We start from the raw sequence: 129,033 nt of genomic DNA, 5'->3' as shown, positions 1-129,033 counted from the left end.
CACGGACAAACGGCTCTGTTATGAAGATGAGCTTAAAGTGGGCCGTTTGTTAGATGGGATTCCAAAATTGGAATTCACGTGGGATGTTTGCTGCATTGGTTGAATGGGAAACAGTTTCTACGATTTTCCAACTGAGCCCTGCAATTCTGTCTCCCATAACCTAAGGAAGATGGCTAAAGAAACTAATGCCAAAATATCACCATTGTCACATAGTTGCTGTGATGTGCGCTTAGCAACAAAGCCGCTCCCAGTGACAATGATAAACACCATCTGCTTTAGAATAGATCAAATACTTCCGCTTAGCCGGTCGCATAAATCGTGCCCCGGCCAACCGAGGCCACATTCCGCAGTTCCTCCGCTACTAGCTATGCTAATTTGCCAGACATTCTCATTCTGCCTGCATTCCCGACTGACTGGCGGATCTTTTGACTGCTACTAAATGTGCTCGGTCCGACTGTTTGGTAACGGGCAGGATGACGAGGATATCGCTTTATTAGCTGGTATGTGTCACTGAAAACTGCTGCCGTCACCAACGGATCTGAGAGAGGCGTGAAATGTCTGAGACACATGCTGCTGCTGTTCCTGTATTTAGCCAGTCAATTTTGTAGTTTGGCTAATCTTCAAGCTTCTCAAGGGTGGTGTGTTTCGTGCAGTATGCCCAGGAAGGAACCCCGTTCGAAATTGGTGACGTACAGAATCTTAGTTTTTGAAAACGAAATATTGGCAGCTTCAAATCGGGATTCATATTCAAAGCAGACCGCTTGAATGACAGGTGCAACGTCTAACACATGGATCAATAAGTCCCGAGACTAAAGCAGAGATGGCGCTCTTAGTAAACCAGTAACCACGTATTTATAGACCTTTGCTTGAAACGGGTCAAAATTTTAAGTCGATCCGACCAGAAACAGCTGAGTTATCGAGGTTGGAGTAAAGTCGTTTTGTAGTTTGTTTAAAAAATGGAAAAAACCGAGTTTCGTGTTTTGATAAAACATTGTCTTTTAATTGGTAAAAAAAAACCGTGCAAGCGAAACAATGGATTGAAAAATGTTATCCGGACTCTTGTCCATCAAAAGCAACGATTTGTCGGTGGTTCGCCGAGTTTAAACGTGGTCGTACCGACACAAATGACGCGGAACGCTCGGGTAGACCTGTGGAAGCCGTTACACCGGAAAATTTGAGTGAAGTGACAAAAATCATAATGAAAGATCGTAAAGTGAAGCTCCGTGAGATTGCTGAGATGACACAGATATCATATGGAAGTGTATTTACTATCCTTCATGAAAAATTGAGCATGAAAAAGGTTTTTTCCAAGTGGGTGCCGCGATTGCTTTCGATGGAACAAAAATAGCAACGAGTCGATGATTCAGAAAGCAGTTTATCGTTATTTACTCGCTTCCCCACCCCCTTACTCGCCAGATTTAGCCCGCCGTGACTACTGGCTCTTTGCTGATCTTAAAAAAATGCTCCAGGGAAAAAGATTTGGCTCAAATGAGGAGGTCATCGCTGAAACTGAAGCTTATTTTGAAGCGAAAGATAATTTTTTTTATAAACATGGTATTGAAAAATTGGAAAAACGTTCGAACCATTGTATCACCCTAAAAGGTGATTATGTTGATGAATAAAAAAAATTTTTGCAAAAAAAAATGTTGTTTCCATTGTTAGTCTCGGGACTTATTGATCCATGTGTTACATATTCCAGCAGATTTCTAGTCCCGGTTCGTTTCAAACGAATTGTGTGGGTTTGATAAAATGATCGTTTGATGACTTGGACACTTGATTCAAGTAGCTCGACATATGTAACGACCTTTCTAATTGGAAATATTCATACCATGAACTAGCCCACGTGAATGTTCAGTTTTGGTGTCAATTTAGAAAATCTGCCACACTTTCCCTCCTATCACAAAATAGAATCTGCCTTTGCTTAAAAAATCACTCAATCGGAAATTAGAAAAATATTTTATTGGTATCAGATATTTGTTGAAATCCACGTTACACGTTCAGAAAGTTTCATCAGAAACAATGTTGCCAACTGCGAATATTATTTAGACCGAAATGATTAATTTTTAATAAATGGCTTTATTCAAATAGATTTCAAGTTAATATTATACACATTTCCATGCGTGTGGCAATTAATTTTCATGTTCTGAAATCCTCATAGAATTTTTTTTCTGGGTACGCGCCTGTACTTGGGTAGTCTATCATCGTTTTTCGTTGCTCGGATATCCGCAACGCCCTCTCCAACGATCCCGTCTCCGAAACTACCCTAATCCTTTTCCTTAAAGACGCCCGCCTCCTAAACCAAATTTAGTATCTTCCCCTCCCAACTAAACCCCTCTCAACTACCCCATCCCTCCTCACCTTCTTTCTCTCTCAGAATTTCGGCGAAAACTCAGCATCCACGACCTGGACCACTCGGACCACCCGGCCGCTGCCGCACACACAGCCGAGAAACTACACTGCTCCGTGGGCCTTCCGCGAGGATGTTACCCGCAGCCCGAAGCTGTTACATCAAACCCAGACCAACACAGATAAAAATATTCTTGAATTTAGCCTTAAGCTTATCAAATCTATGAAATGTATACCATGTAATGTACTGACTCGATGTAAAAACTCCTCCTTCCCTATAAATCCCTCACCTTATACTTCCCAACCACCCCCAAATCCCGACCCCAAACTGTTACAAACCCGGTGAACGACCAGAATCAGGTTAAAACCGGGGATAAATAAACGATATAATAATAATAATCGTTGCTCGGAACACTTGTAATTGGTGCTAAGCTGGTCATAAAAGGTGAGTAAGACACAATTATCTGCTTGACCGAAATCACAACACATGGCCAAGCGTGGTCATGATGTAACATCACGAAGTCAATCATGATCACATATTTCAGCAGTTTTGTAATCTCGGCCCGTTTCGAACGAATTGAGTGGGTTTGATGACACGGTCGTTTAATGGCTTGAACACTCGAAAGTAACTCGAAGTAAGCAAGGATGGTTTTTATAGTATCAAAGAACGCTCTCTAGCAACTCTTTACGCGATTCAATCAGTGCCATCAAAGAGAGACGGATATCATCTCAGAAACAAAAAACTGGCATGGTTCATTTAACATAGAATCGACACCAGTGCGAGAGCAAATATCACTCGATGACCTGTCTGAGAATCAAAGGCTAGCACGCTGCTGTGAGGATTCGCTCTGAAGCAGCAAACGGTCGCTCATTCTCGTTTTGCGATCCGATTTCAGACGGGCAACGGATAATTGCGATAGAATCATTTTACTATTGCCGCGTATTCTTACTATGTGCATATAACCTTTGTATAAGTTGTGTTTATGAAAACGTCTATGAATGCTCAACACAAAGGTTTTGAAATATTGTAACCTAGTATGAGAATCATCAAGTCGAATTATCGATTCGATTTTCTGCGATAATTAAAACTTGCGGTAAATTCCACACAGCGCCGATCATTGCAAAACTGTATCTATTTTGGTAAGGGCCATAAAATACTCAGAGTATGATGTAGAAGAAATGTAGGAAAACTCTCTCATGGTTCATGCATTGAGAGGCAGCGAGTTCTTGTAGCATCATCTACCAGATTGACGATGTTGTATACAATGTAGAGAAATATCGAACCGTTTTCTGCCGAATTATCGCCAATCACCAACACTAAATAACGATCTTTCTAATTAAAAAAATATTTTTACCATGAATTTGTCCACCTGAATGTTTAGTTTTAATGTCTGCTTAGCAAATCTGTCACACTTTGGCTCCTATTAAAGAATGAAAGCAGCCCTTGTAAAAAAATCACCCGATTTGAGTTCGAAAAATTCAATGATTTGTTTTAGTTTTGTTGAGATGTCGAGTCGTCTTGAGCTAGTTTAAAATTTGAAAATGACATGCGACTGCACATATGTAATGGAAACCGCGAAAATGTTACCGCATAGATGAGACTCGAACCCGTAGGTAGCTCCTAACTGGGGAAATTGTTTTGCCAATTAAGCTACCCTGAAGAGACAGCCTAATTGACTAGAAGAACCAAGCATGTTTCGCATTACTTGACCACAATAGCATTCAATTATAGCATGTTTGGTTCTTCTAGTCAATTGGGCAGTCTCTCCATGTAGTTTCATGTGCAGGGTGGTTTAATTGGCAAAACAATTTTCTCGATTAAGAGCTAGCTACGGGTTTGAGTCTCGTCTCTGCGGTAACTATTTCGCGGTTCTCATTACACAGTTGTATTCACATGTCATTTTTTCAATTTGTTTTTCCCATTCGATAGGATTCAAATAAAAGCAACTATAACCTAGCGTCATAAGAATGAAACTTTTTCCCGGATGCTTTTGTTGCCCACTGTCCCACTTTTCCGAGATGGAATTGTATTTATTTACCGCAAGGTAAATTCCAACCCTGCAGCAACTTTTCAACAGTTCCTTGGTGTCACATTAGTTTATATATTTCGATTTCGCACCACCACCAGCCCTCCTCCGAATCTGGAGCCGGTGGGAGCAGTTTAACTCTTTCTTTCGGTTGTATCCGGATCTTCGTGCATGGCTCTGAAATCATTTCTACTGTGTGGTTCAGATCAGCTACGGGGCCCCCCGCCAGACGGTACCGACCGGGGAAGTAGTTTGCTTTTCCGGCCAGTTCTGCCGCCACCACAGTAAAAAGTGAGCAACCAACCGGAGGCAGTAGATCGTAAAGCGTGAAACGAAGCGAAAAATTTCCCCAAAGTACGGCTGCCCGGAGAAAAGGCGAACCGAAAAGATGTACATAATTCCAAGAGTTGCCCAGTTGCGGGGTGGAAATATTTACCAACTAGAAAACCCCGACTTTTTCGCACTTATTCCGGTGAATCCTCCGAATCCTTGTTCGTTGCCACCAAAGTGAAGTGAGTCAGAGCCATTAACTTCGTCTATAAATAAATTGCCTTTTTTTTGGGTGATTCGCTTGTACCCTTTCAGTTTTCCATGCTTTGCACGGCCGTGGGAAAAGTTTGGTGCAAATTTTGCCTCTGCTATGAAGTAAACCACTTGGTGGAAGGAATTTTTTTTTCGGAAAACTTGGTCAAGGAAAAATTGCTGCATTCGAACGATTAGGGAGACAAAACATATCAAACAATTATTCGATTAATGTATACTTTAAAAGTAGTTCAACTAGCGTGTCCTAGCTTCGATTATAATTCAACCAATTTAGACGGTTTCGAGGCAATATTTCCGAAACAAAATTCCAAAATTTTTCTACATCATACGACACATAAAATCGTCGGTTTGTCCACTTTACTCCAGGTACGTTCTTCAAGAACAGGATTGATTGGAAATTCCAACCCGTATCTGAATTTTGCCTGTATTCGGATACCATGCTGAGCGAGACAGAAAAGATATTTGCTTGCTGCGCAACCGAGTGATGTTGGATTTTCATCTGGCTTGTCTCGTCCTTAACAAGTCGTAATAGAAAGTGGCTTATGTTTTTACCATGGCGATAAAAAAAAAACTGTACTTGTTAGTGGAAGGAGCATCGAAACTGAGGATCGATCAAAGACAAACATGTTCTTTTTGACTTTCGGATACCGAAAGAGGGATTTATGAAAAATTCCTCACTTCATCCGAAGCTGCTTTCGACGGAAAACAGCAAACCACAAAATGCCACTGCTGCATGAGATGGGTGCGATTCCTGTTCGATGTTCGATCCGTCCAGCCGTACGAAGAGGGTAAATATTTAGGACAGCATCCGAGTCGGAGTGCTGCAGCGGTGTATGGATAATTTCATGAGTTTTTTGACCGAGTACGTGGTTCATATGAGAGAAAGCTGTAAAGTTGTGGAACAAGAAGATGACTCAAAAGTATCCCTTCTTTTGATATTGAAGGATGTTCAATGTTAGAATTATGTTCGTACTTTTTATTTTGCTTTCGATAGCAGGCTAAAATTATGCACACGATGGTCTAGAATCTATCAGCAAAAATGACACTTCAAGGTTAGTTTTGCATTCTTCTCGGTACTGGCATATGAAATGTTTTTCATAGGATGGTTAAGAAATTCGCCTTAATAACGAATTCTTCAGATTTAGGTTTAAAACCACCTAATTCAGAAAAAAAGTGTTTTTACTTATTTCAGAATAAAATGAAAATCACATAAACTAACATAATAGAAACGTGCTTTAACTAACACATTCAATGCATTATGAAGCACGATTTCAAACGAACTCTAGAGGAAACCGATTTACTTCTCCCCAGAAAATCTATTCAATCATATGTGAGAAAGTGAAGCGAGCTACATTTTATTACATTTAATTACTATTGTTGGTACTTCCGCAACCAAAAGCAGGATTTCGTCATAGTGACGTTCGGTTCATTCAACCATACACTAATATGACCTACAAATTTATTTACGATTCTCTACGAAGATTTAAATTTTGAAAAAAAAATGTACCGGTAGTCGGACTTGAATAAAATTCTGCAGCAAAGAATTAACCTCCCGAAATTCTTGAAAAACAAGTAACAATAGCAACGGTTCTGATTTTGATTTAAGAAAATTTCGGCAGATTCAGAGAGTAATCATAGACCTGTCGAAAACGTCCGCAGATACTTCAAAGGATTTACATGATTTTGTAATATGTCAGACAGTTCAGAAAATTTCGGAAAAATCCGGTCAAGTCCAGAAAATTTAATAAAACACAAGGAATTGAAGCGAATCTTTCAAAGCTTTCAGGAGTGTGAAATTTTTTGATTGGTTCCGGAGATTTTGATTACCTAAATGTTAAAAATTGCAGAAAGTTTTATTATTTAAGTAAATTTTGATTCTTAAAACTTATAGATTTCAAACTCAAATTTAAATTAATTAAGAGGATTCAACGAAATAAGCACAATTCAGCAAATTTTTGATGGGTAAGGCGATGCCTTCCACGCAGACAATTTAGATTTAACATTAAAATAAATCTTTTATGAGTACACTACGTTGCATTATATTCAGATTTAAAAAAATGTGGATGGATATAATATCAGACTTTAAGAATAATAAATCAATCAAACAACCATGCGTCTCCATCAAATTTTCATCTGATGGAGACGCATGGTATTTATTCCACGTCATTTCAGGAATTTACTAATGAATTCAAAATGTTTAATAAAAATTATGAAAATCTAGTTTTAGAAAATTAGTGATAAATTCTGAAGACTTAAGAGGTTGAGAATGCATCAAGAAAGTTTTTGATATTGTTAAATCATTACAGAAAATTCGAAGTCTTTCATAATATTTTACAAAAAAAAAATTGAAAATTTTCAGATTTCAGAATATATTCTAATATTAACGAAGATTTGAACGTATATGGGAAAGATGCTGCTTATGTTAAATATTACCTAAGACCGAAAATTTCAGAAGATATCAGAAAATTTCAGAAGATTTCAGAAGATTCCAGAAGATTTCAGAACATTTCAGAAGATTTCAGAAGATTTCAGAAGATTTCAGAAGATTTCAGAAGATTTCAGAAGATTTCAGAAGATTTCAGAAGATTTCAGAAGATTTCAGAAGATTTCAGAAGATTTCAGAAGATTTCAGAAGATTTCAGAAGATTTCAGAAGATTTCAGAAGATTTCAGAAGATTTCAGAAGATTTCAGAAGATTTCAGAAGATTTCAGAAGATTTCAGAAGATTTCAGAAGATTTCAGAAGATTTCAGAAGATTTCAGAAGATTTCAGAAGATTTCAGAAGATTTCAGAAGATTTCAGAAGATTTCAGAAGATTTCAGAAGATTTCAGAAGATTTCAGAAGATTTCAGAAGATTTCAGAAGATTTCAGAAGATTTCAGAAGATTTCAGAATTCAGAAGATTTCAGAAGATTTCAGAAGATTTCAGAAGATTTCAGAAAATTTCAGAAGATTTCAGAAGATTTCAGAAGATTTCAGAAGATTTCAGAAGATTTCAGAAGATTTCAGAAGATTTCAGAAGATTTCAGAAGATTTCAGAAGATTTCAGAAGATTTCAGAAGATTTCAGAAGATTTCAGAAGATTTCAGAAGATTTCAGAAGATTTCAGAAGATTTCAGAAGATTTCAGAAGATTTCAGAAGATTTCAGAAGATTTCAGAAGATTTCAGAAGATTTCAGAAGATTTCAGAAGATTTCAGAAGATTTCAGAAGATTTCAGAAGATTTCAGAAGATTTCAGAAGATTTCAGAAGATTTAAGAAGATTTCAGAAGATTTCAGAAGATTTCAGAAGATTTCAGAAGATTTCAGAAGATTTCAGAAGATTTCAGAAGATTTCAGAAGATTTCAGAAGATTTCAGAAGATTTCAGAAGATTTCAGAAGATTTCAGAAGATTTCAGAAGATTTCAGAAGATTTCAGAAGATTTCAGAAGATTTCAGAAGATTTCAGAAGATTTCAGAAGATTTCAGAAGATTTCAGAAGATTTCAGAAGATTTCAGAAGATTTCAGAAGATTTCAGAAGATTTCAGAAGATTTCAGAAGATTTCAGAAGATTTCAGAAGATTTCAGAAGATTTCAGAAGATTTCAGAAGATTTCAGAAGATTTCAGAAGATTTCAGAAGATTTCAGAAGATTTCAGAAGATTTCAGAAGATTTCAGAAGATTTCAGAAGATTTCAGAAGATTTCAGAAGATTTCAGAAGATTTCAGAAGATTTCAGAAGATTTCAGAAGATTTCAGAAGATTTCAGAAGATTTCAGAAGATTTCAGAAGATTTCAGAAGATTTCAGAAGATTTCAGAAGATTTCAGAAGATTTCAGAAGATTTCAGAAGATTTCAGAAGATTTCAGAAGATTTCAGAAGATTTCAGAAGATTTCAGAAGATTGCAGAAGATTTCACAATAATTCTCAAAGTTTCAAAACACATCAGAAAATTTCATATAATTTGAAATGATTTCGTAAATTTATTCATAGCTGAAAAGGTAATAAAAGATATTCACTGAAAATCTCAAGAGTTCAGTAGAATCAAAAGAATCCGTCATATGGTTTTTGAAAATTAGTGTATAAGTAAAAAACTGTATAAGTATATATGAAAAAAAGCTGGAAATCTGTAGAGGATTTGAAATAATTTATATAAATTTCCAAAAATTTCCGAAAATTAAAAAAAAATTAACAAAATTCAGACAATATGTTTAAATATTGTTCGAAGAAATAGAAAGCTTTTGAATATTGCAGAGCACATGAAAAGATTTCATGGAACTTCAGTGTATTTAGTAGTATTTCAAGCTATTTTCATAAGATTAAGGGTGTGGATAAACTGATACAATATTAAAAATTATACCATTTGGGCAGTTATTTTGTCGTTGTCAAAAGTAACCCTTCTCGAAAGCATGAGTATTTTTGACAATTCGATGGTTATTTTCCTATACTGGACAAAATCTTGCAAATAAATTCTATAACCTGATCGTTTGTATAATTAATATTCTTGGTGATGTTTTAAGTACTTTCAGCATTATCAAATGAAGTAAGTTCTTCTAGAAGATTTTTTACGTTGCAATGTAAAATGTTGTATTGCAATTATTACACCACTTGGTGCTATTTCATTTTAAGTCCAAAATAAACCCAAATAATTTTCCATTCGCCTAACTTTGAAATGGGCCGCGGTTCCAGCTAAATTAAACTACTCAACAGAAAATAACTCCTCGGCTGTTAAACTTTAACTAAAAGTTAAAATTAATCGCGAGATGACCCATTATAAAAATTCTAGTCAGCTGTGTCAGAGAAAATTGAGTGCGCACTTTTTCTCAAAATTGCACATATTACCATGTAACTCCGGAACCGGAAGTCGGATTTCAATGAAATTCATTTGCAGGCTATGGAACCATGAGACCATTCATTTGAATCTTGGTTAGTGAAAATCGATTCAGTCATCTCTGAAAAAAGTTAGTGCATATTTTCGTTACATACATACACGGGCAATTGCTCAGCTTTTGAAAAAAAAATCAGAAAAACGATATCAGAAACTCAGTTAATTTTCCAAGCGGTTTTACCGTTAGATACTGATCATATTTAAAACAAGCCCAAGACGGCTATATGACCTAACAAAGACTAAAACATAAATCGTTGGATTTTAGAAAATTTTCGAAGATAACAGCGGTTCTGAATAGTGACAGAAAATTTCACAATGTTGCAGAGTCTTGCGACAAAAATTTCCAAAAATTTTTGAAAATTTCAGGAAGCTTCCAAAGAATTTTTGCAACATCATATAAAAAATCGAAGGAGAACTCCAAAATTCAAATAAAAGTTTCAATTCTTTAAAAAGATCCAAAACAGTAAACAGTACAATTTGAACTGCTTTGCACTGACGAGTCTAAGATGAAACGAAAAGAAATTTAAAAAAATAGAATTTTAAGAATTAATGTTGGAATTTTCAGAAACGATTTATTAACATTATCAAACAGTCTTAATAGGGTCTGTCGCGGACGATAGCCAGACAGTAGAGAAGGCAACAAGGTGTTATAAATATACTCTCCTACCCAGTTCTTGTGCGGAAGAATAGGTATAGAGCGAGAAGACTAGTATTTGTTGTCTGATGAACAGAGATGTTCGAATATATGGTACCGATCGTGAGGCGGCTAGGAGCATCCATGTTCGATGTACGCTTACCAAACCCAGTCTTGTAGTAGAGCCGTGTCTAACACAGGCTTAGGGTGGCGGGAGTGGTGAACGCGTATGCACGGAAAGCATAACAACGCAGGTTCGAGTCCTGTCTCTGAGTGCACCTTTTTTCAAAAAAATCATCTTTTCTGTGGCTTCTACAATCGTCATTCATTTGGCTTCTACAATATATGTTTAAACTCAACCATTAAAAAATTAGGTTTCAGAAAATTTCAAAGAACTTCAAAGGGTTTCAGTATAATTAAATGTTCAAAGATATTTTGAGAAGCTTGAAAAAATACAAAAATAGAATGATTTCGAAAAACGGAAAAAAGTATTGGAAAATGCAAAGAATTCTTGAAATTTTTGCAGGTATTTCAAGAAAATCAATCATTTACATTTACAAGGCTTCTTAAATAGCTGAGTATGTTTGACGTATATTTGAATCATTCTTGTAAAATTCAGTCATTTTACGAATTACGTTCTTATGAAATGGGTCATATGTGGTTTTGCGTCACCTGTAAATTTTATAACTTTTTGCTGTATACGAAAGTAAATCGGTCTGTAATTAGTTCATTGAACTTTAAGCTAAGGACAACTTAAAACGAGAACAACAATGGACGTTTTAATGATTCCGTTTGATCTTCCTGTGTGCTTCACCATTTCCAATCCTTCACCGAAACACACTCCACCAAGAGGGTAAACCTACTCAAACCACTAATTATTCAGTGGTTTCTTTACATAACACCTACGAACCAGTCGCTCAAACATTCCGCTAATATATCACACGGACCACGGGAGACCCCGACGAACCTCCATCCTTGTTAGATAATGGTTATCCAAGCCAATCGATGGCTCCTCGAAATAATTTCCATAAAATTAATGCCCTGCAGCGATTGAAGCGCTGGGTGAATTTTAGGGGTTCCTTTAACCTTCCGGCAAGGACAAATCGTGATCAGCTGGCAAACTATCGCCGTCACGGAAATGAATATTCATCAGCCATTAATAAAACATCAAACCGTGTTATCTTCCTGCGGTTGTCAATTGGTAACCCGCTATCGGATGGGCGTGGCGAGAACCCGAAGGACAGGCAGGACGAGAGTTATGAACTATGAAATTGGATTCACATGTCATGCAGGTCAGCTGCTCGGGCGATATCTGGCTTTGCCGGGTCATCCGGGTTAAAGCGATTTCAAATCGCATAACAAATTTTCTCCATCGCTCAGCACCCGCCTCCAATTCCCTTCCCCCTTTCCACCCCACCCCATTTGGCTGATGGTATAATTTAGTGTCGACTGGTTTAGCGGTACACACAGTTTTATCACAAATCTCATTAATCACAGCACCGGCAGGATTCCCTCGGATGATTCGCAACTGCCCCCAGGCTGTGTGATCTCGTTTGAAATGTGTAATACAGTTTTGGCATATTGGCATTAATTTTGATTACCGTTATAAGAGCGATGCAATTACTGTAATAAATGTTTGAATTGTTCAAGACTAAATTGGAGTTGATTTGAAAATGATATTCATTTGAGCAAAATTAATTACGATCTAAGTTTCAAAGTGTGATGGAGTTCCAAATGTTCTGCCGAAAATAATAACGCGTTTAGATTATCTTTTTGTGTTTACCATCAAATCCTAATCTCGGCTTATCATCAAAAACCTTACATCATTTTAAAGCATTCAGTGTGATTTTCTTCCGCCGCGATAAATTCAGTGACGTCTGCTCACTCACGAAGACACTCCCGGCCAAACATGGCAGTAGAGCAGAGAACATAAATACGTCATCCATCACGAGTCTCAGGATGCCAAATAGGGCACCAATTCCAACCGTAAGTACCATGCTATTAACCTCGGTCCTGGTGCCCTGTGGTGGTGATGGTGGTAAGATATTCCAATGGAAAGGCAGCCCCGGCTACCAGAAAGTGGAAGTACTGGATGATGTAATTCCGCAGAATTACTTCATTCTATCGTGGCGTTATTAGTACGCTTCCTGACGATGACACTAGACGTAAGAAGGATATTAAAATTTATTAATAAGTGAACGTTGTGTGGTGTTACTCGCAGAGAAGCCGAAGCAATTTCTGTGTCCTCATTGCGTGCGTGCGTGTGTGTATTCAGTTTAAGCGAGGCAGGCAGCCCAGTAATATAATCTACGTTTTTGCCAGTAATGTGAAAAACACATCGAGTCCCACAAGCGGAGGGCTAAATTTAGAGCGCTGTTTTTCAGTTCACATTGCCTTTATTCGGCATTCCATTTGGGGGGCCGCAATTAGATGTTTGTTTATTTTATTCAATCTTTGCATAACGAGACCTGTTAACTCAAACATTCCACGAGAAAGCTATTAAAATATCCGAGTAAACCGTGTCATAATCGGGTTCTGACTCTGGGGTAATACATTCGATAATTCTGATTGCTGCTATTTCATGCAATGTTTCAGCAGGGGTCAGCTCGATATGAATTCTTAGTACCAGAACACAACAAGTCCTAAAATGGAATTAAATTTCACGACATTCTATTTTACGACAAATACATTGGTTAGTGGCTCAGCGTGTACCGGTGCTGGTTTTACAAGCCAGATGCCGTGTTTTCGAGCCTGGAAAGATTTTTAGTGAAATTTGGTTCGTAGAACTAGTACTAAGTTCAAATTTAACTGTTAGGCGGAGATGGCGGTTCAGTTTGAACTGCCTTAAGCTCTGATGAGCCGAAGGCGGAACGCGAAGAAATCAAAACGAAATATGTATTCTCCAGTAGTTGGTTGTCACACGTTTTCGTCCGAGACATCAGATAGATTAAAAAAACCTAGTGAAATATCCTTAAAGGGGCACATAAATTGTGTGCACTTTGCTTCTGCTTAGTGGTTTGCATTAAACTGCTACAGTACTGATGAATGGAAGACGAAACGCGAAAGAAAATAAATTTAATTATGAAAATTCCGCCGAGTTATATACGTAAATAAAACTCTTAAATGCTTTTGCAGTAACATTTTAAATTATTTCAATTTTACAATCAACCGAATGTTATGCAGATGTCAGAAGCTTTCCGTTATTTTCTGAAACGCCATGAATTTTTTTTTTTCATTAAGGAGTGTATCGATAAGTAGTTAGCAACATTCAAACAGTTATTACTCTGAAATGGCTTATTTTTTTGCAGCGTGTTTTGCGGTGACATGTTTGTTTACATGTAAATAACAGCTGCGCAATCGATTGGTTTCGGTACGGTTTATCGTTTCAATGATGAGTCGAATTGATCCGGAAACGCGAAACGGATTCAACGGATCAAAGTTCGGAACTTCCTGAAAACGTACAAGAAACAGAAGGTGCCGAAAAAGTCCCTGGTACAGCAAGTTTAGGCTAAAACAAGAACGCAAAAACTGTATAACCGGATTCTACAGAATAAAGACGGATGCATCCTGATCGACGACGAAACCTACGATTTTCTTCATGAAAGGGCACAATTAACGCCAAGGTGTATGAAAAAGAATGTTTGAAGAAGAGAATGCTGCCACTGTACAGAAAGCATAAGGCTCCTTCTTTTTTCTGGCCGGATTTGGCTTCAGCCCACTACGCCAACTTCGTTCTACAGTGGTTGTCGAAAAATAATGTACAATTCGTGAAAAAGAACATCAACCCACCGATCTGCCCGGATCTTTGGCCAATTGAAAGGTATTGGGCAATTGTCTAGCGGCACTTTCGGAAGGAAGGTACAGTGTCCCAAAACATGCAGGAGTTCAACAAAAACTGGACAGCTGCCACCAGGAAAGTCACAAAAGTAACTGTGCAGAATTTCATGAAGAATGTCAAGTCCAAAGTGCGAGCGTTTCACAGTGACTAGGATTTTCTTCAATATAATCAGTGAAATGCATAATGTTGGCTCCTTGGTCCTGGCCAACACCGAAACGATCGTAACCCACCTTGTAGACTTGCGCTGACTTGTAGTGATGTACGCCGTTACTGCCTAGTCAGCCTCGTACATTTTGGTTATTGGACATCAGAACATCATGGATAAAACTCGTTGATTGTAGATAAATCACAACACAGTTTATTTTACACTTAACTAATGAACTGACATGCAAATTTATTTGGCTTATACCACTAGTAATTTTAGTTGGACTTAAGCTAACACATAATTAAAATATTATTGAACTGTCTTCCCTTGCTGATGGACTGGCACTGAAATATACCTCCGATCGCCGATCGATGCAGTAGTCGGCTTTCTTGTGCGATGTTTTCCGCTATTTCTCTCTTCGTTGATGATCGTTGATCACAGCCATATCTCCGTCGATCGTGGCGTACTATCACAGGTCCGATTAGTATTCGGTTTACGCTCATGCCGATAAAAATCAAGTTTGTTGTATTGGTTGTATAGGTAGTGGACTGTACTCGATGACGATGCCAGGGTTGTAGTTCAATGCGATCGCACTCCTGAACACATAAAAATGTAATTTTTCTACAAAATATCGAAAACTGATGTCAAAATATGTTTTTTTTTCGCTTTTTTATTCAATAATCAAAGTTTTTTTTTTTATAAATTTTTTTTATTCAGGCCAATTTGCGTACAAGCTTTACGTGGCCGAATGAGCCATGTTTTTATTAGATAAAATAATTTTTTTCGGATTCCGTTTTTTTTTTCGATTTTCCTTGTAATTTGCAGTCTTGGGTTGGTTGTTAGTTGCTGTAGACGCGCCTTGTTGTGCATTAATTGCAGTTGCTGGTGGGTTTGATGGTATAACAGGAGTACTGTGCTCACTAGTTTCCGTTGTTGGGCGGTTGTCTTAATTTTTGTTTGAAGATGTCCTTTTTGCAGTTTCATGGCAAGGTTTGCCGTAGTGTGCAGGTTATTCACAAAACTGACATGTAACCTGTTGATTTTCATACGTATTCAGCGTTTTACACGGATGTATCCCGTCTTGATCACAAATGATGTGAGATGGAATTGCTTTACGTAGTTGCATACGTACCACTCTCACGCCATTCCGGATACCGGGGAAAAAATTCCGCCATACTTCCCTTTCGAAAGTACTTCACCGTACTGCGATATGTTTTCCCGAACATACCCATCGCTGGTCTGCGGGGGAAGGTCATGCACGCGTACTTCTATGGCATTGTCCACCATGTACACAGGGATTTTATATTTAAAATTGTCATGATCAACACTATGCACCTCGTTGTTAACCGAAGCAAATGCAATTGCATCTTTTTCACGTTTGAACATAATGTACACACAGCTAGACGCCTTGTTGAATTGAATCTCACTTACATCATTACCGGCCAGATGCATTCGTTCCTTAAGCAAGATTTCAATTTCGGTTGCTGCTGGTCTAACTTTGCAGCGCTTGAAATAAATACAAATTGAATTTGGCCTTGTAGGCCAAGTTTCAGGCTTTGTTAAATCGTATTTGCCCATTTCGTACACTCTATTGTTTACTACACTGTATTGTATTTGTTTCTATCGTCTCGACCGTAAGCAATTGTCGACTGTGTCTGATGAGATGCGAGCACGAACTGTGAATAATCAATGTTGCTAACCACTTTTCGATACACTCCTTACAACGATTTGCAGAAATTCCATGCACTTCGTGAATCATCCTTGAGTGTTCTGAAATCATTTGTATTTTTATATTTGGATGATCCCTATCCAAACATTCGGGTTTTTATTTTGCAAGTTTTGTAACTTATTTAATAACTGTGAAATTTTCCTTAAATATTAGGCAATTCACAATAATCTGAAATTTCGGAAATCACTCAAGCTGTCCATAATATTTTCTTAACAACAGCTTTTCAAATCGTCTAAAGTTTTCCGAAATCGTTCGATATTTGTTCAATTATTCATTTCCGCTGAAACCCTTTGAAGTACGTTGGAATTTTTCGAAACTTCTAGCATTATTTCTTAAAATTCTTATATATTATAATTAGTTTGTGAATATTAAGGGGGGAGTAGGGTCTAACTGTTGAAAAAAAAAACTCTTGTTTGCCTTTCTCTATAGAAAGGTATTAGAATTTCTGGAAAACCGACTTTCGAACGGAGGCTCGGAGACCCATAGTGTTATATACCATTCGACTCAGTTCGACGAGATCGGAAAATGTCTGTGTGTATGTGTGTGTGTGTGTGTGTGTGTGTGTGTATGTGTGTGCACTTTTAGAAGATATATGAACGCGCTCAATTTTCTCAGAGATGGTTGATCCGATTTTAACAAACTTGGGCTCGTTTGAAAGCTACTATCGGGCCATTGATCAAGTTCGAAGATCAAATGGTTGTGACTTTTGGTTCCAGATATATGATGGCATAAGTGACGTAACCGACAAAACACGATGATTTTTACCGCTCTTATATATAAGGGTGCCAAAATTTTGCGATCACCTCTATTTTCGTTAAGTTCTAGTGCTCAAAAATTTAAGCACTTCGAAAAAAGCCTTCATGCAAAATTTGACCTAAATCAGACATGCTTAAGGGGTGCTGCCCGGTGGTAAAGGTTTGACAATTTTCGATATTGAAAACGCACTATAGAGGGGAGTACATGAAATTTCCAAAATCGAAAATTTTTTTTGATGCCGAAACTCTTAAAACTGCATAAAACATCGAAATTTAGTGTCATCTCAAAAAATTTTTTTTTGAAAAAATCAACTTTCTGGGACTTAGAAAAATTTTCATATTTTTTCTAAGTCCCAAAAAGTCGACTTTTTCAAAAAATTTTTTTTTGAGATTACACTAAATCTCGACGTTTCATGCAATTCTAAGCCTTCTGGCATCAAAAATTTTTTTTCGATTTCGAAAATTTCATGTATTCCCCCCTATGGTGATTTTTCAAGATATATGAAAATTCCACTAAGTGGACTAAGAAGGCTTTTTGCCTTTCTCTATAGAAAGGTATTAGAATTGCTGGAAAAACCGACTTTCGAACGGAGCCTCGGAGACCCATAGTGTTATATACCATTCGACTCAGCTCGACGAGATCGGAAAATGTCTGTGTGTGTGTGTATGTATGTGTGTATGTGTGTGTGTATGTATGTGCACTTTTCGAAGATATTTGAACGCGCTCAATTTTCTCAGAGATGGCTGAACCGATTTTAACAAACTTGGGCTCGTTTGAAAGCTACTGGCGGGCCATTGATCAAGTTCGAAAATCAAATGGCTGTGACTTTTCGTTCCAGAGATATGATGGTATAAGTGACGTAACCGACAAAACACGTTGATTTTTACCGCTCTTTTATATAAGGGTGCCAATATTTTGGGATCATCTCTAATTTCGTAAAGCGCTAGTGCTCAAAAGTTTAAGCACCTCGAAAAATGTCCTCATGCTAAATTTGAGCTAAATCGGACATGGGTAAGGGGTGCTGCCCGGTGGTAAAGGTTTGACAATTTTCGATCTTGAAAAAGCACCATAGGGGGCAGTACATGAAATTTCCAAAATCGAAAAATTTTTTTGATGTCAAAACTCTTAAAACTGCATAAAACATCGAAATTTAGTGTCATCTCAAAAAAATTTTTTTTTGAAAAAATCAACTTTCTGGGACTTAGAAAAATTTTCATATTTTTTCTAAGTCCCAAAAAGTCGATTTTTTCAAAAAAAAATTTTTTTCGATATGACACTAAATCTCGACGTTTCATGCAATTCTAAGCCTTTTGGCATCAAAAATTTTTTTTCGATTTCGAAAATTTCATGTACTCCCCCCTATGATGATTTTTTAAGATATATGAAAATTCCACTAAGTGGAATGAGAAGGGTTTTTTTTTAGATTAGCATAACTGTTCTCATACAAATAGGCAACGCAAATGTCAAGCACTAGTTTGAAAAAATGATGCTGACTGTGTGACATAAACACTGAAGCATGCTTTTGTGAACTACTCGAATCAATCTGAATCAATTGGTGTCAAAATTAGGATCCGAAATTATTTAATAAAAGTATGAAATATATTTTCATGAGACTGTTATGAAAAAAGAAAGGCATTATCACACCACTAGGTGGATTAAGAAGGGTTTTTTAGAATTCTTTTAATGATATCGTTTAACAAAATATATTCAAATGTTTTGCATAATACAAAACATCATTCGTACAACATTTTGTAATTTCTTCGTGGAAAATTATTGAGAATTATGCTGGTAAAAGAATATTTTTAGGACGCTTCTGAATGATTTTTTTTAAGTGTTTGAAAAATATTGAGAAATAAGTCGGTGAAGAGGCATTTTTGAGGACGCTTCGTAAAAATCATGATTTGCGGTGTCCACTGTATCTCAGCGCAGACTAATCAGAAGTGAACAAATCAAAGCAGCATAGTTAGATCAGAAGTTTTTCTGTTTGATTTTGTTTTATTAATTTTTTAAATTTTTGGTGGTTGTTTAAATTCAAAAGTAAGATTTTTTACTATAAAATCCGTCATTTTGTGGCTGGTAAACCTATCCAAAGTAACAAATAACAAAAAGAAAAACATTGGAGTCTGGTTTTTTATATGTAGAAAGTGTGTGCAAAATTTGAAAAAAAAAATGATGCATTAGTTTTTAAATGACGATGCACACGGACTTTCAAAACCTGCTTTCGAGAAAAACGCGTTTAAAGTTTATTTTCTATAAAATCGAAGGAAACAATTTATTACTCAAGGAAGCACGTAGGCTCTAACAGCCATATTTTTTCATTTGTATTTTGTTATAATGAAACATTTCGAGAATGTTTTGTCAAGTTTTGAAGTCAATCGAAGCAGAAATCTTGGGCCTGTGTGCGCAGCTCTTATTTCTTCGTAGTATGAGATCGACAACGATAAAGGCCCATAACTTGCTGAGTTTTGTTCCGATAGGCTTCAAATTTTCACAGAACATTCTTGAAACGTTTTACTATCAGAAAAAAGAAAGAAAATAATAAATGATTTTTCAAAAGTGTTAGACCTACCCGCCCCTTAAAGTCGAAGAAAGTTTTTTCAAATTTTCAAGTATTCAGAATAGAATATTCTTGAAATATTTTACTATAAGGCAATAAAAAACAAAAAAAAAAGATTTTTCAAACGTGTTAGAACCTACCCGGCACTTTAAGAAAGCATTTAAATTTTTGTTAGAATTTTTCAGCTTTCATTCAATTTTTATACTTAAAACTACAGAAATTCTGCGAAAACTTCTTAAAAAGTTCACATCCTGATAGACATTTCTGGAATTTTTTGTGAAATTCTGTAACGTTGCGAATTTTTTAAATATATTCTGAAATTTTCAGCAACTATAAAGAATCTTCTGTTATGTTTTGCAATTTTCTTATATTGTTGTTTTTTTTTCCGAAAATCTTGAACATTTCCTAAAAGTTTCCAAAAATATTTCCATGCAACTAAAGAACTTCTTTCAAGTTAGTAAATTTTCCAGAAATTGTTAAAAGTTTTGCTATAAATTTTGATAACTCTTGAAACTTTTCAAGATGAAAATTATCAAACCAGATTTAATTTAATTTAATTTTTAATTATATTAGCAAATGCTTTTTAAAAATATTAGAACCTCTTAAAAGAATTGGAAAACTATATACTTATACCATATATACTTATCGTTTCGTCTTTGACCCATCAGTGCATAACAGGATATGGTAAACTGTTTTGCCAACAACTAGAAAAACTTACTTCGTTTGACAATGTAATCGAACATTTTCTTTGACAAAAAGTATACAAAGAAATCACACAGGAAATTTTCAGTGTCGGTCGAACCATAAAAAATAATTGCTCGAATTTTAAAATATTTCAAAGTTTAACTAGAAGTTGAAATAAATTGCGAGTTTAATCACAGCCTTAATTTTCTGAAAATAGTTTTAATATTACAAAATACTAAAATGTGTCACGAAGTCTTCTGAAATCTTCTGAAATCTTTTGAATAATGCTTCAAATATTCTCCTTCCTTCGAACATTCTGCTTCCTTCTTGTTTCGATAATTTTATGCATTTACTAAGCACTATGGAATTTCTCTGAACTTTTCAGAAATCCCTTGCAAGTATCTTAAAACTTGTGGGAACTGTGACGAAATATCAACAAATTATTTAATATGAAGTGACCTTCAGAACTCCCAGGAAGATTATTTTTTTGTTCAATGCCGATTTGTATGCCCGTTGAGTGAGTGTGCGTTGCACACAACAGAAGCAGATTTGGCAACACCTCGGCAACTGGCAAAACCTTTCGATCCACTTCAACTGGCCATGGAGTGTACAAGTGAAGGGTAAATATTTCCTCAGTACCCAAAAGTAGAATGTAAACATAAAATAAACAAACCGCCCGAGTGCACGTCAGATCTGCACTTCACTTTGGCCAACAAAGAAAGCACCACCGTCAGTTTCAAACCTGCCGGTTTTCTAACACCACTAACACAAATCGGTAGCAGCAAAAAATAAAGGAGTCTCGAGACAAAGGCTTCCATGAAGCAAACAGATTAACCTTCCGGTGAAAAGGGTTTGTTATTTGAATTGTTTGGTGAAGAGATCCCCCGCGCCGGTGGCTTGCCGTGAAGGCGTTGGGTCTTTCTTCGGGTGTGGGATCAAACCATCTTGAAAAATGCAAAGCTTCCAAAATAGAGACTGAACCATGCGAATAAGATTAAGGAAACATGAATATTCTCCTCTTTTTTTTGCTCTCGATACCATTTCGGCATAGTTGGTAAGGTTAAGGTTCGATTCACAACCCTCTAACGAATCCAATAAAAAAAAATGAAACGAAGTCGAAATTTTCCGTCCTCCGATTATTAAGGTTTGTTAATAAGATATCGTGTTTCGTTTTTGAATATCGTTGATTGTTTTTTTTTCGATCATTGATGTCCAAGTTGAAATATGAGGACAACACTCTAAGGCAAATGAGTTGGAAGTTTGAATCACCCGAAACAAACAATAATCTACGTTGATACTCGAGCTTCATTCAGAGGTTTTACTAGTGAAATGAATTTCTTTTTTTGTTGAGTATCGAAACTTCGGATAGTGAGAATGAGAAATCATTGTGTTTTTCTTTCAATTTTCGAAAACTGTGAATCTTTAAAATGCTGTACTTGAAAATTACATTTTCAAATTCGTAAATGATCATTAAATTCAAGGATAAAAGCGCGAACTAACTCAATAATGTCGAAGAAATTTAGAAAAATGCTCTCAAGTTAGGTATTTCCGTTTTGAGCAACTTCTCTCTTTTCGCCTTTCTATTATAAAAAGGCTTATAATCACTCGGCTTTCAAATTTTTGAACTGAGACCCGGAGGAACGATTGTCATATGCCATTCGAATCAGTTCCTGAATTTTATCCAGTTTCAACCTCCGGTACCGAGGTTACAGGGTGATTAGTGAAAAACGAGCTTCAGTTCCGGAGATACAGGAAACAAATTTCAATTTCGAAAATTTCAACAAATTCCGGTTAGTTTCTCTTCAAACTATCACAATCTGTATGGCTAGCTAGCCGAAACGAGCTTAATCCAAGACGTCAGTTTGGACATTACACATCTGTGTAATAGCAAAAAATGTTTTACAAATAGCGTTAACGGTTTATATTGAACCGCCAGGTTGCGATAGCAGTTCAGCCTAAACTGCTACGCACTAATGAGTCAAAGGCGAAACGTAAAACAACTATGACCTTGAAAGTTTATTTCAAATAAATTCAATGATCACAGGATTTGTGTTTTTTTCATTCGGTTCTAGGTTATTTATGGTAAAACGGTATTTCAAGATTTGTGCGGTCAATGAAACTATCTGTTATCTATTTTTTAAGGATTTCTACGTGCTGTTAATCGATTCTAATTCATCGCAATCAACTACTTTTCGGAATGCGAAAGAAAGTTTCTGTATTTTGCGCATGTGTTCCTACATTTTCTGTACCTGCTCTCGTACTTTCTGCACCTCTTTTTGAACTGTTTCTTGTACTTTTTGCACTTATTCCAGTAATCTATGCACCTTTTACTGGGCTTTATGATAATTTTATCAGCCTCTTTTCGGAACACAGAAGAAAGTTTAATTGAAGATACAAAAAATGAAAAGAACGAGGGTAAAACGGGTTATAAAGTTTACTGGTGGCATCCCTACTGTATGTATCGCTGGAATTTTTCACGAAATATGGACCATTATTTTACCGTATCTGACCCGTTTCGGTATTACATATCAACTACGCGAGCCATGTCACTTCTTCGATTTCATTTTCCGAGCCGGAAGTGTCAGCCATATGATCTTGAAACCTGATCCACAACTCCATATTAGTCGTGTAACGATTAAAATTGAGCAAAAAGAAAAAGAGGAACTTCTGTCGAATACGCCACCTTTAGTGTTATGTCTCTGAAATTAAAAAAAATCGCCATTTTAGCTTCGAATTTGATCAATTAAATAATAATAGTCCTGTACTTTCTACACGTTCCTGTACTTTTGGCGCTTGTTCTGGTATTCTATGCACTTATTCCTCCACTTTCTGTACTTGTTCCAGTATTTTATACACCTATTCCTGTACTTGTGCTTGTACTTTATGAACTTATTCTTGTACTTTCTGAACTTGTTCCTATAATTTATGCATTTGTTCTTGTACTTTTTGCTTTTTATTCTGTATTTTATGCACTTGTTTCTGTACTTGTTCTTTTACCTTTTTAACTTATTCCTGTACTATTTGAACTGATTACTGTACTTTATGCCCTTTTTCTGGTGCAGCGTCCTTAGCAAATTTGCTGGTTTGCATTGGCGCAGCAGTTTTTGTTTACGCGCTCTTGGAATGTGCTCGGGGTTGCTGAGGTGTTTTTTGTTTACGCGACACTGAGGTGCTCTGCGTAAACAACGAAATTTCACGGACAACCGCGGTAACGTTCACGATGGTCTCGGGTTTAGGCCGAACAGCTAGTGAAATGTTAGGAACATAAAAACCACTAGTCGAAAAAAATCAGAGTTCAGTTCAGTAGAGTTCAGCTCGGTTCAGCACAGACCAGACTCAATTTCTGAAGAATTAAGTGAAAAGTTAGAGTTCAGCTCGGTTCAGCACAGACCAGACTCAATTTCTGAAGAATTAAGTGAAAAGTTAAGTCTAGTTCGGAGTGTAATACAGTAAGCCGTAGGAGTATGCATAGTGGGCATTGTGAGGGTCAAGTATCAAGTGACCTCAAAATCAAGCAAGAAATAATGTTTTCGGAAGGCATCTAAAGAAGTGAAAATTGCTGTAATGAATAGAGATTTAACAGATTCATGTGTAGTGTTTAAGATCACCATGAAGTGTTGTGAATAGATTTTCTAACTAGTGGAGTATGCACTAGATTGTACTGCAGTAGGACATACGTTCATATGTGCGTAAACTTAATGATATGCCGAACTTAGTGAGACTGCGTGAAGTGTTAGCCTTATTAACAATCGTTAGTGACTTTTGTTAGATTGTGGGAAAGAACTCCCAAAACAGCCTAATCCTGCACTATTGAGAATAAGTAGCTGTTAAGTGAAAAGCATAAAAAGATAAACTATAAACTCAGAAAAAAGGTGAATTTCGTGGTATTACTCCGTATAGAACTAAAAGAAACGTCATCTTCGTTATTCTGCCACCCGCCACCGCTCGGCCGGGAGCCTACAAGTGGTGACAGCGGTGGTCCTTTGCGAGGCAAAGGAAGACATCATCGGAACGCAAACCCAAGTGACTACCAGAATTCGGAGATGATCGGCAGAAGGGGGATGTTCATCATGTTGATCGAGTAAGTAATCCATGCACATTCAGTGCGCTTTGTTCGACATCTACATTCAACAGTGAATTGGGGCAACCACGCCTGATCGGGCCGTTGTCAAATATAGTACTATAAATTCGCAAAAAGAAAAAAAAAAAAAAAAAAAAAAATGAAACCTAAGTTAATGATAGCATAATTGTAAAATGTCAGGACCGTGCATTGATACTAAAAGACGAGTTATTTACATACACGGCTTGGAAATTATCTACATCACACAGTTTGTTTTTTTTTACGTTGAGGAGTAAAATTTCTGATAGCCCGTTAGAATAGATTTTCGATGGTTCTATAAAGAACCGATTCGATGGTTTTATGTAGTGATTTTTGGTTTATATTTACAACTAATCTTCACATATGGGAAATACCGGAGCGAGTAATTTTGAAATTATCTTAAATGGATCAGCTCGGTAGAATTAATGAAATTGGCGAATATATTGTGAAAGAGTACGAAAATCTCTATAAAAATAAAACTAGACCCCGATCATTAGCTGGGATAATTGCAAAAAGAGAGACCCTTCTCGACGCATTCAGGGAATTAGAGAGACTAATTGGTGGTTACGAAGCGCGCGTCAGTGTAGATTGTTGGAATACATTAACAGACCAGTTTGAAAACGTAAAAACAAAATACGACGCGGCAATTAGAATATTAGACGAATCCACTATTATCGAGGCCGAGCAACTAAAATCGCCCATATTACAATTAAGTGTGGATTTAGACACAAACAAGCGCGCCGGTAACAGCTCAAACACCGCAAACATGAGCCAAAATAGGAACGAAAACGCCGAAAGATATCGGTTTCCGATGCAAACGGCGATACAATGTATTCCAGAGTTTCATGGTTCAGTGGATGAACTCGAACCATTTTTAATACAAATAAGCTATTTCGCAGACGAAATACCATTGGGGGAGGATCAAAAACCACTATTGAATGTGGTGTTGATGAAATTGAAAGGGAAGGCAGCGTCATTCATAAACAGAATACGAGCTAACACATGGGAAGAAATGTTTCAAAATCTGAAAAGACAATTCAGCATAAGAATAACCGTTGAAGGCATTTTACAGAAAATAGAGACATTAGAGCAAGGACCGTCGGAGACATTTACAAATTATGCTGATAGAGCACTGCAAATTTATGAATGCATCGAAGAGATGCAACGAGATCAACACACCGAAAGTTCCTTCGCAGAAAGGAGCTTGAAAATACATTTCATTGGGGGATTACGAAACGCAAGCTTGAAACAGGCAGCGAAAAGTCAAAAGGGTATTGCATTTAGAGATTTGATACAATTTTTGCAGGATGAACATGCGGAATGTGATCATCTGGAAAACATAGTACAACGATTACAAGCCTGTCGGATGTCAGAGAACAAACATAGAACTGCAGATCAGTTGGGCCATGTTAGAAATAGATTCTCAGGTCAGCATCAACAGGCTCACGGCAGAGCTCCACGACAACCAAATTGGGGGAATTCTTGGAACCAGGAAAGACCTGGCGGAAGTCGATCAAACGATAATAGGAGGTATTATCGAGAACCTGAAAACCGCGGTAATCAGTATAGAGAATCCGGACGCATGATGCCAAATTATCAGAATAGCTACGGAAACCGAGATGATAACAGACGTCAATATAATCGTCAAGACGAAAGATATCAAGTACGAAACCAGGGCGTGAATAACCAAGCTGAGGGCAGAACATGGCGAGAAGACAGAAATCGAGAAATGATGTATAGAGACCAGTCTCCCGCAAGAAGGTACGATGGCAGAAACTACGATCAACAGATTAGACACCAAGATAGCACGCAGAATAACGGCAGAAGATATAACAATCAACAATCCAACTATCGAAAAAACTAAATTATGGGGCGTATGAGTTGACAGAGAACCGAACACCCCATGAAAAGTATAACACATGGAATGTAATTAAGAAAATACAAAACAAGGTGGAACAAATTGACCACCAATTGGAAAGAATGACGGATCTTTCAAACAGAGAAAGAAGTTCGAGTAAAACTCGAGAAGCGAATACTATAAGCCATTCATTGGCAAGAAATTGGTTCAACGCATTCGAAATTGAAATGAGAACCACAACGAGACCTAACATTAAGAAAAAATTCCTAATTGATACCGGCGCTAGTTCGAACCTAATAAGCAGAAGATGCGCGGAAGAGATAGGTGCATACAGAATAAATATTAAAGAACAAATTCATTACACAGGAGTAATGAATATTCCGCGAATTAGTCTCGGTACTACAGAAGCAGACTTTTTAATAGATAACCTAAAATTTAGAATAAAATTTGACGTCGTCGAGGAATTAGGATTTGCAGGCATCCTTGGAATGAACTTTATAAATAAGCACGTTACTAATATAGATATCCAAAATGGCAAGATAATCTTACAAGAAAAGCAAATTGTAAAGGGTGATTTTTTAAGAGCTTGAGAACTTTTTTAAACAATAAAACGCATAAAATTTGCAAAATCTCATCGGTTCTTTATTTTAAACGTTAGATTGGTACATGACATTTACTTTTTGAAGATAATTTCATTTAAATGTTGACCGCGGCTGCGTCTTAGGTGGTCCATTCGGAAAATCCGCTTTTTTATCGACAAATTTTGTTCAGCGATGAGGCTCATTTCTGGTTGAATGGCTACGTAAATAAGCAAAATTGCCGCATTTGGAGTGAAGAGCAACCAGAAGCCGTTCAAGAACTGCCCATGCATCCTGAAAAATGCACTGTTTGGTGTGGTTTGTACGCTGGTGGAATCATTGGACCGTATTTTTTCAAAGATGCTGTTGGACGCAACGTTACAGTGAATGGCGATCGCTATCGTTCGATGCTAACAAACTTTTTGTTGCCAAAAATGTAAGAACTGAACTTGGTAGACATGTGGTTTCAACAAGATGGCGCTACATGCCACACAGCTCGCGATTCTATGGCCATTTTGAGGGAAAACTTCGGAGAACAATTCATCTCAAGAAATGGACCGGTAAGTTGGCCACCAAGATCATGCGATTTGACGCCTTTAGACTATTTTTTGTGGGGCTACGTCAAGTCTAAAGTCTACAGAAATAAGCCAGTAACTATTCCAGCTTTGGAAGACAACATTTCCGAAGAAATTCGGGCTATTCCGGCCGAAATGCTCGAAAAAGTTGCCCAAAATTGGACTTTCCGAATGGACCACCTAAGACGCAGCCGCGGTCAACATTTAAATGAAATTATCTTCAAAAAGTAAATGTCATGTACCAATCTAACGTTTAAAATAAAGAATCGATGAGATTTTGCAAATTTTATGCGTTTTATTGTTTAAAAAAGTTCTCAAGCTCTTAAAAAATCACCCTTTATTTAGCATGGAAGCAAAGCCGATACCAAAGTGGCTACAATATGCTATGGGAGATACGGAGCGACAAGCAGAAGGCCATAATCAGAAAATTACAGGAGCACAGAATTCGCTTCATGATAATATAGAATACAAGTCAAATACAAACAACCTAATATATAAGGAAAATCAATACCCAATGGTAACCGAGAAAGGGTGTCAAACTGAAGAAAATATACGTAGTATAACGAAAACCAATAACATAAGCTGCCAAACCGAGTTCATTATAGCAAACGTAGACATAATAGGTAAGACGGAAATCAAAACAAATAACTATGACATATATAATAGTGTACATGACAATGTTCATAACAAGAATAATAATGAAAATGACACAGCCGATTTTGATTACAAACAAATGATAAATGAACCAGTTTTTAAAAGGGAAAAGTTTACCACAATATGCAAGGATGTAGACGAATTCAACGAAAACAAATCGGGGCAACAAAAACCTATTCTCACAGAAGACAACTATGACCTTAGCTTAGTGGAAAACAACAAATTTAAGACACTACAAGGATCACGTAGAATAGAAAAAGTTCTCGAAGTGCTAAATGCTGAAGTCTTAGAGGGTAGTTTATCAAAGCGTAATAAATATGAAATAAATAAAAAGCACGTGAATAAAAATGATAACAATAATGCATCGTATCAGAGCAATCATGAGTTATACAAAAACGACGATCGTTCAGATAGTATGCTCCCCGGTTGTGGAACTACTATTACTAATGAAGAGGAAAAGGAGTTTATTGACAGAGAGTATGACGAGGAAGACAAATGGTTCCTTGATTTAGATACAAATCAAGACGTAATTCTTACGGAAAATAAAAGATACGGTCAAATAACTGGTCGAGACCGAACGGAAAAAGTATTAGAATCACTAAATATGAATCATCTAAAAAGAGAAAATTTTAGGGATATAGAGATGATTATGGCATCATATAGCGATGTATTCTATCTGAAGGGGGATAAACTAACTATCACTGATGCGGCAGTGCACGAAATTGAGACCACGTCAAACGTGCCTATCAACAAACGGCAATACAGATTTCCGGAAGCTACAAAGAAGCATATTAACGAAGAAATCGAAGAAATGCGTAGGCAAGGTATCATAAGGCCTAGCAAGAGCCCATGGAATGCTCCAGTATTATGCGTACCAAAGAAGGACGATGAATATGGCAACAAGAAGTATCGAATTGTAGTAGACTTCAGAGCATTGAACTTGGTGACAAAACCCTTTGTATACCCGATCCCCTTGATCGATGAAATCTTAGACATGAGCCCGCTGTTCCAATGGAAATATATGCGCCAAGACATCGAGAATTATGTCAAACAATGCGACTCGTGCCAGAAAAATAAGATTGGCAGGGCAAACAAAATTCCGATGAAGATAACTACAACATCTTCTGAACCATTCGAGAAATTATATATGGACATAGTAGTACTCCCAGAATCAGACTGGGGTAACAGATATGGTCTGGTTATGCAAGACGATCTGACCAGATATTTAATCGTAGCACCCATGACAAATCAAGAGAGCTCCACAGTTGCTCAAACATTCGTAAACCATTATATATGTAAATTTGGGACACCGGCCGAACTGGTAACCGACAATGGAACAAATTTCGTAAGTTCTCTAATGAAAAACGTATGTAAAATTTTAAAAATTAAGAAGATTACTACAAGTACCTACCACCCACAAGCAAACCTCGTGGAGAGATCAAATAGGGAATTGAAAACTTATCTTAGACAGTACGTGGGTAGCGACCCAACAACCTGGGATCAGTTGTTACCATTCTTCACGTTCGAATATAACACGACCATAAACTCATCTACTGGCTACACGCCGTTTGAGTTATTATATGGAAAACGGGCAAATATTCCGAATTCAATTTACAAATATGACAATGATGGTTTATACTACGAAGACTACGTGAACGAAATGCGATCGACATTCAAGCGATTACATACTCAAGCACGAGAAAATCTAGTAAATTCCAAAGAAAAACGGAAGGAGTTGTACGATAGAAGCTCCAATGAATGGCAACCAATGTGGGGAGACTTGGTACTAGTTAAAGCCAACCCCACAGGAGCAGGACAGAAATTACAGTCGCTATGGAGAGGACCCTACGAAGTAGTTGCTCTCCCTAGCGAACAAACGACAACTATCAAAAACGGAAACAGATTAGAAAAGATTCATAACAACAGATTGATGAAGTACACGGATTAAGTTTCTAATGGGAATTTATATTGGAACAGTTTTTGGTTAATCATTGAAGTATCACAAATTCAATCGCTATAAAGTATCACAAATTTAGCGCCAAGGTCAATATCAGGCTAAACGGATATGGACTTGAATTTTTTCTTTTCAACAACAGACGCACCCGAGAAACAAAACTACGCGGCATAGTAAGCTGTAAACATTAAACAGTCCAACTTTCTGCCGCGCACAGCAAAACCAAGCAAGCGTTGCATGCGCCAGAACGATGGGCGCTCGGCAAAAACAAATGAAACCATCGCGAAAAAAAAAATACAGGCTAAACTCGATTTAGAAGCACCTATGAATATGCATGCAGACGAATGCGCGCGACTAAGCATGGGCAGCGAAAACACATTTCATATTTTTAAGGATTATTAGTATCAGTTGTTTTTTTTTGTACTATAATCTTAAGAAAAAAAATTCTTTCATTAACAAATCCAAGAGTTTTCACGTTTGGAATGTGTCTGCTTGTATACATTCCAGTATCATGACGGCTATCGAAATATTAGGAGAAAACAGCGGAAGTTACGATGGGAATCTCGTGTTACAGAAACTGGGGATAGCGCGAACGATAAGCGGATCATATGATGTTAGGGTGAGTGTAAATTTGGAAGAATTACTAACAATTATGGATAGAACTAGACAGGGGGTACAGTCCCTGGTGGAGGACTGCAAAGCTGCACCAAGAACGATAGATCCTAACCGGTGCAGGGATTTAATTAAAATGCTTGAGGAAGATAGCAAAGAAATATACGACCTCGGAGAAATGATAAGGAGATCGCCGAGGGGAAGGAAACGCCGAAGCGTGTGGAACGCGATAGGGCTAATGGACTCCGAAGATAGGAGAAGAATGGATATGGATATAGATAGGCTAAGAGGCAATGAGGAAAAAATAAAAGAGCTAACGTATCAACAAACTGCAGCCGTCGATTCAATTTATAACTTGGTGAATGAGTCAGTGCATCAGATAGATCTGAAGGCTATTGAAACATATCGGAAAGACGAAGAAATGAAAAACGAGGTTCTCAGGGACATGAACCAAACAGAATCAACAAGAGACTTATTGTTGATGGAAATGACAGAAATAAGAAAAGTAGTGGAATGGCGAAACATCGTACGGAGAATACGTCATAGACAAATACTTGCATTAAAAATACTAGCCGGGGAGGCGGGAGCAATTGAAATAATAACGGAGCTAGCAGAACCCATGCAATTGCTAAAGGAAATGGAGACACAGGGGAAAAGATCGACGGGAAATACAGACTTCCCGCGAACAGAAAACGGGTATTTAAGTTTGGAAATATTTAACATGGCCAGAATCACACACATTATGGATGAAAGAGGTATATTGAAAGTAAAACTAGCGATACCACTGGTTACAAAAGCAGAGTTTACGACACTAAGGGGAATAGTTATGCCACGAATGCATGGTAATATAGTAACGCTAACACATCTCAAGAGAAACATAATAATGGTAGCGAAAAACAGGAGATGGGGATATGTCATAGATGATAAGACGTACAAAGGATGCAGTGACTATATTGGGACGAAGATATGTAATATGACTAATATGGAAAGCAATCTAGAGACAAGCAGCGAGTGCCTCGCAAATATGGTTTTTAAAGGAACGGCAAGGACCTGTGATGCCCGCGCACTTAGGTTAAATCATACAATGTGGTTCGAAACAGCGCGGCCAAATATATGGGTGTATGTGGCGCCAAGATCAACAGAAATTAATATAACGCAAACTAATGGCGAAAGAGTTGAAAGAAAAGAAATATTAGGAGTGGGGACTATGGAATTGAAACACGGCACGATGCTGAGAACTAGTGAGGTAATCATCAGACACCAAGATAAAGAAGAAGCCGAGGAACCAATATACCTCAGGAAAATCCTGGAGGAGCCGATAGAACAAAAGGAGATATCTAAGCACACAGATATACCGGTATTGGATAAAAAGAACACGCTCTATACGTTTATAAACAACAAACGCCTCTTTGATATAGGAATAGATGTGAAGAAACTAAAGGAAAGAAAAATAGAATTACAGAACATGACTTACGCACCACTGGAATACCCATGGATAAGCATAAGCACGATTATCATAATAAGCCTGAGCATAATAAGTGGTTGTGCCTATTGTCATAAAGGAAAAATTTCATGCTGTAGCACAACGAAAGTTATAAAAAGCAACGGAAACGTCGAAAGAAAGAAAAGCAAAACTTCAGACATAGAATTGTACGATATAACGATTACAAACGAAAATAGTAAGGGAGGAAAACCCATAACTAAAGACATGATATCAGGGCCTATTTTGATGAATAAGAACGGAAGAGCACGACCGATAGCGGAGACTCAAGAAGAACCAATACCGACAATCTCTGTAGAACCGAGACAAAAAAGCACCAACAGAGAAACAGAAACGGAAAATGAGTATGTGGAACCGTTCACGATAATAGAATTAAGAAATAGAGAGATAGGAATTGGCAGCAAAAAAGGGAATAGCTCGGAAACAATACGAACACCAAAAAGAAGTACCCGCAACATATCCGTTATTTAAAGAATGGCAGCTAAAGCAGCAGCGACGAATCGAAGCATAAATTCACTGTTTTTTGTTCCACTCACAAAACATAACAAAACGCATCGAAAATGTGTGCTTGTAAATTTGCACGTGGTGTGTAGGTAGGTCTCTAAATAAATATTACGATTTTGAAAGTTTCTCTGCCGTGTGTTTCGAACCGCTCTTGCGTACGTGTATCCTATTTCGAAATAGTCCCCGCCCCCCCCCCATAATACAAAGTAAAGAGAACTTCTTCTTCTAGAGTACCGATCAGACTGTTTAGAAATTTTACTTATTAGGGGAGAAAACCAAGCCGTGTATGTATCTCAAAATTATAATTATAGCATACTAAACTTTCAAATAACCTTTGTACGTTTTATTGTTCCCAGCAAAACTAAAAACGCATATTGTATACTAGCCTTATTAAACAAAAGGAATAATAAAATACAGAGCAAAACGAAAACACATGAAATCAAAAACACCTAAGCAATCCGTTTCAGGATACTTCAATTAAGGATGATAACAGCTGACTAGATAAAATCGGAATATTTTTCTGTCCACAAAGTCAATAAGCCGAGCTAAAATTTACAATCCAAGATTATCATTAAGTTATGAAAACTATACAAAATTTTTTAATACCCATATCCTCGCGCCTAAGTCCGATACCATCACAATCGACTTGATGCTAACCCTTAAGGTATCATCAAGCTCAGTAAGTAAGGGGGCATGCAGCGTCCTTAGCAAATTTGCTGGTTTGCATTGGCGCAGCAGTTTTTGTTTACGCGCTCTTGGAATGTGCTCGGGGTTGCTGAGGTGTTTTTTGTTTACGCGACACTGAGGTGCTCTGCGTAAACAAAGAAATTTCACGGACAACCGCGGTAACGTTCACGATGGTCTCGGGTTTAGGCCGAACAGCTAGTGAAATGTTAGGAACATAAAAACCACTAGTCGAAAAAAATCAGAGTTCAGTTCAGTAGAGTTCAGCTCGGTTCAGCACAGACCAGACTCAATTTCTGAAGAATTAAGTGAAAAGTTAGAGTTCAGCTCGGTTCAGCACAGACCAGACTCAATTTCTGAAGAATTAAGTGAAAAGTTAAGTCTAGTTCGGAGTGTAATACAGTAAGCCGTAGGAGTATGCATAGTGGGCATTGTGAGGGTCAAGTATCAAGTGACCTCAAAATCAAGCAAGAAATAATGTTTTCGGAAGGCATCTAAAGAAGTGAAAATTGCTGTAATGAATAGAGATTTAACAGATTCATGTGTAGTGTTTAAGATCACCATGAAGTGTTGTGAATAGATTTTCTAACTAGTGGAGTATGCACTAGATTGTACTGCAGTAGGACATACGTTCATATGTGCGTAAACTTAATGATATGCCGAACTTAGTGAGACTGCGTGAAGTGTTAGCCTTATTAACAATCGTTAGTGACTTTTGTTAGATTGTGGGAAAGAACAGCCTAATCCTGCACTATTGAGAATAAGTAGCTGTTAAGTGAAAAGCATAAAAAGATAAACTATAAACTCAGAAAAAAGGTGAATTTCGTGGTATTACTCCGTATAGAACTAAAAGAAACGTCATCTTCGTTATTCTGCCACCCGCCACCGCTCGGCCGGGAGCCTACACTGGTCATCTATGCACTTATTCCTGTATTTTATTAACTTATTTTGTACTTTTTGAACTGATTACTATACTTTCTGCACTTGTTCCTGTGCTTTCTGTACTTGGTATTTTTACACTTATTCCTATACTTTTTGAACTGATTACTGTACCTTATGCACTTGTTCTCGAACTTGTTTTGTACTCTCTGAACATGTTTCTGTACTTTCTGCACTTTTTTCTGTACTTTCTGTAAATTTTCCTGTACTCTTTGCACTTGTTCCTGTACTTTAGAACTGTTTTCCGTACCTCTTGCATTTATTTTTGTTGTCTCCGTAGTTATTCCCGTATACTTTGTACCTGCACTTTTTGAACATGTTCTTTTATGCAAGTGTTTCTGAACTTTCTGTACTTGTTCTAGTACTTTCTGCATTTATTCCTGTTATTCTTTTTGAACTGTTTATGAAAATTTTGCTCTTGTTAAAGTAATCTTTACTTTTGTTTATGTGTTTAATGTACTTGTTATTTTGCTTCAGCATTTGTTCTTGTACTTTCTAAACTTATTCTTGTACTTTTTGCACTTGTTCCTATACTTTGTGCATTTATACCTATACTGTTTAAACTGCTTCTTATACTTTATTAATTTATTTCTATACCTACCGTACTTTTCCTGTACTTTATTAACTTTGTTCTAGTACTTTCTGCACTTATTCCTGTATTTTTGAATTGTTTCCGGTACTTTTTGCACTTGTTCCTTGCGTTTCCGTATTTGTTAATGTATGCATGTTCCTGTACTTTTTGCACGTATTCCTGCTTTTTCCGCTGTTCTTGTACTTTCTACATTTATTTCTGTCATATTGTACCTGTTTCTTATATTTTCTGAACTTGTTACAATAAGTTATGCACTTGTTCCTGTGCTTTATGTACTTATTTTTGTACTCTCTGAACTTGTTCCTATACTTTCTGCACTTATTCTTCCACTTTGAACTGATTCCTGTATTTTTTGCAAATGTTCCTGTTATTTCCGCACTTGTTCCTGTATTTTTTCCTGTATTTTTTTTATTCGTTCCTTTTTTTTTCACTTGTTCCTGTGGCTCATGCATGTATTCCTGAACTTTTCCTGGTATTTTCTGCACTTGGTCCAGTAATTTATGCACTCGTTCCTGTAGTTATTCTTGTACTTTTGCACTTATACCTGTACTTTTTTTCACTAATTTTTATACGTTATGTACTTGTTCTTGAAATCTATGCACTTATTCTTGTACTCTCTGCGCTTATTTATGTACTTCTTTTTAAAACTTCTTTTTGTTTCTGGTACTTTCTGCATCTGTTCCAGTAATTTATGCACTTAGTTTTGTGCTTTATGTACTCGTTCATGTATTTTCTGCAGTTCTCTATGTACTTATTACTTGCTCTTGAACTTTCTGCACTTCTTCCTGTACTTATGAACTGTTTCCTGTACTTTTTGCACTTGTTCCTATTGCTTCCGTACATGTTGCACTCGTTCTTTTGCACTCGTTCTCGTTGTTTCTGAACTTGTTCCTGTATTCTCTGTTAATTGTTTTAGTTGTAACTTCTTCATTTTTCAAAAGGCACGGATGGGATAGCCATCAATCTGTAGGTTTTAATAACAGCTTTGAAATATAAATTTCAAAAAAAAAATAAAACCATGCTGTTTTTTATTTAATTCTTTCGGATTATTTTATAATTATTGAGAAAAAATCAAAAAAATTGTTCAGTGTATACTTTTTTTTAGAGTGCCCAATCGATTCCCTACAATTCTTCCTGAACGCCATTTTTTGTAAAATTAGCGGTTTCCGAGTTACAACGATTTGAAAAAGGCAATTTTCGTGATATGCAAAAATACATACGCCCATTTTAAAAATCAGTATTGAGTCGGATAGACCTCTCCATCGGTTCAAAACTTATGGTTTGCCATACTGAAGCCATGTACAAAGTTTCACCCAAATCGGAGAAGGTCGAGTCTGATGATCTGCTAAGCATATCTGGAATTGCTTCTGTACTTTATGTACCTGTTCTTGTACACTTTATACTTTCTGCACTTTTTCTTGTACTTTCTGCACTTGTTCCTGTATTTCGGCTTTTGTTCTTGTACTCTCTGTACTTGTTTTTGTACTTTATTTATTCTTGTACTTTATGCACTTGTTCCAGTAATTTATTAATTCCTGTGCTTTATGTACTTGTTCTTGTACTCTCTGTAATTTATCCTACACTATCTGCACATTTTCTTGTACTTTCTGTGCTTGTTTTTGTTCTTTATGTACTCACTCCTATACTTTTTAACTCTTTCCTGTACTTTTTGCACTTGTTTCTGTACATCGTGCACGTGTTTCTGTACTTTCTGTACTTGTCCTTTTACTTTACTTCTAGTTCCCGTTCTTTTTCAACTGTTTGCTGTACTTGTATTAGTAAATCATGCACTTGTTCCTATAGTATATGTACGTGTTCTTGTAAAATCTAGACTTGTTCATATAATTTCTGCAGTGCCTACTTCGATCATGTTTTCCTGAGCTTTCGGCTCTTGTTATTGTACTCTCTGCACTTGTTTTTGTATTTTATGAACTTATTGCTGAAATTTATGCACTAGTTCCAGTAATTTATGCACTTGTTACTGGTTTACGTACTTGTTCTTGTACTCTCTGGAATTGATCCTATACTTTCGGCACTTTTTCTTTTACTTCCTGTGCTTGTTTTTGTACTTTTTGGCACTCATTCCTGAACTTTTTAACTCTTTCCTGTACTTGTTGCACTTGTTTCTGTACATCGTGCACGTGTTCCTGTACTTTCTGTACTTGTTCCTGTACTTTTTTAAACTGTATTTAAACTTGTATTTGTAAATCATGTACTTGTTGCTGTACTTTTCTACATGTTTACTACACTTTCTGCACTTGCTTCTGTATTTTGTGAACATATTCCTGAGCTTTCGGCTCTTGTTATTGTACTCTCTGCACTTGTTTTTGAAATTTTAGAATTTATTCCTGTACTTTATGCTTTTGTTCCTGAAGTTTCTATACTGTTTATTTAGTTTTCTGCACTCATTCCTGTACTTTTCACACTTTTCACTGTATTTTCTGCACTTGTTCCTGTAAATCATTTACTCGTTCCTGTACTTCCCGTACTTTCTGACACTTTCTGTTTTTTTCCAGTACTCACTGCACTTGTTGCTGTATTTTATGAACCTATTCTTGTATTTTCGGCACTTGTTCTTGTACTATTTGTACTTGTTTCTGTACTTTATAAACTTATTCCTGTACTTCAAGTAAAAAACAAGTACCGAAAGTATAGGAACATGTACAGAAAGCACAGGAAAAAGTGCATAAAATACAGAATAATTACCGAAATTGCAGGAACACGTGCAAAGAGTATTAGAACAAGTAATAAAAATTACAGCAACAAGTTCTTTATGCACTGAAACTCACTGTTTTTTTCCTGTGCTTAATGTACATGTTTCTGTATTTCCCGTACTTGTTCTTGTACTTTGACCACTTGCTCCATTTCTTTAGGTATTTGTGCTTGTACTCTCTGCACTTGTTCCTGTATTCCATGAACCTATTCCTGTATTTTCGGCTCTTGTCCTAAACTATTTGTACTTGTTTCTGTTCATTATGATCTTATTCCTGTACTTCATGCACTTGCTCCTATGGTTTCTGTACATGTACATGTAAGTTCTGTATCTGTTTCGGTACTTTATGCACATGTTCCTGTAATTTGTTCTTATCCTCTCTGCACTTGTTCCTGTAATTTCGGTAGTTGTTCTGTATTTTATGCACTTCTTCCTGTGCTTTCTGTAGATGTTCCTGTACTTTCCGTGCTTGTTCTGGTACTTTGTGCACTTGTTCCATTGCTTTAGGTATTTGTACTTGTACTCTCTGGACTTGTTTCTGTGCTTATTTTGTTTCGTTCTTTCGGCACGTTATGAAGGACGTTTTACTTCGGAGTGAACAAGTGATTCGTTAAAAAGTATATATTCTACGTCTGTTTAGCGGATTATGTTGAATCGCGAAATGGCGTTATCAGTTCCACATATCCTGCTAATGCATTGATGAGCCGAAGAGGAAACGTAGCAAAATGAAAAAAAAATAATTGTTTGGGAAATAGTATTGGGAATTTATACTATTCCAACTCAAACTGATCATCTCAACATGATTATAGCCGGCTGCACTCACCTCCATCTTTCACAAGGAAGAATAAAGAATAGGTACAAGAGAAAGTGATGATACTTGACCTACTTTCCGGAAGGACGACGACTCATGAGGTTATTCCAGGGAGAGATTTGGGTGAGCACGAGAACTAAGATTTGCTTTAAGCTAACGATACGACCATGCATTAAGATGGAATCAAGAATGAGAATTTGACTTTTTGAAATCGAGGATCTTACCTCTGGTAATCACCAACTTGACACAAACGAAGAGACGAGCATCACCAAATTATTAAAATTATAAAAGCTTCATGTGTTTCAATAAATCCGAGCAAAAGTTAGACTGAAGCGAAAATTTTTCGCGAAACTCACGCCTACTTCGATCACGTTTTTGTTAACTACACAGAAAGAAATAATGAAATTTACACGACATGTAAACCAACAGTAACATGTAATAGACATGAGTTGAATCGAGATTTTGATTGAAAACCTTCATTGATGCAAAACTAAATTGGATTGCATTGAATTTTCAATTAATATAACTGTATCTTTCAATTAACGCTTAGTTTGCAATTAAATTCTATTGAAACCTACAGAATTGTAAAGTAACTTTATGTTTAATTACCTGCTCTAAATATGTGCATGAAAATAGATGTAAATTAACAAAATATTTTTATCTGTGTAGTTGTAATGAGATAAAATCTCATAACTACAAACACTGTTGGAAATCCAAAGCTCCAATAGAAAACAAAAGCGTTATAATCATTAAAAGTAGCATTCACAATATTTTTCGCAAACAAATTTTAATATTATTCTTACTCTAAATACAGCTTGAAAATGAAGAAGTTTCGGTCCTAAATTAGGGTAATTAATCACCGTTCAACGGTAGACAATAGTTCATCTCAACGCTGTGCTTGGCACGGTGCCAACATCCTTCTCCTTATATCAACTCATCTAGCCGAAGAGAAGTCCATCTTGTTGTTGCCGTTTCCCGGGTAACCAAATCTTGCTACCGGTCTCGGTCCGGCATCTCCGCCCTGTAGGTACTGCGCGGGAGATGAAACGGAGGCGCCAAAGCCCGCCGTCTGTCCCCGGCAGGCAGCGAGGAAACAATATTTTGAATAAATCAACAGCATAATAGAGCATGGAATCACCTCATTAAAAACTTGCTCATTCCCGGTTCGGTTTGCATGGGTTTGGGTCGGTTCCCTTTGCGACATCGTGATGGCACCAACTGGGACAAACATACTTTTCATTTTTGTTGTTGCATACTCAAACAGGACTATCACTACCTTGAACGTTCTACGAAACGTGAGAAAAGAAAGAAAAAATAAGAAAGTTCATTGCATCGGCACCCGTGCGTTCAACAGTAAAGGAAAAAAGCTCCGTTATCCTCCGGTTCCCATGGTACGGTGAATGGAGAAGAAGTATCCCCCGAAGCAGGGCAACAAGGTGCAACGAACGTTGCGATGATTCGAACAACATTTTCCCGAAGGATTGTTTTTCCGATATTCGCACAATTTTTATGTACCATGATTCGGTTTGGTTTTGATGTGAAACGGATAAAGGCAATACTCCCCAAAGTATTGCATTTTACCATTAAAAATCTCCCGGAACGGAACTCTTTGTGTGTGTTTAATGGAAGCTTGACGGTTTGAAGTTTCAAACGAATTGAATTCTCGGTATAATGAATCTTCTCTGGGGAGATCGCATCGCAGAACAAAGAGTTGCATATTTCTCTTGGAGCAGTAGAAATGCGATACGAACTGTTTGCTTGGCATAACTGTAACTTTAGCTTCAAAGAATAATGATCTCATATTCTGCAGTTGATAGTTAAGGTTTGAATGTCTTCATCGTATTTTTCTCTTTTGTTAGGTTATGATAAACCTTGAAAAATAGCAACTGTGATGTATTTTTTACTCGTTTTATGTCTTCCCCGAATCGATCGAAAATCAAAAATTTAATTCTAAAGAGGAGCTAGAACATTCTTTTACAGCCTGCTGTCATACTTACTCTTCTTAGTACATAGAACTTCTAACGAGAAAAAACTTTGCCGAAGAAGCTATTGGTCTAACGCAAAAATTTTCGGATATATGAAGCATTTTCGTTTAAAACCACTTAAAATCAATTTTTTGTGCATAACTTTTTTCGCAATTATTTTCTGTGTCTACTATGTTCGAGTCAATTAATAAAAACGTAAAATTACACATTTTCGTTGAAGACTGTGTACGGTTTGGACTTTTCCCTAAAAAGTTATTTAACATTTAAACTTTTATATACACTAATTTTAACTACTAATAGGAAGCAGGGTCGCAGACCAAAATGCACATACATATACTTTTTGGAAAGCTTAAATCAAGTAATATAAAGTTACAAAGTGTGTAGGGTGGCCTTTTCAAATTGTGTGAATGAGACAACAAAATATAGAGAGCTTTTTTTACCATTTTCTTAGCAAAAACATTTACTAAAACGATTATTTTTGGTTTATTAAAAGGAGCTTTGTAGGAAATGTTCAAAAATTGGAATCGGTCGTTGTAGCTTTGGTACGATGGTGTTATGATTGATTATAATTTCATGGTGCATTCTTGAACGCAATTGATCAAACTAAAGAAGCATGTTAACGTCCTCATTAAATATCGAAAAGTTTTACTTTCTTTTAATAGAATATTCCTTATCCGTTCTTTTAATTCCAATACAATTCATTTCAAGGATGATATTTTACACCTTTACCAGTACGCCTAAAAAATCGTTTAAATTTAAGTCTTCTGAGGTTAATTTTTATCTGTTGAAATGTGTAAGTCTAGCCTGCTTGAAAGGCTACATCCTTTTTGGAAGATATGATTCTACGAAATACGTTCTTATGAATTAAACCATACACTGAAAAAAAATAATGAAATTTACACGATTTTTAAATAAGTAGTACTATGAAATGGACATCAGTTGAATAAAAAATTCGATTCAAAACCATTCTCGATGTAAAACTAAATTGGAATACATTAATTTCAATGAATATGACCGTCTATTTAATTGACGCTTAGTTTTACTTTTACAGTATATTGACAAATGAAGCACAGTGAAGTAACTTTATATTAAGTTTCCTGCTCCAAATATGCACTATTGGTGTTGGTGAGAGCGCTGCATATTATTTTTAGGATCACAAAAGAGTTAGTTAATAATACAAATGCTGGAGCATTTGGTCGATGATAATATTATAATAAAATGCGACCCTGCTTCCCATTAGTAGTTAAAGTTAGTTTATATAAAAGTTTAAATGTTAAATAACTTTTTAGGGAAAAGTACAAACCGTACACAGTCTTCAACGAAAATGTGTAATTTTACGTTTTTATTAATTGTCTCGAACATAGTAGACACAGAAAATAATTGCGAAAAAAGTTATGCACAAAAAATTGATTTTAAGTGGTTTTAAACGAAAATGCTTCATATATCCGAAAATTTTTGCGTTAGACCAATAGCTTCTTCGGCAAAGTTTTTTCTCGTTAGAAGTTCTAAAACTTTGTAGAAGACATCGTTTTTCTATCTCTTAAGAGAACAAAGTTGTTGAAATGAACTTTTATCGTAGTAGGCTTTGCACATTTTTTATTGTGATCAAATCACGAGATATATTTTTGTGAATGAGTTCTCCGAAGAAACTATGTATATCGGATCAACGGTTTAACGGCTAGAGGATTAAGTTCACGGTTTTGTCGATTCAAACCACTGAAATTTCAAATTATTCCACTGCACAATTCACTCTTTTGTAGAACCCGACTTTTTGCAATGAAAATAGGTTAATTTGTTATTGGTAAAATATTTATTGACAAATTTGAAAAAAAATGTTTCCTGTGTTATTTCATCAATTCTGTACAGAAATAGTGTTAGAAAATGTGTATTGAAGCGAGTACGCTTTCAAATTTTTCTGCAATATTTTTTCCGGAGCGGGTCATTTCACCGAATGTCATCTCGCCGAAGGCCAATTTGCCGAAAATCGTTTCGCCGAATGGGTCATTTCGCCTGAAGTCAGTTTGTGGAAAGGTTAATTTCGTCGAACGGGACATTTCACCGAAAGAGCCATTTTGCCGAAAACACAATTTCGAACACATCAAAATCAAACCAAACCCCTCTCGGCCTTTTGCATAGAAACCTGTAATCGCCTCGTTTGCCTGGTCTATTCAAAGCCAGGTTTATTTGCATTAGTTAGGTCCGAACGAGCGGTAGCGAAATCGGACAGCACAAGAGCAAAAACGATGTGGCGAATCCGCATTAGATTATTTTCCATTTGTACTTAGTTGACATAGAATACCGCAAACAGTTGTCTGGTAGATACACCAACCATAGGTCAGGGTTGTTTCGCCAAAGTCCATTTTACTGAAAGGATCATTTCGCCGAATTGTACAATTTTCTTCTGGTCGAAATTAGAAATGAAATTGTACAATTTTCTACTTATCGTAATTTAGAATGAAAAACGTGCTTAAGCCACCTAGCAGAGAGATGATACCTTTTTTTATCAATTCGCATAAGTCTTTTGCATGAATATTCTTTCGGTGTTTAAGTTCTCATGACATTATTTTAACTGTTCGGCTGAAAAGTTCGTATCGTTTAATAGAAACACACATTTTTTTGCCAAAATTCGTTTTTATTATTCAACATAATTGCCATCAGAGGCGATACAGCGATTATTGCGATCTTCCAACTTTTCGATACCATTTTTGTAGTACGATTTGTCCTTTGCCTCAAAATAGGCCTCAGTTTCAGCGATTACCTCTTCATTGCTTCTAAATTTTTTACCAGCGAGCATTCTCTTGAGGTCTGAGAACAGAAAAAAGACACTGGGGGCCAAATCTGGAGAATACGGTGAATGAGGAAGCAATTCGAAGCCCAATTCGTTCAATTTCAGCATGGTTTTCATCGACTTGTGACACGGTGCATTGTCTTGATGAAACAAAACTTTTTTCTTCTTCAAATGAGGCCGTTTTTTTTAAATTTCGTCCTTCAAACGCTCTAATAACGCTATATAATAGTCACTGTTGATGGTTTTTCCCTTTTCAAGGTAGTCGATGAAAATTATACCATGCGAATCCCAAAATACAGACGCCATATCCTTACCGGCCGATTGTTGAGTCTTTCCACGCTTTGGGTTCGGTTCATCGCGTGCAGTCCACTCAGCTGACTGTCGATTGGACTCCGGAGTGAAGTGATGGAGCCATGTTTCGTCCATTGTTATATATCGACGAAAAAAATCGGTTTTATTTCGATATAACAGCTCCAAACACTGCTCAGAATCATCAATTCGTTGTTGTTTTTGATCGATTGTGAGCTCACGCGGCACCCATTTTGCACAAAGCTTTCTCATATCCAAATATTCGTGAATAATATGTCCAACACGTTCCTTTGATATCTTTAGGGTGTCAGCTATCTCGATCAACTTCACTTTACGGTCATTGAAAATCATTTTGTGGATTTTTTCACGTTTTCATCGGTAACAGCCTCTTTTGGACGTCCACTGCGTTCATCGTCTTCGGTGCTCATATGACCAGTACGAAATTTTGCAAACCACTTACGAATTGTTGCTTCGCCCGGTGCAGAGCCTGGATAACACTCATCAAGCTATTTGTTGGTATCGGCGGCACTTTTTTTCATCAAAAAGTAGTGTTTCATCTACACACGAAATTCCTTTTTTTCCATTTTTTTCACAATAACAAAAGTAGCTTCACTCAAAATGCAATATCTCACAAACTAATAATCAGACAGCTGTCAAATTTATACACGTATCTTTTGAAGGTTGGTACTAACTGAAAATGGTATGGATTTAATTCTAGTGGCGCCCTCTCATAGAAACGATACGAACTTTTCAGCCGATCTGTTACATTTCATTCTTACTCAAACATCTAAAAGTGCTTGTATATAAAGACGATATAAAGCGCATTATGGGAAATAAAAAATGTTGAACATGCTGAAGTATTCCAAAAATAAATCAACGTATTCAAAAATTGAACATATGCAAATATACTTGTTGTACATTGGTTGCAGTTGCTGTTTGGTTAGATGGCGAAGGTGTTTTTGAAACAGAAGCACTGCATTCACTAGTTTCCGTTGCTGAGCGATTGTCCTTGTTTTTGTTTGTTTTTGCAGTTCCAGTGCAAGGTTTGCCGTAGTGTGCAGGTTGTTCACAGAAGTAACATGCAACCAGTTGATTTTCATACGTAGTCAGCGTTTTACACGGATGTACTCCATCTTGACCACAAACGATGTAAGATGGAATTGCTTTACGTAGTTGTATACGCACAACTCGCACGCCATTCCGGATACCGGGGAAAAAATTCCGCCATACTTCCCTTTCGATGGAAAGTACTTCACCGTACTGCGACATGTTTTCCCGAACATACCCATCGCTGGTCTGCGGGGGAAGGTCATGCACGCGTACTTCTATTGCATTGTCCACCATGTACACAGGGATTTTATATTTAAAATTGTCATGACCAACACTATGCACCTCGTTGTTAACCGAAGCGAATGTAATTGCTTCTCTTTCACGTTTGAACATAATGTACACACAGTTAGACGCCTTGTTGAATTGAATTTCACTTACATTATTAGCGTCTAGATGTATCCGTTCTTTAAGTAAGATTTCAATTTCATTTGCTGCTGGTCTAACTTTGCAGTGCTTGAAATCAATACAAATTGAATTTGGTTTTGTAGGCCAAGTTTCAGGCTTTGTTAAATCGTATTTGCCCATTTCGTACACTCTATTGTTTACTACACTGTATTGTATTTGTTTCTATCGTCTCGACCGTAAGCAATTGTCGACTGTGTCTGATGAGATGCGAGCACGAACCATGTATATATATATATATATATATATATATATATATATATATATATATATATATATATATATATATATATATATATATATATATATATATATATATATATATATATATATATATATATATATATATATATATATATATATATATATATATATATATATATATATATATATATATATATATATATATATATATATATATATATATATATATATATATATATATATATATATATATATATATATATATCCGTTTCGTCAAAATTTAAATAAAATATTCACTCAATTCTCGTTATTTCGTTATCCGCGATTTGGTTGCTACATGGAACCACCCGCGTAAGACTGATTTTGAAATTTTGCATTCATGATTTCTGATAATGTATTTATCGATTGAAGCAAACTTTATCCATTCATTTCTTTTGCTCTCTTGTAATATGCTAGGTTACAAAAGTTGCAATATAATTGACACACTCCCACATGTCATCGTATTCGTAATGGAAACTACAATACCTTGAACAATATAATGAATTTTGTCTACTTGTATGACTTGTATAAACATTTGTGTTGAACTTTTAAGTGAATATAGCACAATTTCAGCCCAAAAAAATCCTATTCCATTGCGCTATACGAAGCTATGATATAAGGGTTGATATTACTACTAAAAATCAAAAACTCTTATGGGCTCGTTGAGAGCTGTATTCCAAAACATTCGATTTTAGTGAGGAGAGCTGTTTGTCATATCCAACTGTTATCAATTCTGAATCGAAAAGTAAAGATATATGTGAAAATATAATGTGCATATGAAATAGGTTTTCAGTTGAAAATGTTAGTTCCTTTCAGCAACTGTCAAGCTTCTACTGAAATATAACAAATCGAGATACTACAATCACCTGAAAATACGGAATCATAAATTTTCTAGGTGAGCTAGAAACAACATCGTGAAAACTGCACATAATGTCGCTTGAATTTAAAAAATAACAACTTCTTTCACATATTTGCAGCATGAATCAAAAACGCACTTAAACTTTTCGTCGGCTCGTGAAATCATCTCAAGGATGTGATTATTTTGGGTCTGCGTTACATGCTTCCGGGTTGGCGGTTCAATGCATAGGACGCTGGTCTTACAAGCCAGTTGTCGTATGTTCGAGCCCCGAGCTGGAAGGATTCTTAGTGTCAGTAGGATCCATAGTACTAGCCATGCAATGATTCTGTACACCAAGAATCGGCTGCGAAGTCTGTTGAAACAGAAAGGCCAAATTCCACAAAAGGAATGTAATTCCAGGACTTTGCTTTGTTACATGCTTAATTATACTCCAGAGTGTTAAAAGAATGGATCATGCTGAACCACGATTCAAAATACTTGCAAATAATCGGATTGCCGAGCGAGTTAGCTCATCATTGGTTCGGATTAAAACCGAACATGTACTAAGCAGAATTCGAACGGCAGCGCTTCATAACGATTGAAAGAGAGAAGAAATGCAAGAGAATTAACTATTGCGCTTCGCCGATCGGGTGTTACTTGAAGCAATCGGGTGTTCGGCAGAAGCACGAAAAAAAATTGAGTAACTCGCAGTAGGTAGAAAAGTGTCTATGAGTGCCAACAGGCTTCCCAAATGTACCGCCGCGCGACATTATTATTGAGGCTGTCTTGCTACTCTTTCCATGACAGCCTTGTGATAGGTTTCATCACGACAGCCCTTAGACAAATAGTTCTGTACAGCCAACGTTGCCGTCATTCACTTCGTTCGACAGTTCATTCCATCTCAAGACATTTTGTCGTGGTCCACGACAGCCGAAGAAGCATGAAGTTCTCGCTGTTGCGACAGTAAACTTCGGGTATCAGTCACTGCGTTGTTTCTGTCGAGAGCAAAATATTACTCTCCCTTGACGAGGTCTGCGACAGTAGCCGGTGCGGTTCAAATTTGTTGCTCTTGGTTTGCTATGAAGATTCGAGGCAAGCATGTGGGTTTTAGTTTTGCCTTTGGTGATTGCTTTGCGGTTGATCATTGCGCATAGCAATCACCGTTGGTAGGGCATTGATAACAATATAATTGATAATTAATAATATACGAAACGGATTGAAGAACGGACTTTGGTTTTAATGAATAGTTATTTTTTATATTTTGGTCGATCTTCTATGAATCGATCGATCAATGAAATTCTATAGAAAGAAAAGTTTGTTTTCAAGAAATTATATTCATAATTAAAGCTCTGAGACAGTTCGGCGTGCTCGTTTCAGGCAGTTTACGTTCGGTTTGTCGGCTGTAACATTCATAGTGTAGGCGCGTACTGATGTGCGTGGAGCACTATTTCCATCCTCTTTATCTGGCGCGATCGTTTCTTATACAAGAGTGTATAAGTCAATTGAATCAGATTTTAGATGTAAACGGTGAATGAATGTTTGTAGCAAAAGATATATTCAAATTAAAGATTCTGTATTCGATACTAGTTAGCGTGATTCTGAATAGCATTCAACTTTGCAGTCGACTTGTATGTCTACGGGATTATTGCATGGTCAGTGCTGCAATACTACGGACACTAAGAATCTTTCCAAGTCAGAACTGAAACATACAAAATCTGGCTCGTTAAGTTCGTTATATGTACATTGAACCACCAATCGAATAAAAACCTTGAGTGCAAAATTTGGAGTCGGAATTAGCAATGCAAAAATCATTTAGGAACTTATTTGCAGGTACCGTACAACAAAGCTTTGAATGCGAAAACTGAATGAAAAATTCCGGTTCTTCCAAAAAACATGTTTCCAAGCGTGGAATGCAGCATGGTTGCCCGTAACAGATTCGAATGTTTATTTCGTTTTATTTAGAAAAAAAGTTTTAGTTCACCAAGTTATTTAATAATGTCTTTCTTGATTAATATGGTCTCAAGCTTTCCAGACATATCAAGTTATCTTCTATATATGAATAGTATAGTGTTTCTATTAACCTGGAATATATTCCAAAATACATATGTGCTGATAATCTGAAATTCATTTTCTTCCTGTTATGCATTGAATTATCTTATCTCTAGAAACGGCATATTAACTATTATATTATTTTGGTCATAGCTACCAGAAGTTCGCGACTTTTACACACGTTGAAACTGTCACATGTTCGACGTTTGGAAGCATTGGGAAAATCGAAAAGACTCCCATCCTTAAATTTCGGAAGTTGCTTTAACCCTCATGACTGTGCCTGCAACGCAAGTTTCTGTTGAAAGAGCGTTTAGCGCTCTGGCGTTAGTATTGTCACCAGCTCGGACAAAATTGTCCGTACAAAACCTGTCGAACATTTGAATAGTAAAATTAAACCAAGACTTACTCCATCATATTATTCAACACATGTACAATTGGAAAGACTACAAATCGATGGGAAAAAATTAATAAAAAAATAATTTTTGATTAATTTAGAGCTAAAATCTTATCGTTTGCGGTTTCAAAATCACTATAGATTCATCGTATTGATTTTCATTGCCGGTTCTGGTTGGGAAATTTGGGGAGTACGATTACCTATAAAGTACACATATATTTCCAAAAATGGTAAGTAACAAAAACTACCTAAACATGAATTCAAGCTCAATTTGGTTTTGAAGAATCTTATATCTGCCATTGGAATTATAAAAATGTCTATACATAGATTTTGATTTTGTCATAAAAAAAGGTTTTGAAATTACTTGAAAATTCGACTAGTGAAAGTTGACATTCGACTAAGATAAGTTAAGCAATTCCTCCGTGTGTATGTATGTGTATTGTATGTGTCAAACAAATCACTCAATTTCACAGGCATGACTGCACCTATTTTCCCAAATCAGGCTGAAATGAAAAGGCTGCATAGGTTACTATTGAATTTAATTCGGATCCGACTTCCGCAGTTACAAATCTAAGAATGTCGAAAATTTTCTACCGTCTAATTGTCTAAGTAGCTTGTGTCCGCATTTAAAAATATTAAACGTTTGGAACTTTAAATATTGTAACTGAATAGTGAAACATTCTGAGAGCCGAGTTCATTGCATATATTTAACAGTTTTCTTTCTGAAAAGAAATTCTGTTAAAAAAAATGAAAAATGATATATTGAAAAATGTAGGTGTGATTCCCCGGTGAACGACCACAATTAAGTTTGAAAGCGGGAATAAATAAATATAATAATAATAATAATAATAATAATAATAATAATAATAATAATAATAATAATAATAATAATAATAATAATAATAATAATAATAATAATAATAATAATAATAATAATAATAATAATAATAATAATAATAATAATAATAATAATAATAATAATAATAATAATAATAATAATAATAATAATAATAATAATAATAATAATAATAATAATAATACTCAGCACGTTGAATAGTAGCCATGTGATAATTGAGTTTGCAATGTCCAGTCAGAGCTCTGGCCAGAATACTGCAATGATGCTTGGAAAAATACAAATTTGATATTCTCAGATTTAAATCTGATACAAATGCTTTTGTCTGAGCGTAAGTTTGCAAGCTGCGCCAGCAGCTGGCATGTTTGGATGCAGCCCAAGAACGAATCTTGTGCTTTATCCAACTAGTCGAAAGTGGTAAAGCTGGTTAGGGACCAACGAAATCATTCGTTGCACCAGCTCTAGCCAACTCATCAAATAATGAAAATAATAATAATAATATTGTGGCTGTCATTTCCGATCCTAAAAAATTCATTGGTTTAGTTATTAGTTAGGTTAGGGTTTAGTTAGGAGAAACAGAAAAATCAAAACGTCGTTATTCAGAATAAGGGTGCATAAGATATTTTCGGAGTATTATCAATGAATGCTAGTGTATCTGTTTCTTTAGGAATAAGAAGGAAGCACTAAGGATGAATACTTCAATAATTCAGATATATGAGCCGTTACACAAAACTCTGTGTTTATCTTTTAATGTTCGTTAGTTATTAAAATTCATTGCCTTCGCCGACAGTATATATAAATCTAAAACAATTTCTTTATTTCACAATGGTAATGTAATGAAACCCTAAAATTTCCTGCAAAGGTAATCCCAACAACGCAATCGTATGTACTAGTACCATTTCATTGAGGCAACCGAAATAGTGCGAGCGCACTATGAACCACAGCTCGTTTCCAGAAACAGCCGGTTTATTGCTTCAAGAGACATTGATGAGACAGCCGGCTTGTGACAGCCCTTCGTAACAGTAATTCCCTAAAAATCAAAGGATGTCTTCGATTTTCAAAGGCTGTCCCCGTAACATTTTATGCGAATGAGCGAACATAAAGAAACAGGATACAAACAGCCCGTTCGGTTTGACTACTCTCCGGATAGAATACTCTCATCAAACTGGTGAGTAAAAACTGTCTCAGTGACAGCATTCATTTAGGCATGCGAGCGCTGTTGCCATTACAGTTCGGCATATGCTTGCACACATATTGTAGGCTGGGCTTTCGACTTTGCGCTCCGACAGTTCATGCTATCTCGTGGCGGATGTCATTGAAATGCAGTACTGCTGGGAAGCCTGAGTGCCAACCGAGTGAAAATATATACGATTATTCCCTTCCTTGCGTCTACCCAATGAACGGAACTTCTGATAGATCTTCTTGCTTTAACTGTCTTGAAAACCATAAGCCCAATAGTTGGAAATATTTATCAGTACAAAACACTCCTTATACTGACTTCAGCAAAGCTTTCGACTGAACTGACGATTATTACTGTTCAAAGTAAAAGTGCTTGTATATAAAGACGATATAAAGCGCATTATGGAAATAAAAAATGCTGAAGATGCTGAAGATGCTGAAGTATTCCAACAAGAAATCAACGTATTCAAAAATCGAACATATTCGTATATTTATATTTTCCGTTTCGTCAAAATTTAAATAAAATATTCACTCAATTCTCGTTATTTCGTTATCCGCGATTTGGTTGCCAGAAACAATAATTGAATACGTTCGCGCAATAATAATTCCTATACGGCTCAGAACATTTCTTACCTAGGACCACCATACATTACGACTTAACGACGTCCTTAATCTCATCCATTTTCATTTCAGCTCCCATCACGTCCCACTCATTATCCCCACAGCCATCGTTAGGCGCGATCCGAAAACCGAAAACAATTCATTCCGAGCAATTTCGTTCCAAAATCCCTCAAACGTTCGGGACATAATTTAACGACGACATCGGCGCTGTCTTTTGCTTTCAATTCGCCCACTGGTCGAAGTGCTCCGGTCGGTCTCTTTTAGCAATAAAATCCCAAAAACACCGGGGGAGCTCGAAGGCTTTAATGTTGCAACGGTCTTCTCGCTAAGGTTGACTTTTAAAGCCCCTCACTCGACCCGCTAAGCCTCCAACTCACTTCACGGTCATCATCTTAACGGTCGTTAACGATGATCAAAGTGATTTCAATGAAATAGAACCGAAAAGTATTCGGAAAGGACCGGCAACTCACCGCAAAATGTTTTTTGCCTTCCGTGGGCAAACCACAGAACATATTTTTTTCCCGGATCCTTAAACCGACCACTGCCATTTTCGACATCGTTTTGTTCTCACTATACATGGTCCAAACTGGACACACTCCCTGCTCAGAAAATACCAGCCGTTGCCCTACTAAAAGTTATTATTTCTATCCAATCATCGACGGCAATAGTTGGGCCCTTTATCTGCTGCACAGCTGCAAAGTGTTAGCCCGAATGAGATCTCACCCACCCACCATCCCTTGGTGGGTGTCTTTTCTATGTATGCAAAGCCAACGAAAAAAAAAAACGAGCAGCACCTGACACAGTGAGTGGAATTTTTATAGCTGCTTCCGGTCCTGCCGGGTGTTAAAACTGGCCGAGTGTGAAAATACCTTGTCATCGGAATATTATACCGCTCTTAATGCCTGTGGTTGGCCGTCGTGTCCCGACCCGACTCATGACGCCATACGACGGACGGACGGACGGAATAGAATATTTTACCGGAGGAGGAGGGAGAACCTGTTAGCTGTTTTATGATAAGTTTAGTCGTTGCAGTTAGTAGCTATATGGCCGATGGATGTTACATCCATCGGCGAACGAGTTTGGAATTTTATCGTTCATTTATTATTTTAGTGTTTCGTGTGAATGACTGAAAAAGCACACTGTCATTTCGAAACAGTGAAACAATGGTCTGACAATCTTATCTATGGTATTCACAGCTTTTGACTTCTAGATTCGAGCGAGGGAGCCGTTGTTGATGAAAATATTTTCAAATTAATATTGTTATTTTAATAAATAAATTCAATTAGAGAGTGTTTCTTCTAAACGGGGTCACTAATTCAACTACTTTTCAGTAGCTGGTAGTGTCAAAATATTGTTAAATTGTAATTGTTCACTACCAGAAATATTGTGCAGCAATTCGTTTTTTTTATACGTAATGAATTGGAAAATCAATTATTTAACAATGTTAAAATTTCGGCCAACCAGCCCTGGTTGGCTGTTCATCGCATATGGGACTGATCTGAAAAACCAGTTGTCATATGTTTGAGCTCCATTGTCATATGTTTGAGCTCCAACCTGGAAGGATTCCTAGTGCCAGTAGGATCGCAGCAACAGTCTTGCAATGATTCTGTACGCTATGAATAGGTTGCGAAACAGAAAGATCAAATTCTACAAAAGGAATGTAATATTAAGGCTTTGATTAGTTTTTTTAGCCAGTTCGTGGCCGAAGGTTTTGCGAGAAAGATTTTTCTTGCATGCTTTATAATGTTTTGTCGTGAATACGACTTACTTTACTGTGGGGCGCCTTATCAAAATTTACCCTCTGAGAGAGTAATAAGTTTTTGATCGTGAATATCTCTTGTTGTATCTAACGAATCAACATAATTTTTGCTACATGCCATCGGAAATATGATCACAATTTTATGATAAAATTTTCAGTTGTGTGAAATAATCTCAAATAATTCAAAATTAAATTTTACTAGAATGTTTGGAATGAACGAGTATCAAAGAGGATAATTCATAAGGCGCGTTTGCTTTTCTCGTAATTTTAAAGCTCATAGCTCAGTGATCTGTGAAGGAATTTATATAATCTAACTACCAATAGAATCGAAATTTTTCAACCTTAACGTGTTTAGCAACAGGTTGAAGTATTTCAATAGTACACTATTGAAAAACCTGTCTCATTTGACCCATGTCAACACGAGCCAATCAGAACGCGTTCAGAGGAAGAGAACAAAATATCTGCTGCTGTACAACAAATCGTTCGATAGAAAAGTTGCGAACAGTGCTTAATATCGTAGTGAGATCCACAATTTGGTCCTTCTGAAAGGCAGGAATGAATCCCGTACAGCATCCTAATAGTTTCTTTCGATGAAATGCACATCCGAAATCGACATTAAAATTCTATATGCTGCTATTTTTATAGCCGTTAGGACCGCCCATTAGTGAAAAAGCTATAAACGAAATTACGTAAAAAGAAACCTCTTAACGAAAATTGGATCAGTTTGGATTCTATCGTCACTGCGAGCAGATGTATTTCGTGTCGTTTGCAAAGCTAGTTTCGCTTCCGACAAGAGCGATTACGTCACAGCTGCTAGTCGTTTGCATTGGTGAAAAAAAAACAATGAAATGGGGACAACGGCGGAGAGCATCACACAAAATCAGCCGTTCTAATGGCTCTAAAAAAATTCTTAAGAACTATTAGGATTTCTTCTTCGTAAATCGAAGATAAATATCCTCAGTTTAGTGCAAATCTAGAACAGTTTGATTAGATTTGTGCACTTTTCGTTGTACAAAATTCACAGTAATCAAGATCAAGTGCCTTCTTTACTTTATTTGCGAAAAATGTGAAAAAGGGGAATGCTTGCATAATTCATGCAATTGATCAACATGTTGATATTCCGAAGTATTAAGGAACATGTCAGTTGTTTTCGTATTCACGACATCCAGTTATGCCTCTGACATTACCCACCCACCTTTTTTACTTAATGATATATATTAAATATCGATTTTTTTTCTGAGAAAACATTGCCTATTATGAAAAAAAATTCACGGAACGCTTCGTCCACAACAACTCCTGAAAGGAAACAGAAATTAAATTGATAGAAGCTGTTTGAAAGGGTTTGTACTGGAGATGATTTTCCCAACATTTTAACCCTAACCTAACTGGCATATTTGTGGAGTTAGGGTGGTTCTTCTGATTTTCATTTTATTTGCATTTAAAAAAATCTCTTTAGCAAAAAAATTGAAAAAAAAATCAGGAATGTTTTAGGTATTATGAGAAACCTTTCTGATTTTTTCAGCATTTTTCAAAATGTATTTATGGTAGGAAAAATGTTTCAAATTTTTGATTTTTTTATATTCACACTTACAATGTTGGTACCACTCCGGACTGCCCATACTTACATATCAGACCCATATGGAAAATCGGCATTAAATTATGTTTGGATCCGACTTCTGGTTTCGGAACTACAGGATGATATGGAAATCTAAGAATCATCTAAGATTCAAAGGAAAAGTTTTATGATCCTATCACACATCTTGCTTTTCAGTCAGATCTCAGGTTTCCGGTTTAGGGTACTCGAGGTGATTAATATAAAAATGATTTTTCACATAAATTAATCAGGTTTATCGGGTTTGCAGACTTGGATAGTTCAGTTTTTGTGGTATTCAGTTTTCAATACGGATTTAATTCACACTACGATTTTCCAAAGATGTCTACACTGATTTTCAAACATTTTGAAACAAATGTATACTATACAGCTCCTCAGGTGAATTTATCTGACTTCGACTACACCGATTTTCAAATTCTGGTTCCAGTATCGAATCGTTTTCTCAAAAATGTCAAATCGACAAATACAAAATTATTAACTGTAGCTTGATACGCTCAACTTTAGAGTATGGATCATTTTTACCTTCGAGACATTCAACGCCTTGAATCAATCCAACGCAAATTCGTCCGTTTTGAACTTCGTCGTCTTTCGTGGATCTTCCGAGCTACGAAGATAGTTGCAAGCTGATTGACCTAGATTTTCTCTCTGTTCGAGTGACGTCTGTAAGGTCATTTTTGTCACTGATTTCGTATAGACTGTTCAGATCTTCTACAATTGTTACACTTAGATAGTCATCACCGTACTCTTCTTTTCCAACCATTTCTTAGAATACTTTTATCTTGAACTAAATACGGTAATTACGAACCTTTAATAATTGCTCCAATGTATTTGACCTTCATCATTCTCGTAATGCTCTCAAAAAGCTGTTTCTCAGTTATCTGTCTCGATAGGTTCTAGTAACTAGAATACTATATTTAGTATTAGTTTTCTCTCATCATTGTATAATTTCTAAGTTTTAGTTTCAAGTTATTATGTATTATGTATTATTTGGATCATTCTAATCTGTTGATTCCAAAGACGAGGAGGTTTTATGCCTGTTGGAGAGCAAGTTTTAACTAAACTAACTCAACTGGGCTTTTCCCTGCTCCAAAATTACAGAATGATTAATTTTTAAAATTCATACGGATATAGAAGATGGCAATCTCGAAAAGCTTTAAAGTTGGACTCAAAACTATTGCAATTTATTCGTCATATGGCCATACGAATCGGTTTGGGTTATACTGGTTCCTGAATACCGGCTCTGGAAGTACCTTAAATAATCGTAAACTCATTGTACCGTAAACCGATTGTAACACTTGTAGATTCAAATTCGATCCGATTTGCAGTTTCGCCATTACAGAGCAATGAGTGATTAAAATCTCAAATTGCCGCTTAGAACGACGGTCATTAAAATAATGAAATGAGAACTAAAACACCGAAGAATATTCATGCAAAAACAAATGCGGTTTGATAAAAAAGGTATCATCTCACTGCTAGGTGGATTAAGCACGTTTTTTGTAATAAAATAGGTATAGAATTAGATCAAACTAACGGAAAATTATCCAAAGAGTGGAAAAGCATGTCAGTTTGATTAGCATTCACGTCATCCAGTTATGTCTCTTAGATTACCCGCCCGTCTTTTTCAGTACCAATTATCAATAACCAATAAATCCCTAAAATGTACTATTCAATAACGAATTTCAAGGAACGCGAGTTCTGGACCCTTCACAGGTCCAGGAGTGAGAGTCTAATGGGTCGTTGTCCTGTTGACAAGAAAGTGAAATATTAAAATTTTGTATCGTCGCTTTCAACAATCCAATTTCGTCAACGATAGGAAGAGGATGAATGAGAGAATAGCCCCAACGGAACGAAATTTTATCGTACCTTAACGGCACACTGAGTTCGAAATAAATATATCTGTCATTATTGAAAACAATCGATGGGATCTCGAACCATAGCGAGAGCGGCAGAGTAAACTGTTAGGAAACAAACTGCACACCACATCGGTTTGACGGTGAGAAAATTTGACACTGACTGACTTCCACTGCAAGTGAAGCATACATATAGAATCACGCTTCCGTTCCATCCTAGCTTGGGGCAAAACACTGAACTGAAACGCTCCTGAGCTTGGCAGCACCGCTCCCAGACGGTTGTCAGTTTTAATGATCGCACTTTGTGGTGCACGTGAGCCGTCGGAATGAGTTTTCCGGGACCCGGTTTTTTTTTCAAGCTGATAGAAAAATGATTAAAATTCGACGGGTGAGATTTTAATCACCCGAACTCAACCGAGTGGAAGATTGGAAAACTGCTTGATCGTCGCCGATGTGGCAACAGCGGCGGATGTGGCAAACCTCAACCTCAACCGGTAGCGAAATTTTCAGCCGCTCACAACTGCGAGATACATGTGCGGTGGAATTGTATAAAATTAGCAGCATTGAAACCCGAAGCTTTTGTCAAAGGTATGTTTTCATACTGACAATCCTCGAGAACATTTATGTTTATTGCAAGCGAAAGAAAATATAAATATTTATACGCCAGAACATATTGGTTCAGCATATCTGGTTGTAGCGCATCCGAAACGATCTATTTTCTCTGCTTAATCCTTTCCGATTGTATCGTCATAATAAGGGAATTTAAATGGTAGCATTTCACGGGCGTTTGGTACACAAATTGTATCCACACTTCGGTGCCCGTTTTTCAGCCGAATGTTTTTCACGAACAATGTATGTACGTGTTTCATTTCCGCACCCACCGGCGTGCAGCGTCTCGAACCACGATTCGGTACAGGAATCGAAGCAGAAACGCGCAAATTTTTAATATCGCCCCGCGCTGTGCCGTCGTTCGCCTGTTGGTTGATTTCCCGGTACGAACGAATTCATTCCGTCCGAGTCCGTCTCGACACCAGAGCACTGGTCGGGAGGAGGGGTGGGGGGGAGAGGTCGATGAACGGGGGTGCGATCCATTTCAGCAACCATCGACACCGCGCAGCCAAGCAGCAGGTCAAAGGGGTACTCGAAGAGTGTGGAAAAAGTGTTAGTAGACCTTCACCCTCTCCCGGAAAAAAACCGCCACATTAGCATGCAAATTAATTTCAGTTCTATCTGGCGAACAGCAGAAATCGGAGTCGGAGAAACTTCGCTTGTTAGGAGCAGGTTGGTGGTGTGATTTTAGGACCAGCCGAAATTGCCTTTCGCAATATTTACAGCTATTTTAGATCCACCATTTTCGAGATAGTTTCTTTGAGAGTTTTGCGAGGGTGTTTTATCGTTGACGCTGAATATAATTTTGTGGATTAAAATGAAAACCCCTTCTTAATCCACCTAGTGGTGTGATAATGCCTTTCTCTTCTTTCATAACAGTCTCATGAAAATGTATTTCATAATTTTATTAAATAATTTCGGATACTAATTTCGAAACTAATTGATTCAGATTGATTCGAGTAGTTCACAAAAGCATGCTTCAGTGTTTATGTCACACAGTCAGCATCATTTTTCCAAATTAGTGCTTGACATTTGCATTGCCTATTTGTAATCAGTGATGCTAATCTAAAGAAATCCTTCTTAGTCCACTTAGTGAAATTTTCATATATCTTGAAAAATCACCATAGGGGGGAGTACATGAAATTTTCGAAATCGAAAAAAAATTGTTGATGCCAAAAGGCTTAGAATTGCATGAAACGTCGAGATTTAGTGTCATCTCGAAAAAAAAATTTTTTTGAAAAAGTCGACTTTTTGGGACATAGAAAAAATATGAAAATTTTTCAAGTCCCAGAAAGTTGATTTTTTCAAAAAAAATTTTTTTCGAGATAACACTAAATTTCGATGTTTCATGCAGTTTTAAGAGTTTCGGCATCAAAAAAAATTTCGATTTTGGAAATTTCATGTACTCCCCCCTATGGTGCTTTTTCAAGGTCGAAAATTGTCAAACCTTTACCACCGGGCAGCACCCCTTACGCATGTCCGATTTAGGTCAAATTTTGCATGAAGGCTTTTTTCGAGGTGCTTAAACTTTTGAGCACTAGAACTTAACGAAAATAGAGTTGATCCCAAAATTTTGGCACCCTTATATATACAAGAGCGGTAAAAATCAACGTGTTTTGTCGGTTACGTCACTTATACCATCATATATCTGGAACCAAAAGTCACAACCATTTGATCTTCGAACTTGATCAACGGCCCGACAGTAGCTTTCAAACGAGTCCAAGTTTGTTCAAATCGGTTCAGCCATCTCTGAGAAAATTGAGCGCGTTCAAATATCTTCGAAAAGTGCACACACACACACACACATACACACACACACACACATACACACACACACAGACATTTTCCGATCTCGTCGAGCTGAGTCGAATGGTATATAACACTATGGGTCTCCGAGGCTCCGTTCGAAAGTCGGTTTTTCCAGCAATTCTAATACCTTTCTATAGAGAAAGGCAAAAAGTGTTCCGTTGTTACAAACTCTGAACTATCTAGTTTTCGAATCTGTGCATAATAACTAGAAATATTTATTGTCTTTTTCATTCCTTCCGGAAATAAAAGTCTCATTTTAAGTCAGACGAAGAGAAGAATGTTGAGCCTTAGTGGATGATTTAAATGATCAAAATCACCTGTTTTTGTCTGATTTTTTCGCATGATAAAATCCGATAGACCACGATGAATAAAAGGAATTGCTTAACAATATATTAATTTTAGTTGGTTTGACGTAAAGCCGCCATAACTAAATTCAGTTTTTACAATGACTGAGCGAAAACATATATTGGAGAAGCCAAATGAATGAAAAACTAACAGAAAAGATTATTTTTAATGGAAAAAAATACGCTCAGAGACAGGACTCGAACCTGCGTTCTTATGCATTCCGTGCATTCGCGCTACCATTTGACAACTCTGAATCTTGTTACAGACACTCTAAAACGCCAGTCATCTTGTTACAGACACTCTAATACGCCAGTAAGACACAGTAGAAGGTGACAAGCGATTATAAATACACTCTCCTACTCAGTGCTTGAGCGGAAAATAGGTATAAAGCGAGAATACTACTGTTTGATGGGCAGAGAAGATGTTTGGATGTAAGGTATCTGTCGGGTGACGGCCAGGATGTAAACCTATGTATGTTCTACCATGCCTGACTGGCGTTTTAGAGTGACTATAACAAGATTCAGAGTGGCGAAATGGTAGCGCGTACGCACGGAATGCATAAGAACGCAGGTTCGAGTCCTGTCTCTGAGCGTATCTTTTTTCCATTAAAAATAATCTTTTCTGTTAGTTTTTCATTCATTTGGCTTCTCCAATATATGTTTCCACTCAGGAATTGCTTGTTTTCACCCCTCGCATGTAATACATATGACATTAATAAGCCACGCCTTGGAACTTCCCTAAAACTTTGGAATTCACTTCGAATCGAAGTGGAGTAAACAATTCGGAAACAAAAATCGTCTTTACTACGATTAGAAGTTCGATGAAAGTATTGCAAACGGTAAAATTTATAAGAATGCTAAAAAAGGCGGGTGAGTAATGTCACAGACATAACTGGAAGACTTGAATTCGAATAAAAATGATAATCGTTCGTATTAGTCGGTTGTGTGAATTTCGTAACTTTTACTACTTCGCTTTCAGAATTGTAACGGTGCATTTCTACTAAAGATTGACTTATTGGCGCAAATATTTTCTCCCACACAGTTAAATAACGCGAACAAATAAGTGTAAAAGAAATACCTACAAACAAAATTTTGATGTCGATTACTTCATTTCGGATTTACATATTTCAGTGACATAAACTTTCCAAATTTCCATGCAGCATTCATTTCTGACATTCAGAAGGGGCAAATCGTGGAACTTTCCACGATATTAAATACTGTTAAAAACATTTTTCTTGAACACGCTGCAATCAAATACTTGTTTTATTTGCACTCGTTTGGTATGAATTTCGCACTGCGAAAAGTGCACAAAGTTAATCAAACTATTCTAGATTTGCACTGGACTTATGATTTTTACCTTCGATTTTCACAGAATTAGTCCTTTAAATAACATTTAGAGCCATTAGAACGGCTGATTTTGTATAATGTTTCCCATCGTTGTCCAATTTTCGTTGTATTTTCCTCTAATGCAAACGACCATCAGCAGGATGACGCAATCGATCTTCTTCGAAGTGAAACTGGCTCTGCGAACGTTCCGCAATCGATTCAATATTGAATTCTTGATACTGGAACTGAAACTGAGCTCTGGGCCTGAACCAACCGGAATGATGCACTTGATTTTACTCTCGGTTCAATCAACTGCGAAGTCTAAAATGAATGCAATATATTAAGTTATAACCTTTCATAACTACCTAGGTACGAGAAAGGCGTTATGAATATTCTTCTCTGATGCTCGTTGATACCAAACATTTTAGAAAACTTTATTCTTGAATTATTGGTGATTATATTATACAACTGAAAATGTTATCATAAATTGATGATCATATTTCCGATGGTATGTGGCCAAAAATATGTTGATACGTTAAATACAATAAGAGATATTCATGATCAAAACCTCATCACTCGCTCAGAGGGCAAATTTTGAAAAGGCGCCCCTTAGTAAAGTAAGTCGTATTCCCGACAAAAGAGTACACACTTAAAAAATCCACATCTTATAAAATGCACATAAATGGAGCGTCACTGTTCACGCAAATTCACGTGGAAGAACATTTAATTCTGTGTCTAAAACTCCATACTATGAAATTCGTTGAAATAAAAAAAAGAATACTGATAGCAACCGCCGCGACTTGAACCGGGATCATTGGATCGCAAGTACGTTTGTTAATCGACTGAGCCACAGAAGCATGCATCTGCTTGGTTGGTAAAACGTGCATTTAAATTCATACAGTCGCATCTGCTAGCAGAATTCAAGTTATAGTCGTAACCAGTAAAATTCAAGCTATTCTAATATTAAGTCATTAAAATGAAATTTTCCGTCATTTGACAAATTAGGTCTTGATGAATTACATCGTATGAGGAATTAAGTCACCTGTAATATTCAAATTTTTTGGTGTGTATTTTATGAGATTCATATGAATTATTAGTTATGAATAGCCTAATTTTTACTACTCGTTTCGCTGTGGGACTACCACGTATTAAAGAATTTATAAGGAATTACATAGATGTGATAGGTGATCAGTCGACCACAACTAGTATTCAAATCTCAGCATCCGCATCTTTTGCTTAAAAACCGAATGGGAAGTACACAAATTTTAATCTGTAACAAAATCAAATATAAGAGCATTTTGGTTATAAATTTAATCATTAAATTGACCGTCTTAAACAACATGCCCAAAAATGTCTCACACATATTAGTCAATTGAAAATGGTCACGTTTTATAAACATCTTACGGTTAGTGTTTGTTTTACTAGCGAACGCAAGGTGTGGTAAACATACAGCACTCAATCACAGAAAATATTCCGTATTTCTATGTATCGGTTTTGCACGATACGCTTTGTGCGATGATTCGTTCCATTCATGTGTTTGGAATTTTGCGCGCCTTTTCTTGGCACTGAATTTCACCTCAATGCTCGTTCATACCGAACATTTTAGAAAACTTCAACTTTGAGTTATTTATGCAGAAATGCCATGAGAAACTGATATACGATCTCTCAGAATTTCGTAATGTTCAGAATAATCGTTCTCGATCAAAAATATTAGAGCCGTACTATTTTATTTTGTCATTAGGGTGACCATTTCTTCAAAAATACTTTTTTTTAAATCATAACTTTTGAATCAGCTTTCAAAAAATATCCATAAACCGGAAGTCGCCATTTTTGAGTTCAGAACTACTTTAAACGTCTTTTTTCTGACATCTACACATCAAACCAGTTCCGAAAATAGCCATATTGTAAGGGCTTTCAAGGAATATCAAGGAACCACCTCAAACATCGTTTTCCAACATGTACTCATCAAACCCGTTCCGAAAATACCCATATTCTGATGGTTTGTAAGGAATATCGATGAACCGGAAGTCGCCATCTTGGAAATTGATGCGACTTAGAACATCCTAATACTAATACTAATAATTTCTGTTCCATAGCTATCCAATTAATTATACATATCCAGTAATATACATAGGTGCATAGGGAAAACATTTTTTACGTTGGAAATTCCAAATAACGTAAACTTTTTTTACGTTGAAAATTCCAAATAACGTAAACTTTTTTTACGTCATAAAGGGCTGTCCATAACTCCCCCCCCCCCTATGTCACATGTTACGAGTTCAAAATAAATAATATTCATCTCGATGCATACTCAATATGTATAACAAACCATATAAATATGAGGAAAAAATCGATTTATTACATGCTGTCATTAGATTAGAAAATATCCCTAATATTCCAAAATCATGGAACATTGTCAATTTTGTATCTTTGGGAAATGCTCTTTTAACACTCCTTATTAACAGAGTTGGGGAAAAAACCTGTTTTGTTACGGCACGATTTACGTAGTTTCAACGTTATTCTCGTTTGATGCATCCCGTGTTCGATTTTGCAACCGTTGTTTCATTCTCAATAAAATTAATACTAGATTAAGAGAAATAAATGCTAGATAAAATTTCATGAAACTAATAAGTTTGGATCGTAATCACATTGATATTATTAATTTGACAGCATTCTCTACGCAATAGCAATGCTCCATGCAACATTAGTTTAGAAAAATATTTCACACCACATAGTGATTAGAGCGACACTTACATCCAGCTGGTTCATGCTGATGATGATGCACTATTGTGATTAAACTCAATAAAACACTTTTTGACGTGAATTTAATTTATGGAAGTAACAGGAGCACAGGGTTTGAGCACACAGCAGGCGCTTCTTTTGAAAGGCGCGTTTGAATTGTCGTAGCAAAACCTGCACATTTTACCATCATATCTTGTCTTAACAGATCGGCTGAAAAGTTCGTATCGTTTCTATGAGAGGGCGCCACTAGAATTAAATCCATACCATTTTCAGTTAGTACCAACCTTCAAAAGATACGTGTATAAATTTGGCAGCTGTCTGATTATTAGTTTGTGAGATATTGCATTTTGAGTGAGGCTACTTTTGTTATTGTGAAAAAAATGGAAAAAAAGGAATTTCGTGTGTTGATGAAACACTACTTTTTGATGAAAAAAAGTGCAGTCGATACCAAAAAATGGCTTGATGAGTGTTATCCACACTCTGCACCGGGCGAAGCAACAATTCGTAAGTGGTTCGTAAGTGGTTTCGTACTGGTCATATGAGCACCGAAGACGATGAACGCAGTGGACGTCCAAAAGAGGTTGTTACCGATGAAAACGGTAAAAAAATCCACAAAATGATTTTCAATGACCGTAAAGTGAAGTTGATCGCGATAGCTGACACCCTAAAAATATCAAAGGAACGTGTTGGACATATTATTCACGAATATTTGGATATGAGAAAGATTTGTGCAAAATGGGTGCCGCGTGAGCTCACAATCGATCAAAAACAACAACGAATTGATGATTCTGAGCAGTGTTTGGAGCTGTTGTATCGAAATAAAACCGATTTTTTTCGTCGATATATAACAATGGACGAAACATGGCTCCATCACTTCACTCCGGAGTCCAATCGACAGTCAGCTGAGTGGACTGCACGCGATGATCCGAACCCAAAGCGTGGAAAGACTCAACAATCGGCCGGTAAGGTTATGGCGTCTGTATTTTGGGATTCGCATGGTATAATTTTCATCGACTACCTTGAAAAGGGAAAAGCCATCAACAGTGACTATTATATAGCGTTATTAGAGCGTTTGAAAGACGAAATTTAAAAAAACGGCCTCATTTGAAGAAGAAAACAGTATTGTTTCATCAAGACAATGCACCGTGTCACAAGTCGATGAAAACCATGCTGAAATTGAACGAATTGGGCTTCAAATTGCTCCCTTATCCACCGTATTTTCCAGATTTGGTCCCCAGTGACTTTTTCCTGTTCTCAGACCTCAAGAGAATGCTCGCTGGTAAAAAATTTAGAAGCAATGAAGAGGTAATCGCTGAAACTGAGGCCTATTTTGAGGCAAAGGACAAATCGTACTACAAAAATGGTATCGAAAAGTTGGAAGATCGCTATAATCGCTGTATCGCCTCTGATGGCAATTATGTTGAATACTAAAAACGAATTTTGGCAAAAAAATGTGTGTTTCTATTAAACGATACGAACTTTTCAGCCGAACTGTTAATGTTCCTCTGCTGTCATAGCAATACTTCGTATTTTCTTGATAATTCATCGAAGGATATTCTTGATAGATTAGACAATATCAATTTAGCTTCAAGATTTGTTATTATATCTTATTTCGTTATTGATGAGGCATTCCAATTTCATTATGTACCATTGACCCAGTGGTTCCTTTTTCAAATGGAATACAATTGAATAAACTGCATCAGAATCAGATAAGAAAACTTCTTATGATATACTATTCTCAATGCTAGAAAATCAAATTACTGAAATATAAATATTTTGCTGTTGCTTTGAGGCTACAATGGCAGAATTTTATATTTTGTTGCTATTTACTCATGCATACTTTGCAATGGTTTTTGATATTTTAACTCTAATTTCAAACTAAATAATGTTATTTTCTACCATTGAAATGTTTGGTTTTAATAATTGGTTTGCAAATCACTTCTACCCGGGCTGTTACTTCTGTGTATGATATTCAAGCTAAACAGGGTAAATTAATCAGCTGCATGCCATGCTTTATGATTGAACATGTTTTTCTTATCATTATAATTATTGATAATCAGAGCATATATGTTTATGTTATTTGCTGGTTTTATTGATATTACTCCGTCTGAATGAATTTTAAATACATCAAGAAGCATGAAATTTCGATGCGACTAATTTGACCAGAGACAAACTTTTCAAATTGCATCGAAGCACACCGTAATTACTGACTCGTCATTCAACGTTCTTTTGTTCCTGTTCAAATCAGACGAAATAATTACCTTTCTATTCGTCAAAAACTCAGTTCACCGGGAGTAAACTCATGATTTGAGTGGAGCGGGGCTGTTTTTTTTATACAATCCGGAACAAACGTCATCAACACATGTGCTGTCAAATATTAGCCCCAAGCACGATCTTGATGAGCAAAAGAGAAAAAAAATACCGGAAGAACATTAGACGACCGCCGCACCGTTTTCCGATTGTCACGTTTGATGACAAAGCTCAAATAAACACAGAAAATATTCGAATTCAGCGCCTCGTCGCCATCAACGCCGTCCGCGTCCACCCGTCGGTGCGTGCCGATACCGAGAGGAACTTTTCCCGATGCTCTCCGACACCACGTCATGAGGTGATGAGGATACCAATCAGCATTCCGTGCAGTACCAGAACAGTGACAGTGTCATTCCGAAAGCAGTTTGTCTTTTGCTCTCACTCTCTCTGTCCTTTTAATGCGAAATTGAAATAAGACACTGACGGATGGGGTGTGCAATGGCAAAATGTGCATTATCATAGATGAGAAGACTGCTTCTTCCGGGGCTCGATATTGATTATCATGGTGCTCTTTGACAAGGAATAATATTGCTTGCGTGATGAAGTGGGATGGGGGTGTGGGTGTCTTGCAGTTGTGCCCGAAGAAGGAGCCAGGCTAGAATAGAAGCTTGTTGAAAATGCGACTCCCGTGACAGCGTAGTTACTCTTGCAGATAGAGTTTTAATTCGATTGCTCCCCGTGAAGACGCTAGGATTATCTGCAAATGAAAGCGATGAAAAGTAAATCGGCGAATGATCTTAATTACCAACGTTATAAGAAAATGTCAACGGAATAAAGTTCTGGAACGATCTTAAAATGTTTAGTTTCTTGGAAGCAATTTTTAAAGATTCTGTTTAGAATTGCCACCGATATTGTTCGTCATTTAAGAGGTTTGGTACCGCATGGGCACCAGTTTGTGCTGAGTGCACAATAATATATTCTCAATTTTACGGTTCGTCTTCGACTGATCAGTGCATTAGCTGTTCATACTCAACTACTGATGCCCCCTAATGGTTCAAAATAAACCGCTAAGCAGATGTAAAATTCATATTTATTTTATTATATTTTGAAATATTGAAAAAAAAAATAATACTCTTTTTTTCGGTGCATATGTTTTTGAAGTGCGGAACAATTAACAGGAATCTCATATTGCAAACCTCCTAAGCACCGAAGAAGCGGGGATTGATGAATATTTTTCTCATCAGCAAATGGAGCTATGTCCATTTAGAATCCAGAATAATAAAATCGTCTGTATGCCGGGAACGAATTGACGTACAAATAAGATTAATACATGAACACAAAGGTAATTCACTGTACTTTGTAGAAATAAATATCAATATATAAATCATTTCTCTTTGTTTCTAATGAAAATTCGCACTTTATTCTTGATTCCTCCCATCAAATGCTGCACACCTCCGCAGTCAACTGCCTTGGCGCATTATTTTTCCACATTTTGGTCATCCGAATCGCATCCCGAGCAGCTGTAGTGGCAACTCGAAAAATCCTCCCAAAACTTCACGGGACCTTTATGGGCATTAATAAAAGATAGTACGCGGTTTTTAAGGTATTCTTCCTTGTACAGCTTCGAGTCCATCGGCTTATTAGTCAAGAATACTTTGGTTTTTGATCCGTAACTGCATATCCCTTGCCAAATCGTCAGTTTTTTTTGGCAAATTTGTCCAAACAAACTCGTTGAACGGTACTGTGAGCAGCAGCGTATTTTTATGCGATTTTTTAATCTGATAGTCCAGGGTTTACTCTGACGATTCTCAACACCTTCTGCTTCAGCTTGTGGTCGACATTCTTGCTCAAAGAATATCTAACTTTTAAGTCTTATATCATAAATCTACCGTGATAATTTAGTATGGATACGATTAATACATAACACCAATAAAATTAATTGTTATCTTTTTTCTGTAAAACGCAGCCAGTTTCAATGCGTCCGGCATTTCATCCGCTTGATTTTTCTGGTAGCTTTCGGAAAAAGTAGAGAAGAACTTGAAACCTTGCTCTGAAACGAATAACGTAACGAAGCTAATTCTAGTTGACGTACTTGACGTAAGCTATCCATAAATTTTTCTTTCAAATTATGATTAAAACGATATTTTATTCGAACTAAAAATAGATCCTTTATTGTACGAGGTTAAACTTGAGCATAATGAAACCGGATGAAATTTAAGTTATTCCTTCACGAGTTTTCGAACTTTTGATCGAACGCTCTTCATCAAGTTCCGGACAAGTGCTGCATCGCATTTTTTGGATGCTTTAGCCCAAATTTTTTTCAAACTCCTGAATGTTCCCAGCTACCTTAGCAGTCTTCTTGAATACTCTCTTCACGATTGCCCAGTGATGTTCGATGGGTCGAAACTGAGGGCAATTTGGTGGATTGATATTTTCCTCAACGAAATTTATACCCTTTTCCGCAAGCCAATTGAAAGTGGTTTTGGCATAGTGAGCCGACGCTAAATCCGGCCAAAACAGTGGAGGTGTACTATACTTTTTATATAAAGTCAGCAATCTCTTCTGGAGACACTCAGATCGATAGATTTCTGCATTTATAGTTCCGGTAGTGTACAAAATGGTTGACTTCAAACCACAGGAACATATTGCTTGCCATACCAGTACCTTTCGGCCGAATTTCTCCACTTGAATCGACCTGTCCGCATCGCTCACATCCCCCCCAACGACGACAGTAAAGTATTGTGGATCTGGAAGGGTTTTTGAGTCCTCCTTAGCCATGTGTCCAGAACCTTAATTTTCACTGCCTTTTTAACGCGACATTTTGGAAACGCAGAATTCCAACCGCACAAACATGTAAACAAATGAAAGCTGACTGCCAAACGCACAGCATGCTGTGATCTGAGCATAAAAGCATCACAATTTTTTTCGATACACTCATCACTTCAAAGATGCGTATGGGGTAGAGACAGGACAATTAAAAAAAATGTTTTTTGTGACATCGCTAAGCAATAGTAATACATAGGCTGAAAAGTCCCGGGTTTAACACATAGATGCCGCTAGTTTTATTGCACTCACTTTTTTTCAGGTAATACTAACCTTTCAAAGACACCTTGTAAAATTTCATGATATTCTGTTCATTAGTTTGTGAGTTATTGTACTAAGAGTGTCGTTACTTTTGTTATTTTCAGAACAATTGATCAAAAACAATTTCATGTTTTATTTTACACTGCTTCTTGATAGGAAAAGAATACCGTTCAAGCGAAACAATGGCATGAAAAGTATTATGAAAACTCCGCTCCATCATAAACAACAGTAAAACGTAGGTTTACTGACTTCAAACGTGGTCATAGAGACACCGATGATGCAGAACGCAGTGAACGTACAAATGACGTGGTAACACGAGAAAACATTAAAAAATCCACAAAATTGTTTTGAATGATCGAAAAGTTATGTTACGTGAGTTAGCTGACATCGTAAAGGTATCAAAAGAGCGTGTTGGCTTTATATTGTATGAGCATTTGACTAGAACTAGCATGCTCTGCTCAATGTGGGTGCCGCGTTTGCTCACTGTTGACCAAAAACCAAAACGTGTTGTTGATTCTGAGCAATGTTTGACCATGTTTAAACGTAACAAACCGGAATTTTTGAGTCGATATGTGACAATGGATGAAACATGGATTAATCACTTCACATCGGAATCAAAACGATCATCAATTACGCGTTTGGAAGCTGAAATTGCAAAAAAAACAGCCACATATGGCAAAGAAAAATATTTTGTTTCATCATCCACCGTATTCGCCAGATTAGGCTTCCAGCGACTACTGGCTGTTCGAAGATTTGAAAAAAATGCTTGCCGATAAGAAATTTCATTCGAGCTAAAACTGAAGCCCATTTTCAGGCAAAAGATAAATCGTTCTACAGAAGTGAAATGTTAGAGCAGCACTGGAATGATTACGTTGATGGATAAAGTTAATTTTGAACCAAAAATACCGTGTTCTTTTTGTTAGGCCCGGGACTTTTCAACCCGTGTGTTATGAATTGAATTAAATAGTGGCCACTAGAATTCCTCCTGGTTTTCATTACCTTGCTTCAAACTGGTTCATAAATTTACTGACCAGACGGATCCAGAAAACCCCGTTTGTTATCTTTTCTTAGCACTTCGGAGTGTGAAAAAAATTTTTGGGGTAAATTGTCTTATTAAATGTACCTCTTCATTTCCTAATTTGGATACTCCTATCCTCTCGTTTGATCTATAATGTAATATAATAATATTTCGATTGCAGAATACAAAAAAAAAACATTCCAGCGGGCTGTGGTTGTTGTCTGGGGCTACCACTAAGATCTTATTTTAGTAATGGGAAAATAGGGATGTCCGATAAAATGTTTCGAAATTTCTGGAATGCACTTAAATTACGTTTAGCGACAGTGCACAAACAAACCAAGATGCTACGATCCCACGGATACAAAAATTTTCTTCCAGGTTAGAACTCGAAAGTTGATATTTGCAGGTAGCTAAGTAATTCCTTATTATTCAGTATAATTATTCGTACACCTATTCTGAAACACTAAGGCTCTTTTTATGCAGTGCTGTTATTACGCGGATTCCGAAGCTACGCGTTTTTGAACGAATTTGTGAGGTTACAAGTTGTTTTCTCATACTTTTTTTTCAAATTGCCTGGCTTTTACGCGAATTTCCGAGGATTTGTTTTCACACCGTGATATCTCCAGCGTAAAAACCAGTGCATCCGATAAAAATGGGCCATCTAAATTCTTCTATAAGTTCTGAATTTTATTAGTAAAAAACATAGTCATTCATACCGTAATTCCAGTCATATCGTCACACCGAAGGTTTGCTGAAAAGCTGTGTGATAAGAGCTTTCAAGGAGCATCTGAGTGGTCGATGAATAGAAGGAAGATGGGCAGATAAATTACCAGGAAAGTTGTGCAAGAGTTAAAAAAAACCGCTAAACATGTCAACTTGAAATGTCGTTTAAATTCCAAGGTGATTACTAAAAATAACGAAAAAATTCTGATCTGGAAGGCGATCTGTGGATGTGGGAAAATAAGCGCTTTTTTACCACTTTCGGAGCAGTCAACGGTGCGATTTACTCGGAAGAGAGCCTTAAAAAGCGTCTCGAGCCATTCGTACGATAATTTAAAGGATTAACTCTGTTTTGGCCTGTTCTGGCGTCCTGGTACTAGGCTCGAAACGTATTGAAGTGGGTCACAGTACACGGAGTCAACTTTAGGCCAAGAGATATGAACCCATAAATTAGTCGGAACATCGCCCAATTGAAAAGTCCTGGGAAAGTTTCGGGTAAAACGAATGAATGAATTGAATTAAATGAATCATAACTCATTAGATATTCTTCATTTCCTGAGAATTTTAAGAAAATCTGATAATCGGTATAATTTCAAATGAGTAAATAGAGTAACCCATTCTTCTCAGCTCCAGTACTCATCTTATATATTAAAATCATTGACAAGAGTAAGATCTAGTTTTCGTGTGGCTATAACAGCAGTATTGTACAATTTTTGACCTATTTTTCCTGATTGAAAGTCGAGTTGTCTGCAAAACTAATGAAATGACTTTGGTACTATGGCCCCATGTGTGTGTGCCATTTTTATCGACTACACTCTTTAATGATGGTTGCTTGAAAGGATTCTGTTTAAATATCAGCATCACTGTATACTTCCACAAATAAAGGCGGGGTAGGTAACAGTACGGCTGAAAAGTTCGTATCGTTTAATAGAAACACACATGTTTTTGCCAAAATTCGTTTTTATTATTCAACATAATTGCCATCAGAGGCGATACAGCGATTATAACGATCTTCCAACTTTTCGATACCATTTTTGTAGTGCTATTTGTCCTTTGCCTCAAAATAGGCCTCAGTTTCAGCGATTACCTCTTCATTGCTTCTAAATTTTTTACCAGCGAGCATTCTCTTGAGATCTGAGAACAGGAAAAAGTCACTGGGGGCCAAATCTGGAGAATACGGTGGATGAGGGAGCAATTCGAAGCAGAATTCGTTCAATTTCAGCATGGTTTTCATCGACTTGTGACACGGTGCATTGTCTTGATGAAACAAAACTTTTTTCTTCTTCAAATGAGGCCGTTTTTTTTTGAAATTTCGTCCTTCAAACGCTCTAATAACGCTATATAATAGTCACTGTTGATGGTTTTTCCCTTTTCAAGGTAGTCGATGAAAATTATACCATGCGAATCCCAAAATACAGACGCCATATCCTTACCGGCCGATTGTTGAGTCTTTCCACGCTTTGGGTTCGGTTCATCGCGTGCAGTCCACTCAGCTGACTGTCGATTGGACTCCGGAGTGAAGTGATGGAGCCATGTTTCGTCCATTGTTATATATCGACGAAAAAAATCGGTTTTATTTCGATATAACAGCTCCAAACACTGCTCAAAATCATCAATTCGTTGTTGTTTTTGATCGATTGTGAGCTCACGCGGCACCCATTTTGCACAAAGCTTTCTCATATCCAAATATTCGTGAATAATATGTCCAACACGTTCCTTTGATATTTTTAGGGTGTCAGCTATCGCGATCAACTTCACTTTACGGTCATTGAAAATCATTTTGTGGATTTTTTTACCGTTTTCATCGGTAACAACCTCTTTTGGACGTCCACTGCGTTCATCGTCTTCGGTGCTCATATGACCAGTACGAAACCACTTACGAACCACTTACGAATTGTTGCTTCGCCCGGTGCAGAGTGTGGATAACACTCATCAAGCCATTTTTTGGTATCGACTGCACTTTTTTTCATCAAAAAGTAGTGTTTCATCAACACACGAAATTCCTTTTTTTCCATTTTTTTCACAATAACAAAAGTAGCCTCACTCAAAATGCAATATCTCACAAACTAATAATCAGACAGCTGCCAAATTTATACACGTATCTTTTGAAGGTTGGTACTAACTGAAAATGGTATGGATTTAATTCTAGTGGCGCCCTCTCATAGAAACGATACGAACTTTTCAGCGGATCTGTTATGTGAATACTGTAATTAACACAAAATGATTTCTTTATTAAATCATTATTCCACTAATAATTTTCATCTTTCCTCAGAAAAGAAAAACTCCTCTGTAACAGCTTGTTCCGTCTCTTCAACTCGTCCAGTGGAACTGTGGAATTTATACCCCACTTACTATATCAAAACCGTCGTTCGAGTACGAGGAAGACAAACACGCATAATAATTTTAAGCCCAACAGGTAAATTTCATCAAACGAGCTAAAAACCAATCGAAATATTTACCACCAAACAAAACCAAAATTCATTCGAGATATACACCGACAAATCGTTTAACGTTATTTTCAAGATGCCTAAATAACCTAACGGAACATCACTAACTTTTGAGACCGAAGCTAATTCGACTCGAACAAGAAAAGGCCTTCTCTCCGACGCTCGACTAGAAGCAGAATACTTTCCGGCCTCCCTTTCACTGCGAAGAAAGGCTTTTTCGGCCATCCTTTCTTCCTTCTGTACACACGTTTTGTTTTAGGTGAAAAGAAAATTCACATGCATACGTAATAGTTCGCACTAGCTGCCTCTTTCGGTTATCCTAGAAAGTGTGTGAATAATTGAACGGCTTGTGTTTATCATCTCAGGCATCCCAGCTAGGCTAGGCTGGTGGGTCATCCATTTTTAATTTTCATTATTATTCTCATCTCAGCCCCGAAGCTTTCCCAATAGTTGCGCATTGTTCCTTCCTGCACGGGACCGAGTTGGGACAATGTCGAAGGATCAAGATTCGGTCCAATCAGAAGGTCGATCGAAATCGAAATCGGTCCCGCTGTGCTTCGGTGTTGTGTTGAGCTGAGGTGAGTTGTTTTTTTTTTATCAAAACAAATGGGTGCTTATTCAATCCCGGTAATTTCGGTGATTAAGATGGTTAGCAAACGTTTTAGCCAACACAGCCGTCTGTTAGTGGGATTACACTAAGACGGGTTGTGTATAGAGTCAATGTGGGAGGATAAACAGATTGAATGCCGTTTCAGGTCAATTGGGCGCTCATTAGTTGGAACAGGTCATTTCTTTGGTCGTGCTTAAATTGAATAAAATTCTGTGCGTGATTTTGGAAATTATCTTTCCAAATTTCTTTCCTGAATGTATATTGGGTTTGTATTTGGATTTCATCTGCCATTTTGAACATCGATCAACAACATTCCATTACTATAATGGATCATTTGTATTGGTGTATGTTTTTCGCGGTAATCATGGCAAGCCGTGCTTTTATTTGTATATTAGCGTGGAAATGAAATGCAGAGGCACTGCTGATGCGAAAATGATATCTTCTGCAAGAGCTGTGAAATGTGGTATGATATTAGTGAATGCGTATGGTTTTACCTTACTGCATGATGTATTACAGTACAGAGATCGTGTCCCTAGCGGCGTATTGCGTGACACTAGTTTAAACGCCGTCAAAAAATTGTGTAGGCTTTTGAGTTCTACGGAAGTCTTTTGAGCTATCGCTAAATCTGAAGTAACTTACTTCGTAAAAATAAGTATGTGCGTACAATGAGAATGATTTCCGGTTCATTTTTATATTATACATATATGGAAAATACAACAATATGGGTATTTTTGGAAAATGATGTTTGAGGTGATTCTGAATTCCAAGATGATGATTTCCGGTTTAATGATATTCTGTGAAAACCCTTACAGTATGAGAATTTTCGGAGCGGATTAGATAAGTAGATGTAGGAAAACGACGTTTAAGGTGGTTCTGAATTCCAACTTTGCATAGCCATATCTTTATATTAAGAACTAGCGAACCCCTGCACACTTCGTAGCGCAATAATATTAGATTAGATGTAGAAAATCAAAACTACTTATCAATTTTAATGATTATTGAAGAAAAATATCATTATGATGCTTTATGATAGTGGCCCCAACCTTTTTATATCGCGGGCAACAGGACAAAATATATAAAACCGATGGTTTGCCGAAACGCAAACAATTTACGTACAATTTACCATCCGAAAAAAAAACTCTAAATTCACGCTACAGACTCATAACGATTATTGGCTGTAATAGAAAAGTTTAACGGATGAGAAAATGACTTTCAAATTGAAATGACATAGCAGTGGGCACCACTGGAATGCGTGGAATGAAAACTTTTTCTTCTTCTAATTTGCCATTCAAAATTATTGCCTCGACGACATTTGCGAGTAAATTTTGAACTTTTTACTTTTTTCTGTACTTGTTCCTCTATTGTCTGCACTTTATTTTGTACTTTGTGTGATTGTTTCTGTAATTTGTGTGTTTGTTCCTGTACTTTCTGTGCTTGTTTAAGAATTTGTTCCTGTACTACCTATACTTGCTCCAGTATTTTCTGTATCTGGTCCTGTAACTTCTGTACTTATATCTGTACCATCTGCACAATCTGTACCCTTTTTTGCACTCTCTGCACTTGTGCCAGTACTTCGTGTACTTGTTTCTCTCATTTCTGTACTTGGTTTTGTACTTTCTGCACTTGTACTCCTGTACCTTCTTTATTTTTTCCTGAACTTAGCTTTAGTACTTGTTCCTTTTATTTCTATACCTGTAGCTGTCCCTGTGAATTTCTTACAGCTCAAAAATTATCTTTGGATGGAAATTATTTCGAATACTCTTAAATAAGAATAATCGAACGACCCTCATGATTGCTCGAGATTAGTGAAGTAGAATGGTAGAGTGTTCGGTAAAAATGAATCATCTGACAATTGTTTTTGATGCGATCTCACCATTTTTCTCGAATTCAGGTACACACGTACACTTCGCACTTTAAAGCAGTTTTTTCATGCTCTTTAAAGTCCCAAATGATTCAAGCAAAATACAACAAAATCAGTTTGACGGTTTATGAGCAAGAGAGTGAATCATTCGTATAGGTAAAACATGTCGATGAGTTCTTAAATCTCGGTTCAATCGATGTAATTTAAAAACAGAAGGCAACCATCCCGTTCGTTGTACATTGAACGAACCTGTCCATAGCCACTCAAATGCAAATAATTTGAAATTTCGGAATACTCTAGGTTGATATAATTCGAATCGCATTTGGGCCAATTGAAGACGTTTGGACAAATTTCCAATTCTAAACGAAAGGATTTTCCGTATGTACTATAGCCTAAAACCTCCGCATAAACGTCACCTTTCGAACAAAAAAAATCATTTGAAGATCGGCCCACGCATACCAGAGAACATTAGCAACACACACTTTTTTCGCTACTATTTTATATATATATATATATATATATATATATATATATATATATATATATATATATATATATATATATATATATATATATATATATATATATATATATATATATATATATATATATAGATTTAACTTTATTTAGTGCACTGTTTAATGTTTCAAATTTCAAAAATATGACGTGTTTTGACGATTTGCCCTCACCCTTTGTTTAGCTTTAAATATTTTGGTGATTTGAAACTGATTTGATTGGTATTTTAGTGTTTTTTATCAATTTCGGGAACATTTAAGATCTGTCGCAGATAGCGTAAGCGCCTACTCATGCATTACAATAAGTTCGTTAAGTTCGTTAAGTTTTAGTTTGTTTACTATTGTTGAGCGCAAAAAGTATTTCAAAATTATCATTGTTAAACTCTCGTTTCGGAACCGAGAACCCGTGAATCGTTATTGGAAGACTCTTCGGAACAATCCTAGCGTGAAATACCACCTGGTTGTGTTGTATCTAGCCAGAAATCCCAGTGTCGTATACAGTAATGTATGTACATTTACATAAGGGAAACTTTTTTCGCGTTAAAAATTCCAAATAACGTGAACTTATTTTAATTTGAAAATTCAAAACACTTTTTTCTACGTCATGATTCGATTTACAACCCCCGATTATTACGTAAATGAAGGTTTGGGTGGTGTATTCACATTGTTCACTCCTACAACACATTTTCTTCGGACTCTTCGGACTGCTGGTTTTGGAATTACAGGTGCTAAAATTGGAAAAAAATATGTGCTCCATTTTCTTCAAGATGAATAGACACAAATTTTCAAAATTCACACTGGCAGAATTTCGAATCTGTAGGTCAGAAAAATGATTCCTAATTTCGGGAAAAAAAGAATAATTTACTGTTACTATAATACACTATGAAGTATTTGGACTGTTTTGCTGAAATTTAAGCGCAATGCAGCATACATTGACAAATATGAAATGAAAAAGTGCGGTTAACGTAGGCCTCAGTTTCAGCGATAACCTCTTCATTCGTGCGAAATTTCCTACCGGCGAGCATTTTTTTCAGGTCTGCAAACAGTCAGTAGTCGTTGGGAGCCAAATCCGGCGAATATGGTGGATGTGTGAGCAATTAGAAGATCAATTCAAGTATTTTTACCATTGTTTTGATTGACTTGTGACACGGTGCGTTGTCTTGATGAAACATTTTTTTCTTTGCATATGCGGTCGTTTCTTTGCAATGCCTTCAAACTCTGCAATAATTTCTTTTCCTTTCTCAAGATAGTTGATAAATATTACATCATGCACACCACAAAATACCGATCACCAGTTGCTATCCACTCAGATAACGATCGTTTTGATTCTAGAGTGAAGTGATGGATCCATGTTTCATCCATTGTCACATATTCCGGTTTGTTACTTTTAAATATGGTCAAACACGACTCAGAATCATCAACACGTTCTCGTTTTTGGTCAACTGTGACGACCCACTCACTTTGAACATAGCTTTCTCATAGTCAAATGATCATGCAATATAAATCTTTCTATCTTTACGATGTTTACGACGTGATCATTTTTGCCCCATCAAAATGTGAGCATTTCCGCCCCACCGCTTCGTTTCTATTTTGCGAAGTCATTAAACAAACAAAATTTGTTTTATCAGTAAAATCGGTGATTTGTTTCTGGGAAAACATTCTACAACTCAAAAATTCTACAACCAGAAAATTTTACTTATGACGAAAAAAAAAGGCGGGTGATTAATGTCACAGACATAACTGGAGGACGTGAATACAAGTAGAAATGATAATCGTTTGTATTAGTTGATTGTGTGAATTTCGTAACTTTTACTGATTCACTTCCAGAACTGTAATGGTTCGTTTCTACTAAAGATTGACTTTTTTGTAACAAATATTTTCTCCCACACAATTCAATAACGCGGAACGAATGAGAGTAAAAGGAAAACTCACATACAAAATTTTTATGTCGATTTTTTCATTTCGGATTTGCATATTTCAGTGAAACAATCTTTCCAAATGCTGTATGGGATTCATTTCTGACATGCAGAAGGGCCAAATCGTGGAATTTTCTACTATATTAAATATTGCTCGGAAAATTTTTCTTGAACGCGATGCAGTCAAATACTTGTTTTATTTGCACTCATTTGATGTGAATTTCGCACTGAGAAAAGTGCACAGGGCTAATAAAACTATTCTAAATTTGCATTAGACTTCTGATTTTTACCTCCGATTTTCTAAATAGTTCTTTAAATAACATTTAGAGTCATTAGAACGGCTGATTTTGTATAATATTCCCTATCATTGTTTTTTTTCGTTGTATTTTGTTCTTATGAAAACGACCATCAGCGGGATGACGCAATCGGTTATCTTGGAAGGGAAACTCGCTCTGCGAACGTCCCGCAATTGATTCAAACTGAATTCTTGATACTGTATCTTGAACTGAGCCCTGGGTCTGAACCAACCGGAATGAGGCACTCTCGGCTCAATCAACTGGGTAGGCTAAAATGATTGAAATACATTAAGTGTTAACCTTTTGTACTAGCCCAGGTACGATAAAGGAGTCATACTTCTTTGATTCTCGTTGATACCAAACATTTAAGAAAACTTTATTCTTGAATTATTTGTGATTATATCATACAACTGAAAATGTTATTATAAATCGATGATCGTATTTCTGATGACATGTAGGAAAAAATATGTTGATACGTTAGATACAATAAGAGATATTCACGATCAAAAACTAATCATTCTATCAGAGGGCAAATTTTGAAATGGCGCCCCATAGTTGAAGTAAGTCGTATTCAAGCCAAAACAACACATTCCCACTCACCGACTACTGAGTGGACGTCATGTCAAATATACATAAACTAATTGTACCTAAAACTCGGGCCCACATATGGGATGTGACATTTAATGTTCTAAGTATTGCGAGTGGCAATCTTCGCTCCACGTCTCCTGTACTTGATATTTGTATTCTGAGGCATTCTTTAAATCGATATTTCAAAGTGAAATTGAATCTGCTTAAAAATTTGTACGCTTCAGATACCAAAGAAATAATTGATTAAACATCATATTTTTAGTTTTTATATCTTCAATGTAAGATTTACATAATTAAAAATATTTAGTTCAAAAAGTAAACTCGATCTTTTAAATTACACATGTTTGTAAAACTCGTATTCACATACTATTAAAATCACTGAAAACCAGTGCAGATTTCGTAAGCCAGATACACGTTTCTTACTTCAACCGTGATTAGAATACACTAAGAGTGGCAAACCTAATGGTTATTTAATCAAAACATCGAAGAATTTTCGAAAGAGAAGAAACGTTACTTCCTGTTGACATGACATTCGAGCGGAAACTTGACTGTCATTTGTTTTTTTTTTCGACTTACAGAAGAATCTGTCATCATTCTGTTCTGACGACCTGACCTTTTGTGACTCCATTTCGAAAATCGATCTTCGAGTTGCTGGCCTGTAAAGCAATCGTTGTATCCTTCAGACTACGCTCGGTTCCACAGGTATCACATTATAATTCACTAAAATAACTCGAACCCGTTCTTGTTCGTGAAGAAACACGTATTTCAATATTAGCCACATGTCTCGCACCGAAAGCCTATCAGTTATCATATTCAAATATGAGAGATCCTCAACTCTTTAAGTAAGCTACCACGTTGGTTCCACACAAGCCCGGTTTAGGAAAGCTCCTCTTCTCGAATGAATTTTCCGGCTTACAGTTCCAATAACAAATTGATTTTCCTCCGTACGTTGTAATGTTCCCAAACTCTCTCTCTCTCTCTCTCTCACACACACACATAAGCTGTCCCATGATTGAATTTTCATAATACCAGGAATGCGAGACGTGAAACTGCCGGCTACACAACGACCGACACTGCTTTCTTTGACAGACGATTGGAAATTATTGTTCCCGCATGATAGGTTTATTTCACTTTCCCGGTCAGACCCATGAATCATTGATGAAAACGAACGGGGGCATCTTCGAGGGAGTGTGGTTGAAAATCTGACGACAAAAAAAAATGAACGAACCGGTTACCAAAATGTGTCACTTTTTGATTCGAAGGTATAATGAAAAACAAATTTTTTTGCAGATCTATTTCCTTCGGTCTTCAATGCGATGCATTTTTCCATCATCTTCTCAACGTTGCTGGCAAGTTGCGTGGCACAATGCCAAAATCACCGGCAAAGCTTCATGATGGACCGGGACATCCTGGTTAACGTATTTTACTGTGTAACAAAGCTTTGTCACATCGTGGCAGGTTGAAACTGGAATGCATTAGCTTTACTTTGTTTCACTTAAGGCAGAGGCAGAGCAAGCGGAATAGTGAAAACGGATGTTCGAAACGATCAGATCGAGTTTTTTGAAACAAGGTAAGTAAAAATAAATATTTTATCTGTTTCGATCTCAACTTCAATTGAACTTTGCAGTAAAGTTATTTATATGATTTATTTTTACTTGCTTCGAGATGTAAATTTAAATTTTTTGCGACGCTCCTCTCAAGTGTATCTATAGATACGTCAATTTACACAATTTATTCTAAGTGTGTAGGTTTCCCCAGAGTCTGAATTAGAATTCAACATTCTGAAGACGTACACGGAACTTTGAGCGTTCATTCAGGTTGCCAAAAGTTGTAATTAAAGAGGAAAGAAAGTTCACGTGGAGCTAAATTTGAGCTATTTTTATCTTTATACTAGCTGACCCGTCGAACTTCGTCTCGCCTGAAATTATTTTTTTAAATTTGTGTTTTCGAACAGCAGAGTTGCCAAACGTTAATGTTTCTTTCCATTATTTTACTGATTACTTGGCTTACAATAAACGAATTACGACAAATTCATATCCAACACAATAACTTCGTCCCGAAGAAGAAATATCATCAAGAATTATTGTGGATATGTTCAATGCTTTTGTTACGCAAAAACTAAACAAATGCACCGTTTGCCATCTCATCCTTCGAGTCAGTGTATTAAACAGAGATTGTAGATCTCTCTCAAACTAAAGATTTGACATGTGGGATGATGGATTGGATTGAATCATATCTGACTGGTCGTAGTATGACTGTGAGAATTGGCGACTGCGTTACTCCATCATTCATCGTGAGCTCTGGTGTTCCTCAGGGAAGCCATCTAGGACCATTCATATTTCTGCTATATCTAAATGATCTGAATTTCGCATTGCAATGCATGAAGCTATCATTCGCCGACGATTTCAAACTGTTTCATCTCATCAAATATCTGAAAGACTCAAACTTCTTGCAGTCACAGTTGGATGTATTTTCTAACTGGTGCAACGTCAACAGAATGGTTATCAACGCCTTCAAATGCTTCGTTATCTCCTTCTCTCGTAAACGAACCACGATCATGTATGATTACACTATTTCGCAAGCTGTACTAAAACGGGAGACATCAATTAAGGATCTAGGAGTGTTATTGGATTCAAAACTTAGTTTCATAGATCACATAGAATATACCCTCTCTAACGCATTAATGATGCTAGGATTCATCTTTCGCATCTCAAAAAAATTCAATAACATATACTGCCTGAAATCGTTATATTGCGCTCTAGTTCGCGAGTATGCTGTTGTTGCTGGGCACCATATTATCAAACAGATAAGCTACGCATTGAAACTGTTCAGTGCAAGTTCATTCGTTTTGATTTGCGTCGCCTGCCCTGGAGAGATCCATTTAATCTTCCAAGCTACGAAAATCGTTGTAGACATACACACTGTCCGCCGTGATACACAAAAAACTGTTTTCGTCGCGGACCTCATCCAATCTCGAATTGATAGTGCACATCTCCTACAACAGCTAAGTTTTGACATTCTTCGGCGTAATTTGCGGTTTAATCCCTTTCTCAGAATTCCTCGTGCTAGAACTAACTATGGGTTCATTGAACCGTTTTCGAGTATATGTCGCGTATTCAATACTTGCTCTGATGGATTTAATTTCAATTTATCTCGTAACGCCATTAAAACCCGTTCTCTCCAAATATTTTCCCGCTAGTTTTATTAGGATAATTAGTCAATATGAATAGTTGTTAGTTAGCTTTGTAGTTTAAATAAGGGTAATTTAAGATTTCGTTATGAATCATTTGGTCAAATGTTATTTGTTGATACAAAAGATGAGAAGGTTTTATGCCTGCTGGAGAAGGAGAACCAAAATCTCAGCTCCAGCAGGCTTTTCCCTTGCTCCTAAATAAACAAATAAATAAATTAACAGATGGATGCAAAAGAGATGACCAAGATAAATACTTTAAATTGACCCCGCATATTTCCAAAAGCAGTGCTCGGGGATTGTTGTTTATCATTGAATATTAAAACTTATTTGTACTGAAGACGTTTAAAATTTAATAGCAAATCCTTAGGGATTATCGAAAGTAATAAACTAATTTTGAACGGTTGTCCATAACCTACTTCACCGCTAGTGATATTACTTAGTCGTGTTTGATGAATGTTCGTAGCAGGATAATGACAGGATCAATTTTCGATTAATGAATTAGCGATAAAATGAAAAATACTTGGACATTCGAAAGTTCAAATTACCCTTTTATTAAATATTGTGTCCATTAACTTTGACATGAGAAGAATTGTATCAAACGGCCTCTCATTCGTCAAGCCACCACATCGGTTTACTTAGTATTCAGTCCTGAGAATCAATATTCTGTTCTAGCGGAATGAACATGAGGAGTGATTATACCTTTATTCTTCTTATCGTTAAAGCCAATGTATAAAACAGCAGATCTCACAACTAATGGTTCTTACATGCCACGATTTCTCCTTCAGATATGATATTCATGATTCGCATATGGTAATTCGTCAAGTAATCCAAAGTTCGGAAAATGAAATGATTTGGCTTAAGCAGCTTACAAATGTCATGAATAGCATCCTAAGCAGACCGTTTTGAAGTTAACCACCCTTGAAAACTTACCCGAATCGGCTGAACAAACTTCAGCATGCTAAATGCCAGGAAAATATTTTCATCTGAACTCATTATTTCAACAGCAGAATCCTAACATTGATACGTAAAAAAATCGTTACATAATTTCATTTGTTCAACTCACGCCCACGATGGCCAACATAATTCATCTAACTACATCTACTGGTAAATGACATTAGAACTTGTGTTTCTGTTTACGGTATAGCTAAAGTCATTTGGCAAGTAATGATTTTGATACCTTATTAAGCACGTGTTTCCAAATGACGAATCAATCATGCATGTAAAATCTCCACCCAAATCTACTCGTTTCGCGCTAAACGATTTTCCAAAGATCTAGTATTCTTTTCTTCAACGACTGAGCATCTCCTTGCGCGCCAAACATCAATTGTAGATCTAGCAATCATTGGCGACTTTTTCAGTGAAAAATTCCATTGTCCATACAAAATAACTTTATTGGTTTTTCCCACTTTTCCGGTAAGTTTTCCAAATTTTTTTGATGTACGAACCCGGTGGGGGTAAAAACTGATCAAACAAAAAAAAAAGCATCTCAATCCGTCCATCCGTTCTTACGTGATGCGATTACAAAGAATGATCTCTGCATTTTTATATATAGATATATATATATATATATATATATATATATATATATATATATATATATATATATATATATATATATATATATATATATATATATATATATATATATATATATATATATATATATATATATATATATATATATATATATATATATATATATATATATATATATATATATATATATATATATATATATATATATATCTATATAGGCACGATGTCCCTTGATCGTAGTGACTCAATGACGGAATGCATATGACTTGTTCTAGAAGACCGTTGTTGGCAGGAGAAAATGGTCTGATGTCATTTACCAGTTCATTGGTCATCGCGGGCGCGAGTTTAATAAATCAGAAAATTTTTGAATGAATCAATAAAAAGATTGTGCTGTAGAAGCGCTAAGGTCACACTAAAAAATTATCCTTGCGTTTTTCTTTCTAATAATTTAGATTAGACTAAGCGCACAATTCTGTGAAGAATGTTCAAATTGGTATAATATCAAATTAAAATTTTAGCGTAGTCTCTCTAAGCAACCAAAAATTCCGAAGTACCTGAAAAGTATCCACTTTATTAGAGCTCTAAAGTACGCGTAGCACTTTATGGCAACTTGAACATACAGAACAAGTTCTGAGAAAACTTCCTCGCTGCATAAAATCTGTACAAAGAAAAATGGACTATTCAGAATGCTTTGTATGCTGCTTAAGGGGGGGGTAGGATTTGAATGATGCAAAAAATAATTATATCAGAGAATTTTTTTTCAGAATTATCGTGCATCAAAATAAATTCAAATGTTTTGCTTGATAAAAAATATCATTCGAACAACATTTTGTAATTTTTTCGTGGAAAACTATTGAGAAATAATCGAAATGTACGATTTTTAACGAAAAAATCCACCATTTTGCAGCTGTAAAACCTCCCAAAAATAACAAAAAACGAAAAGGAAAACGTTGGGGTCTGGTTTTTCATATGTAGAAAATGTGTGCAAAATTTATAAAATAATTGGTGCAGTAGTTTTTGAATGACCATGGACACGAATTTTCAAAACCTGCTTTCGAGAAAAACGCGTTTAAAGTTTTATGTCTATAAAATCGAAGGAAACAATTTATTACTCTAGGGATCCCGCAGGGTCTAACATTTTCCAAAAATCATGATTTTTCTTTTATAATTTGTCATAATGAAACATATAAAGAATGTTTTGTAAAGTTTTTAGGTCAATCGAAGCTGAAATAATGGACCTGTGCGCCGAACTCTCACTTCTTCGCAGTATGAAATAAGCATAAATTTTGGGTGATATTTCGTTTTGAGCTAAAGCGAATGTGTGTCGAATTCCGTTGATTGTAGGTTAAGTTATCAGAAAAATAATGAAGAGAAACGTTAACCGCTTAGTCGTTTGACAATTCTGCTGCCTGAAAACATAAATTCGAACAAATAATTTGTGGGCGAGACGAAGTTCGATGGGTCAGCTAGTATATATATAAAATAAAATAAACAGGTATAGAATTCGCTCAAACCTTAGAAAAATTTTCCGAGGCCCGGAGGGCCGAACGTCATATACCAATCGATTCAGCTTGACGAACTGAGCAAATGTCCGTGTGTGTGTGTGTGAAATTTTCAGTTTTTTGACAATATCTGTCATATTTAACCTTGAAAACAGAATATTTTTTCAGATATAGATTCGGTAATAGCTATCCAAAAAGCCATACATTGTTAAAATCCGTCCATTTTCAACGGAGATATCGACATTTTTGTGTAAGCGACTTTTCCCCCTATTCCAACAGTAGGAGTTTTGAGCGCTGGATGATAAAGCAATGCTTGGGAGCAACGTGAAACACGATTTTTTATACTGTTATATACAATTGTTTCTAAGTACCAAAAAGACTATGTACAGCATCCTTTTTTATGACATTTTGCCTCGGACAGATTTTAGCATGGTTCGTTTTTGGCAACATAATCGTCCGAATATGACATATGCAAACCAAATGATGGCAGAATTTACGAGTTGAAAGCAATTCCATAGTTATATTGTTTCTAACTAAATGCTGGAAGAACATACCACCCATATACCGTTCGAATCAGATCGTCGAGATCAGCAAATGCGTGTGTGACAAATAATTTCATTCAATTTTTTTAGGAGATGACTCAACCATTTTCTACTATCTCAGATTCATATAAGAAGTCGTATGCTCCCAAACAAGGTTCCTGAATTATGTTTGGTTCCGATTTCTGGTTCCGGAGTTACAAGAATGATATGTGGAACGAAATTTAAATTGTGTAACTCAATTTTCTCGTAGATGGCTGAACCGATCTAAGATTCAAATTAAAAGTTTTAAGATTCTAAAAACATCTTTCTTTTCAGTCAGATCCTACTTCACAGAAATTAATCAGGTTTATCGGGTTAGCAGATTTGGATAGTTGATATCCAACTAAACTTATTTCAGTTTTAGTGATATTCAGTTTTCGATTCTGAAGGTACCCAAAAATTTAATTCGCGGTACGATTTCTCCAAGATGTCTACACTGATTTCTCACAAAATCAGAATTTTTTGCTATAGCATTTATAAAAAACTGTACAGCAGGTGAATTTATCTGACTTCATCTACACCGATTATCGAATTCCGGTTCAGATATCGAATCGTTTCTCAAAAAAAGCCAAATCGAATTTCTGAAACAAACATTCAAATTGAAATAAAGTTAGAGTCCCATACAAAATTAATCAATTTTATCCAATTCTGACTTCCGATTCTGGAATTACAAGATGATGAATTTTTAAAATTCAACCCGATATAGAAGATGACAATCCCGAAAAGCTTTGAAGTTGGACTCAAAACTATTGCAGTTTATTCGTCATATGGCCATACGAATCGGTTTGGGTTATGCTGGTTCCTGAATATCGGCTCTGGAAGTACCTTAAATTACCCTAAACTCTAAAGTGGAAATTATTTCGACATATCATGGAATGTTTAATCGATTGTTACACTTTTAGATTCAAATTCGATCCGATTTGCTGTTTCGACATTACAGAGTAATGAGTGATTAAAATCTCAAATTGCCACTTGAATCGACGGACATTAGAATAATGTCATGAAAACTGAAACACCGAAGAATATTCATGCAAAAAACACATGCGGATTGATAGTAAAGGTACCATCTCACTGCTAGGTGGATTAAGCCCGTTTTTATTTTTCTATCGGTGTGATAAAAAATATTCATAGAGGGAACGGCGACTTGAACCGAGAATCATTGGGTCACAAAGTACGTCCGTTAACCTACTGAGCCACAGAAGCACACACGTGTTTGGCTATAGACTGGCATATAAATCTATACAGTCGCACTTACTAGCCGAATCGGAACCAGAAAAATTTTGTCTCATCCAACATTAAGTCATTACAAGTAAAATTTTTAATTATTTGAAAAAATGAGTCTTAGTGCTTCGCATATTATTTGGGATTAGGTCACATGTAAAATTCAATTTTTTTTTCGTGAGTGTAATTTGAGTCAATTAAATAATGATCCGCTAAATTCTAGCCTATCAAGCTTGGTAACTGCTATATGGTGATTGATCTTGCCGAAAGCAGCGGAGAAATCCGTGTATATAGCATCTAGGGTACCCAAGTAACAATTCGAATGCCTTATGGTTTTGATTATAATTTATAAGTATTTTGTACACACATAAAAAAAACCCTGTGATTTTACATCTTTTTAGATGCACATAAATGGAGCGTCGCAGTTCACGCAAATTTACGTGGAAGAACATTTAAAATTGTGTCTAAAACTCCATGACATAAAATTCATTGAAATAAAAAAAAAGAAGACTGATAGCAACTGCCGCGACTTGAACCTAGAATCATCGGATCGCAAGTACGTCTGTTAATCGACTGAGCCACAGAAGCATGCATCTGCTTGGCTGGTAAAAGGTGCATTTAAATTCATACAGTCGCACCTGCCAGCAGAACGCAAGTTACAGTCGAAACCAGTAAAATTCAAGCTCATATAACATTAAGTCATTCCAAATAAAATTTTCCTTCATTTGACAAATTAAGTCTTCAAAAATTACATCATATGAGGGATTAGGTCACTTGTAAAATTCAAATTTTTTTGTAGTGTAATTGATTTTTCAATCCATATTACTTGTTTTATAACAAATATAATAAGTGTCTCTTTTGACAAGTAACATCATAGTTTTTAAAGCTACTATAAAACCCTTTACCTAGACTAACAACTGGACTAAAAATAAATCGATTGGTACTAGAATAAAACCATGCAAACGCTCTTAATATTGCTTTAAAAATTTTTTTTTCAAAACATTATTGTCAGTTAAATTCTTTCATAAATCTAGTTTTGTGTGTGTGCGTGTTCATTGAATGAAAGTTTCACTCAGAGCTAATTTGACGGGTTCTAAAGTATATCTATGACACTCTTGTTGTGGGTTATTTGATTTATTGCTTCTTAGATTAGGTGTAATTTGCGTTAAAGAAAATTTTATGGCCGCCATTATGGTGTTCTTTGCCGTAGCCTTTAGTGACATCAAAAAAACTTCTACATGCAAAAATGAGGAAGTATGATGGACTTTTATGATTCATTTTCAGAACGTATGCACAAGTTTTATCGCCACGAAATAGTTTTATACAAAAAAGACGATCAATCACAGAAAATAATTTTCATAAATCATGGAGACTATCGCGAGAAGCGTACTCATTTCAAGACGATTAGTTATAATTCTTAATTTTATCCTTACATTCACGATAAAAATAAAAGCGCATGAAGTTTTTACGTTCGGTAAAAACCTCAAACTTGTAAATAAAATCCAATAACTTCTTACTGATTGCATTCATAGCAGACATGACACACATATAGTCAAGAAAAGTATTATCAGAACGACAAGTTTACTCATAGCGGAATTCATTCCTTCCAAATAAATTTAATGTTGATCGTAAAGCTGGTTTCAAAATTTTCTTGAATTTGAAGTTTTAACGCAGCTTTATGCTGATTCTTCACTTTGCTTTATAAACCTTATGAAGAATGGTCCACTTTGTCAGGAACATGCTCTTATAGTGATTTTCAGTACGCTTTCGTGGAGTTTAAAGTTTTAATGCAAGATTTATTATGTAGCGTCGAAGATAGCTACAAGTATTTATTAATGTTAAAAATGTTACTTGGGTAACGACTCAATTTCATCTCAATCGTAAGGACGTTACCTCAAAAACTTGCTTTAGCCACTAAACTCACTAAAATTTTTAATATTTCTGCTTATAACTCGCCTTGCTCCACATTGAGTACTGATTTACATTTCTTGGAAATTACATTAATATTCAAAAAAAAGCTAAAACACTTCTAATAAGTTCAGTATTCTCTTCATAATTTCACTTCAACGAATTTAAAATCTTACTGCAATGTAAAACTAAAATAAAACATTAAAATTTTTACTGCAAGGTTAATCTGGATTGGCCCTGGATATGAAAATTTCGAAAGCACAGCTATTCTATAGGTTTCCCTATAGAATTATAGTTATTATATAGATTTCCCTCCCCTGTAAACGACCAAAATGGTTGAAGCCGGGGTAAAATAATTAAACAAGTTTTTCTATAGTACGAATGTAGTTATGATGATAAACAACCTTTCGTTATAAAATAATCATTATCAGATGAAATTTTTGAGCGATTATATAGAAATAATGATGTAACTAAACATTTTATAACGAGGAGAGAGTAGCAAGTGTTTATAACCATGCACGGAATGACCGAAATTAGCTCTGCGCCTAATTTGTATGACTGTTTTTGAATTAGTTGATTTTAACAAAAAAATCCAAAATAACTATAAAATTAGTTGAAATTCAGAATTTACTTCGCTGAAAAAACTCTTTTTTTTGAGAGATTTTGTTTAGACAAACCAGCAATATTTCAATCAAACATGAAATTCTCATTGACAACAGTTTTGTAATTAAAATCAGAAAACTTGACCCTATCTATCACCATCATTGCTGAAAGACAGCACAAAGAAAACAAAAATGAAATTGGTTTTATTAACAAGTTTTTTAGTCAAAAACTCATGAGAAGTGTCAAATCAAAACAATCCATTAAAAAGCTAAAAAGGATAGTCTTGTTGGATTTAGTGGATTCGTGAAGAAAAATTTCTAAAAAGAAGTTTATGTTTCATTTATGTCTTTTCCTCCAAAACAACATCGTATCTATACCTGCCAATATAGAAAAGACAACCGCAACTGAAAAATTCTTTTCGGTAGTAGTGTGCCATCTAGTGGCTAGTAGTCACTACGGTGTTAACGTTTTTTTTCGGTGACAGTGCGCCATATAGCTGCAGATTGCAGAAGCCAATTAAACCATTTATGTTGGTTGAAAGCAACGTTTTTTCTCCAATTCAACGAAAAAATTTGTTGAAAAGAAATTAACTGTGTCTTAAATAGGAAATGGCAGCACGTTTGGTTGGTGAATTCAACTAAAAAAATAGCAATTTAAACTAATATTTTATTATTATTATTATTAAAGGAATGAGACTTAAAAATCTATATTAGCAAAAGTAAGATTTTTTTCAGTTATCTCAAAAAGTAACTAACTAAAATCAGAAAATTAACTATTTTTTTCGCCAAAATGCTGATTTCGGTCCTTCAGTGTGTATATTGAATCTGACAAGGAATTACGGAAGTACCTTACAAGCACATATACATATGAAACTCGGAGGTTACTAAGATGGTATTTATATAGAGAAAGGTGAGATCTGAGATGGGACACTGATCATTCGCAATCTGAACATGAACGGAGTATTGTTCAATCGGATTATCGTCTAAGTTGTGTTTCATTACAATCAAAGTAGCAACGAGGAGGACAATTTCTAAAAAAAAATTTCGGCCTTGCCTTCACGAAACATTTCTGAGCAATCTACAGTTGTCTATAAAATCGAAAGAAACAATTTATTTTTCTGGGAAGTGCTTTCGAAAAAAATCATATTTTTTCTTTGTATTTTGTCATAATAAAACATTTCAAGAACGTTTTGTCAAATTTTCAAGTCAAACGAAGCAGAACTCTTGGGTGATGGTGACACCGTGCTCTTAGAATAAATGAAAAACAGAACTTTCCATTATATGAGGTTTCATTTATATTTTGCATCCATAGTTGAATTGACCAACCCTTCGTGTACAAACTTGTTCAAAACTAAGCTCGGATCGACATTTCTTTTGAACTCAGACTATGTAGCCAATCTCAGAAAAAAATAACTAAAAAAATGCCGAAAGTCTCTAAGCCACTCAGGAAACTTGTTGACCATTCATTCCGGATCATAAATCAAAATCTGTCAGTCAGGAAGCATTGGCATGGTAGTAATCCTACATTTATAAGTACTCAATATAAACACATTGCGGCTTGTGCTGGAAATAGCAAATCCTGGCGAGAATACATGCACCAGAACAACAACAACAACAACGACACAAACAAACTCCGAAACCGGAACTGGAGCTAACGAAGAAAGGAACAACGAATACAGACTCTCACATATATTTGTTTACACAGTTCCATAAAATATAGTGCCGACAGACCGGTCCAAGCAGGCTGGCGAAGAAAAGAGCATCAATTTTCCTTCCATCCCTAACTTGTTTTCCCTCTTACTTCATCGCTTTTTCGAAAGACAAGAAGAATGCAGCTCCGTGTTCCTCTGCCTTTGCCTTTTGTTGTCTTTCGGAAGCTCGACAGTCCACGGTGCAAAACAGGACCGATGTAATGGGAAAGCTGCAGAAGCCTCTTATTTTAATCCTATTAGAAGGTGAGCTGCCGGCTAGTAGTTGTGTCTGGTAGAAGTGGGTGGAATATTTCTTACCTCTTCTGAGGTGTGTTTGCTTGCTACTGAACTACTGAACAACGTTATTACCGTTATCAGCAGCTCTTGTTCGAGTGCTCACTTTCTATTTTAGTTTTCTCTCTCTCTTTCTCTCTCGCTCTACGCTTGCGACCGGTATAGATCAAGCATCCTTATCTACCTACCGAAAGCATTGATTCCTTGCTAATGATGTAAATGATGCAATAATAGATCAATTGATGGCGGAAATGTTTCCTTCGGCGGACACTTTTAGGGCTTTGCAGGGGCCGATCATAGTTCGTTGCAACCGGTTGTTTCCACTTGAACAACTAAAACAACCTCTGTTTGATTGGCGAAATGGAAAATCCTGGCAAAATTACTGTCTAACAACCATCAAACCTGTTTGAATACATCAAGCCTCTCAGGAATGAATGCGAAACTCATTTTAACTGGCGTTTTATCGTTTGAAGTGAACTTTCCTTGATAAATAGTGGAAAAGAGGGTAAAATGCACCATCGTTTTTGAATACATAGAATGAAAATTCGTAAAAGTTTTACTGGTTTCATTACAAAAAATCGCAACCCGATAAAATTGTTATGAAATTAGCTCTAGAAGTTAAATATCACGTGAAAGTAGTTCAAAAATTACTTTTTCCTGAGCGGTTAGTGAAATGAACTAAATCGCATTAAATTAAAACATTTTATTCCACCATTGAATCTTAACTATTTCGCTACCAATGTCACGAGATTGTAACGTACGAGTTACGATACTTTCAGATCAAAATTGATCCGGATTGGTCCATTTAAACCGCGCGCGTCAACTCAATCGGTATTTTCTTTTTTTTCTAGGTTGATCTGGCTATTTTTACTATAGGAAAATAATTGAACAATGAGTTTGCTTAAAATTCTGCGTTTCAAATGTAATTTCGGCTACGATATCATTAAAAATGTTGCAAAAGTGTTTTGGGGAGTCTTACCTATCGAGAGCGCAAGTATTTGAGTGGCTCAAAGTGAAAGAAATTGTACTTGAAAATTGTCTTTTTAGCATTAGAGAGATAGCAAAGGATCTTGGCATCTCTTATGGATCGAACAAAGCATATTTTGGTTAATGTTTTGGGAATGAAACGCGACGATGGCATGCTCGTACCGAAAGAACTGATTTTTTTGCATGATTGTGACTGAATTTTTGGCCAAACACGAAACGAAAGTCATCGTTTAGCAACCCTTGACTTTTTTCAAAACTAAAATATCCACTCCGGGGAACGTGCCATGAATCGATCGAGGACATAAAAACTAGTTCGCTGAAGAAACTGAAGGTCATCTCGATCGAGGCCTGCGACAAGTGAATGGAAAATTTATAAAATTTGATCAGAAAGTACAGTTTGAGGAGTTAAGTGATTTAGTATTGTCATTTCTAATGTGTGTACTCGGATCGCAGAAGTTTTCCACGTAATAAGGCTTATTCGCGACAAAGTCTGGACTCCCAAAACATGGTTTACCTGCCAACACTGTCCATAATATTCTTAAAAATTTCGGTACATGCTTGACAACAGCCAGGAAGCCGTCCCCCATTTTTTCACCCCCGGTTGATGTCTACTAATTAGATCTTTTTGTCGACCTATGTTAAGTCATTACTTACCCAATTTTCAATCCCGTTTGCTATAACAATTACTTCCATCTGTTTCCATCCTTCTCTTCCACAAAATTCATCGAACAAGGAGAGCCGCTCCAGTCGATCATCAGCATGCGGGTCACCCGCCGAATCCTAATAACCCGGTGGTGTTTCCCGCAGACCCACCTAAAGAAAAGCATGCGAAACCACCATCGAAACGTACCAACGTCAGCTGGACAGTTCCTGGGTAATCCCATCCTCCGGTTACGACCGGCTACCAGCTGGAGGCTGGAACTCCCAGAGTTGCTGTGAAGAACTGTAACAAATTACTGAACCATCCTAGTTTCAAATAATTATAAACTAATACCCTTGGCATCTAAGAACTAATGTACTGTGCCTTAATAAATATACCTTCAAAAAACAGCCAATAAGGCTTGGACCGGAACAAAAAAAAATAACGGATCTCTTAAGCCACCAGACGGACACGAAGGTGAAGCAAATATTGAAGAAGAGATCAGATCTTTCGGAACAGTCTGTAATGTCTCTAACTTTCGTGCATACTTCCGAGTACCGGCAAGATATGAAGTCGTTAAAGGTGAAAATTTTACCGAAACGTAATGATAAAAAAAACGTGACGACTGAACTCGGAAGCGCAATTCGTATCGGGAATATTTGACGAAGTTTTCCTACGTGATAATGGAGGATGAAATTTATGTACAGGAAGACTTTAGGCAGCTTCCCGGAATATCTTTTTATACAGCCATGCAACGAAACGGCGTGGAGAAACATTTCAGAAGGATGAAAAAGGCAAAGTTCCGCAAAAATATTTGGTTTGGCAGGCAATATGCAGCTGTGGTCGGACAAACCAAAGCTTCATTCCTACTGGAATGGTTGAGATAAATATATACCGTGAAAAATTCCTAAATAAGCGATTGTTACCTTTCCGACGCAGCCATGACGCTCTCTCGCTGTTCTGGTTTGATTTGACATCCTGCCACTACGTCAAAGATGTTTTGGAATGGTATAAAACGAATGGACCTAACTGCCCGGAGCTAGGATCTATCGAGCGGTATCGGACTCTCGTGAAGAGAGAACTCTCTCAATATAAACAAAAAGCTACAACGGCAGAAAACTTTCGAAAATCTAGGACAAAAGCATCTAAATCGGTTGCAGAGAAGTCTGCACAGACCCTAGTGGCTGGAATAAACTAAAAAAGTTGAAGTTTCTTAATGCATCCTGATTAAGTACCTGTAATTAGTGTTAAGATGACCAATAAATAAATAAAAACTGCATCTTTGATTTAACAGACAGTAAAATTGTTTTAGTCCAAATTTAAACTCTAATTAAATAGTTAAACTTGAATACAAAATAACTGTATGTGTGTATATGGAAAATAGTGGTCAAAAATTTATTTGATTTGCTCAAAGATGAATAAACCGATTTTCCTAAACTTAGGCTCAAATGAAAGGTCTTATGGTTCCATAGGCTGCAATTGAATTTCTCCTCGATCCGACTTTCAGTTCCGGAACTACAACCGTTATTTAGAGTGACGATTCGAAAAATCATCTAAATTAGACTCATAACTTTTTACTGTGATAAATTTAAATGATTATATTAGTTTATTCTGAAATAAATCGTCTAACAAGATTCAAATAAAGTGTTCTGATGGAACCTAGCACTATTTATGAAAATTTGAGTAACATGAAAAGATATCATCACAAAACTAGGTGAATTCAAACTCTTTTTTTGTATTTTTGCTGTTATCTGTACAGGTGTTAGATTGCTAAGTTCTGTCTCAGAAGTATACTCAAGTCCAGGCGCGTACCCAGAAATTTTTTAGTTTCATTGAATTCTTCAATGAAATAAATTAGTTTGAATAGGAAAAAGTTTGGTTGGAAAACTTTATTTCCTTAGTCATATTATAAACAAATTATTGCCTCATTACCCAATCACCGGACTGGTGATACACGATCACCTTCTGTGATTTCTAAATTTCTGGTGATTACCGCTTGTTCACCGTACGTGATTCCTCCTCTGATACCCCAGAGGACAAATTTAGTTTCACTTAAACAACACCATAATTGACATATTAGACGAAAATTGGGAACTACTCTACGTTCATCGAATTTTAATTTATTGGGTGCTGATGGGACTAACATACACCAAGCGATTATATTAATAATTTTAGACTATTAAAAAATCACGATTCAGGGTTTTAGATACAAGGAATAATATTGTCAACAGAATGTTTCCGCTGATTTGTAAACAACAACAGTTGAAATGTTTATTATTTTGGATAGCGCATGCGTTATTATAAAGAATTATTTCTATTTTTTTCGAAATGTGTTATATCTATATTACCCCCCACTTAATATCTGTTAGTAGCTAGTTAGTTAGATGCTTGCGGAAATCGGTTCAACCATTTCTGAAAAACTCCGAGGATCCGTTTGAAAGTCGGATTTTGCAGCAATTCTTTTACCTCTCTATAGGGAAAAGCAAAATATCCAGTTTGGTCCAGTAGTTTTATTGTTATCGTGTGTTCCCTAACGTTTTCGAGAAAATGCGCAAAGGGAATATCTCCGAAAGAATTGTAAGACTGATTTTCCAATTTTGCATTCATGATTTCTTATAATTATTTTTCGATTGAAGCAAACATTGTTCATTCATTTCTTTTGCTCTCTTGTAATATGCTGTTACAAAAGTTGTAATAAAATTGGCACCCGCCCACATGTTATCGTATTCGTAATGGAAACTACAATACCTTGAACAATATAATGAATTTTGGCTACTTGTATGACTTGTATAAACATTTGTGTCGAACTTGTAAGTGAATACAGCATATTTCCAGCCCCAAAAAAACCTACATGAAGCTATAATATAAGGGTAGATAGTACTACTAAAAATCAAAAACTTTTATGGGATCGTTGTGAGCTGTACTCCAAAACATTCAATTTTGATGAGGAGAGCCGTTTGTCATATGTAATCGATTCTGGATCGAAAAGTAAAGATATATGTGAAAATCTAATGTGCATAGAAAATAGGTTTTCAGTTGAAAATGTTAGTTCCTTTCGGCAACTGTCAAGCCTCTACTGAAATATAGCAAATCGAGACACTACAATCACCTGAAAATACGGTATCATAAATTTTCTAGGTGAGCGGGCCACTAGAAACAACATCGTGAAAACTGCAAATAATGTCGCTTTAATTTAGAAAATAACAACTTTTTTCACATATTTGCAGCATGAATCAAAAATGCACTTAAACTTCCCGTCGGCTCGTGAAATCACTCCACGGATACGATTATTTTGCGCCTGCCTTCATTATACTCCAGAGCGTTAAAAGAATGGATCGTCTTGAATCACGATTCAAAATACTTGCAAATATTCGGATAGCCGAGCGAGTTAACTCATCATTGGTTCGGATTAAAACCGAACATGTACTAAGCAGAATTCAAATGGCAGCGCTCCATAACGAATGAAAGAGAGAATAAATGCGAGAGAATTAACTATTGCGCTTTGCCGATCGGGTGTTACTTGAGGCAATCGGGTGTTCGGCAGAAGCACACTTATGCTTATGACAGACATGTGATATCGGTATCACTGTACACCATGAAATCACATGTCTGTCACCCTAAATCACGATGGTATCACGCGAGCATCATGATACAACGGTGATTTCCGTACTACGGTCATTCATGGTTGTACTGTGCAAAATCACATCACTTTTTACTGCTACCAGCGCCATTGGCGAGCGATGGTGAACTCATGAAACAATATTTCCTTCTTCTGAGCATCAAATAATAAACAACCATCGGCATATTTTGAAAAAAATCTCGGTAAAATGCTAACAAGCAGCATAAAATTTTTATACTTTGTAGCATATTTTCAAAAAGCAGTCAAACCAAGAAATATTCATTAATTTGGTGAAGTTTTGAAATACAAATAAGGAAAACAATTTATTCATTTTTGTACAAAAAATCAGCATTATTGAGTAATTGTTTTCTATTCAATAACAAGTAAGATTATTGTTGAAATGGATTTAAAAACATAATGATTCATATTTTGAATGCACATGTGGTAATAATAAACGATAAATATCCAATACATGAATAAACCAATAGTGTAATCATCCTGTTTATTGATGACCTATAAAACTTCCATTTATAACGTTGGTCCCCTATATTCACTTCTGGAAACTCTAAATCTTCTTATTACTTCGTCTTGTGTCATCGGGTTGAATGCCGTTCGATGGAAAGAAAACTTGTTTTTAAATTGTTTAGAAAGAGTCTTATTTTGGGTGTGAATAGAGAGAACAGCGAATCATGTCTTTCAGTGTGATAAATTGAAGCAAAACACGTACCAAGTTACATATTCAATTTAAGAAATACTTGTAATAGTTTTCAGTGTTACTTCATAAATATAGCATAAAAACTTTAAACTTCTCAAAATCCTAATAAAACCATTATCAGATTATGTTCCAGTGTAGTAGACCGTTTTTCATAAGATTTCTGAAGCACTTTGCTATTATATAATAGCATCAAACCTATGTCCAATCTATTTCGGAATGATTAAAAATTCAAGAAGGTTTTAAATTCAGTTTTATGAAAATTTCGTGATGAATAAACTGTTACGTTGACAGAATTTTTCTGAAATATTTGTGTGCCATGCCGTTTCTGATGGTTACATACTAATAATATCTTAGATTTATTTACTATTTTGAGACTCAATCTTAATAGCTTATGCGCTCTTATTTTTATCGTGAATATGCGGGTGAAAAAGGAATTATGCGGATTTGGCAAAAGTCGGTAAGATTTACAAACAAAATTTAGTGATTTATCACCATTTTGGTAGAAATCAGCGTCGTTGCAAAAAAATAGTGCTCGTGTTCCGAAAATTAGTTCTAAAAGCCTTTCATATTTCCTCCATTCTATATTTACATTTTTTTTTTATCAGTGAATGTTACGGTAGAACATCAAAATTATGAACATCTAAATTTCTCTAATGCTAATTACATTTAAACAATGATATGAGTTATACTGTCGTCCAATGAACACTCACACACAAATAGTTTAATAGCTAAGACAGAGAGACAAAATTATATCTGTCATAAATTAGTTGCTAGTAATAATCTTCAAACCACAAAAATTTTTATTTTCGGAGCTGGGAAATTAAGCTAAATTTTGAGTTTTTTCGTTTCACTGTACATTTATTCTGTGCGCAAAACATGTCTGTCACCTCATCGTTGTACGCGTACAACGTTGTACAGAAATCATTGTACGGAAATCACATGTCTGTCAGCGGTATTATGCACGAATAAAATCGAGTGACTCGCATCAGGATGAAACGTGTCTATGAGTGCTAGCCGAGTGAAAATAGATACGATTATTCCCTTCCTTGGTCATGGGCAAACCTCCCCTACTACCACTCGTAGAAGTAGGTGGATTTTTGAAAGGGCAGACTGGGTTGCATTCGAAGATGAAGTGTCGATGAGCCTAACTAAGGTAGAGCAAATAACAATCGATCAACTAACTTCTATGCTCCTCGAGGCGGCAAATAAAACAATTCCGAAAACTAGTGAAAACCCTCCACCGAAAGCAGTTCACTGGTGGAACCCTAAGGTGGCTGCAATCCTCAAAGAATGACGAACCGCTCTAAGGAGCCTCCGTCGAACCCCTCGAGATCATCCAGATTGGGAAACAAAATCGACAAAATACCGACAGGTTAGAAATATTGCAAGAAAGACTATAAAGGAAGCCAAAGTGTTAAGCTGGGACTCCTTCCTAGATAGGATCAGCGCAAATTCCTCAACGGCAGAACTTTGGAGAAGAGTAAACGCACTATGCGGGAAGCGGAGACAGCATGGTTTTTCCCTCATGATTGACGGCTCCACTACTACCGACCCAGTAAGAATCGCCAACCATATCGGAGAATATTTTCAATCACTCTCATCAAACGAAGCCATCGCACCTGCCTTCGTAAAAAGACAGCATCGCCTAAAAACACCAGCCACTACTTTTAGCATCGATTTCAGCCAAGTGTACAATCACGCTTTCTCAGGAACTGAATTGGCCTTCGCACTTGAATCCGGAATCGGAAAATCAACGGGTATCGATGAAATAGGGTATCCGATACTCCGTCACCTTCCGCTGGCCGGAAGGAGAGCACTGTTACAAAACATTAACCAAATGTGGGAAGGCGGGACCGTCCCAGATTCTTGGCACAAAGCACTGGTAATACCGATTCCCAAAAAAAGGCAACCCCGCCTACCCTGTGATTTCAGACCTATAAGTCTTCTCTCCTGTTTAGCCAAAACGATGGAACGAATGGTGAATCAAAGGCTCACCACAGTCTTAGAAGAACGGAGTCTTCTGGACCCAAGACAATTTGCGTTCAGAAAGGGCATGGGGACGGGTACCTACTTAGCATCCTTAAGGGAAATTATAGCGAAAGCATTCAAAGACGGTCATCATGTAGACATTGCTATATTGGATATCGCGAAAGCTTATAACACTACATGGCGGGAAGGAATTTTGAAACAACTTAAGGCATGGGGGATAGAAGGAAACATGGGGATTTACGTGCAGCATTTCCTATCCAATCGTACTTTTCTCGTCGGTATAGGCGCTACACGATCAAGCGAGTTCCTGGAATCGAACGGAGTGCCTGAAGGATCCGTGTTGGCAGTGACACTTTTCCTGATCGGAATGAACTCTGTATTCACAGTGATCCCGAAATTTAGTTTTAGTTTATGCAGACGACATAGTCCTGATAGTTGTAGGGAAAACAAAAGGCCGCACAAGGATAAAACTTCAAGCTGCTGTTAGTGCAGTAGGACGATGGGCAGAATCAGTGGGCTTTCAAATTGCGGCCGAAAAATGCAAAATAGCACATTGTTGCAGTTCCTTACACATCGCTACGGATCGGCCTGTGAAGCTCTCAGGTACCACTGTTCCGTTCTGCAAAGAGCCAAAAATTTTGGGTATTACAATCGACCGAAAAATGACATTTCTGACTCATTTCAGAAATATCAAACGCGAATGCAACAGTAGAAAGAGGTTAATCCGAACTATAACCTCCCAACACCCTCGGTCTAACCGAGCTAGCGCCCTTACCATAAGCAAAGCTCTCATATGTAGTAGAATTTATTATGGTCTAGAAATCACCAGTTATAACCTGAACGGCCTGTATGACGTCCCGAGTGAGTGTGAGATAAAAAGAAAACTCAATTTGATGTTGTGCTGTTCGTATATATCGATTACTTCATTTGCTATCGTTTTGGTCGTTTTAACGGTTAAAAGATCAAAACCGAAAGCAGAAAAAATTCTGTGTGACATCCAACTGAAAACTAGTTTTGCTCTCAGTGAAAGCACATTGAAAACATAATATGATGTAGATTTTCTCGAAATGACACGTCACGAGCATAAGCTAAAAATAGAACAGCTATAAAAGGTCCGGGATAGTATACATTTAGGCGATATTACTCGCCAGCAAGAAAAAAGATTGTATGCAATCTCCATATTAGTCGCAAGCAAGAAAAAAGATTTTATCTCCACACTACCGGCCAAGGAAAGAATCCGGTTTCGAACTTAGGTGATTTGGAATGCGAACTTTTTGTTATTGCTATGGACTGTAAGTGCTAGCTATAAGGAGATGGAAAATGTTCGGTTATATGACAAGCTTCACAAAGTTGTATGCAGGTAGTTTCTGTCAATGCACACTCGTTGCGTCGCTTCCATCCCGCATCCACCGTGAATAGCAGTGTGGCTATTTGAGCACAGTATAAAAATGTTCTCCTTGTCCTTCTCATATCTAAAGCTGTAGCATTCGAACATTATAACATTAAATGGAGTTATCTACTTGATCTCACACAACTCGCACAGGTACTCACTTTGAAATACGAATTTACAGTGAAATCTTCTACAACACAGGGAACGTGAATTAGGAATCCGGCAATAAGGTATCCCAGATCATTTGTTTTTTCGACCAATTGGGATAATGAACGATTATATCACTTCTGACCACAGATAGAACCATAGTCTCTTCAGTAAATTTATAGTTCTTGTGTAGACTTATAATTTACGATCATTTGATGCAGAATTAGTCCTGTGACTCAAAATTATGAAGAATTAGATAAACAGTTTCTTTGAAAAAGTGTATAAAAGTTCCAAGATCTATTAGATGATTGATAAAATACTTCTCATAGTATCTAGCGTTAGTGAGTATATGAAGTTCTAAGCATTTATAACTAGGAATAAGAGTGGAGCTTGTGGACTACTTAGGAATATACAAATTGAACATATATTTTTTTGGTGGCTCCTCTAAGCCACTAAAGTATTATTAAGAATTAGCTCTAGGTTCTGAAGTCTGAGACATTCAATGTTCGATGTTCAAACTTCGTTAACAATGAATTTTCCATACAGTAGGATATAAAGTTATGGGTATTATCAGAACGGGTTTGGCGAGTAGATTGTTTTCGCCATTCAGGTCCCTGATTTCTGGATGCACTGAAAATAATGGTCTAAAAATTTTGGAATGAACTTCGCGACGTCGTATGATTACAAATATCGAAACATTTTTTTAAAACTGAACGCAAAAATTGTTACAGGATCGGATACCTAACGTATCTAGAAGAAAATCGATGACGTCAAATATATTTCTCATATCAAGTTCTTAAATAAGCTCCTTCTACGGCAAACGATCAACGAGGTGGGAATGCCAAAGGAACTATTCAGATTGACCTGCTTCAGACAAACGTGGTATATATCGATGATAGCCAATTTATCTATTGCCTCCCTGATGTGTGGTTTGACACCAGCATTTTCGTGATTAAAAGGAAGGACCATTATTTGCGTGAAAGTTGAAAAAATGTTGAAAAGATCGTTTCTTCGCAGTTATGGTTGCGGTCAACTGCAGGATCTCGACAGGATGTCAAAGCATTTTAGTAAAAGGCAACATAGGATTGAAGAAATTATTTCTTTCATTGAAACTTAACTATGTATTTTTGTGTTGCCATTTGAAATTTGCTCAATTTCAATGGATTCAGTTGTTGATTTTAATATTTTCATTTTTTGAGTTTCACAAAACTTTTGCCTTTAAACAGCAAAATAATAACATAATGTGATATTAATTGAAAATTTGATGAGTCGATATCATATTAGGATTGCAATCTGATGTTGCTATCATAATCAGATTTCAATTTGTTCACATTTTGATGTTAGACTTTACTCGGGAAGAGTTACACATGCTCACTGTATAACTAAATCTGCCCCCCCCCCTCACTGTGATTCCTGCGGCACGAGATACACGGTCGAGCATATGCTTATAAACTGTCGGGAGCTTCAAGACCTGAGAAACCGTCAGGATCTGCCTCTATCGATACGCGATGTACTGGCAAATGATCCAAACCGAGAGGAAGTCGTAATAACTTTCCTCAAAGATGCGAAACTGTTCTCCGCCATCTGAAAGACTAAGACAAAGCTGACGATCCTTTCCCCAAACCTTTTTAAAGAAGCCTTAAGTGTTCCAATGTCGCACTATAGAGTTAATACATATGCTAATTTAATCTTAATTTTTATCTCTTCTTTCTTTCCGAGTCCTCAATCGCTTCGGGCCATCCGCCATAACCCCTTTGGGCTATGGGGATGCTTTCCCGCGGCCCACAAGTAAATACAACAACAGAATACCGGGTATGGATCAACACTGACAACTGTTTCAAATGCAGGAGTCTCAGGCACGGACGGCTGCACGACAGGACAATGATCGAACCCAATGTTCGAAAATAGTTCAAAGTAAAAAGTAAAAACGAATCCGAATCAAAACACAATTTAAAAAAAAAACCGAAAGTTTAAATAATTGACCAAAATTTGTACCGTGACATGTATATTTATATTTCTTTAAGTGCGGCGAATGACCAGAAACGGTTAAAGTCGCTAATAAAATAAAACAAACATAAACAAACAAACAAACAAATATTTCCTCACTTCCATTTCCATGAAAAACACTGTCCGTAATTCGATTTGGTTCTACGCACGAAATCGTCGCAAGTGCAGTAAGACAGACCATTTGCTCACTACGCATCGTTGCAAGTTCTCATGTTGATCGAATTTCACTCTGCTTGAAATCAACAGTGATTTGACAAAAGATAATTTTTAAGGATGCGCTAACTATCGAAACGTGACACCTATATCTTGTTTATTAAAATTTTTAACTTTGTGCAATTCAAACGGTTTGTTTTACCTCGTCTTTCTGGACTAACCAGTGAAACTAAATCGCACCCAATCAATCAAGGGAAAACTGACGAGATCTTCAGGGCAATTGACCTGAAAAGATTCTTCCATGTAGAAATGATTTTCTTGCCTTTCAGGGAAAAATTCATCCTCTCCTAGGGCTTCCTGCATCTTTCTTCCATTATCTCACATTCAGTGTGGTTGAAAGGCGCTATTGGATACTGATTTCAAAACTCTAGGTATGAGCATATTCTCTGGACAACAAGCTCATCAATTTCAGGTTGCAAAAAATTATACTTCATCCTGTGTGTGTCGTGTTGAGAAATAATCGTTTTATCAGAAGCACAGTTTCAGGATTATGCCACTAGCTTCTGATTTTTTTTAACATTGCTTATGTCGGTTCTAATATAATTGGTGGTTTTCTGCACAGTAATTTACATTTTGATCTCACAACACTCGCAAGCATTGTAACTGGCACTAGTTCTTTAGTTCTTTAGTTTTTTAGTTCTTTAGTTCTTTAGTTCTTTAGTTCTTTAGTTCTTTAGTTCTTTAGTTCTTTAGTTCTTTAGTTCTTTAGTTCTTTAGTTCTTTAGTTCTTTAGTTCTTTAGTTCTTTAGTTCTTTAGTTCTTTAGTTCTTTAGTTCTTTAGTTCTTTAGTTCTTTAGTTCTTTAGTTCTTTAGTTCTTTAGTTCTTTAGTTCTTTAGTTCTTTAGTTCTTTAGTTCTTTAGTTCTTTAGTTCTTTAGTTCTTTAGTTCTTTAGTTCTTTAGTTCTTTAGTTCTTTAGTTCTTTAGTTCTTTAGTTCTTTAGTTCTTTAGTTCTTTAGTTCTTTAGTTCTTTAGTTCTTTAGTTCTTTAGTTCTTTAGTTCTTTAGTTCTTTAGTTCTTTAGTTCTTTAGTTCTTTAGTTCTTTAGTTCTTTAGTTCTTTAGTTCTTTAGTTCTTTAGTTCTTTAGTTCTTTAGTTCTTTAGTTCTTTAGTTCTTTAGTTCTTTAGTTCTTTAGTTCTTTAGTTCTTTAGTTCTTTAGTTCTTTAGTTCTTTAGTTCTTTAGTTCTTTAGTTCTTTAGTTCTTTAGTTCTTTAGTTCTTTAGTTCTTTAGTTCTTTAGTTCTTTAGTTCTTTAGTTCTTTAGTTCTTTAGTTCTTTAGTTCTTTAGTTCTTTAGTTCTTTAGTTCTTTAGTTCTTTAGTTCTTTAGTTCTTTAGTTCTTTAGTTCTTTAGTTCTTTAGTTCTTTAGTTCTTTAGTTCTTTAGTTCTTTAGTTCTTTAGTTCTTTAGTTCTTTAGTTCTTTAGTTCTTTAGTTCTTTAGTTCTTTAGTTCTTTAGTTCTTTAGTTCTTTAGTTCTTTAGTTCTTTAGTTCTTTAGTTCTTTAGTTCTTTAGTTCTTTAGTTCTTTAGTTCTTTAGTTCTTTAGTTCTTTAGTTCTTTAGTTCTTTAGTTCTTTAGTTCTTTAGTTCTTTAGTTCTTTAGTTCTTTAGTTCTTTAGTTCTTTAGTTCTTTAGTTCTTTAGTTCTTTAGTTCTTTAGTTCTTTAGTTCTTTAGTTCTTTAGTTCTTTAGTTCTTTAGTTCTTTAGTTCTTTAGTTCTTTAGTTCTTTAGTTCTTTAGTTCTTTAGTTCTTTAGTTCTTTAGTTCTTTCCGTTTAATATTCAAGTAGTTAAAAACAAAGTATTTTCAATGGCCTTTTAGGTAAGCATATCATGAGTGTTCTGTCAAAACCAAATGCCCGTAACACCTATTTGTCAAGGCTTGTTAGGAATTGTCAACAATTCCGCAGCAAAATAACCAGAACAGGCAGGCGGAATGTTACTCCGACGTAGACGTGCTCGGGAACGGGTCCAGCAGTGGAGCTTTAAAAGGACCCGTGCCTATCGGGTCGCATGTATTCACAGCACGAACTCCGCTTATCTCCGACCTGGAAGTGAAACACAAGTGGGTTTCAAAGCCAGACATGTTCGATAAAGTGTCGGCCACTTGTACTACAAATTAGCATCGTCTAAGTGGTCACTTTCTAACTTTACATAACTTGCGCCTGACATGCTATGGCATACGTTCCGGCATGCAGTGCGGCCAATGCCTGCGAGCCCGGTTTGCCCTCCGGTCGACACCTGGTCGGGTGCACATGGGTTGCGTCGAACTGCATACGTATCGGACGGAGTTAGCCGCTTACCTCCGTCGAATGCCCCACCTCACCGTGCCGCAGCCGTTGCATAGTTCAAGGCAAAACGTGAAAATTGAATTTGATTATTCTGAATTACTATGCAGATTGCTAATAAATATGAGCATGCGGCCCAATCCCAAGCCCTAACCCAACCGGTCGGTCGGTCGGTCAGCGCGATCCGTCCACGTTGGCGGTGGTTCTTGGGTGGTTGGGTTTCAAGGGAGGGAAAAAATAACGAATTCTGGTGAAGTGAAAAATACGTTCAATCTGTATGCAAAGTGCGGGTACTGTCAGAGATGCTGGCAAATCAATTGATAATGGGTTTGAAATAATAGATTACGTTGCGTTGGCTCGGCAATCAAGTTTTTAACTAGGTTGAGTATCATGCACTAGTATGGGGATGTAAAAATGTGCATATTTTTTTTTTAATTTCACGCAATAACGATTTTCGATTGCATGGCGTGACTGGATTTATGGATTTTTATGCAAAATAGTAAAGTACATAGGTTAGGTTTCATTAGGCAAACAAACAGTTCAGGGCTTTGCTAAATGTAGAACGAGTCAAATGATTTCTACGGGCTTCCGAATATTTCAGACGGCTGAATCGCTTTAAGTTAATCGACAAGAACGAGGGGGGGGGGCATGTAATTTGACGAAAATTGATACGTTTTGAAAACCATAGAAACATTTTGCATACCTAAGATATGATAATATGGGGGGCGGATGTAGCAAGTGCCTTTGATATGGGGGTGTAACATGCCGGGAAATTCAAAGAACTAAGGGACAATTATATTGATCTGCTTATGAACGCGAGTGTATGCAAGTTTCAGCATAACTACGAAACAACTAAAGAAATCGTCACCAAGCTTGGCGCTATTCAGAGGTGGTCATGAGGCTTATCATGGAGGAGAGCTGTAGTAAGTTAAGAGTTCAATATAAAATTTATGTGACGAGAAACGATGCTTCTTGACAAAAAAGATATATTTTATATTATATCAATCGAGATTATAAGGTTATTTCTGTAGCAAGTGCTCAAATATGAGAAGTGTAAGTTGAAATTGATCGAATTTTACGGAAAACAAAACAACACAAAACTGACCCAATTTGACGAGGATACCATGAAAATTATGATTATTGTGAGATCTGAGATGGGATACTGACCGTGAACAATCTGAGCATTTACGGAGTATTCTTTAATCGGGTTGCCGTCTTAGTTATGTTTCACTACAATCAGAGTATTTCACTAAGCAGGAAAACTTCGAGAAAATTTTTCGGCCTTATCTTACCTAAACATTTCCGAGCAACACCGGGTCATTCAGCTAGTATTAAAATATGTATTACCTTTATGCAATCTCCTTAATTTAACAAAAAACAGCTACACAAAATTGTTCGAATCACCCAATAATGTTCAATGTATCTAGATATATGAAAGTCAAGGTATGTTTGCATTTATGTATGTTCCATTATGTCTTGGCTCAAATCGATCGGAATTAACGAAAAAAAAAAAAATTTTTAAACCACCTAGAGGTGGGTGAAGATTTTATCCTTTCTCTTGTTGCTCATATTTTATAAGAATTACTAATGCGTTTAAAAAGAGAATAATTGAGTCTTAAAAGAAACCATAAAAGTTGATTTGGATATAAACTAGCATCACCTTTTCAATTTGTGAACAGTATTGAACAGATCCGATTTTGTCCGTTTCCCACATTGTCGCTCTTTAACAACTCTTTGATAGTTTGAGAGTATATCACCTTGTAATTCCGAAACCGAAAGTCGGATACGCATATTGTTCACGTGTATCGTGTAAAATTATAATTCCTTTCATTTACACCACAAGTTTATGAAAATTCACCCATTCATCTCTGAGAAATCTTCACTGAGAAAGTTTGCTTTTTTCCGGTACTTACGGAACCAGAAACTGGGGACCGGTATAACAGTAGGTGATCTGTCTGCAAGACCTAGTAACTAGAGAAATTTATGATCAATTTTCAAGCGAATCGCAGCTCTCTACACGGTCACTTATGATAAGCATCTAATCAAAATGTTTGCACTTATCTTCCTGTAACTCCGTAACCGGAATTTGGATTCAACTAAAATTCTTGAACATTGTATAGAATCACAAGACCTTTCAAACGAATCTAATCTTATGAAAATCGGTTCAGCCAACTATGAGAGAAAGTGCACTCAATTTGTTGAGCACACACATACAGACTTTGCCGATCTCGACGATCGGATTCGAGTGGTATATGAGAAATTATTGATTTTGATTTTAGATTACACCCAAACCTCCGTTTACGAACACTTTTTATACGTTACCTCTTTTTACGTACCTCTTTTTACGAACCAAATCCCAAATAACATAATCTTTTTTTACGAACGAAATCCCAAATAACGTAAACTTTTTTTACGAACCTACTTCGTAAAAAGAGGTTTTGTCATTCATCGAAAGCGATTTCCGACTCCATGGAAACTACTACAATATGGGTATTTTCGGAACGGAATTGATGAGTAGATGTCGGAAAATGATGTTTGAGATGGTTCTGAAATCCAAGATGTCGATCGGTTTATCGATATTCCTTGAAAACCTTAACAATATGGGTATTTTTGTAAAGTATTTAATAAACAGATGCCGCAAAACTATGTTAGGTGTCGTCTCGAATTCCAATATAACATCCTCCGATTTACAGATATGCCTTATAAACCCTTAGAACAAAGAAATTTCCGAAACATATTGGATACCAATAAACGATGTTTGAGCTCGTTTCACAATTCAATGAGGTGACTTCCGGTATAGTGTTGTAAAGAAATGCCAAGTTAAAGGAAAATGGCAAAAACTTTCAAAAGATACTAATAAACCGAAAGTCACTGTTTTGCATTTCAAAACCACCTCAAATATAATTTTCCGACGTCTACTTTTAAATCTCTTTCCGAAAGTACCCATATTTAAGGGGTTTCAAGGAATATCAAAAAATAGGAAGTTACCATCTTGGATTTAAGAACCACCTCAAACATCGTTTTCTGATATCTATTCATCAATCCCGTTCCGAAAATATCCATATTGTAAGGGATATCAAGAAACCGGAAGTCGCCATCTTGGATTTAAGAATCACCTCAAACATCGTTTTCTGATATCTACTTATCAATTCCGTTCCGAAGATACCCATATTGTTAGGGGTTTCAAGCAATCTCAATAAACCGGAAGCCGCCATCTTGGATTTTGAAACGAGTCCAAACATCATTTTCTTGCACTTACTCTTCACATGCGTTCCGAAAATAACCATATGATGCGCGGTTTCCACAATAATCACACAAAACTTTTTTTACGAAGTAAATTCCAAATAACGTAAACTTTTCAAAACTCAAATCAGATTTTCATGAAATTAAATTCAAACAAGATATTAAAATTTATTTATTTTATTTATTTCGTCAAGCAAATGTAGACTACATATAAATTGTTTACAATGTTCACTTACATACTACGCATTATTTCTACGACAAAGCTGAGATTTGATTTGATTTTTAGACATAGTAAGGTCAAGATGTTCGCAGTATTGATTGTAATGGCGCATTATTCGATTGACTGGACTGAATTTTGCATAATTTGTTCTAGCTTGTTTTTCTAAAAATAATTTCCTGGAACGTAATTGACGGCTAGGTATATAAAAATTTAATTGCGATAATAATGGAGCTGATTGAATGCGTTGAGAAATAATGTCGCTGATAAAATAAAGCATTGCAAAGTCGCGGCGTTCTTTAAGTGTTTGAATATTGATGAGCATGCAGCGTGCTTCATATGATGGTAGAGGAAATGCTGTCCAGTTTAATTTACGAAGTGCATATAAAAGAAATTGTTTTTGAATAGATTCGATGCGTTCTTCGTGAATAATATTGTATGGATTCCATACTAGGCTGCAATATTCCAAAATAGGTCTGACATATGTAGTGTATAATAATTTAATTGTGTATGGGTCCTGAAAGTTATGACTGAAGCGTTTAATAAAGCCCAGCATGCTATTAGCTTTATTGATTATGGTATTGTAGTGTTCCACAAAAGTGAGCTTGGAGTCTAAGATTACGCCTAAATCTCTTACAATTTTACATTTTTCTACAAGTTGATTTCCTAGATGTATGTTTATAGGTATAGTTTCATTTTTCCTACTGAAAGTTATTGAGTTACATTTTTTTACATTGAGTTGGAGTAGACTTTTGCAGCACCAAATGTGGAATAGATTGATTTCGTTCTGGAATATTACAGCGTCGTTAATATTTTTAATTTCCATGAAGAGTTTCATGTCGTCTGCATATATAAGCACTTTCAGATTTTTGAGTATGAAGGAAATGTCGTTTATATGTAAAATGAAAAGGAGAGGCCCTAAGTGAGAACCCTGAGGTACGCCAGAAGTTACATTAATTGGTTCAGACAGAATGTTTTGGAAGCGGACTACCTGTACACGATTCGTTAAGTATGATTTGAGCCATTCCAGAAGAGTATGTTTTATGCCATATTTTTGTAGTTTGTGTAGAAGTAATGGTATGTCAATACGGTCGAAGGCTTTGCTAAAGTCAGTGTAAAGAGTTTCTACGTAGTTTCCGGCGTCCATTGCATTCAGAGTGAATGTCATAAATTCTAAGAGATTTGTTGTAGTTGAGCGGCCTTTAAAAAAGCCATGTTGTTTGTTTGTTATTACATTTTTAAGTTGATGAAAAAGTTTTTCATTTACAATTTTTTCAAATAATTTTGGAATGCATGAGATAATGGCTATTCCACGGTAGTTCCGAATGTTAGATTTTGCACCAGATTTAAATATTGGTACAAGAAAGGAAGATTTCCATGCTTTAGGAAAAGTACATTTATTAAGTGATAGGTTAAAAAGTAGTTGTAGTGGTAGTGTAAGTTCTTCAGCAAGATTTTTTAAAAATATTGGTGGTATACTGTCAGGTCCAGGCCCTTTTGAGGCGTCTAAGTTTTTCAGTGCTGTCGAAATGTCATGTTCTGATAGATAGTTTACAGAGATGGAGTTGGAAAATGCAGGTATGAAAGAGAAGTATTCACGGTCACGGTCAGTTTCTGAATAAGATGTATATACTTCTTGGAAAAAATTTGCAAAGTGATTGCAGATTTCTGTAGTATTTTTCCCTACATGTTCGTCGAGGTGCACTGATAGTTCCATAAAAAAACTGTTTTAATCCACCTAGTGGTGTAATGATGCCTTTCTCTAATTACTCATAATATCATAAATATTACTGTGGAATTCGCAAAAACAATTGTTCATTGAATAGAAATAGGAAAATTTGTTTAGACTTAATCTGTTAACCCAGTAGTTCTGTAACCGGAAGTGGAATCCACAACAAATTAAGGAACTGCGTATGAAACTGTAAGACTTTTCCTTTGAACCTATAAGTTTGTGAAAAACGATTTGGCCATCTAGAAAAAAACTGAGTGAGATCCTTTTTGCCGGTTTTGATCACTATTTCCAATTCTTCCGAAATCGGATTCAGATGACCGGAATAGCCAAAGTTGGTTCGTTTGCCAGCTACAAATATGACCTACAAATTGGAACAGTTTTGAATCTAGTTAAACCTAGACATACTATCTCTGGCTCTATTTCGATTACACCAATTAAACGAAATTTAACAAACGAAACGAACTTGCGTTTCTGTTACTTCTGCATATGTAAGTCGAGCTAAACAACATGAATCAACAGCTTCAAACATGCAGTAGGATTATTATTATTATTATTATTATTATTATTATTATTGATATCACTACACCACCAGCACAATATTACTTCAATTGTACACGGAACGACCGAAATTAGCTCTGCGCCTAATTCGTATTACTGTTTTTGAATTAGTTGATTTTAACAACAAAATTTCCAAAATAACTATAAAATTAGTTAAAATTGAGAATTTACTTTGCTGAAAAAACTCTTATTTTTAGAGAATGTGTTTAGTTGGTGAATATCCTGGACACAAACCAGCAATATTTCAATCCAACACGAAATTCTCATTGACAACTAATTTTGTTATTAAAATCAGAAAACTTGTTTCTATTTATCTATCACCATCATTACTGAAGGACAGCACAAAGAAAACAAAACTGAAATAGGTATTATTAACAAGTTTATTAGCCAAAAACTCATGAGAAGTGTCAAAGCAAAACAATCCATTAAAAAGCTAAAAAGGACAGTCTTATTGAAACTGCTTGAAAATTGTTTTGATGTTTTTCGCATGTATTGGATATATCTTTATTTAAATTTCTAAACCGATATGTAAAAATGTCGTAAACTGTTAGTGGAAATCGTATTTATTCAGAATTTGTGCGCACTTGAAGCGATTGTGCGTAATAATGTTTTTACGCGGAACAGTGAAGTGAATTTCGAATGTTTCACCCTAATTGTGATGAAATTTTTTTGTATCTTCAAACCTTCCGAGCTGCGCCGTCCGGTGTACTACTTGTATTCGGTTTTTGTTTTCCGAGTGCTCAAAGTTTTCAGTGAGAATGAAGAAAACAGTGATTTAGAAGAAAAAAATTCAAAGAGATGTTTATGTTTCGTTTATGCCTTTTTCTCCAATACAACATCGTATTTATACCTGCCAATATAGAAAAGACAACCTCGTCTGAAATTTTGTCGGCAGTAGTGTGCCATCTAGTGGCTAGTAGTCATTACGGTGTTACCGTTTCGGTAACAGGGCGCCATATAGCTGCAGATTGCAGAAGCCAATTCAACCATTCATATTGGTTGAAAATAACATTTTGTTTCTTTAATTCAACTAAAAAATTAGTTGAATGGAAATGAAATGTGCCTTAGCTAAGAAATGACAGCACGTTTAATTTGTGAATTCAACTAAAAAAAATAGTCATTTCAACAAATATTTTATTATTATTAAGGGAATGAGAATAAAAATTTTAATTAGCAAAAGTACGATTTTTTTAGTTGTCTCAAAAAATAACTAACTAAAATCAGCAAATCAACTAAATTTTTCGCGAAAATGCTGATTTCGGTCGTTCCGTGTACTAAATTCATTTCATTGACATTCTTTTAATTTTTTGTATTATTGATTTTACATCGGTTTTACATTCTTTTATTCTTTCGGTCGCACTTATCATAAAATAGCTAAAATTTTTATCAACAGCAGCACCGTCTTTTACCGATATCACACACTAGTAGCAGACATCCGTAACCGTTTATAGCGTGTACGAAATATAACAAAGATCGCATTGTTCGTTTTGTGTTTCCTTCTTCCACTGTTCCACCACCAGAGATGCCAGATATTTTCATAGAAAATCTGTATTGCTATGTATAAAAAAATCTGTAATAATCTGTATTCACTAATAAAATGAAATTCTTACAACAAAATGATGCCAAAAGATGTTATTCCAATAGATTGTGGTTGTAGGTAGGTAGATTTAAACGTCGAAATTTCAAAGTTTTTTATTTTTTTTTTTATCCACAACAATTGAGTTGTAATTCCATATATTTATCTAGTAAAATTTCATGATGCCATTACTTACTTGAATATCAGTTCAAATTGGTTTCAAATTATAATATAAAGGGATTTTACAACAGATCTCCATATTAATTTGTGATTTGTCCGTTGATTGAAAGACTTTTATTTTATCACTGGAATCAAATACTAAAACATAGCTTAGACAGAAAAGTTTAATTTTTCTTCCTTACTTTTTGTGTGATCTGTATAAATCTGTATTAAATTGAGGAAATCTATGTAAAATCTGTACTCTGTATTAAATCTGCATGAGCATGTAAAAATCTGTATAATACAGATAAATCTGTATAAATGGCATCTCTGTCCACCACGTACCGGTGTTGTACATATTGTCATTTTATGAGACGATTTTAAAACTTTGACACTCATCGTCTTGTAACTGCAGAACCGGAGGTCAGATCCGGATGAAATTTCACAGTAGCTTTAAAAATAATATAAGCTTTAATTCAAATCAAGATTTGTGAAAATCGGTTCAAGTATCGCAGAGAAATGGAAGTGAATTCTATTTTTGGAGTTTACCTGCTCCACGTTCGGTGCTTCCGGAACAGGAAAAGGGGAGACCAGTAGTGTCGAATTAAGTTTTTATACCCACCAATAAACAAGCTCTGAACGTTAGAAGAATTTATCAGACAGTTTAATGGGATTTGTACCTCTGTTTGACCATCGTTCGTGAAAAAATACTAATCAAATTGGTAATTTTACACTGGTATCTCGCTTTAGCTCCGGAACCGAAAGTCGGATTCGGATAAAATGTTCTATAATTTTTTAGGAAACTATAAGACCTTTCATTTAAATCTTAGTTTGTGAAAATCGGTTTAGCTGTTTCAGAGAAAATTGAGTGCATACTTTTTCTCTAATTTTAACATATTACCATGTAACTCCAGAAGTCGGATCCAAATGAAGACTATGGACTATGATAATATGATTGCATAGCCTTTCTCTATGAGAAAGGTAAACAGAGAGGAAAGGAAGAAAGAACAACGAGTGTGTTTAAATGGAAAAGAATGTCTCTGACAAGAGTAATATAATTGGATGTAAGGTATCGGTCTGGTGGCGGCCAGCATGTATACCATGTTCGATGTACGTTCTACTGTGTCTGACTGGCGTTTTAAAGTGACTAAAACAAGATTCAGAGTGGCGAAATGGTAGCGCGTATGCACGGAATGCATAAGAACCTTCGTTCGAGTCCTGTCTCTGTGTGAATCTTTTTCCAATAAATCATCTTTTCGGTTAGTTTTTCATTCATTTGGCTTCTCCAATATATGTTTCCGCTCAGTGATTGCAAAACTGAAGAATACTATCACAATTATCTCTCGAAAACCGGTAGTTTAGAGTTCCGTTCTGTTTGGGAAAAAAAAGTAGAATCAAAAATGACGATGTAATTTATTTCGACCAAATTTCATTGCTCATGCAATTAAAACTAGTAGAAAATTGTTTTTATTACTTTTCCCATACTGAATAGTTTATTATGCTTCTGCTGGTTGGGTAAAATTAACGTCGAACTTTTTGATTGCCATTTCAATTTGTAGCCATAGCATCCGGAACTAATCGGTATTCAGATCCAACCGAGTGCAGATAAAGCTAGAAAATATGTAGAACTTTTTAATAAACATCACTTTCATAAAAAAAAAGACTGCTTCCGAAGCTGCACACATATCGGGAGTCTCAGTCAAGTGCTTATCCTGACATCATTTTCGACCTGGCAACTTTTGCTTCCTCCGAATTTTCGCACCCGAACAAAATAATCCTACCCGTTTGCATCAGCACCGTTTAGGATTATGAATTCGTTCCGCGTGCCACCGACAACTGTCTTCGACGTATATTCAGTGCAGTGCTTTAGCCTCCGGCATCAGCAGCATCAGCAGTATCGAAATCTGCTCCTTTGCTACAAGAGATCTGGAACGACTGCGCTGGGTGGCGAAAGCAAGCATCTTCAGCATCATCACCGACAACGATTCTGTCAAACTCGAAAAACCTTGACATGGTGAGAAACGTTCCACGGTGACGCGCAGCATCGAACGGAATAAAATGAAGTCTCCCATCCAGTCACTGTGAGCCACCACTTGACGAAAAACCCGGCACCAGGACCTGTGAAAGGATGACAGGAACACGCGAGACAAAATTAATTCGTTCCGAAACGAAAGCTGCTGCTGCTGCTGTTTCCCCGTCTGGCGATGAAGGCTACGATATTTGCATGAGAATGAGGCAGATTCTGTGCGAACCGGTAGTATTACAACACTTCCCCCTCACGCGCTGTTCAGGTGGGCTGGGAAGCGATTGGGCCCAACCGACCGCCCCCCTCCTCTGAGGCAGCGACTTGAGAGCGAAAAAAGCAAAAAAAAAAAACGACTTCCGCACCTGAGCAGAAAATGCAATAAATTTACTTACACGTATAATTTCATCGAATTAAGTTGTTTACCAGTGAGATTATCACTTTTCTTTGCGACTAGAATGAGGATCGGGTTTTTAAAGTGATTATGGCAACTTTGAATGATGAAAAAAACAGGAATTTTTTTTTTCGTTGTCAGATATTTATACTTTGATTTGGTTAAAAACTCAATAATAAGAACATTCAACCTAATTCCGAATCTAAGTCGGAACTAAGCCCAAATTCGAAAGTCAAACACAGTCATCACATGGGCAAGTCATATCCCTGTCCGGTAGTCACGTGTCCCAATCAGAAAATTGATTGTGCGTGTATGTCAGTACCTTCCTTCCCTTTTTTTGCTTTGGCAGAACACACTTCTCTATCCGGTACCGAAGACCGTTTCCCGTAGGACCCATCAGTTGGCTCCGTTTCGGAGATGATACCGTTTTCGGTTTTCCATTCAATCCCCGTAGCTGAGTAATGGTGTAAAATTGATCCTTGGAAAAGTTTCGACAGGAAGTTGAAAACAACAAGAGAAGAAGAAAGAATGGCAGAAAAAAAAATCCCACAAAGAACGAAGCTGAAGGCTGATGATGCCGGGGCAGAACGTGTCGAGCAAGTTTCCATCGCTTGGTCGGGTTGCCGGTGCCGAAGGGTTCCCGGATACGGAGACCGCACGGAAGAATGTCCCCATTCGGGGGAACCTAACCGCAAGTTATAATCCATTTCTTCGTATATTTGACAAAAAAAAACAGAAAAAGAAAGAGAACACTTCGGATCGGTAATGGAAGGTTCACTGCCGCCGGGGGGATCGTTACGAAGCCGGGCAGTTTACAAGTGGAAACTGTGCTCTGCATCCAGGATCAACTTGGACGGAAGAAACTTCAGCTGGACTTTCTCGGTGCTCAATTTGGCACACGAATTGACATGGCTACCGGTCTGTGGGTTGGATTGTTATAGTACTGTTATACTATTCAGTTATACTCATAACAATTATATGAGGAATTTAATTTGTTGAACAATACGAAGGAATCTAGTTCCGATGTGGGATAGATTTTTGTCTTTGTCACAATCAAGGTTGAGATGAAGATACATTTTGGACAACTGAACCAGAAGAAACTGCGCAATTGGTTAGTTCACACTATTGATGTGGAGCAAGGTCAGCCCAGTCTGAATAGTCAAGAAAAGAGTTTGTTACTTTTAAAAAGTATGCACCCAGAAAAAAAAGTGGGTGGGTAATGTCAAAGACATAACTGGATGGCGTGAATACGAATAAAACTAACATTATCCAATTCCAGAATACAGTTCCAGTATGCAAGTTCTTAATACTGGACCTAATTTCTGAAACAGAATTTTGAAATTAAATTCCTATGATTAATTCGAAACCTCAAAAATAAGTTCAGCATTCAGGTGGACCAGAATAGATTCGCAATTCAGTTTTGGAATTTATTTTTAGAAATCAATCCAAAATTCAGTCCCCGAATCTAAATTCAGTATTGTAAAAACCGACTTTTGAACCGAGGCCCGGAGGGCCGAGTGTCATACACCATTCGATTCAGTTCGTCGAGTACGCAAAATGTCTGTGTGTGTATGTGCGTATGTGTGTATGTAACGTTTTTTTTTTTTTCACTAACTTCTCTCGGAGATGGCTGAACCGATTTTCACAGACTTAGATTCAAATGAAAGGTCTTGAGGTCCCATAAAAATTCCTGAATATTATTTGGATCCGACTTCCGGTTTGGGAGTTATGGTTAATGTGCAAAAAAAGAAAATATGTGTTCTAACTTTTCTAATAGATGGCGCGACCGATTTTCACAAACTTAGGTTCAAATGAAAGGTCCTGTGGTCTCATACGTAATTCCTGAATTTCATCTGGATCCGACTTCCGAATCCGGAAATATAAGGTAAAGTGTGTTACAATTGTATACCATCACTGAAAAGGGCGGAAAACCGTAATAAGGTTTCTAAATCGACCTCAAATCTTCTCCAATTAATAGTTTTTATCAGTAGACGGTCAAACAAACCGATTTCAGTTATTCTTTTATAAATCGAAGAAAATTATTTTGAAGAATACCACAGTATTATATATGATAGTATGATTGATATGAGAAAGGCATCATTAGGTGGATTAAAACAGGTTTTTATGGTAATCTCACATTGTTGAAAATGTTCGGATCAGGATAAGAAAAACTCTTTTTGTAGCAGGCAATTTGCAGCAGCTCAAACTGCAATTAATTTTCTTTATTCAAAACACTTGCTTTAATTCAATTGTTTTACTTACAAATTATAGTTTCTTTCTCTTTCCTCGTGCAGTAAACTAAACCGCTAAACGTGATATCAACCTATTTTTAATTATTATTTTAATATCCTTATCAGCTAATTTTTATTTTATTTCTACTTACAGGTTACCAAATGGATCGCAACTTTAACTAATGGCAACGGACTGTTCGACGGATTTCAAATTTTTATATATAAATTTCAACGAAATAATATTTTATAAATTCACACACTTCAACTGAGAAATTCTTCTTGTTTTGTTTTGATCATTCACGTCATTCTCACCTACGTCATCCTCACCACCAATATTACTAATCGACATGGTAGGTCGCTAGACCGACGATACTTAGACGCCATCCTTCGGCGGGCACAGAAAATTTATTCATAAATTCCTGATCATATTTCCGATTACTTGTAAAAAAATTATGTTGTTTTGTTTAGTACAACAAGAGATATTCACGATTGAGTTATGCCCATTCTTGTACGGGTTAATTTTGAAAAGGCGCCCCGTAGTAAAGTAAGTCGTATTCACGACAAAAAAATACCGAACCATACCCAAGTCCTGGCTATCAAAATCAGGACCAAAAAGTTTTGAATTTTTCCACTGATAGAAGGGATATGAAATGTTCAGACGATAGGTAATGCGTATGAAGCAAAAACCCGGAATGAACTAAGCACCTCTGAGAAACAGTGAGATGCTAAAACGAAATAATAGAAAAAAGGTTAGTGGGTAATGTCAGAGACATAACTGGATGTCGTCAATACGAAAACAACTGACATGTTCCTTAACGCTTCCGAATATCAATTAGTTGATCAATTGTATGAATTATGCAAGCATTCCTCTTTTTCACATTTTTTTGCAAAAACAAAGAAAGCTTCACTTGATCTCGATTACTGTGAATTTCACACAGCGAAAAGTGCACAAATCTAACCAAACTGTTTTAGATTTGCACTAAACTGAGGATTCTTCTGAGGATAGTTCTTAAGAAAACTTTTCAAGCCATCAGAACGGCTGATTTTGTGTGATGCTCTTCACCGTTGTTTTTTCACCAATGAAAATGACTGGCAGTTGTGACGTAATCGCTCTTGTCGGAAGCGAAACTAGCTTTGCAAACGACACAAAATACATCTGCTCGCAGTGGCGATAGAATCCAAACTGATCCAATTTTTGTTGAGAGGTTTGTTTTTACCTGTTTTCGTTTGTAGCTTTTTCACTAATGGGCGGTCCTAACGGCTATAAAAATAGCCGCATACAGAATTTTAATGTCGATTATTTCATTTCGGATTTGCATAATTTATTGGAAGAAACTATCATTATGCTGTAGGGATTCGTTTCTAGCATTCAGAAGGACCAAATTGAGGAACTCATTACGATATTCACCACTTTTCGGAACATTTTTCTCGAACGATTTGTTGTACAGCAGTAGATATTTTGTTCGCTTCTTCAGAACGCGTTCTGATTGGCTGATGTTGACATGGGTCAAATGAGACAGGTTTTTCAATAGTGTACTATTGAAATACTTCAATGCTTTTGCTATACACGTTTAAGTTGAAAAATTTCGATTCTATTGGTAGTTAGATTATATAAATCGCGCCTTATGAACTATCCTCTTTGGTACTCGTTTATACCAAACATTTCAGAAAAGCTTAATTTTGAATTATTTGAGATTATGTCACACAACCAAAAATTTTATCATAAAATAGTGATCATATTCCCGATGGCATGTAGCAAAAATTATCTTGATTCGTTAGATACAATAAGAGATATTCACGATCAAAAATTTATCACTCTCTCAGAGGGTAAATTTTGAAAAGGCACCCCATAGTAAAGTAAGTCAACACTAAGTCACGACAAAAACTGCTTTAATCTATCTAGTGGTGTGATGAAGCCTTTCTCATGTGACTTGTATTTTCAGCAATATTACTGCGGGTTTCTTGAAAAAAAAATAGCTTATTGAATAGAAATAGGGAAGTTTGCTCGGGCGCAAACTAGCAAAGTCTTACAATCGAAATATTTTCGAGTCAAGATTTTTTTTTCAGTTGTTACCGTTCATTTGGGTTTTTGTTTGTGAAAATCGGTTGAGCCGTCGAGGAGAAAGTGAGTTAGCTCCATTTTGGAGTTTCCGACCACTATTTGCGGTGTTTCCAGCAAAAGATTCCGGGAACCGGTATACCCAAGTAACAATTTTTGTTACGCTAACTTATTTGTGACTAGTTTGCAACCAGAAATTCGAGTGATTGTTACTAACATCTAACCACTAGCGTAACTCAAAAAGCGCAGTTTCTATTAGTTGCTAAGTCAGCTAAAAATAAGTTATGGTTTCGTTGGAATGCCATACTGAAATAACTTATCTTTCCATAACTTGAAAATAACTTGTTTCCAAGTAAACTAGTTGAAACTTAGTCACCATCGACATTATAAACATTGAATGAATCCAGAATACTTTTCTGTCATCAATAAAAAAGCAGAAGAGTACTTTAAGTCACAAACTTGATACAAGGTACAAATTTCACAACGGATCCAAAAACTGTCGAGCGGAATTCAATTTTACTTAACTGTTTTTTATGCGCCTTCAATCAAAATCTGTTTATAAAGATATAAAAAATAAACAACAAAATAACCCTATGTTCAGAATGCTCAAAATTATTTCAAGTAGAGTGATTTCTCATCATTTTAAATTCATATATCATGAGAACTATAATATTATCACAATCGATGTTCGATCCCTATATTATTTTCTTCGTGTTTATGACAGTGCATAGAACAAAAATGACTATTCTGCCTTTTACTACTTTCGGCAAAAAGTAGTTTTGAAAACAGTAATATCCTGGTTTTACTTACGTTTCATACACTTCTTGAGACTCCATATTGTGTTCGCCATATTCAAGCCAACAAAGGTTGTTTTGTGTGCATTTTAGTTACCATAACGTTGGGAAAACTTACCGATAACTATCTGAATTAATGAAGAAATTATATGTTATAATCTTATAATATCTAAGTTATTGTTATGGGTTATGGGTTGCTACTATTGAAGTCAATTGAACTTATTTTCAACTAGTGGCTAGAAGCATTGTTGTGATTAAAAATATGTTTGGATTGAAACCATAGCTTATAAATTATATTTAATTCAATATGACACAAAGATGTTATGATTGGAAACCTAAATAACTGTTTCGTAACTAGTTTTTGTTATGATGAAACATTACTGTCACCATGTTTTAACCAGTATAACATAAAACACATATTCGTGCTCTTGCTACTTGGGTATCTAACGCTCGTATCCGTACTGCGTACTGGTTTTTCCACTTATATGTACCGTATTTTAATTTGTAGTGTAATTACCCATTAAAATGTACACTGAGATCTTTTTCTATACGGTTTTTTACGCGATTTTTTTATGCGAATTTTCAGAGTTATGCGGTTTTTTTATGCGAAGTTTCAGAAATATGCGGTTTTTTTATGGGAATTTTCAGAGTTATGCGGTACGTGAATTCGCATAAAAAAAGACTTCAGTGTACTGTATTTTTCGGGTCAGGGTCATTTTACCGAAAGCCATTTCGCTGAAAGCAGTTTCATCTAATCCTTCAATTGCATTGATATCGTAATTGGAATAGGCGAAATGGTCTGTTCGGTGAAACGACTTTCGGCGAAATAGCTTTCGGTGAAATGACCCTCTCCCTTATATTTCATATCTTAAATTTAATATAGAATTTAAATTCTTTAGCGCATCGATTTAGTGCATCGCAATTTCGGCAATAGAAAACGTCAGAAAGAACAGAGACAACACTAAGGGAATATAAATACATGCAAACAGTAAGTGAGTTTGTCTCCTTCATTCCTTTTCAACATGGTTCTTTCATTATTCAGAGCGCGTTGCAAAAAATGTTTCTGAATTTATGAGCAAAATATGTTCGATGATTATTAAGTGCATTTTTTTAGTTTATATTGCGCAGGTGCGTATCCAGAAAATAATTTCGGAGGTATTTTCTGATATTGATATTCAGCTCAAAAATATCTTGCAAGAGAACTTGAAACTAAACTTAAACAGAAAAACTATTGAGATTATGAAAATAAATCATCTAATAATTATTTGTTTTAGTTTTAGCTCTCTGCTCTCTGCTTAATGAAAGTATCTGGGCTTGTCAAAAATTACCGATGGGCGGGAGATGAAAACTGATTTTCGAGACACCCTTTGTCTAGTTTAAATCCTCCAGCCCCCTAGTTTGTAGACAAATAAGATACATTTTACAATAAACACTCCTCTTTAGAGACACTTACTACAAACTTCACTCATTTGTTCACCTGTGCAATGAATATTTGATCTCGCCATGAAAAATTAAAAATGTCCTCTTTACCACCTCTGAATTGTAAAAAGTACCTCCGAAGGCCCTTAAGACTTTTATTTGAGTTAAACAAAAAGTATGTATGGTATTCAAAAAGTATCGATTCTCGTCAAATTAGATAAATTTTGTCATGAAGATACCCTCTCCCCCCATTGTTAATGACACTTGCAACGCCCTCACCCCTATAAAAATACTCTTATGATCATTCCTGAAGAGCAAGAAGTACCTGTGTCAAGTTTAATAGCAATCCGTGCAGTAGTTTCGGAATTATGCAGCTACAAACATTACACCCACATTTTCATGATCCCACCCCTTTTAAGTACACTTGATACGCTCCCACCCTTTTACAAAATTTCCCTTATGGTCATCTATGAAGAGCAAGAAGTACCTGTGCCAAGTTTGGTGGTAATCAGCAGTTTAGGAGTTATGTCATTACAAACATACAAACCCACATCCTTTTTACCTTTTTTATATATATAAAAAATAGGTATAGAATTCGCTCAAACTTTCGAAAAATTTTCCGAGGCCCGGAGGGCCGAATGTCATATACCAATCGATTCAGCTCGACGAACTGAGCAAATGTCTGTGTGTGTGTGTGTGTGTGTGTGTCTGTATGTGTGTTGTCAACTAAGAGGTCGAGATCTCAGAGATGGCTGGACCGATTTTGATCAAACTAGTCGCAAATGAAAGGTCTCCCCGTCACCCAGAACGCTATTGAATGGTTTTGAGATCGGATGTTTACTTTTTGAGTTATACGAAGTTTTGTGTCAAAATTTTCAGTTTTTTGACAGTATCTGTCACATTTGACCTTGAAAACAGAATATATTTCCAGACTTAGATTTCGCTCGGTAATACCTATCCAACAAGCCATAGATTGGTAAAATCCGTCCATTTTTAACGGAGATATCGATATTTTTGTGTAAGCCTTATTCCAGTAGAAGGAATTTTGAGCGCTGTATGAAAAAGCAATGCTTGGGAGCAACATGAAACACGATTTTTTATACTGTTACATATAATTGTTTCTAAGTACCAAAAAGACTGTGTACAGCATCCTTTTTTATGACAATTTTCCTCAGACCAATTTTAGCACGGTTCATTTTTGGCAACATAATCTTTCGAATATGGCATATGTAAACCAGATGATACCAGCATTATCGAGTTGGAAGTAATTCCATAATTATATTGATTTAAACTATTTACAGCAATAAATGCAGGAAGAACATGACTTCCATATACCATACGACTCAGTTCGTCGAGATCAGCAAATGCGTGTGTGACAAATAATTTCACTCAATTTTCTCGGAGATGGTTAAACCGTTTTCTACAAACTCAGATTCATATGAAAAGTTGTATACTCCCAAACAAGGTTCCTGAATTACGTTTGGATCCGACTTCTGATTGCGGAACCACAGGATGATATGTGAAACGAAATTAAAATAATGCATTTAATTTTTCTCGTAGATGGCTGAACCGATCTAAAATTCAAATGATATCTAAGAATCATCTATGATTCAAATGAGAGGTCTTAAAATCCTATAAAACCTCTTACTTTTTAGTCAGATCCGACTTCTGGTTTAGAAAATGCAGGGTGATTAGTATAAAAATGTTAATTTCACATAAATTAATCAGGTTTATCGGGTTTGCAGATTTGGATAGTCGATTACCAAATAAATTTATTTCAGTTTGATCGGTATTCGTTTTTGGATTCGGAATGTACCCCTAAATTTTAATTCGCACTACAATTTCTCAAAGATGTCTACACACTCCTCAGGTGAATTTAACTGATTTCGGCTGCACCGATTCTAGAATTCCGGTTCCAGTATCGAATCGATTCTCAAAGCTCAATCATTTTCTCAAAAAAGACCAAATCGAACTTCAAAAACAAATATTACAGGACTTAAGGTCCCATAAAAAATCGGTGAATTTTATCCGATTCTGGAATTACAGATGATGAGTTTATAAATTTTATGTAAATTGTTTGGCGTAATAATTTATGGCCATTCGAATCACTTTGGGCTATGCTAATTCCTGAATACCGGCTCTGGAAGTACCATAAATAATGACGAAAAATTCTAAAGTGGAACTTACTTCGACATCTCATGGAATGTTCAATCGATTGTCACACGCTAAGATTGAAATTCGATATGTTTTGCAGTTTCGAAATTACAGGGTAATGAGTGATTAAAATCTCAATTTGCCGTTTGAAACGACGATAATTAAAATAATGTCATGAGAACTAAAACACCTAAGAATATCCATGCAAAAACACATGCGTATTGATAAAAAAAGGTATCATCTCACTGCTAGGTGGATTAATCACGTTTTTATATATAAGAGGCATTCCACGCAAAAACAGCCACACAAAATTTTTTATTCATCTAACTATTTTTTTTCGGTAAAGAACTCTAAAATATTCGGCACGTATTTTTTATTTCAATATGGTACGTGGAATTTTTGAGGTATGATTTTTTGAAATTTCGCGTTTTCAAAAAAGAGCTTTTTTTCAACAGCCTATACTGTAATATCTAATAAAGATACAAAAACTCGTCCAACACATGAAATGTGCGTCTTTTCCTTATCTTTCAAATAAACGATTCCATGGAACAACCTTCAAAGTTAATATAAAGAAAAGTTAAAAATTAATAAACAAATAAATAAATTTCAAACTTGGGCCTAATTTTTTTTGTTGAAAAAAGAAACCTTAGTTTACAAAAACTCAATACTTCAAGGGTGTCCTGGGAAGAGAAAACTTTCATTTTTAATTCCTTGTCTCCGTGCGGCTCGAAACAAACTTTTTTTCATTATGTTAACTTAGTTAGTTTTTTGGAATCGCTTATTTGAAAGCTAAGGAAAATACGCACGTTTTATGTCTTGGACGAGTTTTTGTATCTTGATTAGATTTTACAGTATAGGCTGTTGAAAAAAGGCGCACAGTGATGTCAAGGTAGCAGAAATCCGAAAACAAAAAATATGTTTTTCCTGCACGGTATTAATTTTTTTGAATTCTCAGATAAGTGAAGGATTACAGTTTAAAGTATAAAAATTTTTGAATAAGAAATAATCTCTCCATATCCTCTCAAAGATAGGGTATTGTAATCTTTCTTCTCATTCTTCCATACAAAATATATGGCGCAATGATGATGTTTTGCGATTAGAGTTCTATATAGGTAGGAAAGGGCTGCCACTGTTCAAAAGTATTTGATTTTATAGCATTTTTTCTCTACCTTTCGAAAACCACTATGCGATCCTGCACATCTCTGCACCTTGAAGGTTATTTTCAATTGTTTGCGGGGTCGACAATAAAAATCACAGAAACAAGGGCTATACTTTTGTAAAGGAAGTCGGTGCGAGTAAAATTTAAATAAACGGCTATGTGATAAATAAAATCAGAATATTTATAAAATACATAACATAAAACACCTGTACAAATGTCGTTATATAAATCTGGCGTTGGAATAAATTGGTACCGTTTTTTTCTGCTAAGTTCCATGATTTAAGTGAGAGTGTCATTGCAGTACCGTTTTTCAAAGTATAGTCCATAGATACGTACTACTTTCTGTCATCTTCCTGGTAATACCATGTTTGAAAAAGTCCTTTTTCTCAGATTCGACGAATGAATCGATCCAATTTTTGGTGTTGTCGTAGTTTTTGAAACTGACCTGACAAGTTATGCGCCATGGATTGGAGCAAATGGCAACCGTATGGAAAAATGTCTAATAAAAAATGGCGACTGGACAGAAAATTACAAAAAAAAACTTAAAATTTTCGAAACATAGAGTCTTGCATTGTCATGTAGCAAAAATACTATACCATGAAGATCTTCATATTGCGTCCGCTTTTCATGCAATGCTCTGTTCAAACACAGCAAGTGTAATATGTATATGGAACCAGTGATGGTGTCACCTAATTTGAGTAGCCTATAAAAAATAGCACCCAGTCGATCCCACCACATGCAGTTTTTCTGTTGTTCGGAATTTTCTTGTAGTTCATATAAAAAATTCCCAAATTTGAACCGCAAAAACCACTTTATGCATGTTTGCTCAGCGTATTTTTTTCGTCATTTTTCATTTTACATAGTTTAATAAGATAATTTAACATAATAAAAATCCACTATTATTAGTAAACCAATAGTATTCAACCAAATTCTGTTTTGAACTTCGTTTATTGAAAAGTTTGTGTTTTTTCGTAAAATCGAGTCGAAAACTTAAAAAAATGCAAAATTCAGAATATTTCCCAAAAAACAATACTTAGTGAAAAACAAATAAAACACACATCACATATCAGAAAATAAACATAATAAGATAAGCCCTTTTGGAGAAAATTGTTGTTTTCAAGGTATAAGGAAAAAAAAATTTTCAGTGTAAAAATTTTTCACACAGGTTTAATCATTATCTGAAACATTAGTGAAAGCTCCAAATCAATCACGAGATAAAAAAATACACAAGTGAATTTGTTAAAAAATTTCGCCATTTTCCGGTCCGTAGCGAACGGTGAATCATGTCGCTTTTAGGTGGATCGACTATTTTTTCATACATTATCAAGATGGAAATATGTTCAGAGACCTCAAATTATTAATAAAAAATCATGCAGCTGACGTTTATCGATGTATTTTCGGTTTTTGCCAACTTTTGTATGGAGAGGCATAACTGTGCGGCAGGTCGGCGGCAAACTCAGCTGGCGTTGGCTCGGCGGCTTTGTGCCGCCGAGCCATCTTGGCTTCGGTTATGTGGCTGCACCACATCCGTTATACAGGAGACATGACCCTTTCAGCGAAACGACTTTCGGCGAAACGACTTTCGGCGAAATGGCTTTCGGCGAAATGACTCGCTCCCCTGGAAAATAAACTTGTTTATTTTTCTCAAAATCAATCTGTATTATTTCGATTTTTATGCAAAGTGTAGTGTTTTTCGAAAAACTAAATACGAGCGTTAAGTAAATCCGATTTTAATTTGTGTGGTCTTCCACTTACAGGATATGTAAACAAGATTTACTTTTTTTTTGAAAAATTGGAACATCTTTACATCTTTTTCTATGAAGGCAATTTTTTGAACTTGAAGGTTTTTCACTTATCACCCTGTAATTCCGGAACGGGGAGTCTTATCTATACCAAGTCTAAAAAATATTCTATGGTACAATAGTACCTTTCATTTGATTCTAAGTTTATTTAAATCAGTTCAGTTACTTCGGAGCAAAGTAAGTGCTTGTTTTGTGCAATTTTTCGCACATTGTTCATTGTCGTTTCGGAACTTCTTTTGAGTCTAGGTTTGAGAAAATTGGTTCACCCGTCACGGTGAAAAGTAAGTGAAAATTTTTCTCACACACGCACACAGACATTTTTCGCATTCAACGAACTGAGTCGAATGGTATATGACACTTGATTCATACCACTAAAATTGTTATTTTTACGTAAAAACAACTTACTTTACTGTGAAGCTTTTACAAAATTTATTATATTTGTTAGTTTATTTGTTTATTTGGAGTAGGGAAAAGCTACTTCAATCTATCACGAAACGTTGTCAAGAAGTTGTTTCTAGGATTACTATCTAATTAGTTTTTTTAGTGAGTTTAGAATTACTATGTTTCATTGAAATTTATCATTTGGATGTTTGTAATCTGTTGATGCAAAACATGAGGAGGTTTTATGCCTGTTGGAGAGCAAGCTTTACAGAAACTAACTCCACCGGGTTTTTTCCTGCTCCAAATAAACAAATAAACATATGGGTGAGTCATAAGTTTTTGATCGTTAATATGTTTTGTTTTGTTTAGCATATCCACGTCATCGGAGATATGATTAGCAATTTGTGATTGAATTTTCAGTAGTGTGATTTATAAGTAAAGAAGGCAAACATCCCTGTTCTGTATTTTGATCAAATCGGAAAATATCTTTCCTGTAAATCGATCGAGTGCTACTTGCTTTTGTATGGAAAACTCGATCGAGAAACAGAATGTAAAGTTTTGCATTCGATCGAAATAAGGAATAGGGGTGACAATTTTGATGCTTCACTCATTCTAGCCTGCATAGTTGACTCTTTCAGTTCAGACCAGAATCCAATTCTAGAGTTGTGTTTAGAAATTCGATTTTTTTTCATTTCCTGATCAAATTTCTCATTCAGTTTCTAGTACAGAATCGAAGGATAGAATTCTGGAAATGAAACTGAATGTCAGAACTTGATTCTAAGCCTGGATTTTGGAACCAACATCTGGGACTGAGATTAGAATCTTGATTCTAGACCTGGATCTGGGCTTAATTTAGGACATAAATTCAGGGCTTGGATCTGAATTTTGAAAATGAATTTTGGATTTAAAATTGAGTTTCAGATCAGACATCAGTTTCAAAATTCTTGTCCGGATTTCGGTATTCAGCTTCAGAATTCCTAAACCGAGTTCAGATTCTGAAGCTCTGAGCGAAATCCAGGACCAGAATTAAGATCCAAAATTCAGTTGTTTTTTTTCCGAATTTAGTTTTAAAACGCATTCCAGAATCCAAATTCAGAATGGAAGTCTGGAATTCAAAATTCAATTCTTGAAGTGAAACCAAACTTTGAAAATTTTTGAGCTAAATTTCAGGGCTGAATTATATTTCCAAATTAGAAAATTGGATTTTGTACCGGAACTCCACAATTCAACTGCAGACCAGAATCAAGGTCCAGAGTTCAATATACTAGGATTCAGGGTCAGAGTTCAGTGCCAAACCATACTCCTGGTCTCAAACCCAATTCGAAAATTCTGTTCCAGAAGACAGGTTCAGTATCCAGTTCGTCAATTCAAATTCAGAATTCAGGTTCAAAATTCAGTTGCCGAGCTCAGTTTAGAAAACAGATGAAGAATCTAGCATCAGAATTTAGTTTCAGAATTGGGATCCCGAATTTTATTCCTGCATTCGGCTCCGAAATTCGGTTCCAGAATTTCAGGTACAGAATTCAGATTCTTTAACATCAAGGAAACCATCCATTTTATTCGTACTCACCTCTTCCGGTTATGTCTCTGACATTATCCATTCGCCTTTCATTTACTTGAAAAACGTCGCCGAAGTACAATGCTTTACTTTATCAACGATATTATTTTTCAACGAATACAATATAAGTCATTGTCTTTTCAACTAGCATTTTAAGCTCCTAACGGCCAGAAGTCGTCAAACATCATTAGAAAAAAAAATTGCACTAATCATATCAAAAATTATCCAAAGAAAATAAACCCAATCATAGAAATAATGATTAGTAGATAAAATATTTGACGAATGAATAAATAATGACTCTGGTACACCCAAACCTCCATGTACGTAAACTTTGTTTTACGTTACCTCTTTAGCGTAACTCTTGTTTTAAGATTGAATCAAAATATAAATGTTTTATTTTACGTCCGTGCGGTTAACTTAGTTTTACAATCTGGCTTTATTCGTGGGTGACGCTGAACTGCTCTAGCTTAACAAAATTGAATATGCCTACGACAATGCTTAATATGTGTGTGTGAGTACAGGGGTGCGCTCATCATAGGGTTGCTCAAAAGTCAAATATTATTACACGCTTTCTTCTTGAACAAGCTAGTACAGCCATTGCCCAAAACGATCCGGTGGGATTACCGCACGACCACTACGAGTTGACTGTGATTTTCCAACTTGTGAGTCCTGTGATCCATGCTCTGGTTGTATATCTAGTGAAGGTAAGGAATTTTGCTCAAGTGTTTTTT

The 129,033-nt window shown here is 36.1% G+C and overlaps 1 protein-coding gene across 1 annotated transcript; it reads left to right on the top strand.

Moving 5' to 3' along the window:
• The first annotated feature begins 24,128 nt into the window (after positions 1-24,128).
• LOC131434329 (uncharacterized) lies at positions 24,129-92,782 on the top strand. The gene is made up of 3 exons (XM_058600997.1): positions 24,129-24,208; positions 30,353-30,983; positions 92,651-92,782. The coding sequence occupies exons 1-3, from the start codon at positions 24,171-24,173 to the stop codon at positions 92,780-92,782; spliced, it is 801 nt and encodes a 266-aa protein (XP_058456980.1). The 5' UTR covers positions 24,129-24,170.
• Positions 92,783-129,033: the final 36,251 nt, after the last annotated feature.

Source organism: Malaya genurostris, chromosome 3 (genome assembly GCF_030247185.1).
Source record: "Malaya genurostris strain Urasoe2022 chromosome 3, Malgen_1.1, whole genome shotgun sequence".
NCBI lineage: Eukaryota > Metazoa > Arthropoda > Insecta > Diptera > Culicidae > Malaya > Malaya genurostris.
Note: the sequence above shows the minus strand (reverse complement) of the source record. Positions and strands in the feature narration are given on the sequence as shown.

What these genes read in the sequence shown, in the direction of transcription:
- LOC131434329 (XM_058600997.1), top strand. Translation starts at nt 24,171, where the DNA reads ATGATCGGCAGAAGGGGGATGTTCATCATGTTGATCGA. An exon ending in ATGTTCATCATGTTGATCGA is followed by an intron (nt 24,209 to 30,352) that starts GTAAGTAATCCA and finishes TATACATTCCAG; the next exon opens with TATCATGACGGCTATCGAAA. An exon ending in TAGTGGAATGGCGAAACATC is followed by an intron (nt 30,984 to 92,650) that starts GTACGGAGAATA and finishes TGTTTCCCGCAG; the next exon opens with ACCCACCTAAAGAAAAGCAT.